Genomic DNA, 144179 nt, shown 5'->3' on the forward strand with positions numbered 1-144179 from the left:
ACCGTGCCACCCAACATCTTTCTCCTCTCACCCTGAACCTATGCCCTTTAGTTCTGGAGTCTCCCAACCCAGGGAAAAAAACTTTGTCTCTTTACCCTGTCCATGCCCCTCATAATTTTGTACATCTCAAGAAGGGCACCCCTCAGTCTCCGACGCTCAAGGGAAACCAGTCCCAGCTTGTACAGCCTCTCCCTTTAGCTCAAATCCTCCCACCCTGGCAACATTCTTGTAAAACTTTCCTGAACCCTTTCAAGTTTCACAACATCTTTCCGATAGGAAGGAGACCAGAATTACAGGCAATATTCCACCAGTGGCCTAACTCGTGTGCTATACAGCCGCAACATGACCTCCCAACTCCAATACTCTAACCAATAAAGGAAAGCATACAAAACGCCTTCTTCACTATCCTATCTACCTGCGACTCCACTTTCAAGTAGCTATGAACCTACACTCCAAGGTCTTTTTGTTCAGCAACACTCCCCAGGACCTTACCATTAAGTGCATAAGTCCTGCTAAAATTTGCTTTCTCAAAATGCAGCATCTCGCATTTGTCTGAATTAAACTCCATCTGCCACTTCTAGGCACATTGGCCCATCTGAAGATCCTGTTGTAATCTGAGGTAACCTTTTTCGCTGTCCACTACACCTCCAATTTTGGTGTCATCTGCAAACTTACTAACAATACCTCCTATGCTCGCAGCCAAATCATTTATGTAAATGACAAAAAAGAGAACCCAGCACTGATCCTTGTGGTACTCCACTGGTCACAGGCTTCCAGTCTGAAAATCAACCCTCCACCTTCACACTCAGTCTTCAAACTTTGAGCCAGTTTTGTATCCAATTGGCTAGTTGTCCCTGTATTCCATGAGATCTAATCTTACTAATCAGTCTCCCATGGAGAATCTTGTCGAACGCGTTACTGAAGTCCATATAGATCACATCTACTGCTCTTCCCTCATCAATCCTCTTCGTTACTTCTTCAAAAAACTCAATCAAGATTGCGAGATATGATTTCCCACGCACAAAGCCATGTTGACTATCCCTAATCAGTCTTTGTCTTTCCAAATACATGTACATCCTGTCCTTCAGGATTCCCTCCAACAACTTGCCCACCACTGACGTCAGGCTCACTGGTCTATAGTTCCCTGGCTTGTCCGTACCACCCTTCTTAAAAAGTGGCACCACGTTTGCCAAACTCCAGTCTTCTACCACCTCTCCTGTGACTATCAACGGTCCAAATGTCTCAGCAAGAAGCCCAGCAATCACTTCTCTGGTTTACGACAGAGTTCTATGGTACACCTGTTCAGGTCATGGGGAATTATCCACGTTTACCCATTTCAAGACATCCAGCACTTCCTCCTCATATGGACATTTTTCAACGTGTAACCATCTATTTTCTGATATTCTATATCGTCCATACCCGTTTCCACAGTAAATACTTATGCAAAATACTCGTTTAGTATCTCCCGCATTTTCTCGCCTTGCTGATCTTTGAGGGGCCCTATTCTCTCCCTAGTTATGATTTTGTCATTAATATATTTGTAAAAACCCTTTGCTACAGCTTCTACTTGCTACAGCTATCTCATGTCCTCCTTTTGCCCTCCTGATTTCCCTCTTAAGTATACTCCTACTGCCTTTATATTCTTCTAAGGATTCGCTCGATTTAACCTGTCTATACCTTACACATGCTTCCTTCTCTTTATTAACCAAACCCTTTAGTCATCCTGCATTCCTTATACCTACCAGCCTTTCCACTCATCCTAACAGGAACATATTTTCTCTGGATTCTTGTTATCTCATTTCTGAAGACTTCCCATTTTCCAGCCGTCCGTTTACCTGTGAATATCTGCCCCCAATCAAATTTTGAAAGTTCTTGCCTAAAACTGTCAAAATTGGCCCTTCTCCAATTTTCTACTTCAACTTTTAGATCTGGCCTACCCTTTTCCATAATTGCTTTAAATCTAACAGAATTATGGCAGCTGGCCCCAAAGTGCACGTCCACTGACACCTCAGTCACCTGCCCTGCCTTTTTTTCCCTCGGGTGGGTCAAGTTTTGCACCTTCTCTAGTACGTTCGTCCACATACTGAATCAGAAAATTTTCTTGTACACACTTAACAAATTGCTCTCCATCTCGACCCTTAAGGCTATGGCAGACCCAGTCTATATTTGGAAAGGTAAAATCTCCTACCATAATCACCCTACTTTCTTACAGATAGCTGAGATCACCTTACAAGTTTGTTTCTCAATTTCCCTCTCACTATTAGGGGGTCTACAATACAATCCCAATAAGGTGATCATCCCGTTCTCATTTCTCAGTTCTACCCAAATAACTTCCCTGGATATATTTCCAGGAATATCCTCCCTCAGTACAGCTGTAATGCTAACCCTAATCAAAAATGCCACTCCCCCTCCTCTCCTGCCTCTCTTTCTATCTTTCCTGTCGCATTTGTATCCTGGAACATTTAGCTGACAGTCCTGCAAATTCCTCAGCCATGTTTCTGTAATTGCTATGATATCCCAGTCCCATGTTCCTAACCATGCCCTGAGTTCATCTGCTTTCCCTGTTAGGACCTTGCATTTAAATATTTCCTGCAGTTTACTTTATTAGTACTACCTTGTATTTCCCTGCCCTGACTGTTGGACTTGTTTCTGTTCGCAGTTGTACCAATCTCAGATTGATCTATTTCCTCACTATCTCCCTGCCCCCCTCCACCCCCCCCCCTTACTCGATTAAACCCTCCCGAGCAGCTCAAGCAAATATCCCTGCTAGTATATTCGTCCCCTTCCAATTTAGGTGCAATCTGTCCTTCTGGTATAGGTCCCTTCTACCCCAAAAGAGTTTCCAACGATCTAAAAATGCAAATCCTTCTCCCATACACCAGCTCCATAGCCATGCATTCATCTGCTCTATCCTCCTATTCCTGCTCTCACTAGCTCGCAGCGCCGGGAGTAATTCAGATATTACAACTCTCGAGAACCTCCTTTTTAAATTTTTGCCTAACACACTGCAATCTCCGTCAAGATTCTCAAAATTTCCCTTCCTATATCGTTGGTTCCAATGTGGACAATGACCTCTTGCTGGCCCCTCTCCCCCGTGAGAATATTCTGCACCCTTTCTGAGACATCCTTGATCTTGGCACCAGGGAAGCAACACATCATTCTGTTTTTTTCTCTGCTGTCCACAGAAACGTCTGTCTGTTCCTCAGACTAGGGAGTCCCCTAACACAATTGACCTCATGGAATCCGACATACTCCTTGTTGCATTAGAGCCTGTCTCAATACCAGAAACTTGCCTATTCGTGCTATGTTCCCCTGTGAATCCATCACACCCCACATTTTCCAAAACAGCATATTTGTTTGAAATGGGGACAGCCCCAGAAGACTCCTGCACTAATTGCTTACCTCTCTTACGTTTCTTGGAGTTAACCCATCTATGTGACTGCATCTGAGACTTTCCCCCCTTCCTATAACTGTCATCCATCACATACTGTTGCTGTTACAAATTTTTCGTTGTCTCTAACTGTCTCTCCAACCGATCCATTCGATCTGATAGGATTCGCAACTAGAAGCATTTATTGCAGATATAGTCCGCAGTAACCCTCAAATCCTTTTTAAACTCCTACATCTGACAAGAAGTGCATATGATTCTACCAAGGCCATTTGTGCTCCTTCACAATCTACAGACCCAGAAAAACAAAACTGTCTTGTTCCTCTACAAAACACTGCCCCAGGTTAAATTAATATTTATGGCTTATATTTTATGATTAATCAAGGGACATATCTCAAAAAACATATAATTAAGGAAGAATCCATTCTACTAAATTCTGAAGACTTTCTGTAGGACACAGTTAAAACAATTCACTTATCTGGCTGGGGACTTTGCCCAAACAGTTCCTCCAAACCAGTTTTAAATTTCACTGTTTGTTAATTTTTCTAGACGCACTCTGATATCCAGCAATACATGAATTCAAACAGCAAAGGCAGTAACTGTGCAGGTACGCTATCCTGTCAGTTGCTTCCCCTCACCGTGTGCTTCCTTTGTATGTTCTTTTCCCTTTTAAAACTGCTGTTGCTTTGACTTTTTTCCCCAAAGTTCCAAACCAATGCAACAGCATACAAAGCAGAAATTGCTGCTCCTGGAATTTGGGGAAATCAGCTTCGACACCTAAAATACCTCAAAAAAGGAGCAGCTGTTACAGCCAGAAATGTTTTCCCGCCCAGACTTCTGAAAATCCAAATACACTACTTCCACTAGTTGTCCGTGGTCTATGCTGCAAGAAATAAATTCAAATAAGTTTGTCAGGCATGATTTCTCTTTCAGAAATGCATTGTGATTCTCTGCAACATTGCTGTTCATTTCTTAGTACCCAGTAAGACTTCTTATATAATGGATTCTAATTGTTTCCCTACATATGTCAAATTAATTGTTCTGCACTTCTCCACATTATCTCTTCTTCCCTGTGTACACAGATGGATCACGTTCACTACCTTCCAGTGATCTACAAGGGCTTATGGTCTTTGCAGGATCTACAGGAAAATAAAACACAGTCACTGACAGTTCAATTAATATGTTGTTTTATTTCTGACATTTTGATATGAAGTATATCTGGCCCATCAGACTTAGCAATGATCAATCTAGCTCCATTTTCAAGTACTACCTTGTTGCTGATATGAATTGACTTTATGTCTTTAGTTCCACAAATCCCAGGTGATTACTTGCTTTACACAGAGATTGCTTGTCGCTTTCTCCATGAAGACAGATGCAAACTAGATGGTTAGTTTCTCTGCCATTTCCTAGTTCCCCACAATGAATTGTCCTAACCCTTATACATTTCCACATTTGGCCTTACTTTTGTTTTCTTTGGTACATGGATCCTAGATTTGAGCAGTCTTTGTGTTTCCTGTTTGTTTTTATTTGAGCAGTCTGTGTGTTTCCTGTTTGTTTGTATTCATGTTCTTTTTGATTTACTTAACACTTTCTTCGGCCTTATTTTCAGCAAAGTAAATCTCTCAGAATGTTCAGGTTTGCACAATATCTGGAATTCTTCTGAAGCTGCTTCCTTAGATTTAATGCAATCATTAATTTCTTACGTAAACCATCAATGAGTCACCTTTCCTTAAATTGGTGTTTGTAACTTAGTGTTATATACGTATTTTTCAGACTTTACAGTATTTCTATCACTAATAGGCAAAGTCTGTCTCACACTAAATGTAATATTGTATTTTTCCAATTCACTTGAGCCTCTAGCCTTCGGGTTTCCATGATATTTGAGTGTAATGTTCAAACATTCTATATTGCTTGCAGGCGCCTTGTAAAATGCAACATATAATGTCACGATTGCCCAATAGGTTCCTCAGAGCACGGTAAGTAATTAGTCCTTCTGACCACACAACACCACGCCCGAAATAATCTGCTCTCTACTTTGGTTCATAACATACTCTTCAGCCTACCTCATACACACTTATGAAATGTATTTTTCACAGCATTAGCAATCATTTCGTTAACGCAGTTAAGTTGCAATTTTAGATCATTCAATATTACTGCAGCACCCACGATATTTGCATCTCTAATTTCCAGAGAATCGGATGCACAACAGTTTTGGTTTAGATATGTAAGGCACCAATGTTTGTTCCTCCTTGTTGTTTGCAAGATCCACGCAAACATATTCTGAAGAAGCTGTGGGATGTGCTCTGTGCTGTTATTAGTGATAGACGTGGACAAGACATTGGGGAGGCTCACCCCGATGCTGAGATGATCTGAAGAAATGCCCATCAATACAGGACAAACATCAATAACCTTCCCCGCTCGGCCAGGACAAATGTCTCCCTATTCTCTCTACTCCCTCACACTCTCTGTACATCTGTTACAGCACCTACGCCCAAACAAGGCTCTTGCTCCACCAGTCACCCTGTTGCATGCAACACTCTCTTTCCTTCACTCTCTCTGTCACTGAAAGCAAATCGAGATTGAATTTATTGTTTTGCCAACATTGAACCAGTGAGACAATTTGATGCTGAGTATATAAAAATGCGAACATTTTGAAAATTGGGGAGGCAGCAGATGCAATCGAGACGGAGAAGCCTGGGATCAACCATCTTGCTCTGCAAGAAATTAGGAAATACTCACTATCATAGATATTTTTTCATATGAAACATATTCACAGGAAACAGAAATACGATGACCCAGGGAATTCAGCAGCCAGGAGAGTAACATCACAGAGGACGGCAGTGGCTGTGTGGTTTTTAAATCAAGTTGATGCAATCTTCATAAGTGTCTAATTGAAACAGCATATTGTTATAGAGGTGGGTGCAGTTGTGTGGTTGGGGTGGGGGTGGGAGCTGGATAAAGTTGTAAATAGTTGTGGTGTAATGTTCACTTTTACAGTTAAAAATAAATTGGCGTTATTTTCTTTAAATAATGGAATTTGGGAGTTCTCTGTCACTCATATTCTAATAGATTACGAGGTGAGTTGAGCTTTCCTGGATGTTTGGTTTAATTAATAGAGGCATTCGCCACCATGTCGTAACACTTGTAAAGACCAACAGAGAGCAAAAAAAAACAGAAGTAAGGAGTGAGAAGATTAAATAAAAAGAAAGACTGTAAGAGCTTCTTTCGACATGGAAAGGGCAAATTAGAGGCAAAAATGGGCATCTGATCGCAAGAAATTGACACAGGAGAGATCGTAATGTGGAACAAGGAAATGGCTGAGGAGCTGAAAAATTACTTGGTGTCAGTCTTCACGGTTGAAAACACGAGCAATATCCCAAACATTTAAAAGACTTCGTGGACAGACCTGAGTAAGGTGGCCATCACCTCAGAGAAGGTGCTGGGAAAACTGAATGGCCTGAAGGTAAGTAAATCACCTGGACCAGATGGACTCCATTCCAGATTTCTAAGGCAGATAGCTGATGAGACAGTGGAGGCGTTGGTGGTGATCATTCAGGAATCTCTCAAATCAGGGAGATTCCCAGTGGACTGGAAAATCGCTAACGTCATACCCCTATTGAAAAAAGGGAGTAAAGCAAAAAACGGAACATCACAGACTGTCTAATCAAAACTTGAGCTCTGGGTCAGATCCTGGAATCCATTGTGAAGGATGAGATTTCTGAATAGTTGGATGTGGATGGTAAAGTTACCATGGTTTCTTCGAGGGGAGGTCATGCCTGGAAAAGCTGCTAGAAAACCTTGAGGACGTAACGAGCAGCTTAGAACAAGGAGAGCCAATGGATGTCATTACCTGGACTTCCAGAAGGTCTTTGACAATGACTACTGAGTAAGCCAAGGGCCCATGGTACTAGAGCAAGGTGCTAGCATGGATAGAAATTTGGCTATCTGGCTGGAAGCAGAGAGCGTCGATAATAGTGTCCTTCTCAGGATGACAGCCAGTGACAAGTGGTGTTCCATAAGGCTCGGTGTCGGGACCACAACGTTTCATTTTATACATTAACCATCCAGATGAAGGAGCTGAAGGCATTCTGGTTAAGTTTGAAGGTGATACAAAGATAGGTATAGGGACAGGTAACGTCGAAGAGGCATGGAGGCTTAAGAAGGATGTGGGTAAGTTAGGATAATGGGTAAAGAAGTGGCAGATGGAGTACAAACTGGGAAATTGTGGGAACATACACTTTGGTAGGAAGAATAAAAACAAGGACTACCGAGAAAATTCAGATGTCTGAAGTGCAAAGGGACTTGGGAGTTCTACTCCAGGCTTCTCTCAATGTAAACGTGCAGATTGAGTCAGTAGTTAGGAAGGCAAATGCAGTGATGGAATTTATTTTGAAAGGATTTGAATGTAAAAAAAGGGATGTACTTCTAAGGCTCTATAAGGCTCTGGTCAGACCACATGTCGAGTATTATGCGCTGTATTGAGCCCCATGCCTCAGGACGGATGTGCTGACCTTGGAATGGGTTCACAGCAGGTACATGAGAATGGTCCCAGGAATGAAAAGCTTAACATTTGGGAACGTTTGAAGACTCTGGGTCTGTTCTTGATGGAGTTCAGAGGGATGTGGGTGAATCTAATTGAAACATACAGAATATTGAATGTCCTGGACAGTACGGATGGTGAGAAGACTTTCATTGATAGGAGACTCTAGGATCCAAGGACACAAACTTAGAGTAAAGGGAAATCCGTTTAGAATGGAGGTAAGGGGAAATGTCTTCAGCCAGAGCGTGGGGAACCTATGGAATTCATTTTCACAAAAGGCAGTGGAGGTCAGATCATTGAGTATATTTAAGATAGAGATAGTTTGCTTCTGGAGTATCAAAGGGATCAAGGGTTACAGGGAGAAAGCAGGACAATGGGGTTGAGAAACTTGTCAGCATAATTGAATGGTGGATCAGACTTGATGGGCTCAATGGCCTCATTTCTGTTCCTATTTTCGATGATCTTATGGTCGTAAGCTGCAGTCTGATGCTCCCGTTCTCTTACCTTGACCCTCCTGTCAGCAAAGTGTGAGATTAAAAAGTCCCTGAATCATCTTTAACAAACGTGGAGGATTCCTATTGAGGATTCATGGGAATCGCTCCACTGCTTGAAGGAAAGGAAATTCTGCCAAATCCAACTGTTCCAGGAAGAAGTCTCATACCAGCAGCTTGTTTGAGTAGAATAACGTCGGAGACAGAATAGCAGTTGGGACACATTATCTCTTTTCCATTTGATATGATTAAAAATACTATGAAACTTTGGAAACCATTTCTTATTCTTTATCGTCTTCAGACATGTGCGTTGGTGTATGTGTCTGTATGTGTGTGACTCTGTGTCTCACATTTTTCGGGAAAATGGCCTAGGTTACACTTCAAATTTGTTGTAATCAGTGGAGAAGTGTTGGGCTGGAAAATGAAACAGTCACCCTCCAACATTGGTCAGAGCAGGAATGAGAAATTCTCACGGGGCTGTTCAAATGGGAATTCTCTTCCCTAGAAGTTTATTCCCAAGATGCAGCTCAACATCACTACTTCCAGCGTAATTAGACATGGTCCATAAATGTTGGCCTATCAATAACACCCACATTCCATGAATAAATAAAAAATGATGAACTGCAGCAGAATTAATTGTATGGGAACAAGACTGTTAGACAAATGCCTGGCGCCTTCCAGAATTGTGCTGCCTGTGTAGTTTGACTTTGTGCAGTTCCCTAATATTGTGCCTGGGTGCTTGCATTTATTCAAAGTTGAGTTTATTCAACATTTAACAGACATGTGAATGGCGTAAAATTGTGGACAGACAGAAAAGTGCTGCGCAGACCACACTCAGATCAGCCATGATCTTATTGTCTGGTCGAGCAATGACAATTTGTCTAATGACCCACTCCTGCTCCTCAGTCCTATGTTCCTATGTTCCATTCCGTCCTTAACACCACCTGAACAGGAGCAGATGGAGACAGGATATTATTGAGTCCCTCAACACTGGGTGATTTGGTGTGGGTTGGAAAATGTGATGGGAAATCCAGGCTTGATACAAAAGAGGCCTCTCACCTCTTTACAGAGTGTCTCCTCGCTGCAAATGGTGCTTCATTTGTTGGTCATGTTGTAGACCCAGATTCACTGTGAATATCAGGTCCATATCTCGCCCAGAGATGGCTCACCAGATACCTTTCTCTCACTGTCCTCAACATTCAATAACAGCACTTCTAGGTAAATTACAACCATTCACTTTCCAATGACAGAATATGAGAGCATAAGAAACAGGAGTAGATAATTCCGATGCTCATGCCATTGTATGCGATCATGTCTGACCTACTGTTGGCATTAACTCATCTTTAATGCCCAATTCTTCCCTCCACTCAGCTCTCTGACGGATTAAAACTCCATCTACCTCCTCTTTAAATACTTGCAGTGATATCGCTCCCCTAACTTTCTAGACCTGAGAATTCCTGACATTCACTACCCTCTGTGAGAAGAAAACACTCTCCACACAGACACCATCACGTATTAACATTAACAAAAGTGTTTAACTGACCTGCTTAGGTAAGAGGGATTGACCACGATATCAAGGCAGGATTTGACTGAAGGTTTTAACCTCAGAGGCACTTAAATATCCAGAATCATGCATCCTGTGTAAAATAAAAACTACAAGCCATGGAATTTATCACCTTCTCAGTGTGTGTAGAACATAACGAGTGATTGTCCGTCACCATCAAGTTTCAATGCAATGACCTCTTATCTCTGACAGTGCTACAGATTAACCTTCACTCACTCCTCTTTTACCATCGGCGCAGGGATTAGTCGGGTGAAATTAGTCTCTATAGCAATGAGATCATTCGTTCTAAGGATAAGAAAATCTGTCCATAATACCCCAAGTACTGTCTCAACCACACTCTCAGTGATGATCACAATAATTTCTTTCCCACACTTACGGTCTCCATATCGTTATTATGACATAAAAACCCATTCCTTCTCTATGTACTGCCATCGATGTGGAATTTAAAAGTTCCTTAGATCTGTATGTCAGCATCAGTAAATCCAGAACCAAAGGTGCCTGTGGAGATGAACATCACTCTTGGGTAGAGACTCAGTCAGAAAGATTGCACTTGAAATAGGGAATGGTCACCTACCCGAATGGAAATGTGGTGTAGAAATAAGGAAAACAGGCAGAGGAAGGGAGCTAACTTTACTTTTGTTCTTCCCTCACGGGATGTGTGCAGCCATGGTCAAGCTAGCATGTTATACGGATCTTGAACTGAGTGTCTGGTTCCACAGCACAGTAAAGAGTAAAACACTTTGATGTGGGTTTGCACAGCTATGACTGGGGAAGAATAACCATTGACTTCTCTGAAGGACAGGAAGCATGCAGATGAGCCTTTTTAAAATTACAAATGGTGATGGTTCCACTTCAATAACATCAATTTCCTTCTTGAGTTATCAACAGATTATTATTCTGTGGCTCTAGATTATGCGTCAATGATTTAAGCAGCACGCAGTGTCTGCCTGTCTGACAGGTTCTGTGCAGTGAACAATTCAACATACTCAAGAGCAATTATTCTGCAACTTACATGTGGTTACAAGGGACTTGTTAAGGTATATCCAGATTGAACAAAGGCACAATTGATGGTTTATTCAGAAGATGTACTGAGGCTGAGGAGGAGATGGGTATATCATAATGGTGATATTGGACAGAATTAGTGAGTGGGGAAGATATAGAAATGTTGATCTGTGCAGGTATAGAAGTATTACGGAGTTTGAGAACAGTCTGGTTCCTCATCGCGTATTGGTGAGTAATTTGTCAATAATAATCTGCTCGTTATAATTTGTGAGGAATGGAATATTTCATTGGAATTGAAAATATTGACGTCCACCTTTCTAAATTTTAAATAATATGAGCAGTAATTCAGTCTTACCTGGCTTTATGAACAGATAGAATGAATTACCAGGAACACCAACGATAATGAGGATGGGATAGTAACCATTTTGAATAACCATCAGTACACCATAGAACCGTAATGCTAATGAGATCCAAGGTTGAGAAAGCAAGGAACTACCCTCGGATAAACTCCTGCCCATTGCTGTAACATTCCAGTCTAATGTTCTCAGATTCTGATCCATTGTTGGAACATTCCAGTATAATGTTCTCAGATTCAGATTTCTCCTTCCCCCCTCTCTAGATCTGCTGATCCCTGTTAGTGCTGTTGGTGATACTCCCGCTGATACTATGGGATAACACATTGAACCGATTCCCTCATTAATAGAAGAGGAAAGCTCTCCAGTGACATATTTAGGTTCCACGGAGATTGAGATCAATCTCAATCGCTGAACAAATATCTCCAGTTAACCCATTTCAATTCAATACTTTTTATTATTTTTTTTAAAAAACCGTATGATTAAAATTTACGCATTCTGGGTGGGATATGTGGGGATGATAGAGGGAACAAATGTTCGGGTTGGTCGATCAATCATGTGTAAGCATTCAATCTACCTTGGATATGGGAGCAATGCCAGAGGTTTATTAGAACATGAGCATGCTTCTCTGTTTATAAATTGAAACGTACGTTCTTTAACTACTGATCAGGAATTACAATATCAGTAAAACGTTAAAAGAACTTTTATCGTCCATGATCTGAGAAGAAAATGTCCCTAAGACTACGTGCGGTTGTAACAGACAACGACATGGTTTTTTTGACAGGGAATTGTACCTGAGAGATAATGGAGACTGCAGATGTTTGATAATTTAGAGTATGTAAAGCATGGCGGTGGAAAAGGCACAGCAGGCCAGGCAACATCCGAGAAGCAAGAGAGTCGAAGTTTCAGGCAGAACTTTCAGCGGAAAGGTAAGTAATAGGTGAACAAAGGTAGGAGGTGATCATGATAGATCGATGGGGAGTGTGGGATAGAGCGGTGGGAATTAAGATGGGCATTAGTTCTCCTCAGGAGGGCAGATGTGAGTCTGGGAGTTGGATCTGGGATCTGGGTTACCCAGGGGAAATTTGTAAATCAGTGGATCCAATGTTCGTGCCGCATGTTTGTTGGCTCCTGAGGCAGAAGATGGTGTGTTACTGGTGACATCCTGGTACATCTCTTCTGAACCCTCTTCAGCTTAACAATCTCCTTCCCATAACAGAACTGCACACAGAACTACAGAACAGGCTTTATCAATGTCCTGAACAATCTCAGCATGCCTGCTCAACTTCTAAACTCAAAGGTCTGAGCACTGACGTAATCTGAAATAACCTGCGCCACAAACTTCAAAGAATTATACCTGCGCCCCCGGGTCCCTCTTTTCTATATAACTACCAAATCCCAGCATTCATTGTGTAAGCCCTCCCCTTGTTTGTTTTACCAAAAAGCAATACTTCACATGTATCCAGGTTAAACCCCATCTGCAACACCTCAGCCCAGTGAATGATATTACTACCCCCTCACACTCCCCCTTCGGATTAAAACCACAATCCACTCTCCATAATGCCTACAGACACCAGCCTTGAGTTTCCCAAAGACCCAGAGCTTGGTTTGCCTTGTGCAGGCAGAAGGAGGAGTCGGTAAGCAAAAGCTGGATAGGAAATAGCTGTCTTATCTCAATTAATGGTTTTCGTAAGAGGGAAGCCACATGCTCGAGATTTGAAATAGTGACCGGTGTTTTGGGCACAGAATTGTGTTCTTTCCTCGTCTCTGGTCTTCAGTATTGATATCTACTCGAGATCCCTCATAGTGCAGTGTGTTGCAGGATTTCTTTCCCTAATATAGGAGACTACTGGTAATAGACATTTAAACCGGAAATCATAGCCAAGCAATTACAGATGTTCATAGTTTATCTCAATAGTACAGCGAATGCACTCAACATCCTATAGTTAAGGCTAATAATTTGTACAAATTTTCAATGAGATTTGTCCCCTGTATAATTTGGTATTGTTAACCAGAATTTAATAAATCCATACACTTCAAATATGACCCAAAATCTGGGCATAGTTTCGGCCTTGTTTAATGGATGGTGCCCACGTTTCTGAGCCGGAGCTCTGGATTCGATTCCAGTCCAGGAATGTCTGATAGTGCCCCTATCTCTGGAGAAGGTGGAGTGGAGTCATGTCCGATGGAAGTGTGTCACAGCGTGTTACAACAAGCTGATGAACAACATATAGGAGCATCATGTTGCAGCTTTAGGGGCTAATGCTGAATGATGGTAGTGTATCTATCACTGCGCCGAAAATTCTCGTTTCAACTCCCACAAAGCAGTTTCATAATATGTCTGAACAAGTTGATTAAACTTTTTGGAATCATGCCTTGATGGAGAAGGAAGAGGTACGACTATTGAATTTGGGACTATAGACCCAGGATGACTGAAAGCACAGCCAACCGTCTTGATTGGAGTCATATTTACACTTTCTAGAGGTTTATAAAATTATGACGGGCATGGATAGGGTGAGTGGTCAAGGTTCCATCCCCGCAAGGCAGGAGAGTCTAAAACTAGAAGGCGTAGGTTTAAGGTGGGAAGAGAGATATTTGAAAGACAATGAAGAGCAACTTTTTTTCCCTGCAGAGGGTGGTGCTTCTATGGAATAAGCTGCCAGAGAAACTGGTGGAGGCTGGAACAATTACAGCATTTAAAAGGCAACTGGATGGCTTTATGATTAGTGGGATATGGGCCAAATGCTGGCAAATGGGAGTGGATTAATTTAGAACATTAGGATGGCATGAGCGAGTTGAAGAGTTTGTTTCCCTGTTGTACATCTCGACGAATGATTGATTCAATTAATGAAGGTCTCTTTGTAACCTTCAGCTGTTCACCATTATACAAACACTGTCCACAGTAAACCCAAACTTGACGTCATCCTCAAATTTGCGAAATATGCCTTCTATAATTCTCATCTCAATCATTTATATAAATGACAAACAAAAGTGAACCCAACAATTTTGCCTCTGGATCATTGCTGCCCACCGGATTCCAGTTCAAAAAACAACCATCCACCATCACCCTGTCTCCTGCCAGTAAACAGATATACACAGAAACACACATGCAATCACACACACATACAGAGACACCGACGCAACCATGTCTTTTAGACAAAGGTTAGATTAAAACCACGATCAAGGGTTACGGTGAGAAGGCGGGGAAATTATATTGAGATACACACCAGACAGGATCAAACTGCAAAGTAGACCTTATGAGCCAAATGGCCTGATTCCAATTTCCTATGCTCTGTGGCATTAAGGTGGCAGGATTATTTTCCAAGGGTGCAGTAGAAGCTGAGTTTGATAAATACTTGACTGAACAGTCAATGGGACTGTGGATACGTTTGAGGGGCTGAATGGTATATGTTTGTTCGTATTTGCTGTGCCCTTGTTTCTGAAAAGTGTAGGTGACTTGCTGTGAGGTTAACACACTTTAAAATGAAAGGGTGCTTCCTTTTCCATTTGAGATAAGATTGCTCCTTTCTTCTTTGGATTGTGTGATCTGTGGCGTTCTCATCCCCCGGGAACAGGGAAGACTGGGTCATTGAGGATATTCAAGGCTGACCTTGACTGACCTTTGATGGACAGAGGAGTCAATGTTTATTGGGAACAGACAGGAAAGGGGTATTCAGCTACAATCAGATCAGCCATAATGTTTCTAAACTGAGCATCAAGTTGGAGGGAACGAATGGCCAACTGCTGCTCCTACTTCACTCGTTGTTCTGTCAGTTCTCACCTGAGGCTGTTCCAGAGGGAGATAAAGATCCCATTGAGGCAGTCAGCATCGTGACAATACAGCAGGGGGAGGCCATAATGCACTTCCATGGGGTTAGACAGGAATAGAATGAAGTATTCAAATCATTTCAGTAAATTACACAGCACAGGAGGATGCCATTTAACCATCCCAGGCTGCCTCAGGAAATACAGACAAGAGATCATTACTCATTTTGTGTTTGGTAAGCTGTAACCAGTGGAATTCTTCAGGGATCTGTGTGAGGTCATCAACAAATGACAATCCACACCAATGAACTGGATGGAGAGGATGGAGCTCAGTTTGCTCATACATCAGGATAGTCAATCAATAAGATGTCAAAGGGAGACAGAGTGTCTCCAATGAGATACAGACAGGGGGAGGGCAGCACGTCGGCAATGGGATACAGATGGGGAAGGCATAGCGTCTACAGTGGAATACAGACAGGGGAAGGGCATACCGTCTACAATATGATACAACAGGGGGAGGGCAGAGCTTCTGCAATGGGATACAGATGGGGGGAGGGCAGAGCGTCTACAATGGGATACAGACAGGGGAGGGCATAGTTAGTAGGTTTACAGGTAACATCAAAAAATAGTGGAGCGGTGGACAGTGATGGTTATTTCAGAGTACAACGGCACCCTTGACAAACAAAGGGTCAAGGACTGGCAGATAGAATTTAATGCAGACATTTGTGAGGTTTTGCATTTTGGTAAGTTAAAGCAGGGTGGTACCCTAGGGAATGTTGCTGAACAAAGAGACCTACGGATGCAGGTTCATAGTTCCTTGAAAGTGGAGTAGCAGGTAGACAGAGTATTAATGTTCAGTCAGAACATTGATTATAGGAGATGGGGTAGCATATTACGTTTCTACACGACATTGCTGAGGCCACTTTAAGAATACTGCGTACAATTCAGTAGGCACTGCTAAAGGATGGATGTTGCTCAGCTTGAGAGGGTGCAGAAAAGGATTTTCTGAAACCTGAGAAATTGAACTGCAGGAGAGGATGAGCAGGTTGGGGTTTTTGTCCCTGAACTGTTGGAAGCTGAATAGTGACACGACAGAGGTTTATAAAATCCTGTGGGCTATTTATAGTCTCAATGGTCAACATTTTTTCCCAGTGTTCGAACTTCCAGAACTATATGGCAGAGGTTGATGATGACAGGGGAAAGATTTAGACGGGACCTGAGGGGAAACCTTCACATGCAGAGGCCCTGGGGGTACGGAAAGTGCTGTCAGAGGAAGTGGTGAAAGCGGGTACAATTACATGTTTAAAATATATCTGGATAGATACATAAATAGGAATGGTTCAGAGGGATATGGGCCAAATGCTGGCCAGTGAGACTAGGTCACGTTAGGATGCCTGATCGGCATTCAGAATTTGGAAAAAAAGGATGTGTTTCCATGCTGTATGACTCTGCTATTCTATCACAGTGACGAGGAAAAATGCAAAAAGGGCTTTTGAATGGGAATTCTCTTCCCCAGAAGTTTGTGGTGTTTCTCTGATTGCAAGTATTCACAGCTGAGTTAGTTAAAGATTTGACAGAGACTGCGTCATGGATAATGGGATACAGACAGGAAAGTGGGGCTGAGACCACAACCTGATCAGCCACAATCTTAGTGCCTGGTGGAGAAGGCTCAAAGTATCTCAGGACCTACTCCTACTCCTCAGTCCCCTGTTTCTGTGTTCCATTTAGACCCTCAAACCTGCTGGATCTGAGCAGTTGGAGGCCACTTACTGCTATCACCTGGTGCATAGAAACAGAGGAGAACATTCACTCCCTCATGACTGTCACACACGGTTTGGGAGATTTGGAAAATGTAATTGGAAAACCCAGGCTGGATATGAAAGCAGTCCCTCATTTCTCTTTACAGAGGTTCCCCTCTCTACAACTTGTACTCCGTTTGTTGGTAGATGCAGATTTACTGTGAATACAGCCCCCATACCTCACCCAGAGATGGCTCACAACGTCCCCTGGGCTCCGTGACTGCAACATTCCATAACAGACCTTCCAGGTACCTTCCTGTAAGTAATCTAATCTAATCTAATCTAATCAAATTTTCCAATAACAGAATGTGAGAATATCAGAAACAAAGGCAGGTCGTTCGCCTCCCAAGCCTGTCTTGCCTTTCACTAAGATCATGGCTTCATAGCCCTCACCTCTCTGATACATCAAAATCCCTCTCCAACCTCTATGAGCACTTCCATAGAACACAAAACAAAGAACATTAGAGCACAGTACAGGACCTTTGGCCCTCGATGTTGTGCCACCCGTTTATCCTACTCTATGATCAGACTATCGTCCGTGCTTCCGTTCACTTTCTTCCATATGCCTATCCAAGAATCTCTTGAGTTTCCCTCACGTATTTGATTCTACTTCCACTGCTGGCAGTGCATTCCAAACCCCCACCACTCTCTGTCTAAAGAACCTACCTCTGATATCTCCCCAAACCTTCCTCCTGTTACCTTAAAATTATGACCCCTTGTGATAGATATTTCTGCCCTAGGAAACAGTCGCTTGCTATTCACTCTGTCTATGCCTCTCATCATCTTGCACACCTCTATCATATCACCTGTCATCTTTCTTTCCTCCAATGAGAAAAGCCCTTGCTCCCTCAAGCTTATTTCATAGAACCTTCCGTCCAGTCTGGTGAGCATCTTTGTAAATTTCCTCTGCACTCTGTCTAAAGCTTCCACATCCTTCCTATAATGGACTGAGTAGAACTGAGCACAATAGTCCAAGTGTGGTCTAACCAGGACTCTATAGAGCTTCAGCATAACCTCACGGCTCTTAATCTCAATCCCCCTGCATATGAAAGCCAACACACCATGTGCCTTCTTAACCACACCATCAACATTGGGAGCAAATTTGAGTAATCTGTGGACACAGACCTCAAGGTCGCTCTGTTCCTCCATACTGCCAAGAATCCTGTCTTTAACCATGTATTGTGCATTCATATTCGAGCTTGCAAAGGGAACCTGATATTGGTGTGAGTTCAGATGATGGACAGTTTTGAATGAGCATTTGTTCTGCAGCTCTGTAACTGAAAGTGGGCACAGCAGAGTCTATGACTCATTGGGCTGAATATAACCATAATTTATCTTTGTGTGATTTTCACTGAGTGTGACAGATGGGTTGTCTGCACGAGGCTGAGCTATTTTCCTGGTACTATCATATCGAACTCACCTCATTAACTACCCAGCCACCCCATGGTGTCCCTGTCATTCAATGCCAGTCCGATCCCACCCATCATGGCTGGAGTTATTCACGATCGGCCGGATGCCCTGATATTCCGTGATCCCTGGCATTGGTGCACAGTTTACCCCGAGCATGGCAGATAAGGGGCAATTATACCACGGTTTGTCGACAGGGACACGGAGCTCCTGGTGGATGGGCTAGTACAGAGGGGACCATACTCTTTCCAGCGGAACCACACCACCAGACCCAACGAGCAGGGCCTGAGCTCACCAACCAGCTCAGTGCAGTATCTGCGGTCTGAAGAAATGTTCAGCAATACAGGACAAGCTTCAATAACCTTCCCCACACTGTCAGGATAAGGGTCACTGTGTTCTCCCTGCTCCCTCACACTCACTGTATATCTGTTATATCACCGACACCCGAACACGATTCATGGTCCACTACTCTCACTATTGCATGCAAAGCCTTCTCTCTTTGTCACACACACACGCACACACACACACACACACACACACACACGCTCGCCTTCGCAATACTCTCACATGTTGATAGATTATTCTGAAGAATGTTGATTGTGGAATGTTCAAGTTCGTGTTCCAAATAATTCCCATTTTCAAGAAAATTTCAATGCCCCAATATGTAACACAAAAGGGGAAGGAACAAAATTGTACAGTTTTCAAATCACATGCAATCCACTATGGGGCCATTCAGCCCTTCAAACGCATTCTAGCATTTAAGAAGATTGTGGCTGATCTGATGCTTTTCTCAGTTCCATGTTACATGAATTTCCAGTCATTCCACCCCCTGGGTTCCTGTCACTGAGCAGACAACACTCAGGCACTTTTACCCGGGTTTTCTTCAAGCGCCTGCTCGAGGACATTTCCCAAGGGGATGCACTGTCCCAATAATATATTCCATCAGCTTTCTCCATCTATATAATGGTAAGCACATTTTACACAGACCAATCAAAAATCTACACTCATTTTATGGTTATCGATATCCAATCACAATTAGTAATTCTGGTTATTTCATATGTCTCACCTTACCGTATTCAGCCAAAGATGGCTTTGAAATACTTGTCTCATTATAAAATACAATTTCTAGCAGAGAACGTTTTTACCCTCAGTCGTTATTTTGACCGTTATCTGAATTGTACCTTTTTCCTTGTTATGAAAGTTTCCCTTACCCTTTGCCTGTGACTGTTTCTGTCTGTAACAGTTATACAGTCTCCCACTCAGTTGGCTGGACAGCTGGATTGCGATGAAGATGGAGGCCAACAGTGCTGGTTCGATTCACCACACTGACAGAGGTTACCATGATAGGGACGCTGTCTCACCCTCAACCCATCACCCGAGGTGTGGTGACCCTCAGGTTAAATGACCACAAGTGGTCTCTCTTTAATGACAGAGCAGCTCTATGGTCATTGGAACTCTGTTCTATCACTGTTGGCATTTTAAAATGTTTTCTAGATTACCATTTCGTTTTCACGGATGTTCTGAAGCAGTGTCATTTTGTACCACTGTCAACATTTCCCCATGCTGCACATTCCAGTCCATTCCCTGATAATCCTTGACTCTGTTGTTACTTATGAATCTTCCGTCTGTGCCTCAAAAATATTCAATAACTCTGCCTCGAATGGTCTGCGGGGAAGAGAGTTCCAAAAACTCAGAGCACTGAGAAAACAAAGAAAAAGCCTCACCTGGGGTGTGAGGTTATTTTTTGTCTACCTCCCTGAGATTGGATATAATTACATTGGAAGCAGTTCAGCAATGTTTCACTTCATGTATTCCAGGAATAAAGGCCTTATATTATGGTTACTCATAGAAAGAGAGGTGATCTTACTGAAACATACAAAACCTTCAACAGAGTGTATCAGGTAGATATCCACTGGGTATTCGTATAGTCCAAACTTCTTGCCATTGTTCTAGAACTTCAACCGTGTGGCGGCAAGGCATTCTGCCCATCAAATCCACACTGACCCAGTGAACAGCATCCCAGCCAGACCTGCCCCCACCCTATCCATGTAACCCTGCATTTCACATGACTAACGCAACTAACATACACATCCTTGGGCACTATGGGCAAATTAGCATGGCCAATCCACTCTAGGCTGCACATGTTTGGACTGTGGAAGGAAACTGGAACACTGGGAGGAAACACAGACACAAGGAGAATGTTCAAACTCCACATACAGGACGCCCGAGGTTGGAATTGAACCCAGCTCCTTGGTGATGTGAGGCAGCAGTGTGAAACACAGATCCTCCATGCTCCTCAATTAGTTTTATAAGTTACTTGCGTCTGACTAAAGAAATCTGCGTGACTTGTTTACTGAACCAGACCTAGTCTAAGACTTTTATCATCAGCTATATCACCAATCTGGTCACATTTAAAATGTGATGTGAGTAGTGAAGGAGTGGGACTAGAAAAGGAATCAGTGACACCCTCCAACCTCAGTCAGAACTGGGGTGAGGAGAAATTCACAAAGTGGGAATTTATTGACGTAGGAATTCTCCTTCCCAGAAGTATGGGATGGCTGAAGCTTTATATTATATCGAGGCTGGCTTCATCTGATTTTCCATCGACAGGTGAATCAGGGATAATGGTGCTTGGAGAGAAGAGTGCAGCTGGGACCACAATGAGATGAGCCACGACCTTATTAACTGTCGGAGTAGTGTCAAAGGGCCGAATGTTCCACTCGTGTTCCTCAGCCTTATGTTCTGATGTTCCATTCAGCCCTTCGGACCTGCTACACAGGGGCAGATTGAGGCCACCCCGATGGTTAGGTGTAGTTCGTGAAATGTAATTGAAAATCCAGGCTGAGTCAGGAATTGTTCCGCACCCCAGTCCCTCTTTTCAGGCTTCCCGTCTCTGTAACTTCTGCTCCAGATTTGGGTCATGTTACAGACCCAGAATCGCTGTGAATACAGCCCTCTACCAGTGTTAGCTCAAAGAAATCCTCTGCTCTCCCTGAATGCAACATTGTACAAAACCATTTTCAGGAAAATAACATAAGAACGTAAGAAATAGAAACAGGAGCAGGCTATTCGGCCACTCAAACCTGTACTGTCATTTAATAAGAACATGGATGATCTACTTCAGGGCTCAACTCCACTTTCCTGCTAACCTTTTGTATCCCTCAAATCACTAATCTATCAAAACCCAATCCAGCCAGTCTGTAAATGTATTAAAAAAAAACCAGTTTCCATAACCTCTAGGTTAGGGAATTCCAGACATTCACTACCTTCTGAAAGAAGATGTTTCTATGTATCTCAGTTTGAAATCGATATCCCTTATTCTGTATCTACAACCCTGAGTTCGACTCTCTGCCCTGGAACGGATCCACATTCTCGAAATCTCCCTTGTCAAGCCCCCTCTGCATCATGTCCATTTCAGTAATATCATCCACATTCATTTCAACAACAATGAATAAACGCCTCACCATTTTAGATGTACTAAATAATTCAACCCTTTCATTCCAGGAATCCGCCTAATGAACCAACTTAGTTACTTGCTGCATCAGCATGCTGACGTTATGATTAAGACACAAAGACAATTCCATCCCTTTGCACTGTTCCTTTTGTGGGTGTCCTCTCCATTAAGTAACAGCCCGCCTTTTAGTTCTCAGTGTCATCCTCAATGAAGTGGGGAGGGACCATAATGTGAGAGAATGTGCTCTGTAATTGGAGATGGAGAACTTGAATCAGGAAGGGGAGAGGAGCAGGGAAGAGGATGGAACAGCAATGGCAGGGGTTTCTGGGGGGAATTCAGGAAGCACAGCTGAAAGTCATGCCCAGCATATGCTTATGATCCCAAAAAATAAACATCCTAAATCTGGCCCTACACTAATGCTCATCATAGTATCCTTGTCGACCATGGGTGGTACATCTTCTAATCGAGTCCTTCTTTTTGAACAGAATCAATAATTTTTGAGCGTTATTGGATATCTGCTTGAATGTCTGCCCAGGTATACCCACTGACCTTCCTCTGGGTCTACTTCCACATCCTGCTTCAGATCAGATGTGAGACAGAAAGCCTCAATTTAGATGTCTGGTTATTTTCAATCATTCAGGGGTGTCTTCTAGATGTAGCTGAACACATGATCAGCGGAGGCTGACTCCATTCTCTCAGTTTCTCCGTCTCTGTTGTTTCTCTTTGATGACGCCACATTCCAGTGAACTGCTTGTGACGTGACCTCCTTTGCCTTCAAATCAGAAATCCGCTAATTCCGGTGGACAGGGCCTTCAGCTGTGACTATCCCATCTCACGTGCTTCTGCCCTCACTCCGTCCTCTCCTTCCCAGAACAATGATAGATCTCCCCTCGTCCTCACTTCTACTGTACTAGAATCCACATTCACAGAATCATCTTCCGCCACTTCCACCATTTCCAGTGGGACAGCACCATCAAACACATCTTTCCCTCGCGACCACTGACAGCATTTCATAGGGACCATTTCTTTTGTGACACCCTCCATCATCCCGAACACTTCACAACTCCCCCATGACACCTTCCCATGAAATAACAGAAGCTGCAACACTTGCCCATTCACCTTTCCCTTCTCACTGTCCAAGACCCCAAACATACCTACCTGGTGAAGTAGCATTTCACTTTTACACTTTCAATCCGGTCTCCTGTCATTGCTGCTCACAATGCTGTCTCCTTTACACTGGGGAGACCAAACAGAGACTGGTTTGAGGACCACTTTCACTCTGTCTGTAGGAATAACCCTGAGCCTCTCATTGCTTCTCATTTCAATAACCGACCTTGCGCTCATCCTAACATTTCGGTCCTGAGCTGCTGCAACGTTCCAGTGAAACACTACCCAAGCTAGAGTAACACCTAACTTTACACTTTGATGTGTCACAGCCTGCAGCAGTTAATACACACTTCCAAATTCACAGCCTGATTCCATTATGGCTGTTCTCCATTTTTCATATATTCTACTTCCTGACCTCCCAATGATCTCGTCTGTGTCTTATTTTATCCTGCACTCAATAGAGACAACCCATTTCTGCCATCCACACTTTAATTTACACCAATTTTATATCTGTTTCTCTTTCATCATAATTAAAAGCCCATCCCTCTGTGCCATTGCGTCTCCACATGCTCTGTTTCCTATCATCCGTCGTCCACTTTTGCTTAGGCATTAAGCAGCCCTTTTCAGTTCTGAACAAGCGCCACGCTGGACTTGAAACACTATCTCTGTTTCTCTGTCTCCACAGATGCTGACAGACCTGCTGAGTTTCTCCAGAAATTTCTGGTTTTGAATATGTTCAAAGGTATATGTCAAAGCTGCTCAAATGTCCTGACCCACTTGGATTGCCGTACACTGGGAAGTGAAAATTAATTAAAAATGCACAAATATCTTGGTTCTGAAACTACATAAGACTGGAATCATTGACACTACAGAGTTCTTATTAGAAGCCATTGAGAGAACAGAGTGAAGCACATTCAATTTAAACACTGAAAATGGCATAACTGCAAGGGAAAACGTTCAGATGAATGTTGGAATTAGAATCGCTACAGTATGGAAACAGGCCCTTCAGCCCAACAAGTCCACACCGATCCTCTGAAGAGTAAACCATGCACACCCATTTTCTTATCCTATATTTACCCCTGACTAATGCACCTAACCTGGAAATTTTTGGTTTGTGGGAGGGAAGAATCCAACAAGGAGAATGCGCATGTTCCACAAAGATGGTCGCTGGAGGATGGAATCAAACCTGGGTCCATAGCACTGTGAGGAAGCGGCACTAAACACTGAGCCGTGTTGCTACCTCACGGAATGCGTTTTGGAGTTTTGAAAAACAAGACAATAAGAGATGTGACACAATAAACAAACGCTCTGAGGAATGAGAATATGAAATTGGAAGTGCTACCACATCTGAAACCAGAGTAGCTCACGGGGTACGGGTCATTGGGTCTCGGTATGAATTGGGCGACAGACAGCAGAATTGCATTGCAGAAATTGCAGCTCAAACCCGGGAATTCATGTCATAGTGTAGATCATAGTTGGACAGAACGAATATTGTACTGAGTCACAATCTGTAACTTTTTGCCCAGGATAATTCCTCCGTCCATTATTCCCATTAAGCTGATAGATGTTTCAATCACGAGTGTAGATGAACATACCAGGGTCAGAACCGTGTGGACCTAAAACTGATGACAACCCATTTAAAGCTACCACACTTGACTACTCACTTACATTGCAAACAGTAGGACTAACATCTGATAGAGAGGACGAGATGATGACAAAGCAAACAGATCAGATCGAAGCTCTGCAGTCCTGCCACAGCCAGTTAGAAATGGAGTTGAACTATGAAACAACTGATGAAAGAAGAGGACTCCACAAATATTTTTTTTAAAAAACTGTTTTTGGGATTAGTGTGTCACCATTTATTGACAGGAGGGTAGTTAAGAGTCAAACACATTACTGTGGGTCTGGAGGTACAAGTAGGCCAGAGCAAGAATGAATGGCAGTTTCCTTCCCGAAAGAGCATCTGCGAACAAGATGGGTTTCCCACACAATCAGCAACTGTTCCATGATCATCATTAGACTCTTAATTCCAAACATTTATTGGATTTGAATTCCACCATTTGCTGTGGCAGTACTCGAACTCAGGTCACATGAGCATTGCCTGGGTCGCTAGACTAACAGCTCAATACCACTTGGTTATTGCTTTGCCATTCCCCGAAAGAATGGAACTTTGCTGCACATCAGTGTAAAAGACAGTATGCAATGTCTACACCATCCTCAGCCAGAAGTGTTCCTTAGATGATGCCCACAGAATCACAGATGTCAGTCTCCAACCAATTCGATTCGCTGCACCTGACATGAAGAAACAGCCGAATACAGTAGGTACGAAAAAGGCAATGGGCCTTGACACTATTCCTGCAATAGGACTGAAGACTTGTGCTGCATAACAAACCGTGTCCCTTGGGAAACTGTTTCATTCCAGCTCCAACTCTGACATCTCCCTGGCAACGTGGAAAATTCCTCAACTATTTCCTGTCCCTTAAGAGAAGAATAATTACAAGCTGACCATTTACCACCCCCTCAGTCCCATCACAATAGACAAAATTGTGTGAGTTATTTTTGACAGAGCTATCAAGCAGCAAAAAATTATCTGCTCAGTGTGGTTTCCGATTGGTCCCCATGTGGAGATGGTGCTGTTGTGGAAATGTCACTGGATTACCAATCTCGACCAGGCTAATGCTCTGGCAGCTGGTGGAAGTTAAAAACAACTAATAAAATATCAAAATCTAAAATCTGCTGTCAGTAACAGTGACCTTGAAGCCAATGTCACTTGTGAACACCAATTGCCTTCCCAATTTACTTTCAGGCAGTGAATCTCCCCTGCTTTCCTGTTCTGGCCTAAAAGTGCCTCCAGACGACAGACATGTGGCAAACACTTCAACGGTCTCTAAAATGCCAAGCAAGGCATCATTCTATTGTATCAAACTGTTCCGAGCCCTTAATGGATAAAATTGGACAGAACACCCAGCACCAGTCTCGGTATGAGAAAAGGTAATGGGAAACACAGCCCTGTTGATCCAGCAGATGCCTCCTTCCTAACAGCTGAGAGCCTGTGACACATTTACAGAGTTTTCCCACAGACTGCACAGAAACATTTGGGAAGGAGTAGGTCATTCAACACATTGACCCTCCCCCATTCTAGTTTTTGGTCTAACATCTCTTCAATTTTTTTTCCCAAACACTTCATACAGGATATCCTTTGAAGTGATTAATTATTGGAACAATATGAATTAGGAACATCGGTCCATCAATTTTGCTTTCCCATTCAATATAATGATGGTTGATCCTTTCTCCCCACACCAAACCTCTGCTGCAACCTCGTCCCTTTAGTGTCAAGAAATACTTAATGAAATTCAGTGCCTTGCCTTCCACAGGCTTGTGTAGCATAGAATTCCCAGATTCACCAGTCTGTGAGTGCAGACATTTACTCTCATCTCAATGCAGAGTGTCCTGACTGTACCTAATACTGTGGCTGCTTGTTTTAGACGTCCCAGCCAGGTGAATTATCATCCCTATTTCCAATATATCTCGCCCTGTCAGAGTATTATATATCTCACTGAGATCTCCACTCATTTTCCTAAACCACATGGAATACAGACTCAGTCGCACCAAACTCTGTTCCCACAACAAGTTTGTCATGCTAGAGATCAGTCTGGTCATTCTTTGCTGCTCTCCCTCAATGTCAGGTTTGTCCTTTATTAGGTAAGGAGACCAAAACTGCACACAGTACTGCACAATGTTCGAGATGGGGTCTCACCAAGGTCATGTACAGCTGTAATAAGATACCCTTATTTCTGGACTCAAATTCCCTGAAATGAAGGTCAACACATCATTTACCTTCCTAACTGCTTTCAGTTGCTCCAATAATGCTTTCAGTAACTGGTGTACAGGGAGATCCAGATCCTTTTCAATGTTACATATACCCACTGGCATATGTGCCAGTGCCAATCCCAGTATTGACGCCTGGTTTCAGAATTCACTGCCGTGAATGGACTTCAGAGTTCGGTGAAGAAGTCAACAAAAGTATGCATGTTAGTATCTTCACAGATCAACATTTTCGCATCAATTCCTTTTGAAATGCTAGCCTGATATTCTATTTTTCCAACCAAAATGTTCAATGTTACGTCCATCCACATTGCTGTTCATCTGCCACGTATTTGCCCATTTCCTCCACGTGTCTCAATTACCTTGAACTTCTTTACATCCGCCTCACCCAATCAATTCTCAGTTTGGTGCCATCAGCAGATTTTGAAACATTACATTTAGTACCATCGAGCAGATGTATAATCTACTTCATGAATAGATTGGTGCCAAACATCAATTCCAGGATCATCCTGCTCATAATTGCTTTCCATTCCAAAAAAAAAGGAACTGCTTATTCTGACTCACTTTTTCTTTCAACTCTCTCCCATTCTCAACCCATGCCAGTATATTAGATCTCACTGTTGCACACTGTTATGGGCCAGGACAGAACACCTCGAGTCATTTCAAGGAAGTAGTACACACTCAAACTTTGCTTGTTGCCTAAGCAGTTGTAAGGCAGATATTCCAGGAGTGACGCAGCTGGTCAAGCCACTTAGTTTTAAATAAAACAGAATTTATTTTCAAGGTTACGGAATGAAACACAAACAGAAGAGAATAGCATGCAGAATGACAACCTATCCGAAAACCCAACAGATTATCCTAACTTAATGATGTTAGCAAATGAAATTCATAAGGAGTGGGTACATGGGAAGACCAAGAACTGACTTTCAATTCAGCCTACATAGATGTGGGGCATTACTGTGTGACATGATTGGGGATGATAATACCAAGAGGCAGCCAATTAAAAGCCATATCCATGCTACTAGTTCCACAGTAAGTAGAAGTAAAGTGACTTTACCCAGCTTTTGTCATTTTAAAGTTCTATAAATAAATATTAAAAAATATTAAAAGTTGGCTACTCAACTAATCTTCCAGGTGAAGCTTTCTGGTCTTCAGTAGCACTCCACTTCTCAACTGAGAATCTGAAAATGGTTGAAAGCCATGGGGTAGTACCGTGGCACGGTGGTTAGCACTGCTGCCTCACAGCGCAAGGGACCCGGGTTCAATTCCTGCCTCAGGCAACTGTTTGTGTGGAGTTTGCAAATTCTCCACGGGTTTCCTCGCACAGTCCAAAAATGTGCCGGTTAGCTGAAATGGCCATGCTCAATTGCGCAGAGCGAAGGGGTAAATGTAGACAAACGGATCTGGATGGGTTGCTCTTTGGGGGGTGGTGTGGACTTGTTGTGCCAAAGGGCCTGTTTCCACACTGTAAATAATCTGTATCTAAATAATCTAAGGTGTTGTTCGAAGTACTTGAAACAATCTCCATAAACACCCCATGGAAAATTCGAAAGGAAACATCAAACCCAGGTTCTTCCAGGAGAGATATCAGAGAGGGGGGGGGGGGGGGCGGATATAGCTTCACAATTGGCTGCCTGCTTTCAGTAAACAGCCAGTCTGTGAAAAACCAGTCCAAACAAAGCAAAGCAGAGGGACTGCGCTGGGAGAACTGGCCACGCCCCTTTCATAAGAACAGAAGGACGAGGAGCAGGAGTAGGCCATCTGGTCCTTCTAACCTCCTCAGCCAATCTGTAACATCAAGGCTAATCTACTCATGGACTCATATCCACTTACCCGCGCTCTCACCATATCCGTTATATACTTCATTGTTCAAAACATATCTATCTCAGCTTGAAAAACATTTACTAAAGTAGCGTTAACTACTTCACTCGGCAGGGAGTTCCATAGAATTACAAGCCTTTGGGTGAAAAGGCTCTTTCTCAATTCAATCCTATATCTGCTCCCTCTAATATTGAGGTTATTCCATCTTGTCCTAGCTTCACCTGCCAGTGGAACCATCCTCTCTACTTTTTTCTGACCTCTTCCCTACATAATATTTTTTATGTTTCTATAAGATCCTCCCCTCATTCTTCTAAATTCCAATCAATATAATGCTGATCTACTCTGTCTCTGCTCATAAGACAACCCCCTCAACTTCAGATTCACCAGAGTGAATCTCCTCTGCATAACCTCCACTGCCAGTACATTGCTTTTCAAGTAAGGAGGCCAAAACTGCTCACAATACTCCAGGTATGACCTCACCAGCACCCTGTACAGCTGTAACGTAACCTTCCTGCTTTTAAATTCAACCCCTTTTGCAATGAAGAACAAAATACCATTTACCTTCCTAATTACTTGATGCACCTGCAGATCACCCTTCTGTGATTCATGCACAAGGACACCCAGCTCCCTCTGCACAGCAGCATGCTGCATCTTTTTACAATTCAAGTAATAATCCCTTTTACTGGTACTCCTAACAAAATAGATTACTTCATATTTATTAATATTGTATTCCATCTGCCAAACCTATACCCATTCATGCAATGTAACTATTTTCCTTTGCAAAGTTTCACAGGACTCTGCAAACTTTGCTCTGCCACTCATCTTCGTGCCATCTGCAAACATTGGCCAACTACGCATGCTCCCACCTCCACATCATCGATATAAATTGTGATTAATTGCAACCCCAACACTGATCCCTGAGGCACACCACTCAGCACTGATTTCCAGCCAGGATAGCACTCATTTATACCCACTCTTTGCTTCCCGTTAGTCAACCAATCTTTTATCCATGTTAATACTTCAGCCGTAACACCATCCATCTTTATCTTATGCAGCTGCCTACTATGTGGCACACTGTCAAAGCCTTTTTGAAACCTAGATACACCACATCCACTGCGGCCTCGTTGTCTATCTTGCTCGTAATGTTTTCGTAGATTTCCAAAAGACTTGGTAAGCATGATCTGCCCTTCATGCATCCTCGCTGCATCTGTGCAATGGGCCGTTTTCTATCAAAATGCCTTGCTCTTTCTTCCTTGAGAATATAGTCAAGGCATCTTCCCCACTACTCAGATGAAGCTAACTGGTTTATAATTCCCCAACTTTTATCTACCTGCCTTTTTAAACAATGGCGTCCCATTTGCTGTTTTTCAATCTGCTGGGACTGCCCCAGAGTTCAGCAAATTGTAGAAAATTACCACAAGTGCACTTGTTATTTCTCCTGCTATCTTTTTAGTACCCTGGGATACATTACATCATGGCCAGGGGATTCGTCTAACCTTAGCTCCATTACTCCATTAGCTTGCCTAATGCTACCTCCTCTGTAATAATGATTGTTCACAAGTCCTCACCTACCTTCATCTCTTTGGTAGAATCAAGGACTGCAGATGCTGGGAACCAGATTCTAGAGTGGTGCTGGTAAAGCACAACAGTTCAGAGCATTCCTGATGAAACGTTGATTTTTCTGCTCCTCAGATGCTACCTGAATTGCTGTGCTTTACCAACACCACTCTAATCTAGAATCTTCATCTCTTCGTCGATCACTGGCATGTTATTAGTGTCATTCATTATGAAGACTGACACAAAACACCTGTTCAATGCCTCAGCCATTTCATCATATCCTGTAACTAAATGCTCCTTCTTATCCTCTCAAGTACCAACATTTAAGTTAGCCACTCATTTTCATATTGAGGGAATCATCTGCTATCTGTCTTCATATTCCGTCCTAGTTTTTTTTCTCTCGTGTTCTATCTTACTTTTCTTTATAGCTTTTTTCGTGGCTTTCTGTTGACCTTTAATCTTTTCCCAATCTTCTAGGTTCCTGCTGTTCTTGGCCACTTTGCATTCCATCTCTATCAATTTCATAGCCTTGCGTATTTGCTTAGACACCCACGGCAGACTGCCTCTTTTCTGAGAGTCTTTCCTTTTCACTGAATATACTTTTGCTTAGGACTTTGAAAAACTACTTTGAAAATCCTCCACTGCTCGTCAACTCTCACCATAAAGTATTTGTTTCCAGTCGAATTTTGCCAAGTCCTCCCTCCATTTTGTTGTAGTCTACTTCGTTTAAGCACAGGACCCTGGTATTAAATTTTATCTTCACTCTCCATCTGTGTTTTAAATTCAACCATACTGTCATCATTCCTTCCAAATTGATTCCTAACTAAGAGGTCATTAATTATTCCTGTCTCATTACACAGGACCGGATCTAGCATAACTCGCTCCTCATTGTACGTGTTTTAATTTTCAACTTGAAAGCATTCCCAAGTTGTCAAACCCAGACTCTTTGGATTCGCTGCTTTTCAGACTGCTATGAAAGAAAAACAAAGACAGCATAACCTTGTTAAAGGAGTAGCATTGTCACAACACTACACTTGGGACATCATCAAAAATGTTTCTGAAAATTCAAATTCACTGCATCTATTGCTTCGCCATAATTTATTTCGCAGTCGGAATCTTCAATATGATTCTCCATTAATAATTTGGTATTGACTTGATCCATATTCATTACTTTCAAATTAACATAATTCTCAAAGTTCACTGGCAAAGCATTCTTTCTAATAGATTCTTGTATTGTCCTGACTGCTTCTCTGGTGCTAGCAGACGGTAATTTCCTGCGGTCTCCCTGCCTCCTTTAGAAATATTGGGATTACATTTGCTGCTCTCAAATCTGTCAATTCAATCACCTGGAATTTGGAACACGGCAAGCAGAGTATCCATTATTCCCATGGCCACCTCCTTTAGGAATCAGAGATATAGATTATCATTCCATGGGGATTTATCAGATTTCAGTACAAATAATTTCTCCAAAACTGCTTACTTAGTGATTGATTGCATTTCCTTTCTTTCTCAGTAGACCTCGAATTGTTTGGAAGCATTTTTTAAAAATCCTATCATGACGGCAGAACTGAAGTAAATGCTTCATAGTCTGCCATTTTCCTCTTCTCCATTCGTTGGTTTTGGACTGTAAGGAAGCTACAATTATCTTCTCCAACATTTCACCTTGGTATATTGTACGTTGAGAAGATTTTACATTTCACGCTTGTTAATGTACTCTTCCAAATCCCATTAGTTCCTGTCGTAAGCTGTTCAATGATTGACCTTCCACAGCCATACAATCACAGAAGCATAGACTCTGTACCATCAAAAATACAGCACGATCTATATTATTCCAAATTTCCTACATCTGTCCCGTAGCCATGAAAGGTATGACACTTCAAGTGCTCGTCCAAATACTTTTTAATGGTTGTGAGATGACCCATGATAACTGCCCCCCCTCCCCCCACCTTAGGAACTGCATTCCAGATCCCATAACCCTCTTGGTGAAAAACAATCCCTGAATAATCTCTAAACCTCAAATCCTTCCATTTAAAAGTGTGCTCCCCTGTTCTTGACCATTTGACTAAAAGGAACAGCTGCTGTCTATCTACCCTCTCCATGTCCGTCGTAATCTTATACTCCTGAATCACGTCCCCCTCAGCCTTCTCTCATGCAAACTAAACAACCCGAGCTTATCCAGCCTCTCTTCATAACTGATATGCTCCATCAATGAAACATCCAGGTGAATCTCTGCACCCCCTCCAGAATAATCACATACTTCCTGTAATGTTGCTCCCAGAACTCAACACAGTATTCCATATTGGCCTCGCCGAAGTGCTACATAGATCTTGTAATCTATGCCTCGATGAGTAAAGGCTATGCCCACTGCTTCCATTGACTTCTTATGTAACCTTTTATTCTCCCGCGTCACATTCAAGAATGTGTGGAAAAGCTCCCTATGAGCTTTCTTGTGTGCAACAATTCATTGCGTATTCCCCATTTAGTTCCTTCTTCCAAAGTGCATCACCTCATAGTAATCAGAGTTACATTCCATCTGCCATTGATCCACCCATCTGACCATTCCATCTGTATCTTACTGTAACATAAGAACTTCCTCCTCACTGCCAACCACCCTGTCAATCTTTGTATCAAACGCAGACTTACGTATCACACTCCCACTCCCCCTCTACATTCACACCTGCACCATTTATGAATACCACAAGTAATAAGGGACACAGCACTGATCACTGTGGTATATCAGGGGACACCGGTCTCCAGTCACACAAAAAGTCTTCTAACACCACCTATTTTGTGCAAAACTTTCTTTAACACTGATCTGAAGCACACTGGTGTATAGTTCCCTGCTCTATCACTACAACCCTTCCTATAAAGCATGTTCTCTAGTCCTTGGACACCTCACCTGTGACCAGGTTCTATTGTAACATTTGTATCAGCGCCTTTCATCCCTTGTCTCCAACAGCAGCCTGAGATGTAACTGATCTGGACATGTGCATTGGTCCAATTTTATACCAGCCAATACATCTTACATCAATCTATTCAAGAGCTTGCCAGTCCATCTTCTTGAATTCTGTACCTGCCTCCTCCTTTTCCCAAGTAAAACAGACGTGAAGGTCTCATATAACAATCAATCAGCGTCTCCAGTTTCACGCACAAATTTCCGCCTTGATCCTAGACCAAGTCTCCTCAGCAGACCATCGTGCCATCTGAGGGATTAATCTGGAGAAAGCCCATTCAGTATATGTGATCAGTATATTTTACTTAGATCACGACGTCAAAATTGGACAGGCACAGTCTCCCCAACTCTCTGTGTTACTCTGCAGAATGTCTTTACTTCTCGTAGGAGCAAATCACTGCAGAAGCAGAATCTCTACTGAAACCAACACATGCTAAAGATCACAGTTAGTCAGACAGCATCCGTAAAGAGAGACCAAGCTAACACTTTGAGTCTAGTTGATTCTTCATCGTCTGTATTCGGATTCCGTTTAAATGAAGGCGTTTAAAGGGGCACAGCACTGAATCCTGTGGCACACCAGCGTACATCGGTTTGCAGTCACACAAACAGCCTTCTACCACCATCTATGTTCTCCAATAGTTTCTCCAGTGCTTACCTTCCCCTGTGTCCATATGTTCCTCCCAATACACTTTGCTGTAATGTTTTCTGCTAACTTACTGTGTGTGCTGATTAAAACTCCTCCTGAATATCTGACTGTACAATATTCACTGATTCGCCATTGTTTACAAATACAAGAGATATATTCAAGAAAAATTTTGTAAATTATAACTTCCCTTTCATAAATGCAGAACAATTCACTTGAAATTTGCTATTAGTTTCTCAGTGTCCAATAAGATCTTTGTTACAATAGGTTGCAACAGATTCCCTACTGTGGATGACAACTAACTGGCCTGTAATCCTCCACTCTCCCACTTCTTCCCTTCCTAAATCATTTGAATGTATTTATAACCTTCCGAAGTGAATACAGAAAAGTACAGTGGTCCTTTTTCCAATTAACATGTGTACTGCTGTATTCTCAGAAATTTCAGTTTGAATTATATCCGGTCTGTCAGACTTATCAATACTCATCCCACTTCTGTTTCCAAATACTACCTCGTAACTGTGTATGAATTATTTTAGTCTTTAGTTACAAAGGTCCCGTGATGAATTGGTATTTCTGGGAGATTTTCTGGATCTTCCTCTTTGAAGACAGATGCAATGTAACTGTTTCGTCTCCTTGTCATTTTTCTGTTCTCTACAATAAATTCTCGTATCCACATATTCCCTGTGCCACATTTGATCTTGATTTCATTTTCCTTTCAAGTATCAACAGACGCTTTTGGCCAGTATCTACAATTAACAAAGAAAATCACAGAACAGGAACAGGCCCTTCAGTCCTCCAAGCCTGTGTCGATCCAGATCCTCTATCGAAATCTGTCGCCTATTTTCTAAGGATCTGGATACCTCTGCTTTCTCATATTAAATGATGCTATCATCCCCGCCTCTACTACCTCAGCTGGCAACGCATTCCAGCCACCCACCACCCTCTGTACAAAGAACTTTTCGAGCATATCTCCAATAAAGTTTTCCCCTTTCATCTTGAATTCTTGACCCCAAGTAACTGAATCCCCTACTCTGGGAATAAGCTTCTTGCTATCCACCCTGTTTACATCTCTCAAGATTTTGTAGACCTCAATCAAGTCCTCCCTCAACCTCCGTCTTTCTAATGAAAATAATCCAAATCTACCAAACCTCTCGTTATATGTCGTTCTCTCCATACTAGGCAAAATTCTGGTGAAAATCCTCTGCCCTCATTCCAAAGCATCCAGATCCTTTCAGTAATGTGGCAACCAGAACTGTCCACAGTATTCCGAATGTGACCGAACCAAAGTCCTATACAACTGTAATACGGCCTGCCTAATCTTGTACGCAATAGATTCCAACAGATTCCCTCCTGTTGGTGACGAGTTAACCACTGTGGTTTTCCACTTCTTAAATTGTTAGAATGCAGGAAGGAACTATGCTGTATGCCTTCTTGATCATTCTATCGACCTGCCACTTTCAGCGAACAATGGATCTGAACACCCAGATCTCTCTGTACATCAATTTTCCCCAGGACTTTTTCCAGATACTGAATAATTCGTTCTCGAATTGCACTTCCAAAATGCATCACCTCACATCTGCCATTTCTCCACCCAACTCTCCAATCTATCTACATTCAGCTGTGTTCTCTGACAGTTCCCTCAACTTTCTGCTACTCTATCAATCTTAGTGTCATCTGCAAACTTGCTAATCAGACCACCTATACCTTTCTTCAGATCATGTAAATATATCACAACAAACAGTGGTCCCAGCACGGATCCCTGTCAAACACCACACAGAAGAGTTTTCCATTTTGAGAAACTTCCTTCCATTACTACTCTCTGTCTCGTGTTACCCAGCCAGATCTCTAATCCATCTAGCTAGTACACTATGGACCCCTGCGACTTCACCTTCTCCATCAGTCTATCTCATCAAACGCCTTACTGAAGACGTTGTATTTGATATCTACAGTCATTTCTCCACTATCAACTTTGTCATTCCTCAAAGAATTCTATAACGTTTGCTAAGATGTGACCTTCCCTGCACAAACCATGGAAGGTCTTGTGTGGAGTCCGACTTGTTTTACCCTGGAGTCATACTGGTTTTATTTCCAAAGCAGGACTTGATAAAATGCCACAATGATTGGCTGCGTACAAATTGAATGTTGTTTTGAACAAAATACAATCTATCCCCAAATATAAATCTGCAAACGCAAATTAGCCCCCCCCGATTTATAGGTGTGTGTGTGTGTATGTTTAAGGATGAGAGTGAGAGTCTGTGCTCACATTAAGACACAGACAGATTTGGCAGATCCCTTTCCCCACACACACCTAGTCCGTGGTTTCATAGCGTCCATGCTCTGCAGCCTCTGCTCCATTTGTTGTTCATGTTACAGACACTGATGATGTAACTACAGTCCCCATGCTCCATCCAGAGTTGGGTCACCAAATCCTCTGGTCTCCCTCAATGTCTGAGGTAGCTCACAGCACAACCTCTAGCAAACCATCCTCATCCCCAGCCCATCCACTAACTTTTCAATAACAGGAGACAATCAGACTTCCCTCCACTAAAAGTGAGATATCTACTCCTTTATAGTTATACTTCAGGGTCCTCCTCGTGTTTCTGACCACGTGATCAGCTGAGAGGGACAAACACTGGCGTTCAGTAGACAAGCATAGACCAAATTTTAAATACATGAGTCAAAGATGCTGAAACTCCCTGTCCAACATGGAGCACAACTTGGGACACATCGGGAAATGAGCAATAACCCAAAACACAACCCCCTGTCCATGGAGCACCACATGGGACACACCAGCAAGTGAACAACAGCCCAGCACACACACTGCTGTCCAACATGGAGGACGACGTGGGACACACCGGGAAGTCAATGGCTGCCCTGCACACACACACTTCTTCATGTAGCACCTCAAGGGATACACCAGGAAGTGAACAACAGCCCAGCAAACACTCCCCTGTCCATGGAGTAACATATAGGACACAGTGGGAAGTGAACAATAGCCTGACACACACCATTACATTATTTCAGAACTTCATGCTGCCAGCATTCGATACAATACACAGCCAAAAAACCAAGGCCAGAGAAAGATACAGATGGACAGAGACATTCACATTAAAGATAGAAACGGACAATTAAGACAAAACCAGAGCATGTTGTTGAAATATGAAATTAAAAAAAAACAAGGGAGTGGGTCTATCTGGAGGAGTGAGACCTTGGTGGGTCAGGTCACAAAACTGAGAACATTGAATAAAGGCATTGCCAGAGCAGCTGACCAAATTTGTTCACTAAATTCTTAATTTGCTTCTCAGAACAAACGCAGAAACTATACACTGGGACAAGTAGACAATTCAGCGTGGAGTGCTATGCAGACTTTGCCAGTGTATTGCTCAGTAAACTGGTCTATCTGCCCAGCATGGGGAGCTGTGTAAACTGTGCTGGTGTATTGCTCGGTAAGGTGGAATATCCGCCCAGCATGGGGAACTATACAGACTATGCTAGTGTATTGCTCAGTAAGGTGGACTATCTGCCCAGGATGGGGAACTGTGCAGACTATGCTAGTGTATTGCTCAGTAAGGTGGACTATCTGCCCAGCAGTGGGTGCTGTGAAGACTATGCTGGTGTATTGCTCGGTAAGATGGACTATCTGGCCAGCATGGGGAGCTGTGATGACTATGCCAGTGTATTGCTCAGTAAGCTCGACCAGCTACCCAGCATAGCAGTATTGTAAAGCATTGCCGGTATATTGCTGCTACATTTGCACTGCGTAACTGCCTAACACGGGACAATTTGCTGCCCATACTGCGAGTGACAGTAAATGGGCGCCCACAAATTAATGTCTCTGTATCTTCATGCATCGGTTCAAGACAAGGGGTTTTATGTGTGCATGGTTATGGGGCAGTGTTAGATGAGAAAATCATTGTCTAAAAGAGAGCACACCTGGAGGAAAACAGTTTAAATGTGAACAACTGTTAGGGCTTGGTATAATGGACAGAGAGAGATAGTTCATGGGCAGCTGTAAATCACGTGCTTGAGAATATTAAATAAAGGCATTGCCGGACCCAATAGCATTATAGATCAGTACGCACAGGAATGATGGATGGATGGGGAGTTCAGTGTGATATCAGATATGAGCTATGGAGTATTGACTCAGAGTTGTTTCTGCAGGTTTGCAGCTGTGGGTGTCAGCAACAGACGATGGCCATCTTTAAGACTGTATTTCACAGATCATGGTTCAAACAACAGATGGGATGTGCCAGTGGAGTGTATACCGGATTTACCAGTAGTTATAATTAGGAATGGTCAGGGTATAGTGTCAGGAATTGGTTCATGTCCAAAGGGATCACCACCATTGTTATTTGTCTAATTCAGCTTCAGATATTGGCCAGGATGAGCTGGAGTCAGAGGAAGGAAATGCAGTTTGTAACCAGAACAGAAGATATTTAGATAGCAAGTGCAGTGATACAGCGAATCATGGTTCACAGCTGAAACTGAGCAAGTCACCATACTAACCCATGAGTAACACTGCCAGAAGCAAGGAGGGAGAGAGTGATTTAACAATTTAGTAGTGGTTTGTCAAGTTAATATGTGGATTTAGAGTCTCAGCAGGAACAATAACAGTGGCAAAGAGGGGTGAGTGAATGAAGGAACAGTATTATTGTCAAATATGATTTACAGGATTAATGACTGAACAGTGCGACTTACCAGGTACACCAACAAAAGCCAGGATTGGATAATAAAAATATTGCATAATGTAAAGTACGTATTTGATCCGCCATGATAATGACCTTCGATCATAATACGTAGAAAGAAACCAAACATCCAAATATAAACTCCTGCCCATTCTTGGGACATTCCAGTTTAATGTTCTCAGATTCTGATTAATTGTTGAAACATTCCAGACTCTTGTGCTCAGACTCTGATCTCTCCCCCCGTCTCTGTGGGACTGCTGATTCCTGTTAATACTGTTGGTGATGCTCCCACCAAACTGTGGGCTAACACATTGAATGGAGCCCAACTATCATTAAAAGATGGAAACCGTCCACTGGGCTAATTGCAACCCATGGAGACTAACATTAATCACAGTCACTGAACAAACAGGTCCAGTTAACCCCTTCCTGACATCACTTTTCATATACCAATAAAAGGGAACATTTACTCGGTGTGGGTGGAATGGATGGGCATTGCTTAGGGATGGACCATAAATCTGTCAATATTCTTATTGCTTCCTTTGTATGTGGGAGTAGAGCCAGAACACTGTAGGACTGTGTATATTACATACTGTTTACAAACGGCGACAGTGAAAAAGTAACAGACCAACTGTATAGGGTGACTGGTGGGGTAATTTGCAGAGCCAATAAACCAGTGTATATATTCAATGTCCATTTACTTTGTGTAATGTCGCTTCTGGTTTTATGTGCACTGTTGTCAAATTCTTCCATAACCTTGGGACATCATTCAGAGCATCAAGACTGCTGCACAGGGACAGGAGGACGTAATTCTGTCCCCTGTCCCTGTTACAAAGGGACAGGGGAGGCCATTCAGCCTCTCAAGTCTCTTACAGAGGGACAGGAGGAGATCATTCTGTTTCTTGAGTCTGTTATGCAGTAACTATCAGGTATAATATACTTATGGAGAAGAATACTCCTAATATAAATTTTAAAGTTGTAAGTTGTCTCAGGCCAACTTTGATTGTTTTATGTTGACACTTCGAAAAGCTGCTTTGGATAATCTATTGGCAGGAAGGTGGAAGACCTTCACAAATGATTGACAGAGACTAGTGCCAGCATGTTCCTGTGTATGAGCAGGGTAAGGCTGGTGGGTGTAGGGAATGCTGAATGGTGTGCAGAATTGAGGCTTTGTTCAAGAAAAGGCGGAAGCATACGATAGGTACAGACAGTAGGGATCGAGTGAATCCATTGTGGAGTACCAGGGATGTAGGCTAATACTCAAGAGGGAAATCAGGAGGGCAAAATGGGGACATAAGATATCTTTCGAAAGTAGGGTAAGGGACATTCCAAAGTGATTCTACAAATACATTAAGGTCAAAAGAGTAACTCGAGAGAGAACAGGACCCCTTAAAGATCAGCAAAGTGACCTATGTGTGGAACTATAGTAGATCGGTGAGATACTAAATATTTTGCATCAGTATTTACTGTGGAGTAGGATATGGAAGGTAGAGAACTTTGGGAAATGAATAGTGATATCTTGAAATTTGTCCATATTACAGAAGATGAGGAGCTGGATATGTTAAAATACATTAAGGTGGATAACCCCCCCCACCCCGACCTTTTAAGTGACTCTTGGTTAGGCACATGGATTTTAGTACAATGAAGGGCATGAAGCATAGTCTGACCCTTGAGTAGGATAAACTGCCAGCACAACATCAGCAGCTCAAGGGCCCGTTCTGTGTTCATGATCCATGAACTAATCAGATGTACCCCAGATCTGTTGGGAAGCTAGAGAAGTAATTGTTCGGTCTCTGGATGAGATATTTGTATCATGGACAGACACAGGTAAGGTTGTGTCATTGTTTAAGAACAGTTGGTAAGGAAAAGCCAGGAAACTGTAGACAAATGGGACTGCTGGATTAGTGGTGCTGGAAGAGCACAGCAGTTCAGGCAGCATCCAAGTAGCTTCAAAATCGACGTTTCGTGCAAAAGCCCTTACCTCGTAGATGTCATTGGTGGGTAAGTTGTTGGAGGGGATTCTGCCAGACGGCATTTATTTGTGTTTAGAAATGTAAATTCCGATTAGCGATATTCAACATGACTTTGTCTGTGGGAAATCGTGTCCCAATAATTTGATTTAGCGTTTTGAAGAAGTCACAAATAAGATTGACGAAGGCACAGAAATAGAACTGTAGAATAGAATATAGACTTTAGTATAGCATTCAAAAAGGTTCCGCATGGTAAACTGGTTAGCATGGTGAGATCACATGGAATACAGGGAGAGTTGGATGTAATTGGCTCGAAGGTAATAGACGAAGGAAATGTTTGTGAACTGGTATATTTTTTTTGGACTGGAGGCCTGTGACCCGCAGTGTACCACAAGGATCGAATGGATTTTGTCATTTTATATAAATGATTTGGATGAGAATACAATAGGAATGGTTAGTGTGTTTGCAGATAAAACCAAAATTATTGAGGTAGTGGAGAGTGAAGATAGTTTAATCAGAGTAAAACGGGACCCTGATCAGACAGGCTAAAGGGCTGAGGAGTGGCTGATGGAGTTCATGTTAGACAAACGGAAGGTGTAACATTTTGTTGAGGCAAATTGTGTTAGCACTTATAGGTAGGATCCTGGGAAGTGTTTTCAAACACAGACAGCTACATAGAAATTATAGAAGCCCTGAAGTGTGGAACCAGGCCATTTGGCCCACCAAGTCCACACTGACTCTCCAGATAACATCCCGAACAACAAACCCAAACGTTACCCCGCTAATTCTACATTTTCCATAGTCAATGCAATGAGCCTGCACGTCCCTGGATATTGCGGAAAAATTTAGTAAGGTCACTGAACCTAAACTGGACATTTTTGGCTGTGAGAGGAAAACCAAACACCTAGAGGAAACTCACACACACACGGAGAGCGTGAAAACACCGCACAGAATGTCACCAAAGGGTGGAATCGAACCCAGGTAATTGATGCTGTAAGGCAGTATTGCTCTCCACTGTGACACTCAATGACCAGCTGCGCGAGAAACTGCATCCTCCTACTTCCTCTGGATCTGTCACATCTGTTCAAATGAGGCCGAATTCCAGTGTGGTGCTTCCAACAAGCCTTCCTTTACCTCCACAGGAACTGAAGCTGTGACTGACACATTGTCTGCTCTTTGCCCTCACCCCTTCCCCTTATTCTCAGATCAAGTTGTCCATTAATACTGCAGCATGCAAGATAATTGCTGATCTAAAATAAAACAAAGAGCTACATATACTGGAGATCAAAAACAAAAGCTGTTCTGATGAAGAATTCCCAAATTAAAAATGTTGACTCACTCTCTTCCTACAGAGGATTAGGAAAAAGTGAATTCTGAAGTGAATTCCTGATGAAGGGCTTATGACCGAAAAATAGACTTTCCTACTCCTTGGATGTGCCCTAACCTGCTGTGCTATTTGACGGCTACACTTTCGACTTTTCCCTTCAAATGGTCCCAGACCCATCGGGTTTTGCCTGCAAACGCTTGTATATCTAATGTCCTGTTTAGAACGTACACTTTTTTTCCCTGCTGTGTTGACTTCCATACACATCTCCCACCAGTGTTTACTTGTACTTCTTGTTTATAACCTCCAGCCAAATTGTTTCTTTGTAATCTGATTGCTAGGGTAAGATGAATGGTAGATTCAATGAGATCTTTCCTGAGGCCTTCCTTGATGTCACAAAACCTCGCTGCACTTTGTTCGAACAATATATGAATTGGAAAGGCAGAGAAGGATATGGGCCAAGTGCAGGGAATTGGGGTTAATGTGGATGGACATTTTGGTTGGTATGGACCAGTTTTGGCTGAAGGCCCTGTCTCCGTGCATGACTGTAAATGAAAGTGGTTTTGGGTATAGACAGAGAGGGTGAGATTGAGCAACAATATCATGGAAGGATGTGCTCACAGGTTTCAGAATGCTGAGATATAGACATTTCGATAGCATCAGGCAAAATAAGCCAGTATTACCAGGAATGATGGTGAACAGAATATAGGTGTGAGTTCAGATGATGGAGAGTTTTGGATGAGGATTTGTTCTGCAGCTCTGTAACAGTGAATGGGATCAGCAGAGTCTTCAACTCATCCGTCTGAATCTAATAATAATTTATCTTTGAGTGATTTTCACTGAGTGTGACAGGGGGATTCTCTGCTCGATGCCGAGCTAGTTTCCTGGTGCTATCTTATCGAACTCACCTCATCAACAACCCACACTAACTCATGGTGTCCCTCTCATTCAATGTTAACCCGATTCTCCCACCCACTTTGGCTGGAGGTACCCACCATCGCCCAGATGCCACTGGATATTCCATTATCCCTGGCGTTGGTGCCATCTTTAAAAGGACAATGGGCACTCGATTGAGCTTTCCTCAGTTTGGAGCTTCCATTTACGTTTTACACAGAGCACAGCAGATAAGGGTCAATTACACCACGGTTTGTCAACACGGTCACAGATATCTTGGCGGATGGGTTAGTACATCTCTTCCCAGAGTGGGCCACACCACCAGACCCACCGAGCATGATCTGAGCTCACCACCCAGCTCAGTGCAGTATCTGTAATCTGTAGCAATGTCCAGCAATAGAGGCCAAACATCGATAACATTCCCAGCTCTGTGAGGATAAGGGTCACCGTATGCTGTTGGTCCCTCACACTCAATGTATGTCTGTTCCAGCACCGACACCCGAACAAGGCTCATGCTCCACCACTCTCATTCTTGCATACAGCATGCTCCCCCCCTCTCTGTGTCTCTTTCCTTTGTAATATCTCCACAGATTGTAGAATGCTCCTGAGAATGTTGATTATGGAATGTTCCAGATAATATTCCAAATACTTCCCAGTGCTCCAGTGTGTAAAACATTGGGTGAAGGAACAGAGTGTTTTTTTTAAATTATATGCAATTAAAATCCATCATGAGTCCATTTCGACCTTCAAATGTGCTGTAGCATTTAATAAGATCGGGGGTGATCTGACTGTCTCCTGAGCTTCACGTTGCAGGAACTTTCAATCATTCAGCCCCCTGGTTTCCTGTCACAAACCAGACGATACTCACGCACTTTCTACCCTGGGTTTCTTCAAGCTTGTGTTTGGGAGGCATTTCCCATGGGGACCAACCCTCCAAAAAATATGTTCCATCAGCTTTTTACTTTCATACAATGGTTATCATGCTTCACACAGACCAACCAAAAATGTACTCATATTGTATAGTTATCGACATCTAATTACAATTAGTAATTCTGGTTATTTCGCTTGGTTCAACTTATTCGACCAAAGATAGCATCCAATCAACTCTCTCGTTATAAAGTACAATTTCCAGCGGATATATTTTTTTTCTCAGCCGTTATCTGAATTGTACCTTTTTTTTCCTACTCATCAAAGTTTATATTTTACTTTGACTTTGGCTATTTCTATCTATAGCAGTTACACAGTCTCGCAATCTGTTGGCTGGATGGCTGGCTTGTGATGCAGAGGAAGGCCAACAGCGCAGGTTCAATTCCCCACACAGACAGAGGTTGCCATGAAGGGCAAACCTTCTCAACATCTTCCTGTCACCCGAGGTGTGATGACTCTTAAGGTAAACCATAATTTGTGGTATCACTAATGAGAAAGTGGTCCTTTGGGACTCTATTCTATCCATGTTAACATTTTAATTTTTTCAAAAATATTTTTATTCAGAGAAAATCTTTTTAATGCTTCAATGAACCAATATGTACCCAACTGAACCAACAACGCAAATTGAACACAATTACACCCATGTGCATGTACATAAGAAAAGGTAAATCAACGGACCGAAGAAAAATGAATAAAAATAAAAAACGAATACTAGAACTCAGTGTAACAAAACTAAAGCTGTCAAACTTCAAGAGCATGAACTAATACACGTTCATTTGTTTGTAATTCTTCCTCTCTGGACATTAGATTTATTAGTCAAGTTCGTCATAGCTATATAAAAGTCCTTTTTAGAGTGACAGACAGCCTGTCCCTTGGTAATTCAAAAAGGGCTGCCATGTCTAATAAAAATCCTCTATTTTATGGTGCAAAATACCTTTTAAAAACTCCAAAGGGCTATGCGCCATGACGAGGTTACGACAACCCAATAGACCCCGGGTGTTTTCCGACACCCAACACAACAGAACTCTTTTTCCTGAACTCAGAGAGTGAGGGTATTGAAGTATTTTTTCCTATGCACATCTGAGTAAGATAGACTGGGCAGGCCCAGGAAATGGGAATCCTGACCCATCTCCAATTCTGTCCGCAAGATCCTCTCCATCCCAGCGAACACACCGCTCCTATAGCGCCGGTGGAAGTTCAACAAACAATGAGTAAGAGTGTCCATAGTCATTTTGTATTTAAGACATACTCTCACCTTGAATTTTGAGAGAGTATTTGGGGCCAGACAGAATCTATGAAGAATCTTCAACTTCAGGGCAAGAGTCTTCTTACAGATCGAAATACTTCTTGTATTTTCACAAATATCCTCCCCTGTGTCCGAAGAGATCTGAACCCCCAAAACTCTGTGCAGACCTCAGAAAGGCATAAAGTCTCGTCTAAGGGTCCACTCTCCAACAAATGATAAAGGGTACTGACAGAGAGTGTGTTCTTAGCAATAAGCACCCTCTTCTCTGTATCGGATCTGTACGGGTCTGTTAAAAGTGTGGCTCTTTTCTGAATAACATCTCTTATCTGATAAAAAGAAAACAGAAGAGATCTCTACTCGGTAGTCTATAGTTACGACTTATTTGATCAAAGAACATCCTTGTTTCTCCCTCAGATAAACCATCAAAGCAAGATACACCCACGAGTTGTCCCCAGTTTAAACATGGAATCCAGTATTCCCCGTCGGAAACATGGTACACCACGTTTTGGGGTAAGAAATGAGGTTTGGCTATGTTGTCCCCGATCGGACACATTGCCCTCCCTACTTTAAAATTATTGATATTTATTGGGAAATGGTAATAATTCATAACTGTCCTCATTTTGTCTATGAGTAGCAGACTAATAAGGGAGCACTTTGCCTGAGAAGCTTCAATATCTAATTGTATTGACGCCGAGGCCTCACTACCATCGGGTAAAGAAGAGCTTAATTGTTAGCTTTTAATATCCGGGAGATCTACTCCCCACAAACTGTGGGGTCGTTGTAATTTGGTTAAATTAATAAGGGGTCGCTTATGGTGACAAATCAGAGCTACATCATGCATTTAGTCTCCTAAATGTCTGTCTGGGAAACATCAAATAAAGCATTCACACGGGGTATAGGAAATAAGGAAGGGAATTCATGTTAATAAGAGCTATCTGACCCAGCCAGGATATTGGAAGTGTCTCCCATCTTCGAAGGTCTTGTTTAATTTTGTCAAACAAATGGACAAATCCCACGTTAAATATAAGTTCAAAGATAGGATTAATTAATATACTTAAATAGGGAACAGCTCCATTTCCCCCTGGGACCATTGAAAAGGAAATCAGGATTCTCCCACGGCATCAGTTATTTCCCTGAGTTCGCCCATAAACATGGCCTCCGACTTTATAAAATCAATGGTATAGCCGGAAAAGGCACCAAACGAACTGATGCATTGCATGAGGTGAGGTACCAAAACTGTGGGATTTAACAAAAATTTAAGACCATCATCTGCAGACAATGTAATCTTACGTGACTTCTATCCCAGTTCTGGGGCAGATATGTTGGGGTCCCTGCCAGTGGCTCAATCACCATCGTAAATAACACTGGCATTAACAACTGCCTCTAGAAATATTAATTTTACAGGATCGTACACAGAGGGTCATTTTCAAGGACCCTCACCCACTTGATAAAAACATTGCTGAGACCAAACAATTCTAACGTATACAAGAGATACAGCTACTCAACCCAAGCAAATGCCTTCTCTGCATCTAAAGAATCATTAATACCTGATTAATTTGCTGTTGACACGCTTGGATCATATTGAGTAATCTCCTAACATTGTTGAAATATCTGCAGCCTTTTATAAGCCGGTATGGTATACTTTGACAATGGAAGGATAAATCGTTTCCATCCTCAATGTAAGGGACCCAAACAGAATTTTGAAATCAACATTTAGAAGTGAGATGGTCCTATAGGAAGCACAATCTTTCGGTGTCTTCCTTTTCTTAAGAATAAGAGAGATATGAGCCTCTCTTAAGGATAGTGGGACGCAGTCGTGACTGTGAGAGTGACGAACATAGTAAACATCGGCTCTGACAACAGGTTTATAAATTCCTTATAAAACTCACGTGGACATCCATCAGGACCGGGTGCCCTTCTGCCTGGAAGCTGTTTTACACCCTCCAGCACTGACAACGGTGCATTAATGCAAGACACTTATTTGGGGGTTGCCCCTGGAAGGTCCAAGTTCTTGAAGAAAGATTCGATCTTAATCCATCTATCCTCATAATGCTCAGTCTGATATAATTCAGAATAAAATCTCCGAAATGCTTCTTTAATCTTTATGAGATCGCATGAAAGGGTCCCAGTACCTTCCCTAATTGAAGTAATGGCTTTGGGGCTCTCTTTTTCATTGCAAGATAGGCTAACTACTTGCCCGGTTTATCACCATGCTCAAACAGCCTTTGTTTTGCAAAAGTAAGTTCCTCCTTGGCTGTCTGTGTGAGCTTGGAATTCACAGCAGACCGAAGTGTTGTGATCCTCTGCAGCCCATCCACCCAGAGTCTATCACAGTGTGCCTTCTCGGCTGCCTTCAACCATGCCTGGAGCAAGCGTTCCTGCTCCTGTTTCTGCCGCATCCTAAAGAATTATTCCTTTGGCATAAGCCTTAGCAATTTTCCATAGAATGGATGTGTTACTGGTTGAATCTGAATTAATGGCTAAGAAAGATCTGAATTCATTCCAGAAATACTCAATGTACTTACTATCCTTTAGAATAAAGGGATTCGCCAGTGTCTTGATCCTGCTTTATTGCCCTTAATCTTAACCAGTAAGGATGCTGCTGCATGGTCACAAATGGTAATATTCCTAATTGTACAGTAAACCACTGAATCGAAGATTGCTGCACAGTGAGGAAGAGATCAACACTGGTGTTGCATTTCTGCCGGATAAAGAAGAAAGTAAAATCCCAGTTTATGAGGTGTCTCTGCCTCCATACATCCACCAGCCCCAGTTCCACACAAAAATCCACTAATTGCTTACAATTGGAAAGATGGTGCTGGGAGCCTTTCGGCATACTGTCCACCGTGGGTGCAAAAGACAGTTGAAATCTCCTCCTACGATAGTGTGCTACGAAGAAAGATTATTTAATTTGGAAAATGCATCTATCAGGAATTTAAGGCAGTGAGCCGGGGGCAATAAACATTAAAACTACTGCTTTCTTCCCCATATATCTTTGAGGATTATGATCCTCCCGTGGGTGTCTAATACAGTCTACTAATTTAAATGAAAGATTCTTCGTCACCAGTATGGTTTATCTCCTATTCCTAGTGTTAAAAGACGAGACATAAACCCGATCAAACCCACCTTGCTGTAATGTCAAATGTTCCTTGTCATCAAAGTGCATTTCTGCAATACGACAATATCCACTGTCTCATTTTTCTTAACTGGCGAATGGCTCCCCTAAATGTTCCAGATACACCATTTAAGCACGACATTAGCCATTACACACTGAAACAATATTTGAAATCCAGAGAGGAAGAACTCGAATTACAAATCGCTGAACACCAATGATAAAAGAATCATAGAGCTTAAAAAATACAAACTAAAGCTACTACAACTAACAAGCTCTCAAAATGTTCCAAAACTAAATACATACAAATACAAAAAAAGATGCAAAGTGCCAATGGCTCTCAGGAGGGGTATTTACCCCCCGCCGACTGGGGGCATTTGCACGTCACAAATCTCTATCTTCTGCCCCATTATCAATACTGCATCCAGGGCAATTAATCACAAACATCGGGACAGAACTGCACTTAGGTAGGCAATCAGTCATCACGATCACCTTCATAACTCCCTCCAGCTTGAGCTGAACCCGACACACAAACTTAGCAAGAGAAAAACGAGTAGTATTACTAATGAAGAAGTTAAAAGTGTGCACTCTACCCATCCCCGACTATAATTTAACACTGCTTAATACCAGAAACGGTCAACAAACTTTCTTTTAAAAAAGAGAACCAAGGTTATCGCTTTCCATTAACGCACCCACCCTACTTTAAAGTGTCCACAAAGTTTTCTCATCCTCTGGAGAGCTCGTGGATCTATTGAAAGATCCACTAGTGCATACGGAGCACCGCTGAGTCCATTAAGGAATACTGAATCTCAAGTTCCCTTAATCTTCTCTTGATATCATCAAAAGATTTTCTTTTCTGAATCAATACCGCTGAAAAGACCTGGAAGAACATAATCCTGGAGGCCTCTTCGGGTCTCTTCCCTGTGTTCTGGAAGCTTCCCTAAGTCTTTGTTTGTCCTTGCAACAATGTAATCGCCCAAGGACAGGGTGAGGGCGTTGGTCTGAGCCTGACCTGAGCACCGTAACCCGATGAACTGTCTCACTCTTCACCCGTCCCTCTTCAGCTTCGAAGTGAAGGAATCTCTGCAGCCAGTTCTCGCAGAAAAGCTCACTGGCTGATCACCTTATGTCCGGTCCAGCAGACCGATTATATGAACATTCTTCATCCTGCCCCTGTTCTCTAGGTCGTCACTTTGTTCAGTTAAGGTACGAATCTATTTTTCAAGGGTGAAGATCCGCTCCTGACAGGAATTGATCAGAGTCTCTGCCCCTGCAGTTTGGCTCTCGACCTCATCCGTTCTGTTTCCAAGGCTTTCAAGTTGCTGTTCATGCTTTTGGAGCACTGCTGAGAGTGGTTCTATCCTCCCGCTGAATCTTTCTTCAATCATGGTTTCAGTCATTTCCCGTAACTTGGTGAACTCGGTGACCAAGTCCTGATGAGTAACTCGGTCCATTGAACGAGCAGAGGGTGTTCCAGGTGCGGCCACAGACATGCTGAAAGCTTCTGACGGGTGCGCTGTGTGTTGGGACTTACTCGATCCTTTCCCATGTTTTGTCATTTCCACTTGACAAAACGGGATTAGTGAGGATTCTGTAACTCTTGTAGTGTTCAATTGTAAGTAAATGACTGTGGTGGGGTGGGGTAGAGCATTATTGTGGTACAGAGATCAGCAAAGCTGACCTTTCAGATCGCTGCCATCTTGTTTCCCCTTTAAAACTTTATCGATGTTATCATTTCATTTAATTCCTGGATATTCTGGAGCCGTGTCATTCAGTACCACTGACTACATTTTCCCCAACACTGCACATTGCTGCCCACTCCTCGATAATTCTTGACTCATCTGTGATTCGTGAACCTTGCCTCAAAAATATTCAATATCTCTACCTCGAATGGTCTGCAGGGAAGAGTGTTCCAAAGACTCACTACACCCTGAGAAAACAAAACTAAACAGACTCATCGGTGTGTGAGATTAGTTTTATTTTTGCATTCTTATCTGGGAAAGGATATAGTAACATTGGAAACAATTCAGAGGTGTTTCACTTAATTCATTCCATGCATGAAGGGCTGATATTATGGGGACTTTAACAGGTTACCCTTGGAGTGAGAGCTGATCTTATTGAAATATACAAAGCCTTGAGGCGAGTGAACCAGGTATCTACTGACTGAGAGTTTGTAGAGCCCAAACTTGATGCTGTTGTCATTGAACCCCTACAGTGTGGAAGCAGGAAATTCGACCCATCGAGTCCATACCAACCCGCTGAACAGTATCCCACCAAACCTGTCCCCCTACCTGTCTATGTAACCCTGCATTTCCCATGACTAACCCACTTAACATTCACATCCCTGGTCACTCTGGATAATTTAGCATGGCCAATCAAACTAAGCTGTACATCTTTGAACTGTGGGAGGAAACTGGAGAACTGGGAAGAAACCCACACAGACACGGGAAGAATGTTCAAACTCCACACAGAGTGTCGGATGAGGTTGGAATTGAGGTCAGCTCCTTGCTGATATGAGGCAGCAGTGCTAACCACAAATCTATCACGCTGCTCCGTTAGCCCTATTAGTTACCTGCGGCTGATGAAAGAAATTTGCCTGACTTGTTCCTATCACTGAACCTGACCCCGTCTGAGACCTTTATCATCGGCCATATCACTGACCTGGTTACATTTAAAATTTGTTGTGAGCAGTGGAGGAGTGGGACTAGAAAAGGAAACAGTGACACCCTTCATCCTCAGTCAGAACCGGAGTGAGTAAAAATTCACAATGTCGGATTTCACTCAAGTGAAATTCCCTTCCCAAGAAGTTTGAGATGGCTGAATCTTTATATTATATCGAGGCTGGCTTTGTCTGATTTTCCATAGACAGGTGAATCAGGGATAATGGTACATGGAGAGAAAAGTGCGGCGGGGACCACAATGAGATGAGCCACGACCATATTTACTGGTAGAGTTGTGTCAAAGGGCCGTTTGGTCCACTCGAGTCCATCAGCTCTGTTCTGATGTTCCATTCAGCCCTTCGGACCTGCTACAAACAGGCAGATCGAAACCACGCCGATGGTTAGGTGTAGTTTCGGAAATGCACTTGGAAATTCCAGGCTTGGTCAGGAAGTGTCCCCCAGCAGCAATCCTTTTTTCCATGCTTCCCCACTCTGTAACTTCTGCTCTGGAATTGCTTTGAATGCAGTTCCCATATCCCATCCAGGGTTAACTCAGGAAAAGTTTCTCCTCTCCCGAATGCAACATTGTACAACACGACTTCCAGGAAAATAAACAATTACTTTCCATAAGCATAACATAAAAAACTAAGAAGTAGGAACATGAGACGGCTATTCGGCCCCTCAAGTCTGAACTCTCATTCAATAAGAACATGGCTGATCTACTTCCGGGCTCAACTCCACTTTCCTATCCAATTTCTTGCTTCCCTCCACAACTCCCTGTGTTAGGGAATTCCAGACATTCACTACCTTCTGAGAGAATGCATCATTTTTCACCTCAGATTAAAATCGATGTTCCTTATTCAGTATCTACCACCTCGAGTTCGAGACTCAGGGGAAACACCTTCTCAGCATCTACCTTGTCAAGCCCCCTCTGTATCCTGTACATTTCAGTAATATCACCCTCATTCATTTCAACCACAATGAATAATCTCCTCACCATTTTAAATGTATTCAATAATTCAACCCTACCATCTCAGGAAGCTGCCACATGAACCAACCCAGTTACTTGCTGCATCAGCATGCTGACGTTACGTTTCATACTCAGGAACACTCCAATCCCTTTGTACTACTCCTTTATGGGAGTCCTCTTCATTAAGAAGCAGCCTGCATTTTGGTTCTCAAAGTCATCCACAAACTCCAATGGATATTGCACTCAGCTCCCGCGGTCAGGTTATCAGTATAGATTGTACATAACTGATGCCAGTGGCCTGATATTTGTGGTAATCCAGTAGATACATCTTTATCATAAAGATCCATTAATCATGACTCTCTGATTTCTATGTGTTAAGCAACCATTATCCCATGCTAATATATTATTCATCATACGACAAGCCTCTGTCTTGTGTCAGAACGATTATTTTGTGATACCTTGCGAAAACTTTCTGGAAAGCCTCATGTTGACCAGTTCCCTTTATCAAATCTGCTTGTCACTATCTCAGGGATTCCGGATGAATGGCTCCTGCCTGAAACATTGATTTTCCTGCTCCTTGGATGCTGCCTGATATGCTGTGCTTTTCCAGCATGACTCTAATCTTGACATTCTCAGGCATCACCAAAAAAGAATTTGTATGATTTTACAGAGCAAAAATAGTTTCCCCTTCATAAAACCATGCCAACTCTGCATTAAGCTTTTCTAAGTGCCCTGCAATGCCTTCCTTAATAACAGGCTCCAGCAGATTCCCACCAATAATGGTTAGGCTAAATTGTTCCTGCGTTCTGTCTCATTCCTTTTGTGAAGACAGGCACCACATTGGAGGTTCTCCAGTTTCACTGGAACACTCCTGTAATCCAAAGTGCTATGGAATATTGCACACAATGCTGCAAGTCACTCTGTGACCACTTCTTTTAAAATTAACTACGAATTACTGCTGACCTGCCTACCTTTATTCTTATCTGGTAGGTAAATACCTTGTTCCTTTTGTTAGAGATAGTTCAATAACTTCCCTCCTGTTACCACTTTGTTTATACCATCAGCATGCTTACACTACTTTCGTCATGAGGAGTGATTTAAAATACTAGTGTAAATTATGTGTTTATTCCCTGTGGCCAGTTCTCCAGTAACACCCTCCTAATGGCCTCAATGTACTTTCCTCACTTCACTTCCCCCTCAGCTCACACACACTTCTTCAAGCTTTTTTTTAATGTTGACAGAAAAGCTCATGATGCTTGTTTTACTATTTCTTACCAATTTATTACATCATATCTTTTCGTATATTTTCCTCAGTTTCTACATCCACACAGTCATATCGTGCACAAACAGACCCTTTGGTCCAACTTGTCCATGCTGACCAGGTTTTCTAAATTATACTAATCCCATCTGCTTGCACTTGGCCCATATGCCTCTAAACGTTTCCCATTCATATGTTGGTCCAAATGTCTTTGAAATATTGTCGCTGTACTTGCATCTCTCACTGTTTCTCTGGCAGCTCATTCCATAATACATCACACTCTGTGTAAAAAACTTTGTCCCTTTGTCCCTTTCAAGTTTCTCCCCTTCCACCTTAAAGCTATGCATCTGTGTTTGAACTCCCCGATCCTACAGAAAAGACCTTCGCTATTCACTCTATCCATGCCTCCCATGATATTATAAACTTCTAGAATGCCACCCTTCATACTCATACACTCCATCTGATACAAACTTCAAGATCAAACGTTTAACGATAAACACTGCAAAGTTGACAGAATATTAAAAATGACAGATGTAGAAAACAGCCCAAACTTCATACTGTTAGCTTTGCTCTATGTTACAAAACTAAGGCAGCATGAAACTTTTACTCGTGGTAATAAGAGGTCAAGCACCTGAATTCCATAGTATGAAGGCAGTAATGATGTATACTGTGAAAACATATAGATCTAGATCTATATAATACCACATTGTCGACATTCTCTCTCTTGTTCTCCCTATGACCTTGTGTGGTTGTGTCTCTTTATCTTACACTCAACGAGAGAGAACCCCTTTCCCCCATTCACACCTTAATATAAACCCATTTTGCATCATATTCTCGTTCACCACTGAAAATAGCCCGTTTATCTTTTGCCACGCCCTCTTTTCCAAGTCACCCATCCCCCATCTCCGGCAAGGTATTAAAAAGCCAACCCTTTTCAGTTCAGAACAAGTCACATTGGACTTGTTACGCTAACTCTGTCTCTCTGTCTCTGCAGATGCTGCCAGACTTGCTGAGGTTCTTCAGAAACGAATAGGCACAGCACAAAGTTTCAATGAAACAAATAACTATGGATACTGGAAATAAATACAAAGTGAATACAGAAATTGCTGAAGAAACTGTGGGCTTTGTAGAGGGCCACTGGACTCGAAAGATTAACTCTACATTCACTACAAAAGATGCTGCCAGAGCTGCGTTGTTTCTTCAACAATTTCTGTTTTTGAACAAGTTCCAATGACGTGTTTGAAAGCTGCTCAAACGCCCTGTCCAACACGGAGCGCCCTACACTGGGAACTGAAGTCCACACATTCATTCGCTCAGAAACTGCATAAGGCTGGCATCACTGACACCACAGAGCTCTTACTCATGGTCAGGGAGAAAACCAGAGGGAAACACATTTAATTCAAACGCAGATGGCACGACGAGCAAGGAAAAGATTCAGATGAATATGTTAAAGGGTTTGAGTAATGTAACAAATTGGAAGCATGGCACCAAGGAGAACCATCAGCAGAATGAGAATATGAAAATGGAAATATTACTGCATTAAAAACCAGGTGATGTCACTGAGTACACGGCTGATCGGTGGATTGGTCTCGATGTTAACTGGGGGACAGACAATAGAATTGAATTGCAGATATTGCAGCTCAAACTGGGCTTTCGTGTGATGCTGTAGACAACAGCAGCAACAGAAGCAGGATTGTATTCAAACATAATCTGTAACATTTTCCCCAGGATATTCCATCAGTCTACCATTACCATCAAACCGAGTGATGGTTCAGTGACAAGTGTGGGTGAACCTGCCAAGGTCAGAACCATGTGTACCTAAAGCTGATGACAAACCATTACAGTTACGGCGCTTGAGTGCTTTCATTCCAAACAGCAGAACTAACATCTGATAGAGAGGACGAAATGATCCCAAGACCAACAGATCAGATCTAAGCTCTACAGTCCTGCCACATCCAGACATAAATGTCGTTGTACTATTAAACAACTTACTGGAGGAGAGGACTCCAGAAATATCCCCATCCTAAATAATAGAACAGCCGTGCACATTAGTGAAAAAGATAAGGATGTAGTATCTGCACCATCCTCAGCCAGAGGTGTTGAATCGATGATCCACCTCATCCTCGCCATGATATCCACAGAATCACGGATGGCAGTGTTCAATCAATTCGATTCGCTGCATGTGATATGAAGAAACCGCTGAACACAGTAGATACGACTAAGACAATGGGCCCTGAGACCATTCCTGTAATAGGACTGAAGACTTGTGCTGCACAACAAGCCGTGTCCCTGGGGAAGCTGTTTCATTCCAGCTCCAACACTGACAACTCCATGGCATTGTGGAAAATTACTCAACTATGTGAGGTCCCCTAAAGCTGAATAATTACATTCTGACCATTTAACACCCCGCACCCCCCCCCCCCCCCCCCCAGTCCCTTCACGATAATCAAATTGGTGGGGGTTCTTTTTGACAGAGCTGACAAGCAATCCAGAAATATCCCGCTCTTTGTGGTTTCCGATAGGTTCCTATGTGGAGATGGTGCAGTTGTGGAAATGTCACTGGATTACTAATCCAATACAGGATAATGCTCTGGCAGCTGGTGGAAGTTAAAAACAATTAATAAAATATCAAGATCTAGAATCCGGTGATTGTAACAGTGACCTTGCATCCAATGTTTATTGTAAACTTTGATCTCCTTCCCCAACGTACTGTCAGGAAGTGAATCTCCTGTGCTTTTCTTGTATGGCCTAAAAGTGACTCCAGACACACAGACATGTGATACACTCTTCAATGGTCCCTGAAACAGCCAAGCAAGACACTCTATTGCATCACACTGCTCCGTGGTCTTAAAGGAAAAAAAAAACAGACAGAATACCCGGCACCAGTCTTGATATCAGAAAAGAGAGCGGGAATCACAGTCCTGTTGATCTTGCAGATACCCCCTTCCTAACACCTGAGAGCTTGTGACAACATTTACAGAGCTTTCCCACAGACTGCACAGAATCATCAGGAAAGGTCATACAACACATTGAGCTTTCCCCATTCTAGTTCATGGAGAAAATCTCCTCAATGCAGTTTTCCCGACACAGTGTTCATATCTACTAATATGTTTAAACATTGTGAAATATAAAATAAGAACTGTTGTAGACCTTCAGTCGATCAATCTTGCTCCTCGATTCAATATACAGGCAGTTCTCGGATAATGCGTGTTTATTAAAAGTGATTTGACTGCAATGCAATTCGTGAATTGCGCACCTTTTTTCTATAAAGTGAACACCCGTTCACTGTGACGCGAATCCTTACCAGGCACCAGGTGAACAACAAAACCCAGCTTCAGGATCCTCTGTCTGCCAAATGCACCCTCTGAGTGTTCAGCTAAAACAGGAATGCAATCCGCTCTGAAAGCTTTGAACCTGAGCTTGAAACGGGGAATTGCTCTCTCCAATTAGAAGGAACTTTATTTCAAACCAGGGTAGAATCTTCAGGAGAACTGGAATTCCATGTTGGCATCACGTGGTCAGTCAGTCCTGCGTACTTTCTGGTGAAGAGTTTGGTGAAAGGTACAGGGATGTAGCCAGTGACTGCATTGTCATTATTAGCACTATTTCATTACAATATAAGATTTAAAGGTTTAATTAGACTGTGCTAGTGTGTGTCAGACTAACTTCAGTTTTTGTTTTTTACTGATATTTTGCAGTTCGCCCATTATCCTCCTTTCCCCATAGACCACATCATGAACATGGCATGATTTTCTGCAACACAGTGATGCACAGGAACGCAACTACCACGTTACTGGAGAACAACCTTTAATGGTATCTGATCCTCTATCTTCATACCATACCCTGCTCTCTCCCTATCCCTTTAGTTTCCAGAAATCCATTTTTATATTCAGTGCCTTGGTTTCCACAGTCTGATCTGGGAGATAATTCCTCAGGTTCAGCATTCTCTGAGTGCAGACATTTATTCTCATCTCAATGCAGAGTGGCCTGTCTTTACCTAATACTGTGGCCCCTTGTTTTGATGACCCAGCCAGGGGAATTGTCACCCCTGTTTCCAATCTGTCTGGTCCTAACAGAGTTTTATATATTTCACTGAGATCTCCACTCATTTTCCTAAAGCCCATGGAATACAGACATAGCCGCCCCAAACTCTGCTCCCACACAAGCCTGTCATCCCAGAGATCAGTCTGGTTATCCTTTACTGCTCTCCCTCAATGTCAGGTTTCTCCTTTATTAGGTAAGGAGACCAAAACTGCACACAATACTGCACAATGTTCGAGATGAGGTCTCACCAAGGCCCTGCTCACCTGCAGTAAAGCACCCTTACTCCTGGATTCAAATCCCCCTGAAATGAAGGTGAATACACGATTTATCTGCCTATCTGTTTTCTGCTCCTGCAAAATTGCTTTCAGTGACCGGTGCACAGAGAGATCCAGATCCTTTTCAATGCTACACCTCCCCCCTTGTTGGGTCTGAGTACACTGGTCAGCGTCCTAATGCCATTCCCAGTGCTGACTTCTGGATTCAGATCTCACTGCCCTACACTGACCTCGGAGGGCTGCACAGAAGGAAACAAAAATGCAGCTTAAGTTGCTTTATAGATCAACATTTTTCAAACAATCCCTTTTCAAATGATCGGCTCCCGTTCTGGTTTTACCATCAAAGGTCACAATATCAGATATCCCCCATAGACCATACCCCCCACCCCTCATTGCTCTCCATCTGCCATGTATTTACCCAGACACTCCACTTGTCGCATTCACCTTGCAGTTTTTTGACACCCTGCTCACCCACTCACAATCCGATATTGTTTAGTGCCATCAGCAAACTTGGAAATATTGTATTTGATCCACTCAATAAAATATATGATGTGCATTGGGAATAGCTGGAGCCCAAACCCCGATCCTCGCTATATCCTCCAAGCCTTCCTTTCAAAAAACCATATTGTTTTATTCCTACTCACTGCTTCCTGCCCGCTCTCCCATTCTAAAACCATATTTGTCCCAGTCCCAGAGGATTTGAATTTGCATAATAGGCTTGGGGCTGTATCAAAAATCTTTCTGAAAATACAATCATATTGCCTTGATTGCTTCTCCATAATTATGCTAAACGTCACTTTCACAAATATGATTCCCATTTGATCGATCTCTGTTGACTTTGTCTGTGCTCATTACTTTCAGTTCCAATACTCGTGGGCGGCACGCTGGCACAGTGGTTAGCACTGCTGAACTCACAGTGCCAGAAACCCGGGTTCAATTCCCGCCTTAGGTGACAGACTGTGTGCAGTTTGCACATTCTCCCCGTGTCTGCGTGGGTTTCCTCCGGGTGCTCCGGTTTCCTCCCACAGTCCAAAGATGTGCAGGTCAGGTGAATTGGCCATGCTAAATTGCCCGTAGTGTTAGGTGAAGGGGTAAATGCAGGGAAATGGGTCTGGGTGGTTTGCTTCGGTGGGTCGGTGTGGACTTGTTGGGCTGAGGGCTTGTTTCCACACTGTAAGTAATCTAATCTAATCTACTTCCTCTAAAACTGTTTGGTTGCTAATTTCATTCTATTCCCTTTTTCTCAACAGACTACTTCACTAGTAATGTTGGGAAGTTTTGTTTTTTGTTTTGTTTTTTTTTGAAGACATTAATTAAAGTATTTGCTCCATAGTTCTGCCTTTTCCCGGTCCTCAATTCTCTGGTACCAGACTGTAAGAAAGCTGCACCTTTTTCCACTTAATTTTGCCATTGACATATTTTCAGAAGATATTACCAGTTCAATCTTAAAACCTTCGTTAATATACTCTTCAGAAACCCATCAATTCCTATCTTAAGTTACTCATTGATTGACCTTCCACAGCCGTACAAACACAGAAGCACAGACTTTGTCCAATCAACAATTCAACCCGGTCTACATTAGCCCCACTTTCCGACACAAGAACCGTAGCCCTGAATCTTATGGCGTTTCAAGTATATTTTCTAATGATTTCGAAGTTACCATGACAACTCCTCTCTCAGGAAGGGCGTTCTTGACCCCAACACCCCCGAGTAAAAAACAAACCTCAATTCCCTCCAAATATCAAACCCGTCACTTTAAAATGTGCTGCATTGTTCTTGGCCCTTTGACTAAAAGGAACAGCTGCTGTCTATCCATCCTGTCCATGTCCCTCGGAATTCTATCCTTCTGAATCACGGCCCACTCAGCCTTCTCTGCTCGAAACTAAACAACCCAAGCTTATCCACCTCTCTCCATAGTTGATATACTCCATCCCAGGGAGCATCCTGGTGAATCTCCTCTGAGCCCCCTGCACTACAATCACATCATTCCCGTAATGTGGTTCCCAGAACTACACACAGTATTCCATCTTGGCCAAACCAAAGTTCCGCATAGCTCTTATAATCTATGCCTTGATGAATAAAGGTTATGTTTACGGTCCCTTATGCTTTCTCAAAATTGTTCATTAACGTATTTAGTCACATTCAGGGAAGTGTGGAGAAACACCCTCTGAGCTTCCTCATCTGCTGCCATTCATTGAGTACTCCCTGTCCAGTTCCTTCACCCAAAGTGTATCACATCATATTTATTAAGGTTACATTCCATCTGCCATTGTTCTGCCCATCTGACCATTCCATCTCTATCTTCCTGTAACATAAGACCTTCCTCCTCACTGCCAACCACCCGGCCAATCTTTGTATCAAACACAAACTTAGTTGTCACACTCCCACCACCCCCGTCTATAGTCATAGCTGCATCATTTATGAATACCAAAAATAATAAGGTTAACGATCACACAACAACAGGTTACAGTCCAACCAGTTTATTAGGAGGCACTAACATCGAAGCTCTGCTTCTTCATGAGGTGGTTGTGTGCTTTGAAAGCTCGTGCCTCTGAATAAACCTGCTGGACTATTGTTTGGTGTTATGTGATTTTTAGGTTTGTTCACCCCAGTTAAACACCAGCACCTCTGAATCACTGCACTGATCCCTGTGATACACCATTGGACATCGGTTTCTAGTCACAATAACAGCCTTCAACCACTACCCTCTGTCTCCTAACACTAAGTTGATTTGGATGCAACTTGGCAAGTCATTAATGACTCGTACCTGTTCCCTTGTTATACATTTCTGCTAAAACACACTTGTAGAATATCTGGAGATTTTCCTTAATCTTACCCTTCCAGCAGGTTTCTATGACCCTGTTTTAGGCAGTTCTGACCGTGTGATGAATTTCCTCAAAATTACGGTCTTAAGTGGCCAATCCCTTATCTTGCCATTATTTGCCGTGAATTTGGATTGGGCAGCCAGGGAAGCGACCTGTTAATTTTCAATTTGTCATATGTTTTGTGAATTTTGTAAATTTCTCTGTGACCCACGTCTCATTCTTTGAAACACTAGAGAACATAGGCCGGGTTTCCTCATCAGACATTCTCACTATCTGTGGGATTAATCTGGAGAACGTCCATTGCAGTTTTATTGTGGTCAGTATATTCTTTCTCAGATTGGGTCACCAACACTGTTCACAATGGATGCAGGTTTGCTCGCTGAGCTGGCAGGTTTATTTCCCGACGTTTCCTTACCTTACAAGGTAACATCTTCAGTGGACGTCTAGCGAAGCGATGCTGCACATTCCTGCTTGCTTTTAAAGGGTTTCTTTGGGTTGTTGATGTCATTTCCTGTGGCGAAGTCACTTTCTGTTCCTTTTCTCAGGGGGTGGTAGATGGGGTCTAACAACTAATAGCACATCGAGGTAGACATCTGCCAGAAATACATGTGGATTCTCTCCATTGATCCTATTAATTTCTAAATATCCAATGTCACATGCTACATAATAGATTCCAACAGTTTCCCGGCAGATGTCAAGTTAATTGGTCGCCAGTTCTCCAAACTATGCCTTTTTCCCTTTATAGATGTTTGGATCCCTTCCATTAATCTATAGTGCTTGGACCACGTTTTCTAACTTCCATTTATCCGAAATGGCTTCCGGCCTCTGCAGAGTACACAGGAAAATAAAACACAGTCATCGACAGTGCAATTAATACTTCTGTTGCTGATTTATGTCTGACATTTTAATATGAAGTACGTCAGGTTTGTCAGGCTGAGCAATGGTCAATCCAGTTACACTTTCAAATACTACCTTGTTACTGATATAAATTGATTTTTCGTCTTCAGTTGCACAAGTGCTACATGATCACTTGGTATTACTGGCTGATTTTATGGTTCTTCCTCCTTGAAGACAGATACAAAGCAATTGATTATTTTCTTGGCCATTTCCTTGTTCTTCACAATAAACTCTCCTCTCCCAATTACCAATTTCCATATTTGACCTTGCTTTCACTTTGTTTCCTTTGAAATACAGATTGTAGATTTATGCAGTGTTTTTGTTCCTGTTTGTTAGCATTCATGTTCTATTTTTTGATTTCCTTATCAGTTTCATGGCCCTAGTTTCTGGATCGTGAATTTCTGAGAATTCTCAGGTTTCCACAATGACTGAAATTCTTCCGAAGCCATTTCCTATCATTAATACATTTTCGAATTTGTTATGTTCAACATCATTGTGTCACTTTCCCTTTCTTTGATGCTTGTATCTAAAATAAAAAGACTTTGCAATATTTCTATAAATGTCCTGGTCCTGATCAGATATATTCAGGAACACTGCAGGAGGACATAGAAGGAATTGCCGGAGCCCTGGCTGATATTTTTGCATCATCGCTGGCCAACGGGTGAAGTCACGAAGGACTGGAGGACAGCGAATGCTGTGTCTTTACTCAAGAAGTGCTACAAAGAAAAACATGGGAACTATAGACCAGTAAACGTAAAATCTGTTGTAGGTAACTTACTTGAACAGGTTCTGAGAGATAAGATATACATGCATTTGGAAAGACAGGGTGTGATTAGGAGCAAGATTAGGGTGGTGCTAGAAAAGCACAGCAGGCCAATCAGCATCCAAGGAACAGGAAAATCAACGTTTTGGGAAAAGTCCATCATCAAACTCAGCACGGCTTTGTGCATGGGAGATCATGGCTCACAAATTTGTTTGAATTCTTTGATTAAGTGACTAGCAACGTTGAGGAGGGCAGGATGGTGTATGTAGTCTTTATGGATTCAAGTAAAGACTTCAATAAGGTTCCACATGGTACATTGCTCTGGAAGGTGCCCGCGGAAGAGGTTGAGGCGGGAATATTCGCAACATTTAAAAGGCATTTGTACAAATACATAGACAGGAAAGGATAAGAAAGATACAGGGCAATGTCAGGGAAATGGGGTTAGCGTGGATGGACATTTTGGTTGGAATGGACGTGTTTGGGCCGAAGGGCCTGTCTCCGTGTTGTTTGACTCTATGACTCCAAAAAACATTGCTTGCATCCCACTGTATGTTATATTGTACTTTCCCAATTCACTGGAGCGAACTTGACCCTTTAGCCTCCAGGCTACCATGATGTTTAACCAGAACGTTCAAGCAATCTATATTCATGCAGACACCGTGTAAACTGCACCTTATTAACGTCTCTATTCCTTCAAAGCTGATTCAAAGCAAGATTATTAATTCTTCCTTCTGATCACACAACACCAAACCCAAAATAAACTGCTCTATAGTTTGTTTCACAACATACTCTTCAACCCACCTCACATACACGTACAGAATTTATTTTGCACAGCATAAGCAGTCACTTAGTAAATACAGTTGAGATGCAGCTTGAGAACATCCAATAAAACTGCAGTATCCATGATAATTGCATATCTAAGTTCCAGAGCATATGATGCTCAGATTTTCTACAACCGATATATAACACACCAATATTTGCTGCGCCTTATTATTTGTAAGTTCTACATAAACTGATTCTGTGGAATCTGAGGGACAGGTCTGTGTCATTATTAGTAATAAACTTGGACAGGACATTCGGGGAGGCTCACCTCGACGCTGAGATGATCTGAAGATATCTCCATCAATATAGGACAAGCATCAATATCCTCCCTGCTCTGTCAGGATAATGGTCACCGAATTCTCTCTGCTCCATCACCCTCTCTGTATGTCTGTTATAGCACTTACCCCCAGAAAATCTTCATGCTCTATCTCCAAATAAGGCTCAGGCACTACCTCACTCACTATTGAATTCAGCAACTTCCTTCCCACACTTTCTCTATCACCTACGCAATACCCCCCACATTAATAATACTATATGGATTCAAAACTGTCGACTGCCTCATTCCAGGCGCCTCACAATTCCTCCCAGATCCACCTCCACCAACACTAACAGTCCTGCCCTCACTCCTTCAATCACTTCCTTCTATTCCAAGAGAAACAGCCTGGAATAGGACAGAAATGGCCAAGCCGGGTGGTGGAGTGCCCAATATCCATTCCCTCACCCCTCCCCCACACCCGCCATGTGGGGAGGAAGCTAGTACAAGATGAAGTGGACTGGGATGCCTCGCGTGAAATTTCTGAAACATCCATGTCCCACTGACTGATTAAGGAACATTGCTCAGTGAAAGACAATTCTCACTGTAAAAACACTGGCATTTCAAACGACAGTCCTTTAACTCCCACCCACCCGCACCCCCACCCCCGACCACCCCCAAATGCAGTCACCTCACTGCACAGAGATGCAGACACAGAAATACAAAGAATTATTGGTAATACCCCAATCTCCGAACAAACACAATGCATACAAGGGAATAGGCATACATGCACGTAGAAACACACACAGACATATTGAGTCACACACAAATAGACATAAACATAGATAGAAACACACAGGCTGATACACAGAAAGACAAACGTACATGCACAGATACACAGATGACAAGCAGATGGACAAACATACGCACACGTAGACACAGATACAAATTGGTAATTTTTTTTGTTTTATAACAGGATCAAGGATTCTTGGGGGAAGGCAGGAGAATGAGGTTGAGGAACATATAAAAAATTATTGAATGGCATATCAGACTCGATGGGCCGAATGGCCTCATTCTGCTCCTTTTTTCATGTGGTGCTATGCTAACAGGTATTCTCTTCCTGAGACAGCAGCAGAGGCAGGGTTTGATACATATTCGATTGGAAAGGTTCAGTGGGAATGTGGGACAGGTTTGGAGTCTGGAATGGTTTATGTTCATTCCTAATTATTCTGCCCTTATATCTACAAAGAGATGGCGATTTGATGTTCAGTTAACAAAGTTTTAAAATAACAGGTCCCACAAAGAAATAAGGACGTACCTTTCACTTTAGTCATGTGCTACCTGTGGTATCCTCATCCTCAGGGAGCAGTGAAGACTCGTTTCTAGAGTCATAGAGATGTACTGCATGGAAACAGACCTTTCAGTCCAACCCATCCATGCCGACCAGATATCTCAACCCAATCTAGTCCCCCTGCCGGCAACTGGCCCATATACCTCCAAACCCTTCCAATTAGAACATAGAACAATACAGCACAGAACAGGCCCTTCGGCCCACGATGTTGTGCCGAACTTCTAACCTCGATTAAGCACCCATCCATGTACCTATCCAAATGCCGCTTAAAGGTCGCCAATGATTCTGCCTCTACCACTCCCACGGGCAGCGCATTCCATGCCCCCACCACTCTCTGGGTAAAGAACCCACCCCTGACATCTCCCCTATACCTTCCACCCTTCACCTTCAATTTATGTCCACTTGTAACACTCTGTTGTACCCGGGGAAAAAGTTTCTGACTGTCTACTCTATCTATTCCTCTGATCATCTTATAAACCTCTATCAAGTCACCCCTCATCCTTCGCCGTTCCAACGAGAAAAGGCTGAGAACTCTCAACCTATCCTCGTACGACCTACTCTCCATTCCAGGCAACATCCTGGTAAATCTTCTCTGCACCCTCTCCAAAGCTTCCACATCTTTCCTAAAGTGAGGCGACCAGAACTGCACACAGTACTCCAACTGTGGCCTAACCAAAGTCCTGTACAGCTGCAACATCACTTCACAACTCTTGAATTCAATCCCTCTGCTAATGAACGATAATACGCCATAGGCCTTCTTACAAACTCTATCCACCTGAGTGGCAACCTTCAAAGATCTATGTACATAGACCCCAAGATCCCTCTGTTCCTCCGCCTGACTAAGAACCCTACCATTAACCCTGTATTCCACATTCTTATTTGTTCTTCCAAAATGGACAACCTCACACTTGGCAGGGTTGAACTCCATCTGCCACTCCTCAGCCCAGCTCTGCATCATATCTAAGTCCCTCTGCAGCTGACAACCGCCCTCCTGACTGTCCACAACTCCACCTATCTTCGTATCATCTGCAAATTTACTGACCCACCCTTCGACTCCCTCATCTAAGTCATTAATAAAAATTACAAACAGCAGAGGACCCACATTCATATACACATCCCAAATGCCTCTCAAATGTTGCAATTGTACCAGCCTCCACCACTTCCTTTGGCAGCTCATTCCATACAAGTACACCCTCTGGGTGAAAAACGTTGCCCCTTAGGCCTCTTTTGTATCTTTCCCCTCTCATCCTAAACCTATGCCCTATAGTTCTGGACTCCCCGACACCAGGGAAAAGACTTTGCCTATTTACACTATCCATGCCCCTCATAATTTTGGAAACCTCTATAAAGTCACCCCTCAGCCTCCGATGCTCCAGTTCAAACAGCCCCAGCCTGTTCAGCCTCTTCATGTATCTCAAATCCTCTAACCCTGGTAAAATCTTTGTAAATCTTTTCTGAACTCGTTCAAGCTTCACAACATCTTTCTGATAGGAGCGAGATCAGAATTGCACGCAATATTCCAACAGTGGCCTAACCAATGTCCTGTGCAGCAGCAACATGACCTCCCAACTCATGTACTCAATACTCTGACCAATAAAGGAAAGCATACCAAGCCCCTTCTTCACTATCCTATCTACCTGCTACTTCACTTTCAAGAGCTATGAACCTACACCTACAAGGTTTCTTTGTTCAGCTACACTCCCTCGGACCTTTCCATTAAGTGTATAAGTCTGAGCTTGACTGATCTTTGTTGGAAAGGAGAGTCAATGTTTATTGGGAACAGACAGGAGATGGATGGACACACTCGGATCAGCCATGAGCATTCTGAATGGTGCCGCCAAATGATCAACTGTTGCCCCTACCCCGTGTGTTGTTCCCTCAATCCACCCTCGAGGCTATTACATGGTAGGGGACCACCCCATTCAATCAGACAGGTTCGATACAATGAGACAGGAGGAGACCATTCTGTCTCTCTAAGGAATTGCACAGCAATATAGAATGAAGTAATTCAGCTCGTTGAGTACATCACACAGCCCAGCAGGAGGCCATTCAACACGCCGGAACGGCTACCCAGGAGCAGGAAACATTGACTCTCCTGTCCAGCAAAGATCAGTCGCTAACAAGAAATAGAGAATAGAGTCAAATGTTTATTTTTAGGCTGCAAAGCTGTAATTGATGGAGTGCCTCAGAGATCACTGTGGGGTCATCAATGATCAACAATTTGGATCAAAGATCTGAAAGAAGGGGAGGGAATTGCTTGGAGCTCAATTAGCTCGTACACCAAGATGGTCATTTAATGTGTCATCAAATGAAGGTAGTGAGTCTGCAATGTGATAGACAGGGAAGGTTAGTGAGCAAACCTTCAGCAGAAATAACAGAGGGTAGGTTGTCTATTTTATCATGAAGAATAAAACAATGGTAAACAATGTAAATGCAGAGAGATTGCAGAACTCAGTGATTCAGGCGGTTTCCATGCTCTTGGGACATGAATCATATGAAGTCAGTCTTCAGATGCAGCAAGTGATTTGGAAGGTAAGCGGAATGATGCTGTTTTTGGCAAAAGGTATCAGGGTTAATCGCAGGAATGTTTAACTGCATCGGTACAGGGCGTTGCTGAGACCACATTTGATGCACTGTGTGCTGTTTTGATCCCCGAAACTAAAATGAAAGGATGTAATTCTTTTCGAAGATTTTCAAAGAGGTTTACCTTTACTCGTTCCTAGAATGCCGGCCTTATGTTATGGGGGATTATCAGTTTTGATCTTAGCTGAGAAATAGTATTGAACCATCCATGACTTTCTGAAAAGTGTATCAACTGGATGCATATTATCTCTTGTCAGGAAGACTAAAGCTAGAGAATAAATTTTAAGAAAAAGATGCATTTATATTAACAGACATACTATGAAGACACCTACCAATATTTACAACTTACACAGACACCTGTAAGCATGTTATCAAATTATAAAGTGGGGACATTTTTGCGATTGAAATGAATGCAAATGCATATAATCTATAATCGGGTTTTCCAGAGAATCTTCCAGAAGAGCACACATGGTCCAGTTTGGTGTTCATTATTGTATGTTTCAACACAGAGAAGGAGAAAAATGTCCCCTGCCTGAGAAGCAGCAGCCTATTGATCTCTCTCTCTTACGTTGTTCCATCCGATAGCAAAGTGTGAGACCATAAAATCCCTGTGTTATCTTTACCATTTGTGAAGGATTTCTGGTGAGAATTCACTGGAATCTCTCCACTGCCTGAAACAAAATGAATTCAGACAAATTCAACTGTTCCAGAGTGAAATCCCACTACCAGGAGCTTGTATGAGCAGAATGACTTCAAAGGCAGTATAACGTTTGGGGCACTCTATCATTTTACCATTTGTTATTAGTCCAACTTTCTGTATCTCACACTTTTCTAGAAAATGACCTACTCTGAGACCTACATCATTGGTCAGATCCCAAAACTGGTTGCATTTAAGATTGGTGTAACCAGTGGAGGAGTGGGACTGGAAAAGGACGGAGTGAACTTCCAACGTTGGTTGAAACACAAATGAGAAATGTTCAAAGGGCTGTTCAAGTGGAAATTCCTTTCCCCAGCAGTTTGTGGTGCCTGGATGCTTGCATTTATTCAAAGTTATATTTGGTGACATTTGACAGACAAGTGAATGTAGGAAAATGGTATATATAGAGAAAAATGCTGCTGCGACCACATTCACATCACCCATGGAATTTGTGAGTGCTGGAGCGATGACAAAGTGTCTAATAGCCCACTCCTGCTGCTCAGTCCTATGTCCCTATGTTCTATTTAGCTCCTCACAGCTCCTGATATTAGCAGATGGAGGCCAAATACCTGGTCCACCGGAACACAGGATATCATTCAATCCCTCAAGACTGTCACACACGGTTTGGTGTGGGTTGGAAAATGTTATTTGGAAAACCAGGCTGGTTTCAATATACACCTCTGGTCTCTTTACAGAGTGTCTCCGCTCTGCAACTTGTGCTTCATTTGTTGGTCATGTTGGAGACCCAGATTCACTATGAATACAGCCCCCATACCTCACCCTGAGATGACTCACAAAATACTTTATTCTCTGTTACTGCAATATTCAATAACAGAACGTTCAGGAAAATTACAATTATTTATTTTGTAATTACAGAATATGAGAACATAAGAAGTAAGATTAGGTGACTCGGACGATCAACCCATTGTATACCATCATGGCTGACCTCCTGTTAGCAATAACTGGTCTTTAATGTCCAATTCTTCACACCCTTTAGCTCTTTGACAGGTCAAAAATTCATGTACCACCTCTTTGAATACTTTCAGTGATGTAACTTCCCTCACTATCTAGCCCAGATAATTCCTGGCATTGATTACCCTGTATGAGAGGAAAACACTCCCAACACAGACACCATCATCTATTGATATGAACAAGAGGTGAACACAGGGGCTCAGGAAAGAGTGAATGGCCTTGATATCAAGGTAGCATTTGACTGAGGATGGCATCAGGACCATCTTATTTGAGCTTAATGGGAATCAGGTGTACTCTCCCCACTGGTTGGGGTCTTTTACAGCACAAAGGAAGATGTTTGTGGTCGGTGACCGAAAATCTTCTCAGTCCTGTGACATCTCTGCAAGAGATCCTCAGGGTAGCTGCCTCAAAACAAACAATTTCAGCTGGTTCATCACGGTCTTTCCTCATCATAAGATCAGAAACGGGGATGGTCACTGAATATCACCCAATGGTCAGCACAATGTGTCGCACCTCAGCTCCTGGACTAGTCTGTGTCCATGTGCAGTAAGTCCCAGACAGCATTCAGGCTTGTGCTGTTAAAATGCCGGTAACATTCATGTAACAGCAAGGCCAGACACTCTACATTTCCACAGTTAAATGAACAGCTCATTCAGCATCTCAGGCACATTAGAAACGGATATGTCGAAGCCATTCAGCCCATCAAAACTACTGAACGAAGAGAGGAATAGTCGATTCAATCCTCCTGCCTGTTCCACAGGAAGAGAAGGGGTCTGATTATCACATCAAGTTGTTCAACAGGAACAGGCAGAGCCACGTCAGACCCATGAACCTGTTCCATGGGACCTGGAGGAGGCCATTCAGCCCCTCGAGACACTTATACAGGAACAGGAGGGTGTCACTGATGCTCCAACCTGACAAATCAATGGAGCAGAGAATGCACTCTGAGACGGATCCACGATGTTCCTCATGGCTCCATTACCTGTGGGACACGTGACACTTTGACGTGTTTTTCTGGTAGTGAGGAAGGTAGCCAGATGCTTTGTCTCAAGTCTCAGAGAGGCATCTTCCATCTCTGAGACACAGACCCATGTTCTCCATGGACATCAGAAGCTGGAGGGAATAGTTAACTGTTTTAGAATTTAGGTATTGTGGCTGTTGTCGGGATTGTGGATAACATGAAGTTTAATGCAGGACCACACACTAAATACACTAATGTGGGGAGAATTTAATCAAAGACTGACCCTCTGTCTCTCTCAATCAACATATGGAGTGGGGATGGGCTGAGGGGGACGTCCTCTGATGCTCTTAACCTATTGACAATCATTTAACCCGAGTTAATAAAAGCCATGGAATTTATCATCTTATCAGTGCCTGTTTAGAACATCATGAGTGACTGTCCATCCCCCTTCAGGTTCAATACAATCATCTCTTATTCTCTCACTGAGCTTCACTCTCTGCTCATGGTGCCATCATCCCAGGGATTAGTCTGGTGAAACTTGAGAGAAAGTCTATCTAGAGTACCCCAAATACTGCCTCTACAAAACTCTCGGGGATGATTGCAAAAATCATTTTCTCTCACTTAGACATCGCCATTTCTTTCCTATGCCACAAAAAGCCATTCCTTCTCTCTGGACTATGACTGACATGGAATGTATAAGTTCCTTACATCTGTACGTCAGCATCAATAAAGCCAACACCAGAGATGCGTAGAAGATGTGCATCACTCTTGGGGAGAATTTCAAAGAGATTGAATACACCTAAAATAGGGGATGATCACCTACCTGAATAGAAATGAGCTATAGGAATATGGGAAACAGGCAGAGGAAGGGAGCTATCTTTACTTCTGTTCTTCTCTCCCAGGATGTATGCAGCCCTGGTCAGGGCAGCATGTTATGCCGATCTTGAACTGAGTGTTTGGTTCAGCTGTTCCACAGTACAGTAAAGAGAAAAGCACATTCCTGTGGGATTGTAGTGTTACAACACAGGATACATTGTCCTGCTTAATATAAAACCAGCAACAGGGAAAAGATTTATCCACTGTAGTAATCCATGATAATTCTAGAGTCCAAACTATTTGAAGTAAAAATTAACAACTTTATTTCTTAAAGTATAATAGGGAATAATAGACGAACGAATATTTACAGCTTTTTCCTCTAAGCTATATTTTATCTCCCCCCCACCCCCCACCCCAACCCCCGACTATACTAGTCCGATTAGACTCCAAATTAAGATTTACAAAACAAAACTTCTTATCTCAAAACCAAGAAGCTTTCGGTTCTTCTCCATATTCCTGTCTTCTTTTCTTCTTTGAGATTCTGCTTTTACCAGTTACTAATCAATAAAGTTACCGAGAGGAGAGCTAATTTTCAGGCAGTCTTTGCCTGCTGGTAACTTGGCAATTCTCCTCTCAACTGTCAATTTCCCGCGGTCTTGTACCCCCAAACCATTGGACTGTGTCATTGGCTTTTATGATTATTAATGTTTTAAATTCACACTTGATTGGAGGTGGGCATTTTGGGTTATAATTTAAACTATTTGGCTGAATTTGTTTATGTCTTGAGAAAATAAGCTAATCGAGACGTTCAACCAAATGTTACATTAAATCTATTTTTCAGAAGACTTGGTGCCGTCAGGTAGTTATTGCTGGCTCTTAATTCTGTTAAAGGTGCAGAACACCCACATGTTCATCACAGAAGTCACACTGAAACCTGAGCAGGGAAGAATGTCACATTGTCTTCGCTTAAGGACTTGGGGCAAGCAGATGGGCTTTTATGGCAAATCAAAAGAGTTGCTTTTAATTTCCCTCATTAGATATCAACAGACTATTATTCTGTGGCTCTAGAGTATGAGTCTTGAACACAATAAACTGTCGTCCCATTTGTACAGAGAACAAGTTTAACATCCTCCAGAGCAATTTTTTAGTGACGGACATATAGTTAGAAGGAACTTGAAACTGTTGCATCCGGATTAAACAAAGGCACAAATTATGATTTATTCAGAAGTTGCAATGAGACTGAGGACGTGACTGGGATATCATGACGGTGGTATTGGACAGGATTGGTGAGTGGGGACGAGATAGAGATGTAAATCTGTGAAGGACAAAATGGATTATGGAGTTTGAGAACAGTCTGGTTCTTTCTTGCATATCAGTGAGTAATTGAGAAATAGTAGTTTGATACTGATTAATATAAGAAAAGGTGTTTTTATTTGTAACTGAAAACATTGTCTTGCACTTTCCAAATTTTATATATCATGAGCAGAAATTCAGTTCAACCCGGTTTAGTAGACAAATATAATGACTTACCAGGAACACCAACTAACGCGAGGATGGGATAGTAACCACCTTGAATAATCCAAAGGATATCCTGGATCCGTGATGCTAATGATATCCAAGGCCGAGAAAGAAATTAAAGACCCCAGAATAAACTCCTGTCTGCTATTGTAATATTCCAGTCTAATATTCCCAGATTCTGATCGATTGTTGAACCATTCCAGTCTAATGATCTCAGATTCTGATCCATTATTGTACCATTCCAGTTTACTGATCTTAGATTCTGATCCAGTATTGGAACATTCAAATCGGAGGTCCTCACATTCTGAACCATTATTGTAACGTTCCAGTCTAATGTTCTCAGATTATGATCTCTACTGCCCCTCTCTCTCGAGTTGATGATCCGTGTTAGTACTGTCAGTGATGCTTCTACTCATACTATGGGATAACACGCTGAAAAGAGCCCATTTATCATTCACTGATGGAAACGCTCCACTGGGATAATTAGGATCCACGGAGATTGACATTAATCACAGTCACTGAACAAATAGCTCCAATTAACCCTTTTCAATTTAATATTGATTTTAATAAAATTCAAAAGAACGTTTAAAACTTGGCATGGGATATGTGGAGTGACTGAGGGACGGAATATTGGAGATGGTAGATTGAATGCGTGCACTCATTCAATCTGCCTTGGATATGGGAGTAACGTCAAAGGATTGTCCGAACATAAACAAGTTTCTCCGTTTATAAATGGAAACATACAGTCTGTAACTACTGATCAGAGATTATAATGTCAGTAAAATATAGCGAGAACTTTTCTCGTCCAGAATCTGACAGGAAAATGTGCCTACGACAACATGAGTGATAACGGACAACTGACATGGATATGGTAACAGAGAATATGACGTGACAGACAATTCAGATGATTATTCGAGAATCAGAGAGAGCAGGTGAGGGTCATGCTGTTCATGTTATCGATGTCAATCAACTGTGATTAAGTACCATTGGATTTCAATTGCAGTGTGATTATGTTGTTGGGGACACGGTACTGAGACTGGAGGGAGGGTACATGATATTTCCCATTCATCAGTAGTGAAACATTACGCTTTGTAAATCACTTGAAGATCAAATTCAAGGATACAACTACAATGAGGAATGAGGAGAGCCAATATTAACCATACGACCAGAAAGCACTGGAGCAGAAATTTGGCCATTCAGCAAATTGAGCCTGCTTTGCCATTCAATGATGGCTGTTAAGCTTCTCAACCTCATTCTCCCGCTTTCTACCTGTAACCCTTGATCCCCTTTACAGTCAAGAACCTATCTGTCTCACTCTTAAATATACTCAAATATCTGGACTCGACAGACTTCTGTGGCAGTGAATTCCATAGATTCACCGCTCTCTGGCTGAGGAGGTCTCTCTTTATCTCTGTTTGTAAAGGTCTTCTCTTTACTCTGTCCCTTCCGGTACTAGTCTTTCCTATCATTGGATATATCTTCCCAAAGTCCACTCTGACCCAGGACATTTAGTATTCTGTACGTTTCAATTAGACCTCCTAACATCTTTCTGAACTCTATCAAATACAGACCCAGAGCCCTCAAATATTCTTCATATGTTAAGCTTTTCATTCCTGTCACCATTCTTGTGGATCTCGTCTGAAAACGCTCCAAGACCAGTACATCCTTCCTGAGATATGGGACAAAACTGCGCACAATAATCCGAATGTAGAATGACCAAAGCATTGTAGAGCCTTAGAAGTACATCCCTGCTTTTATATTGAAGCCTTCTTGAAATAAATGCCATCATTGTATTTGCCTGCCTAACTACTGACAACATGCAACTTTCCCTTTCAAGACTCCTGGACTAGAACGCCCGAGTCTTTTTGTACTTCAGATTTCTGAATGTGCTTGCGATTTATAAAATAGTCCATGCCTCTATTCATCCTGGTAAAATGCTTTTCCACACTTTTCAACGTTGTACTACATCTGCCACTTCTTTGCTCACTCTCTAAACCTGTAAAAATCCTTCAGCAGGTGAAAGTGAGGACCGTAGATGCCGGAGATCAGAGTCAAAAAGTGTGGTTATAGAAAAGTAAAGTCTGTCAGGCAGCATCGGAGGAGCTGGAGATTCGACGTTTCAGGCATAAAACCTTCATCAGGAATGTGGGGTGGGCGGAAGGGGCCAGAGAGAAAAATGGGAGGGGCTGGTGCTGGGAGGAAGGTAGCTTGGAAGGCGACAGCGAGATGAAGGTGGGTGGTGGAAGTGATAGGTCTGAGTGGAAGGTGGAGTGGATAGATGGGAAGGAAGAGGACAGGTAGGACAGTTCAAGAGGGCGGTTCTGAGTTGGAGGGTTTGATCTGGCATAAGGTGGAGGGAGGGGAAATGAGGAAACTGGTAAAATTGTCCTTGATACCGTGTGTTTGGAGGGTCCAAAGACAGAAGATGATGCGTTCTTCCTTCACACGTCAGGTAGCTAGAATTTGGCTGTGGATGAGATCACAATCCTGCAAAGCCTTGGCGGAGTCGGAGGGGGAGTTGAAGTATTCAGCCACAGGGCAGTGGGTTGTTGGGTATGTGTGTCCGAGAGTGTTCCCTAAACCGTTCTGCAAGTTGACGTCCTGTCTCGCCAATGTAGTGGAGACCAGGAGCAATGGACAGACTAGAAGAGGTGTTTGGATGCACAGGATGTTATCTGCCTGATGTGGAAGGGTCGTTTGGGGCCTTGGGTGGAGGTGAGGAGGGAGGTGTTGGCACAGGTTTCATACCTGTTGTAGTGGCAAAGGGAAAGTGTCGGGAGTGGAAGGTGGCTTGTTGGGGTTGCGTGGACATGACGAGGGAGCTGTGAGGGAATGGTCTCAGCAGTATGATGATAGGGGTAGGGAGGGACGTATATCTCTGGTGGTGGAGTCTGACTGTTGGTGGCAGAAATGGTGGAGGATGATGCATTGTATCCTGAGGTTGGTGGGATGGAAGACCAGCACCAGAGAGGTTCTAACTGGTTGTCGTTGGAAGAGTGGAGTCCAAGGGCGGAGTTTTGGGCAGGTGAGGAGATGCGCTAGAGCACCCTCCTGCAGCTGAACCTCCTCTTCAATGCTACCTGTCCCTCTATCTATCTTTGCACTGTTTGAAAGCTTAGCCCAAATGCCCTCAGTTCCGTCATATCAATAATGAATGCACAAAGTGAAAAGTTGTGGTCCCAAAACTCAGTCTTGTGGAACACCACTTGTCACTGGCTGCCATCCTGAGAAGGACACTTTAATCCACACTCTCCGCTTTCTTTCAGACAGCCAAACTTCAACTTCCACCGTGCCTCTAACACCATGGACCCATATCTTTCTCAATAGTCTCATGCATGGCACCTTGTCAAAGGATTCTTGAGGTGCAGATGGATGACATCTATCGGTTCTCCTTGATCAAATCTGCACATTACGCCCTCAATGCATTCTAGCTGGTTTGTCAGGCACGACCTCCCCTTGATGAAACCATGCTGTCTCTGTCCTATTTTACCAAAGGCCTTCAAACATTCAGAAATCCCATTCTTCACGATGAATTCCATGATGTTACCCACAACCAAGGTTAGGCTAATCAGTCTGCAGTTTTCCATCTTCTGCCTAACTCCCTTATTAAACCGGGTGTCATGTTAGCAATTATACAGCCACTTGGCCCTTTCCTGATTTTAGTCATTCCTGAAAGATTACCACTTACACTTGCATTTACTCTTCAGCGATCTCCCTTACAAGGCTGGGGTGTAATCCATCTGGTCCAGGTGAGTTATCCACATTCAGGCCATTCTGTTTTCTAACATGTTCTTCTTGGTAATGGCCACTGTATTTAGGACTGCCCTCTCACTCTCTTCAAACCTTGGGAAATTACTCGTGTATGCCACCGTGAAGACTGATGCAAAATTCCTCAGCCATTTCTTTGATTCCCACTACTGTCTCTCCACCATCATTTCCCAGTGGTCCATATTCACATTTATGTCTCTTTTGCACTTTATATATCTAAAGAATCTCTTACAGTTTCCTTTATATTACTGGTTAGCTTACCCCCATACTTAATCTTCTCCCTTCTTATTTATTTTTTCATGCCTTCTGTTGGCCCCAGTTCTCCAGTTCCGCACTGCCCTTCACTCTGCTTGCTTTTTGCTTCTATGCAATCCCTGACTTCCCTTGTCAGCCCTGGTTGCCTCATCCCCCCTGTACCATGCCTCGATTACTCAGCATGAATCTCTGCAGTGTAGTTTAAATTATCGTGGAATATCCAGCCATTGCTGTTCCCCTGTCTTTCCTGCTAAACGCATGTCCAGGTCAATTCACAATCACGAAGGACTCAAAGCCCTCCGCTTCTTCCTTTCCCGCTGAACCAACCAGTACCCTTCCACTGACAACCTCTTTCGACTGACTGAACTGGTCCTCACCCTGAACAACTTCTCTTTCCAAACCTCCCACTTCTTCCAAACCAAAGGAGCAGCCATGGGTACCCGCATGGGCCCCAGCTATGCCTGCCTCTTCGTAGGATATGTGGAACAGTCCATCTTCCGCAGCTACACTGGCACCATTCCCCACCTTTTCCTCTGCTACATCGATGACTGTATCCACGCTGCCTCGTGCTCCCACGAGGAGGTTGAACAATTCATCCACTTTAAAAACACCTTCCACACCGACCTCAAATTCACCTGGACTGTCTCAAACTCCTCCCTCCCCTTCCTAGACCTTTCCATTTCTATCTCAGGCGATTGAATCAACGCGGACATTTACTATAAACCAACCGACTCCCACAGCTACCTAGACTACACCTCCTCCCACCCTGCCCCCTGTAAAAACGCCATCCCATATTCCCAATTCCTTCCTCTCCGCTGCATCTGCTCCCAGGAGGACCAGTTCCAATACCGTACCACACAGATGGCCTCCTTCTTCAAAGACCAGAATTTCCCCCCAGTCGTGATCGACGATGCCCTCCACCACATCTCCTCCACTTCTCGCTCCTCCGCCCTTGAGCCCCGCCCCTCCAATCGCCACCAGGACAGAACCCCACTTGTCCTCACCTCCCACCCTACCAACCTCCATATACATCGTATCATCCGTCGTCATTTCAGCCACCTCCAAACGGACCCCACCATCAGGGATATATTTCCCTCCCCTCCCCTATCAGCGTTCCGAAAAGACCACTCCCTCCGCGACTCCCTCGTCAGATCCACATCCCCCACCAACCCAACCTCCACTCCCGACACCCTCCCCTGCAACCCCAAGAAATGCAAAACTTGCACCCACTACTCCCCCCTTACTTCCTTCCAAGGCCCCAAGGGATACTTCCATATCCGCCACAAATTCACCTGCACTTCCACACACATCATTTATTGCATCCGCTGCACCCAATGTGGCCTTCTCTATATTGTGGAGACTGGCCGGCTACTTGCAGAACATTTCAGAGAACACCTGTGGGAAACCCAGACCAACCAACCCAACCACACCGTGGCTAAACACTTCAACTCCTCCTCCCACTCCACCAAGGACATGCAGGTCATTGGACTTTTCCATCGCCAGACCATAGCAACACGACGGTTGGAGAAAGAGCGCCTCATCTTCTGCCTAGGAACCCTCTAACCACAAGGGATGAACTCCGATTTCTCCAGTTTCCTCATTTCCCCTCCCACCAACTTGTCTCAGTCAAATCCCTCAAACTCAGCACCACCTTCCTAATCTGCAATCTTCTTCCTCACCACTCCACCCCCACCCTCACTCCGGCCTATCACCCTCACCTTGACCTCCTTCCACCTATCGCATTTCCAACGCCCCTCCCCCAAGTCCCTCCTCCCTACCTTTTATCTGACACTGCTGGACACACTTTCCTCAATCATGAAGAAGGGCTCATGGCCGAAACGTCGATTCTCCTGCTCCTTGGATGCTGCCTGACCTGATGCGCTTTTCCAGCAACACATTTTCAGCTCTGATCTCCAGCATCTGCAGTCCTCACATTCTCCCCGGTCAATTCTACCCAGCTTCTCCCTTATGCCTCTCCAGTTGCCTTTATTCAGATGAAATACTGTTAACTCTGATTCTATCTTCTCTCTCAAATTGCAGAATAGATTCTACCATGTTCTGATTACTGCTTCTGAAGTTTTCCTTCACCTTAAGCTCCCTTGTCTAGCCTGCGTCATTAAACCTAGTGTCATCTATTCCCGACCGGGCTCCACCACATGATGCTCCAAAAAGCCATCCCATAGACATTCTTCAAATTCCTTTTCTTGCGATTCACTACCAACCTGGTTTCCCATTGCACTTGCATATTGAAATCCCCCATGATCACTGTAACTTTGCCTTTCCTACAGATCTTTTCTATCTCCTGGTGTATCTTGTGCCCCAGCTCCTGACTACTCTTTGGAGGCCCGTGCAAGTCTCCAGCTGTGGTTGTCTTACCTTTGTGGTTCCTCAATTCTACCATGCAGATTCCACACCATCTGACCTTACTTCCTTTCTTATTGTTGATTTAATTTCATTTCTTATTAATAATGTAAACCCACTCCATCTGTCTTTTCCATTGGGTATATGTCCTTGCATATCCTGATCCCCTTGCAGCCACTTCTCTGTGATGCCCATCACATCATACCTACCAATTTCAGTCTATGCCACAAGCTCATTTACCCTATTCCTTATACTGCACGCATTCAGATATAACCCTTCAATCTTGTATTAACGGTCCCTCTTCTCACTGCCATTTGTTTTTCCAGTGTGATTGAAGTTTGATTGCTTACTCTTTCCATACCCTCTGTCCTATTTGCGTCTATGCTGGTGATTTTAATAACCTCTCCTGAGCTCTGTACTCTTTCATGCTCTTTTCTAAGTAAACCCTATAAACGAACCCCCACCCCACGCACACACACACACTCGTAATCAGTTTAAAGCTCTGTCTACCTCCTTGGTTAGGATTCACGCGGACACAGACGAAGAAAGTCCAATCGGAACATGTCCTTTCTTCCTCAGTAATAAAATGTGTTTAATGTTTGTGAGAAGATTTGTAGCTCGGGTGCTCGTTGTTGTGGTTCTGTTCGCTGAGCTGGGAATTTGTGTTGCAGATGTTTCGTCCCCTGTCTAGGTGACATCCTCAGTGCTTGGGAGCCTCCTGTGAAGTGCTTCTGTGATCATTCCATCGGCATTGATGAAATTGTGCGGGTATCCGTTTTGGCGAATACATTGCATAGGTGTTCTTCTTCCTCTTTTTGCAGTTCTGGTGTACTGCAGTGTGTTGTGGCCCTTTTGAATAATGTCTTGATGCAACTTCTTTTGTGTCTGTTGGGGTGGTTGCTTTCGTAGTTCAGGACTTGGTCTGTGTGTGTGGCTTTCCTGTATACCTTTGTGGTGAATTCTCCGTTCGGTGTTCTCTATTCCATCACGTCTCGGAATGTGAGTTGTTTGTCCTTTTCTTCCTCTCTAGTGAATCGGATTCCTGTGAGTGTGGCGTTGATGATTCGGTGTGTGTACTCTATTTCTGTGTTTTTAATGATTACAAAGGTGTTATCCACATATCTGACCCAGAGTTTGGGTTCAATTTGCAGTAAAACTGTTTGTAAGAACAGCCTTTCCACACATTATCCATGAGACAACTCAGTCATTTCAGCTATCAGTCTAGTAAACCTCCTTTGAACCACCTCCAAAACACTTACACTTTTCATTAGAGAATGAGTCTCGGGTATTTCAAGGATGTGTAAGAGGTCATAGACTCTTTCTAAAATTATGTCCCACTGAAAGGTCAGTCACCTGCCCAGGCTCATTAGCCAATATGAGGTCCAGTATGGCTCTTCCTCTCGTTAGTCTATCAACATACTGTGCCAGTTAATAAATTCTGCCCCATATAAGCCTCTTGCTCCAAGTCATTACTGGAGATATTAAAGTCACTCACTATGACTACTCTGTTTTTAATACACCTTTCCTTAATCGACGTACATATCTGTTCCTCAATCTCTCCGTGGTTGTTGGAGGGATTATAGTAACTCAATGCTTGCAGCCATCTAATTTTTGAGCTTTACCCATATTGCTGCAGTGGATGATCCCTCCTGTATGTCCTCTTGAAGTACAGATGTAGCATTCTCCCTTATTAGTAAAACACCTCGTCCACCTCTTTTACCTTCCTCTCCATCTCGCATAAAACAATGAAACCCTGGAATGTTGAACGGCCAGTCCTTTCCCTCTCTCAACCAAGTCTCTGTAAAGCTGCAACATCATAGTCCCATGCACGGATTCAGGCTGTCACTTCATCGGTCTTAACCATAATAATTATTCCATTGAAATGAATACACTTCAGCCCAACTCCATCAGATCCTGACCTGATATTTGGTTTGAGTTTCCCTGATGTAAATTCTCCTCGTCTATTCTCTGGTAATAGGAGATTAGAAAAGACTGTCAGTAAAGCAGAACATATTGCAAACAGACAATTTCTGTTTCCTCCCTCGTCCCTTCTATCTGTACATTGCATCACACACTGCCCAATTCCAATAAGCTGCTGGATAATTATTATGCTTCAAACAACAGTCTCCAGCCTCTCAATGCACATTCTTCAACTCTGTCTGCACCTATTGCATTAACTGTTTTCTGATCCCTCTCTCAACCAAATCTCTGTAATATTTTTATCATAGTTATATACACTCATTCAAACTCCAAGCTCCAAGCTCATCTGTCTTGCCTGTCACACTGCTCACATTAAAATCAGCACACTTCAGACTGCCAGCCCCATTGTGTTCACTCCCCTCTGCCAGTTTGTTGTTGGTCTTAGCTGTACTGGGATTGGTCTCCAACTGCTCTTCAGTCACTGTGCTTGTGGATGTTCTGCTCTGGCTCCACCCTCCCTCCCCCACCACCACCACACTGGTTTAAACCCTCCTGAGTGACAATAACAAAACCTGCCTGCCAGGAGATTGCTGCCGGTTCACGTCCATCCCGTCCTTCTTGTGTATTTCATACTGACCCAGGAATCCCAATGACCACATATCGGAGATTGCTGCCAGTTCCGATGCATCCCGTCCTTCTTGTGTATATCCTACCAACCCGGGAATCCAAATGATCCACATATTGGAATTGCTGCCTATCCTACCAGCTCTTTGGCCACGTTTTTAACTGTACTGCCTTCCTATTCCTAACCTCACTGACACGTGGCATAATCTCGTCTCTCCAATATTCAAAAATCCTTTCAGCACAACTCTGGCAAGATCTTCACTTTGAAATGGATAGACTAGACAATAAAAACTTAATGTGATCTCATTAACCAGGAAAGTGGAGCCCAATCAATCTGTCGCAATGATCATAGAATCTGATATCTATCACCTTCACCAAAACTGTATTATAAGGTATACATATGGAGCATCTATTTGTAGATGGACGAGGATAAACAGAATTAGTCCAAAAGACCAGAAAATGTCAGAACAGATGGCTGCCATTCAGCCTGTTTGCATTGTTGTGCAATTGGATTTTAGCTATTCTGTTCCTTTTAATAGCAGAGTCTTTGCCCCGCATCCCTGGTGGGTCGGAAAGTGCCCAGAACTTACTATTTGTGCGCTCCTTGCGTAGGGAGCATCCAGTGCCAGGTGATGGGGTGTGGGGAATCCTGGTGTGGCTCGATGAAAGGCTGCATGCAGTGACGGATGGACTCAGGGATTGAGAGCGACAGAGCAGGTAATCAGAGACATGCACTCACATAAGTAGCTGGGCAAGATTCCCCTGTACTCGGGGAGCCTGAGCACCAGTGCCACTTTTACAACAAACCCATCATATTTGCAGCAATTCTCCATCAAATACAAGTAAATATACTGCAGATGGCAGAAGCCTGAAACAAACATAGAAACATACCATGGAGAGAGAAAAGAGTTAATTCTCCCAATGCAGACACGGGGAGATTGTAAAAAAACTCCACAAAGACAGGGTCCAGAGATTGGAATAATTCTTATTTGAATGAAAATAGTCTCACCAGTGATAGGCAATATGGTTTTGTGCAGAGAAGGTCATGTCTTACCAAATCAATGGAATTCTTTGAGGAAGTGACAAAGTTGATTGATGAGGGAGGGTCTGTAGATGTCATGTACGTGGACTTCAGGAAGGCGTTTGGTATGTTTCCCCATGGTCGGGGTATGTCGAAAGTGAAGTCACATGGTGCTTGAGCTGGTGAATAAAGAACTGGCTGGGCAACAGGAGGCAGAGAATAGTAAGGGGAGGGAATTTCTCAAAATTGAGAACTGTGACCAGTGGTTTATTTTAAGATGTTTCTGGAAACTTACATGAATGGGCAGGGAACAAAGAGATACAGATTCTTAGAAAATTGGCGACAGGCTTAGGTAAAGGATTTGGATTGGCGCAGGCTTGGACCATCGAATGGCCTGTTACTGTGCTGGAATGTTCTTTGTTATAACATTATCAATGACCCATCAGAACCCCAGTAATATTCTCCTATAACCGCTTCCATCAGGCTAAAAGGTACAGAAGCTTCAAAACACTGAGTAGCTGGTTCAAGAACAGTTTCTTCTTGACTGTTATTAGACTGATGAGTGTACTCTCTAATCTCAGATAATGCTGATCTTGTTCCTGTTGATCTCGCCTCGCCCACCCCCTGTGCAGCATAACCTGCATGGCTCTAAAACACATTTTATAGCCATTGTTCTGTACATCATTGTTTACTATGCTTTGCCTGTATATCTTGGTACAGGTCAAAGTAAATCCTCACCTCCTTTCCCCCAGTTCCTCCAGTGCTCACTCCCAGCTGTCTCTGATGCACACCCCCAGCACACTGTGACCCCATCCCCACTCCCTGTGTGCTTTGTATCTCACTATTTCTCTCACACTGTCTGTTTCCGTGTTTTCCTTTTCTCTGTCTTCTGCTTCTTTCCCAGATTACAAACTTCCCTTCTCCCTGTTCTTGTGACTGTTTGTTTCTTGTTTTGTTTCCTTTCTCTGTTTTACTGACTGTCCTTCTGTTTTCCTCGCTGTGTTTTCTCTCTCTCTCCTTATATGCGTCCGTCTCTTTCTCCCTCATTGTCATGGTGATGGCTTCTCTATTCTTTTGAAGCATGTGATGGCTCTTTGGTTGGATGTTGGCAATACAATAAACTCAATTTGGTATCTTAGACATAATTTAAATTTATTGGTTAAATTTCAATTGTTGTCAAAACAGCAATCAGAATCTAGATATCCATTTAACGGTCAATTGTTACATCTAAATATTTTGGAACTGCCTTCTCCCAGTGCTCTGCATACTGGCAACGGAAAGCATTCTATTCATGTGCATAATAGTGTGACGGTAACAGCTCTTCCCAGGACCATAAGAAACTACAGACGGATTTATGCACAGCCCAGACTATCATGGAGGACAACCTTCCATCCATTTATGCTTCTCGTTGTCAGTGAAAGGCTGGCAACATCAAGTATCTCTCCCAAAATGGTAATGATGTCCTACAACCTCTTCCAAAAGCGAGGGGATACAGAGACTTGAAAACATGGACCAGCATGCTCAGGAACACCTTCTTCCCTACCGTAATTAGACTAACGAATTGACATCTCTAATTTTTCAAATAATGTTAATCTTGCTAAAGTCGATCTTGAATTCCACTGCTCCTGTGTTGCTGCCACCTTGTCCGCCTCACTCTGTGTAAGTGCCCTGTGAGGCTCAAGGTCTTCTCAAGGGCAATCAAAACAGTGAACTAATGCTGGCCCAGCCAGCGATACCTATATCCCATTAATAAATATAAGAACATGACGACACTCAGGGAACACAGACAGGTGGGATCAAATCACTTTAAACATGATCTTAGATAGATCGAGATTCCCCTCAGTATCTGAAAGTAGAGTGTTCCTACAAAGCCTTTCATAAGCTGAAAAGGCATAAAGTGAAGTAGCATTAATTTACGGGTGAAAAATTTACTTTTCTTGTTAAAAGTGAAAATCCTCTTCGGATTTCTTTTGGTTAGTGAAAACAGAACGTAATGGAGGTTTTCCGGAAAGGGAAGTGGAAAAAAGCGAATTTTTGAAAAGCGGGGTATACATGTACCACCATGGGCATGATATTCAGGAAGGTGGGAAAAGTTAAAAATAAATGAGGTGATTCTCACATTTTATTTCCACCCCAGCTGATCATCATTCCCTTTGTTTGCTCTTTGTCTTCTATCTCTCTCTTTCTCTATCGATTCAACTCACTCCTCCTGCCCTTCAAAGCAGACTTCCCTGTCACCAGCATTGTTCACACTATTTTCCAGCTGCTTTCAGTTCAGAAAAGCTTCCCAGAACTTTCTGATCTGTTCTTTGCATTATTTATGCAATTTCAGATCTCCAGCATCTTTCTTTATTTGGTTTTACCTTCAAATGTGTTATTCCGAGGGATGTCGGCATCTCTGCCAAGGGCAGCAATTGTTAATCATCACTAATTGCCCTGACTCTGACGCCATTCCTCAAGCCAATATGAAGTCAAGCACATTGATATGGGTCTGAAGTCACACTTAACCCAGACTGGGTAGTAACGTTAGATTTCTTTACCGACGGTCGTCAGTGGAACAGGAAAATTTTCAGACAAAATGTGGGTTTTATAGTTGTTTTTCGTGAAATTCACTTTTATTCCAAATCTTATCATTTTTATTTAAATTCTGCCATCAGCTGTGGTAAGACTTGAAACAAATCGCTTGAAACAGTGTCTTTCGTTTAATAAGCTTTGCTCCTGAATCACATCCAGCGACATTCCTACTCTGATACATTGTCCTAATCATGAAGTAACGTCCGAGACAAGAACAATTTTGTGATTGAAATACTTGTTACTGGAAAAGTGGCCAGAAGAGAGCTTGAAATGTAAAGCCTGAATTTTATCAACGTGCAGACAATGGTTTGTTCAGCACTGACGCAGAGATGGAGACTGGGGATATTATGAGCTGGTAGTGGACAGGGTTCGTGACAGAGAGAACAAGAGGCATATATCAGTTCAGGGCAAAAAGGGATCTCGAGTTTGTGCACAGTTTTGTTCTCAGATGTTTGTAAGGGAGTGGTCTGCAATTCAGATGCATGGAAACTGCAATTGAAATTGAAGATAAAAGTTTCTTTCATGGGCAAATATAGATAACAGAAATTGCAATGAAGTTCAAACTTGTTTATGGGATTAATGAATGGACAGAAGTAGAGAACTCCAACAATAGCGAGAATAGGTTATGATTTGGAGATGCTGGTGTTGGACCGGGGTGTACAAAGTTAAAAAGTACACAACACCAGGTTATAGTCCAACAGATTTAATTGGAAGCACACTAGATTTCGGAGTGTCGCTCCTCCACCATAGGTTAGTCACACACTCTCCACCCCGCCCAATCAGCACCACTAATATCCGATAAGGTAGAAATTTACAGCAGAGGGAAATGTTGAAAAGACCCAAGGAAAGCCTCCTCTCCATTTGTGTAATTATCCAGTCCATTATTCGCAGATTCAGACCTATCCTCTCCACGTCTGTACAGCTGCTGATCTCTGTTACTGTTGGAGCTGATGCATCGGCTCCTAGGCTGGGATAGCGCACTGAGTGAAGCCCCTCACCAATAGGACACAGTTACAATGCATGGAGACTGACATCAATCACAGTCACTGAGCAAACAGCTCTAGCTTTCAATACAGCACATTCAGTTCACAATATAACTGGACTGGACTGGACTTCATGCTGTCATCGCTGGCTATTGGTCGCATCTCCCATCGCCAATTCCTCGAGTGAAGTCAGTTGTGAGAGAGAATGATGGACGTTTTCTTATCGCAGGCTAGATGACTCTGCCCTGTTGTACGCTTGCAATGCTGTCACCATCGTACCCCGAATCCCTGCCCCTCCACTAAATAAAAAGAAACACAATCAGGATGTTGTTACTATGCTGATCTCTCCTTCACGGGACCAAACCCCAGCCGACAGTCACTGGGCAAAATTACCCTGAACATAGACAGGAAGATTGGACTTCTCTGAATGGTCCTCTCACTGCTCTAATAATGAAACTTTGGACTTTCCATATAGAATATGCTTCAGTAATTAATTTATACAAATTGATAAACATTTTAATGCAGTTTCATTTGCTGTAAAGCAATAATTTTTCACTTTTTTATCCCTCAGTCCGAAATCAAAAGTGAACTTATTCATTAAGACTTATGAATTACTAAGTCAGGTTTAGCTAGTAGATAGGGCAGAATGGGGGTAGTGGCTGAGGAGACTGCATGGGGAGTACAATGATATTCCCCAGTTATTATCTCTCTTAACGTCAGATAGAATTAAATATAGTTCACAACAAGGAACGAGCCAACGCTTGGGATATGTAATGCTCAATGACAATGTGAACTGAACAGGATAATTTTAAATGTGATAAAGTGAACTATATTTTATATACACACCATTTAATCATTGGGAATACAGATTTACTAGTGTCACCGAATCTGAAGCATTGACTTTGATGTCTCTTCACAGATACAGCCAGACCTGCTGAGCTTTCCCTCCAACGTCTGTTTTTGATTGAGATTGATCATGTTGTTCATATCAGGCAGAATGCTTACAATTAAAAGCAGATGCTAATAACAAAATGTACAAGGCTATGGGGACAATTCAGGAGAATGATAGTCGAAATATCGCTAATTCCAAAACTGGAAGAGACAATGGGCTGAGTTTTCACCACCTTTGCTGTAATAATTCAATGTTATGCATTGAAAGCTTTTGGAGATTGGGGAGACAAGCTAGTTCAATGAAGGACACATAGTGTTCCATCATCAAAAACCTATCCCTATTAATTCATGAAGTTCAGCTGTCTCTAAAATGTATTTTCAAAAAAAATAGATTTCCTGAGATTTACAACATGTTCAGATTTTTTTTACTTTCTAATCTTAAAAAAGAAACAGATTTCGGCTGTAATTCAGGTGTCACAGACACACCAACTGCAATAGAAACATGAAAGGACCACATTGTTCCAAATATTACCAAGGTCAATATGTAGACATGTCAAGAAACATGGAAAAATAAAAATAATGGAAACATGAAATGCAAAAAGAAAATGCTGGAGAAACGAAAAAGGTGAGGAGTGTCTGCCGAGAGCAACAGAATTAACATATGTAATATGATGTGACACTGTTCTGAAAAGTCCTATTAGAATCAAAGGTTAACTTTTTGCACCTCTGCTCAGATGTTGCCAGATCGACTGAGTTTCGCTCCAGCTCTTTTGATTTCTTTCTTCTTTCTGAACTGTGACAAAGTGTCTGATCTGAATGATAGCAGCAAAGCTGTTATCTTAGTTGAATCTCGAGTAATTTGTTATTGATTTTAAATGAGAAATTACAAAGTTCCTATATTTGACAGGCTCTAAATATCGATGACGTATTGCATTGTGAGACCTTGCCATGACAATGTTGAAACAAAACAGAAGGTGCTGTAATCGCTCAGCAGGTCTGGCATCATCTGTGCAAAGAAATCAGAGTTAACGTTTCATTCCAGTGCCCCTTCCTCAGAACTGACGGTAACACGGAAAATGTTCAATAATATGCAGAAGAGACTGGATAGCTCTTAATGGAGACTGTTAGCAGCTAATAATAGGGTGTGAGAAATGGAAGGCTATGTGACAACTCGGCCTGGTGTATGGGTAGGTGGCTAGGACATTGGGGAGTTCAGGCCAGAAAATTATTGGACTTGATTTTGAATCTAAAGGGCTGCAGAGTCCGCACATGGAAAATGAGGTGTAGTTCTTTCAGCTTGCGCTGAATTTGCCTGGAACACTGCAGCAAGCCTGACACAGAGATATTGGTCAAGGAATAGGATGGGCTGTTAAACTGGCAGGCAACTGAAAACTCAGAGTCATTTGCAGTGGTCCAACTTGGATGTTCTGTGAAGCGGTCACCCAGTCTATCCTTCATTTCCCTATTTGGAGGAGACCACATTGTGAACAACGCATGTAGTAGACCGCATTATGGGAATTGTTGGTAAGGTGCTGCTTCACCTGGAAGGTATAGTTGTGCCCTTTGATACTGATGAAGAGGGAGGAAAATGGGAATGTGTGACACCTCCGGCAGGGGAAAGTGAAGTGGACCTGGAGTGGGAGTAAATAAAGAGTAGACCAGTGTGTCCTGGAGGGAATAATCCCTCTAGAAGGTGGACAGGGGAGGAGAGGTGAATATGTGCAGATGGGGACATCTCGCTGGAGGTGGGAGAAATGTGGGCTGATGATCCTCTGCATGTGAATGCGGCTGGGATAGTAGGTAAGGGCAAAGTAAAATCCGTTGCTAGAGGGAAGGGGAGGGGTAGGCTAGAAGTGCAGGAGATGGGTCAGACACGGTTGAGGACCCTATTGACAACAATGATGGGTAATCCCTTGATGGAGGAACAAGGTGGACATTTCAAAGACTTCCTTATTGAATTTAGGATCAGCAGAAGCAATGCAGTGTAGTCGGAGGAAGTGGGGGAATGGAATTGAGTCTATGCAGGAAACCAGGTGTGAGGATGTATACTCCAGGAAGCTGTGGGAGTCGGTGGGATAATACTGGATATCAGTGGCTTGTCTATCCCCAGAAATGGAAGCAAAAATGTTGAGGAAAGGAAGTAAGGAGCCAGAGATCGGCCAGGTGAAAGTGATGGAGAGTTTCAAATTCCAAGCGAAATTGGTGAACTTTTCCAATTCTGGACAAGAGACAGATGCAGCAGCGATGATATCATCTGTGTATCAGACAAAGATTTGTGGATGGGTGCTGGAGTAGAACTGGATCAGCGAATGGTCAACGTCCCCAAGAAGAAACAGGCATAACTGGGGCCCAAGTGTTTATCCATGCACTTCATCTGTGTGGCAGGACCAGGCTGAAGCAATGGGTCTGCCCGGGCAGTTCTGTTTGTGAATTTTTGAGAGGAGACAGAAGTGAGCTCTGCTATCAGAGGACCATCAGCTCGAGGGCATTTGGGGGGGGGGGGGGGTGGGGGCGAGTGGGGCATAAACCTCCAGATGAAATGTGGTCAGTTATTGTAGTTGATACAATGGCCTGATGTGCCATGGTAGGGTCATGGTCCAGGGGGAGATTAGAGGAGGTACCTGAGAGTGGGCGTTCAACCTTTGCAATGTCGAGGTCAGTCCACCAGACGATAGCAGCACGACCCTGTTCGGAACAGGCTGAATAACACAGTCAGGGTTGGACTTAAGTACATGGAGTGTAGGCTGTTCGGACATTGAAAGTATGGATTTGGTGAGGGGAGTGCAGAGAAATTAAGACAACCAATGTCATGTTGAGATTTCTCAATGAACCGATTTAGTTCAGGTGAAGGCCAGAGGGAGGGGTCAAGGTGGAGGGAGAGTGTATATGAGACAGGGAGAGGAATCTTGCCGAAAGAAATGGGCTCTGAGGCGAAGACAGTGGAAGAACTCAACTAAATATCATGCCTAAAATTCATTAAAGTGGGGGCACAAAGAGGTAAAGTTCAGACATTTGATTAGTACAGACCATTCAGCGTCAGAGAGTGGAGGTTAAGGAGGGATAGTGAATCAACGACAGGAGGTGGAGTTGGGGGAGGGCATGGAGTCAGTGGGCAGGTATGGGAGGGGAGGAAGGTTCCAGAGGGTCAAGGACATCTCTACCTTGTTGCAAATTGTGTGCCCAGTACATCTGTTTAGCACGACGAATGAGCCGGTGAATAAATTAGAATTGTGGAGTGGCGCAGCTTTGAGACAATATAATGCGATTCTGCTGGACAGAGAAAACGTTGATCTCAGTGGTACTGATATCACACGATCAGACCTCAGAGAGTAACTGATTGAAAATAATTGGGAATGTAACCTTATTGTAACGTCCTGATTTCACTGGAGTGACACTCAAGCAGCAAGGTTCTAATTTTCAGAGACGTTAGACCAAACTGTGAAAATACAATATGTCTTGATGTTATTAACAAGAAAAATTTATCCATGGTTTTGGAAGGCACTAGCAAGGGCAGAGTTTATTTGTCATTCCCAATAGCTCTGGGGAAAGTGTCATTGTTTAGTGAGGAAATTACCAGCACAGAATTTCCTGCGATTCTCATTGACCACAGTTTACCTAGGATCCCTGATGTCACATGAGTCAAATACTACTTTAATACAACGCAAGTTAGTCTGATCTCACCTCAACTGACATTGGAAGATCAGTTAAATGAATAAAGAACAAAAGGCCAGTACACAGCCTGTTTGAACAATGTGCTCACTCTACTCACAATGTTTAAAGTAAAACTGATGCATGGATTTCTGATTCTGAGGAGAGGTTTGTTCGATTTGTGATGAGGCTGTTTGGTTAAGCGCTGTGACAGAGAGACAGAAAGACACTCCACTCTGTACCATGAGGAATAAAACCACCCTGTTCACGATGGATCAGTCAGTGACAGAAACACACTATTGTCTGTTCCTATTGGACATTGATCATCTCAATCTCATCATTCACTGATGCTCAATAGCAGCCCAGAAGCCAGCGGCTCCCAGCATCCCAGTTGGAAAGCAAAAAGGGGAAGGGATGGCCAGAGAAAGTGGGAGGAACTGGGGAATTGGTGTAACTTACAGGGGAGTGGCAGAAGAAAAGTGTGAAGGGAGATCATCAGTGGAAGGGTATATAGCTGCAGGGGGGTAGTGCAAGGGAAGTAGGAATGTAAGAAAAGAGTAGGACGGAGGAGGAAGAAAGGCAGATTTTAGTGACAGGGAAAAGCTTGTTTTTGCGGTAGTGAGATTGGATGAGAAAACATCTCTGTACAAGAAAATCAGGATCTGAATTCCATTCTAAATTAAGAAAGGATTTCTTGTACTTTCTCTTCTCTCACTTGATTTTTGTTCAGGTTGTACATATATTTCTAAATCTCCATCAAGTGCAGACGACATGTTTCTTTCTCCCCTATGTGGTGTTTCAATGTTTTTAATTTTTTTACAGTATATATTTGCTTCCAATTCAAGGTGGATATGAGAATATGATTTAATCTTCTGCAGTTTGCCCATAATATAGAATTTATTTTAATATTTATTCTCATCACACTCGCTGATTAAAACAAACAATGAATGAGTGCATGTCCATCCTGCAGATGAAAAATTTCTTCAGCTCTGGCTGTTGCAGGGAATGTTACATAGAACAGTGCCACGTAAAATGCTAATGTTCCACCGCAAGATGCCAAACCCTAATTTATCCTAAATTATTTACAATGTTTATAAACAAAACATGCAGAGGGGCAGAGTGTAAAAGGTGAATTCAACTCTGTGTCGAAAATGCTGTTTGTGGATCCCTCATAAAATGTGTTAACTACATCACTCATAAATTCACCAAAATAGGAAAAGCAAGAGACTGGAATTGTCAAATCATCGTCTGAATAACATCTGGAGAACAGGAAGGAAATCACGGTTTATTTGCCATATTCAGAAATAACGGTTGTGAGAATGTGGAAGGTGGGGAGCAGTGGAATGATGACAATGTTGTGCATGACACAAAGATGGGCGGGGTGGATCACAGTCAGGAGGAAATTGTTAGGCTACAGGAGGATAGAAACAGATTATTCAGATAGCTAGATCAATGGTCTGTTTAATTTAACACCGATAATTTGGGAAGATGCAATTCAGAAGTAACAAGACAAGTGAGTACTCAAAAGTGAGTATGAAAGAGGAGGGATAAATTTGCTCGTTTTTTCTTTGCAGCAGGGAAGCTTGAGGAGGGAATATAGTACAGCTGTACAAGAACATAAGGGGTATGGAGAGGATGAACAGACAGCAGCTGTTTTCCTTAGTCAAAGGATCAAAAACAAAGGGACAGACTTTTAAAGTGAACATCAGGGGATTGAGAGAGGATTTGTGGAATGTGGAATTTGTGCATTTTCGAACTGAGAGGATGGTATGAATCTGGAATGCGTTGTCGAGGAGGGTGATTGAGGCAGGTAACCTCACAAACGTTTAAAATGTCTTTGGATATGCACTTGCGGGCACAGACGTGATTGGCCTGTTTTTTCATTGCATGATTCTTTGCAGTGGCAGCTATGAACACTCTGGTATATTCTGAAACAATTAACAATGGCAATTGCTGCTTTGTTCCTTTGACTGTACTTAGTAAGTGGCTATATTACAAGCCAGCATCATCTAGTGCATCTTCAGCACTCACTCAACCAAAGGTAGCCCAGCCATCTCTGTGACCATCTAGTGTAATTCAAATGCTCAGTGCACGCATTGTCCAATAACAACACTGACACCATTCTAGCTGAATGCAACCATTATTAAAGCTACATCCATAATATGACGACAGCTTTTCCTCCATTACAATACAGACCTCGAGCAATAAGGGTGTTGTTTATCTGAAGCATAATAAATTCTTTCCCAGGTATTCACTTTGACAAGCAGCAAGTTTTCCCGTGTTTTGCTGCCAGTTGTTTATCACAGAATTCCCCAGCTCAACCTCTTTCCCCTTAAACATTTTCTTGTGCACTGTCTCCCTGATCCCACACAACTCACTCCCTGACATCCCCCACACTCTCCATCCTTACTTGATAATCTCTGAAAAATCTGCACCTCCTCTCTATAATTTATTCCAACTCCCAACTCACTGTTTTGATTCCATCTCTCGGCATAGTCATTAGATTGGCCGTGCCTGATATCCTATTCACCTCTACCTTCTGCTCAGTTCCTGATCTTCTGCTTTGGTTCTCACTCTCCTGGTTTATACAAATCCATCTGACTTGCACTAGAAAACCTCCCCACAAGGATGTTGGTGCTTTTACAGTTAAGATTCAACCTGTCTTTTTTGTACAGGTCCCCACCTGTCCTGGAAGAGATCCCAATGATCCAATAATCTGGAACTCTCACACCTGAACTAGATTTTTAACAACATGTTAAGCTCTACTGTCTTCCTCATCCTTCCCTCTTTTCCACATGGCACGGGGAGTAATCCAGAGATTACAGAGGATTATTCTTTCTCTCTCTCTCGCTCTCTCTCACACATACACACACATTCAAACACACACAGAAAGACACTATATTACTTTGCAGAATACAAATAAACTTAAAATAATCGGAATGACAAGTGGAATGAAGTATTTAGTTATAGGGAGGATGAGAGAAATTGTGCTTCTTCTGGAAGTCAGTTTGCTCACTGAGGTGGAGAGTTCATTTTCAGACGGTTCATCACTATACTAGGGAACATTATCAGTGAGACTGGTGAAGTGCTGGTGTCATGTCATGGTTGCTATTTATGTGTTTAGGTTTCTTTGAGTCAGTGATGTAATTTCCAGTATTGGTGATTTTATGTCCGGTTCTTTTGTCAGAGAGTGTTCGATGGAATCAAAATTGATATGTATGTTGATAGAGTTCCGGTTGGAATGGTATTTTTCTCGGAATTCTCGTGTGTATCCCTGTTTGGCTTTTCCTAGATGGATATGCAGACCCAGTCAAAATCGTTCCCTTCCTCATCTGTATGTAAGGATACTACTGTTAGTGGGTCATGTCTTTTTTTTCTGGCCAGTTGTTGTTTATGTATCCAGGTGGCTAGTTTTCTGACTGTTTTTCCGATGTAGTGCTTGTAACATTTCTTGTAAGGCTTATTCTTCCTTCAGCAGAACAGAAAAATATGTGAACTAATTGCGGTGCTCAAACATATGAAAAAAAGTTGTAGAGTAAAACAGGAATACTCTGTTTCCGTTAGTTGGCATTACATCATCAAGGAGTTCTAATTCCAAGATTGTCAGCAAAAGAGCCAGGAATGAGATGAGGAAACACTTCTTTATTGAGAGAGTTGTTAAGATTTGGAATGGAACTGCCTGGGAGAGTTGTGGATGAACATTAAAAAATAGAACTGGATATGTATTTGGAAATATGAATTTAACAGGTTGCAGAGATAGGGCTGGCAAATGGGAGGCACTTAGGAGACATTCCTGGAGCTGATGCACACACCGTGGCCAATGGCCTCCTCCTGTACTTTAAAGTTTTGCACTCTATCATGTGTCTGATGCGAATAAAAGTCAGTATCCGATTATTTCCCAGTCTAAATGCTCACGAATATCTGATTATTTAGTGCAGCATAAGCATTTAAAATGCAACTATTGCAAGACCACCTTCATTATATAGTCTAATTATTGTTCAGATTATGAATATTTTAAATGTTGTGTTCCAACTACTCAAACAAATCTGTCATTGCTTTGGCACAAATCTCTTTGAAAAGGTTTGACTTTTCACTCACACGATAATATGTTCATCGTTTTTGTTCACTGTCTGCACTTCAAATTAAATAACATTGTTTCTAAAAGTTAAATGTTTTCAAATTATTGTTCACTAAAATTTGATAGCACAAATCATTTATTTCGTTTAATATTCACAGAGCATGTTGAACTATAGACATTTCTACTTCGCTGACAAATAGTTGAAGCTTGTACATTTCAGTGAGAAATTAAACTGATTGATTATATATAAATATATAAGAACTCCAATTCTATTTGATTGTTCAATCGTTTGCTCACCCTGACCATGTAATCATTCAGAAGCCAACCACTTTCAAAATGTTGGAGTGACAATGCATTGTTTTGAATCCTGATATTGTGTGTTTAATTCTGATCACCAAAAGAATTACATCCATGTTCTTTGTTCGATAGAAAATAAAATGAGCATTCTTTATTTATGTGTTAGAAAATCTTGACAGGAGTTTATATTTTTGTTCCATAAATATCGAATCAACCTAATTCTTTTCAGAGATTATAGTTCAGTCGAGTAATCATAGTTGACATCTTAGTTTTGCGCAATTCACGAAACATAGCAAGCATTTGATTAATACATGGGTCACCCAACAGTTTTAATCTGAAGAAAACAGCAGCAAATGACAAGTTAAGAATTGCGTTAATAACTGAACTTGGCGGAGCCTGCCTGATGTAGGACACCACACATATTGTACTGACATTCAGGTGAATGTAACAATGAACAACATAACTGGAAGTTTTGGGCTAACGCCCCTCCCCAGCTTCCTAATCTCACATACATCACTCCCTCACACATTCAATAATTGATAAGAATCTACAGGCTGGGTGAAACATAAAACACAGAACAGTGCAACTTCGTGCAGACCCTTCAAGCCTTGACGTCCTGTCGAACATTTATCCTACTCGAAGTTCAGACTAACTGACATACCCTTCATTGTACTATCATTCATGTGCCTATCCAATAGTCATGTAAATATCTGTAATGTAGCTGACTCTACTAACGCTGCTGGCAGTGCATTCCAAGCACCCACCACTCTCTATTTAAAGAACCTACCTCTGACATCTCCTCAAACCTTCTTCTAATCATACTAAACTTATGCCCGCTCGCGATAGCCATTTCCACCCTGCGAGAAAGTCTTTGGCTACCAATTCTGCCTGTCTCTCAACATCTTATACATCTGTATGAAGTCAATTCCCATTCTTTATTGCTCCAAGGAGAAAAGACCTAGCTCCCTCAACGCTTCTTTGTAAGACATGCTATCCAGTCTAGGCAGCATCCTGGTAAATCTCCCCGGCACCCTCTTCGAAGCCTCAACATCTTTGCAGTACTGAGGCGACTAGAACTGAACACAATATTCTAAGTGTAGTCCAACCAGAGATTTTTGGCGCTGCAGCATAACCTTGCGGCTCTTAAACTCAATCCCTGGCTAATGAAAACACCATAATCTTAATAACCTTATCAGCTTGGGTGACAACATTGAGCGTCCTGTGATATAGACCACACGATCCCTATGGTCCTCTAGTCTGCCAATAATCCTGCCTTTAAACCTGTATTCTTCATTCGAATTCGACCTTCAAAAATGAATCGCTTTACACTTATCCATGTTGAACTCCATCTTCCATTTACCAGTCAATTCTGCATCCTGTCAATGTCCAATTACAACCTAAGACAACCCTTCACACTATCCATAACTCCAACATCTTTATTACATTGTAAAACTTACTAAAGCACCCTTTCACTTTATCATCCAAGTCATTTGTAAAAATCACAAAGAACAGCAGTCCCAGAACCGATTCCTGAAGAATGCCACTGCTCACCAAGCTCCAGGCTGAAAACTTTCCATGTTCTACCACCATCAGTCTCCTACAGGTCAGACAATTTTGTATCCACACACACAGATTTCGCTGTTTCCCTGTACCCCATGCCTCCTTACTTTCTGACTGAGCTGATCTTTTGGTAACTTATCAACCACCTTGCTAAAATCCATGTGAATCACATCCACTGCTCTACCTTTATCAATTTGTTTGATCAAATCTTTAAAGAATTCAATAAGTTCTGTGAAGCATGATTGCCCCTAATAACGTCATGCTGACTATATCTAATCAATCTATCACTTTCCAAGTAATCATAAATTCTGTTTCTCAGAATCCTCTCCAATACTTTTCCCAATACAGAAGTAAGACTGACTGGCCAGTATTTCGCAGGATTATCCCTATTGCCTTTCCTGAACAAGGGAATAACTTGCCAACCTCCAATCATCAGGCAATACTTCAGTGGACAGTGGGGACGCAAGGATCATCTCCAAAGGCGCAGCAATCTCTTCCCTCACTTCCTCTGTTAACCTCTGGTGCTTCCTGTCTGGTCCAGGTGACTTATCTACCCTTATGTTTGTATTTCAATCAGTCTGTATTTCAGCTTACTTTGTCTACTCCCTGTCCAAACAACTGATTGACTGCTTTCCATTTCAGGGCTATATACAGCGCTGCCCTCCTGAGCAAGTACCGTTCCAAATGTCCCATGAATCATGGAATGGAAAAAATGTGAACACACCAATGTCTTCCTGATGAAGGGACTGTGCCCAAAGTTTTCACTCTCCTGCTCCTCGGATGCTGCCTGACTTGTTGTGCTTTACCAGCACCACACTTTTCGACTCTGATCTGGAGTCCTTACTTTTTCCATTACTGAGAGCTGACCCCTCTGCACACTGAGCACAGTAAAATATTTGGAGCTGACTGTTCAGTTCTGGAACGTTGCATTTGATTAACACATTAATTAAAAAAGAAATTACAACTCAACAATTATTCATTCATTCCCAGAGTAACAGTTTTAGTTCATGGAAAGGCAGCTTGATAACAAATAGTAAATGACTGAAGAACTCCAAGGTTCTTATATTCCAGGCTGGATGTCCTTTACCTTAATGCTGGGAATATTATCGAACCGATAGATGTGATAAGGGATTGAGATGACATTTTTGGAGTGTGACATTTTCGCCATCACAGAGATGTGTTTGAGGGAAATCAGGGCTGACAACGCAATATTCTGTGGTACAAGAACTATGGGCAGCACACGAGAGGGGTAAAAGAGAAGGTGGTGTTGCCTTATTAATTATGGAGTCAATGACTGCATTTAGCTAGGATCATATCTTGGAAGGGTATTCAAATGACGCTTTGTGGGTTGAGGTTAGGATCCAAACGATGACAGATGCACTGCTGGGGATATATTATCGACTCTCAGATAAAAGAAAATACAGCAGCAGATATATAAACAATTCACTGAGGTGTGTAAAAACAATAATAGGATTATTATATTGATACATTTCAATTCCAAATATTCATTAGGGCAGTGATTTTTTTTAAAGAGGGGAAGATGACTTGACATTTATTCCAGAGAGACTCTTATACCAACATGGAGAAGATACAACAAAGAGTTGGGCAGTGCTGGGTCTCACTGTGGGGAACGAAGCCAGTCAGGTGCTGCAGGCAGGATTGGGAGAGCATTGCAGGACCAGTGACCGTGACTCAAGCATTTTTAGCTTGTTAAGGAAAAGATCAAAAGAAAAAGGTTTGAAAAATAAAAATTCTTTGAATGAGGGAGGCAGAATGTATCATAACAAAGGCAGGATCTGGCCACAGTACAGTTATTTCTGGGTGAAACTGTAACAGAACAGCGTGTAGGTGGGTGTTGGTGGGGATCACATGCTCACAATGGAATTGATGAGAGTGTCACAACAACATGTTACTCCAAAGATGAAATGTAGCAAAACAAGCCCGGAGAGACTGGGATATCTACAAATATTCAGAATGGAATTAAAAATGAAAGAGAAGCTTAAAACAGGCATAAAGTGAACAGGTCAATGGATGTCCCAGAAGAGGAGAGAATGCATAGAGCTAAACTCTAAAAGTAAGTAAAAGAGCAAAAAGGGGGTGGGGGATGGTGATAAAAAAAACATTAGTGGGCAATATTTTTAAGTCTCCAAAGACATTTTATCGGTTTATTAAGGGTAAGATGGTAACAAGAGAAAGTATTATGGATCGAGGAGGCAACCTGTGCATAGAGCCAGAAGATATGTCAAAAACGTACTACATATTTGTCTTCACTTTGGAGAAGCGGTTACTGTATTCAATGTCTGTTCCTGACAGTTTGGCATTGAGCAAATTAACACAAAAGCTGAGGAAGAATTGGAAGTTGGTGCATGGCAAAAAATGGGCAAATCCCTTGATCCGGATGAACTGTATCTTTGACTGATGTGGAAGATGAGGGAGGAGATTACTGGCTCTTAAACTTTGTGTTGCTTTTTTTTGTTTTGCCTCTTGCCACAGAGGTGGTATGATCGAACATGACAACATCTAATGTAGGTTCAACTTCCACACAGAGTGCTAGACAAAAAGTCATAGGATGAAAGACCACCAAGTCTCACCTCAGTGAGAGGGAAACAATTGTAGAAAATTGAGATAGCTGTTGAGGAATGATCACTAAATATGTTCAAGGCTGAGATGGACAGAGTTTTAAACAAGCGTTACAGGGAAAATGCTTAAAAATAGAATTGAAGGTTATCAGAATAAATGTACCCTAATTGAAAGGAAAAAAAGAGTCAGCGAGCGGATGGGCATTATATCGCTCATATGTCTAATGGTAAACCTTTTCAAATAGCCTGTGTTCACTGGAACACCAGCATCTCTCCCTCCAGAATGAGACACAGTTTGGAAAGCAATCAATAGATTCAAGGAATTCATAAATGCAGTACTAATAGACAGAAAAGACAAGATGACTGCGACAACGTGGATTGGATGTGAGGGTGAATATTTGCATCAGCGCAGTCACCACTACTAGGAGGAAAACCTCAGCAAGACACTCTCCAAGTCCAAGTATGGGCCTGGTGTGAAGAGTGCTTAAGGCCCAAACAATACATCGCTGCAGTGTTTCCCTCCTGCCCTAACCAAAACTATATGTGGAGTGGTCTATTGACTTGCTGATAGTGGCAGAGTAGGTAGTCAAGCTTTGGTTCCAGAGGCTTCGGTGAGCAGCGGCTCAGCAAAAGGTACAGGTAAGCTCAAGTAAAGTCTTTTTAATACAACTTTGACAGTTGAGCTGGCAGTTAGGGCAGTTGCACGTTCCTCCTGCGGGATGTGGGAGCTGAGGGAGATTTTCACTGTCCCTGATGACGACACGTGTGGGCAGTGCAGCCAGCTGCAGCTCCTGGGAGACCGTGTTCGGGATCTGGAGTTGACTGCTCTTCGGATCATCCATATACAGAGCAATTCAGAGGTAAGAGCTTTAGTGAGGTGGTCACACCCAAGTCCATCCCTTGTTTCTTTAAAGACTGTCATAACCCAGTCCCATGTAAAGATCCACGTCCTGAGTTCGTCAGCCTTACCTGTCAGCCGTGTTGCATTAAAATAGACGCAATTTAATCCAACTGGCGTTCCTTGCTTCCTGTCGTGTTCCAGGCAGAGAGTAGCTGGGCGACAACCAGGAATGGGGAAGGGAGTAGCAGAGAGTGCAAGAATCCCCTGTGGCATTCCTCTCGAAAACAAGTATACCATTTTTGATACTGATTTTGTAGTGTTGGGAGATGGATGTCAGGAAATGACCATTTAGGGGAAACCAGCAATAGCCAGCTTAGTTGCATTACGACTGGTTCTGGGGAGCAATGGGAAAGGATAAAGGTAAACAGGGTCTTAGATATAAGAGATTCTGTGGCCTCAAACGGCAAACCAGGATGGTGTGTTGCCTCTCAGTTGTCAATGTCCGGGATGTCTCTGAGTGTCTGCTGAACGTACTCGGAGTTGGGGGGTGGGGGTGTTGGTGAGCTGTAAGGAGTCATTGTGCACGTTGGCACAAATGACACAGGTAAACATAGGAATGTGGTCCTACAGAGTGATTACTGAGAGCTCGCAGAAAAGTTAAAAAACAAGACCTTGACAGTCACCTGATATCTTCCAGTGTCATGAGCGAGTGTAGGTAAGAACAGGAGGATATGGCAGATGAGTATGTGACTAAAGAATTGGTGCAGGGGGAGGGATTCATATTTTTAGATCATTCGGAGCTTTTCTGTGACAGAGTTGACCTGTTCAAGAGGGACTGGTGGCACATGCACATGCACTGGACGGGGGACCAATATCTTCGCAGCCAGTTTTGCTCGTGCTACAAGGGAGTGTTTAAACGAGTTTGGCAGGAGGTGGTATCCTCAAGAGCAGGGAGGCAAGTGTGAGGCTGGAAGGAGATACAGTATTCAGAAATACTACGTTGAAGAGACAGATCAGGCTGGAACATGATAGGGAGCAAGGAATGCCTTTGATTAAATTGCATTTATTTCAATGTGAAAGGGCTGACAGACAAGGCCAATGAATTCAGGGTGTGGTTAGATAATCGGCGCTGGATAGTCTAGCTATTACAGAAACATGGCTGAGGGATGGGTAGGACTGACAGCTTAATGTACCAGGATAAATGCATTAGGAGGGACAGAGAGAGGGGAGTTGCATTTCTAATCAAGGGGAGTATAAAGCAGTGATCAGAGGTCAAATAACTGACGAATCATCCAGTGAGGCTTTGTGGGTTGGACTAAGAAATAAGAAGCGGATGGTGTCTTTATTGGGGTTGTAATGTAGACCCCCAAACTGTCAACAGGAATTTCAGAAACAAAAATATCTAGAGAGTTTGGGGAGACTTGCAGGGAACATTCGGGTTGTCATAATAGGGGTTTTAATCTTTATAACACAGACTGGAACTGCCGGAGCATGAAGGGATTTGATGGGATGTAATCAATTAAGTGCGTCAGGAAAGTGTCCTCCAGCAGTATATAGAGGGTGCTAATCAGGAAGGGGCAATATTTGACCTACTCACTAAATATATCAGGATAGGTGAGTGAGGTGACAGTAGATGACACTTTGGGACTAGTAACCATAGGTCTGTTAATTTCAAAATAGTTATGGTGAGGGAAGAAGTTGATCCACAGATTCAAGTTCAAAATTGGGGCAAGGTTAATTTTGATGGTCTCAGACAGGAGTTTGCAGGGGTTGATCGGAGTTGTCTGTTTGCAAGCAAAGGGACCTCCAGCAAGTGGGAGTTTAATATCTATATATTCCTGTGAGGATGAAAGGAACGTTGACAGAAATGAGGAAACCTGGATAACAAGAAATGTTTAAGCTTTGACCAAACAAAATGTGGAGGCGTGGCTCAGGTAGAGGCAGCTTGGATCACGGAAATCCCTGTAGGTGTACCGGGGATATAGGAGTATATTGAAGAAGGAAATCAGAAGGGCGAAAGGGGGGATGAGATAACCTTGACTGAGAAGATCAGAGTGAATCCAAAGAGGCACTTTAAGTATATTAAAGGAAAATCATTAACTAAAGAGAGAATAAGACCCCTCAAAGACCAAAGTGGACATGCATGTGCAGTACCATAAGAGATAGGCAATGTTCTAAACAAATATTTCTCCTCTATATTTACAGTGGAGAAAGACATGAATATATGGGAATTTGGGGAAATTAGTGGTGATATCTTCGGGACAGTCTGTATCACAGTAGAGGAGTAATTGATGTACTAGAATCTTTGAAGTTGAAGAAATCTCATGGTCCTTACCAGATATATCCAAGACCACTGCAAGGGGCTAGAGAAGAATTTGCGGGGGCCCTGGCTGATAATTTTGATCATCAGTTACCACAGGTGAGATCCCAGAAGACTGAAGGATAGCAAATGTTGTGCACTTAATCAAGAAGGACTGAAAAAATAAAGCCTGGGAAATACAGACCAGTCAGCGTAACATCCGTGATAGGTAAATTTCTTGAGAAGATTCTGAAGGATAAGATGTACATGCATTCGGAAAACAGGGTTTGATTAGGAATAGTGAGCATGGCTTTTTGAGTGGAAGTTCATGCCTGAAGAATTTGTTAAATTTCTTTGATGACGTGACCAGGAAGATTGACTAGGGCGGGCCAGTAGACGTCCAAATGTGTGGTGCTGGACAAGAACAGCAGGTCAGGCAGCATTGGAGGGGAAGGAAAATCGACGTTTTGGGCATAAGCCTATCATTAGGAATGTCCAAGATTTCGATACTCCTGCTTCTTGAATGCTGCCTGACCGGCTAGGCATTTCCAGTGCCACACTTTGCAACTCTGATCTCCAGCATCTGTCGTGCTCACTTTCTCCAAGGGTGATAGATCTGGTCCAAATGGTTTTCAGTTACACCAGAACAGGATAAGGCTTTTCAGCCCTTGGAGTATGATATACAGTTACAGGAGGAGGCCAATCAATCCTCATGGCCATAGAACTAGACCCATTCCAGATCATGCAGCAACACGATCAGGCTATTCAGCTACTTGAAGTCAATAACACAGGAAATGGAAAAGGCAACAAAGTGACTGGACTATGGGGTACACGGGAATAACACCAGGCTATGTAGCCTGTAAAGCCTGCCCCTCCCGTCAATAAGGACAGGGCTGATCTTTCCCGGCATTAATTTCTCTTCTCTGCCCAATTCTTTGTAGCCCTCAACTCCCTGATGTGTCAAGATCCTTTACCACCATTCTGCTCCCTCAAACATTTCAGAGATGTAGCTGTCTGGATTAGAGAGGCCCGAACAGTCACTACCCTCTGAGAGAAGGAAACAGTCCCCACGGATTTACCTTGACCTTTGACATGAACAAAATATATGAGCACAGTATCAGAGTGACTGACCCTGACATCACTGCAGGGCGTAACTGAGGAAGGTGTCAAGGAGACTAAATAACATTGAATCTAATGGGAAACAGTTGTAGACTCCTAAGTGGTTGGGCCATTCAGGACACCATGTGGCTGGTGCAGATCAATCCTCTCAGTCCCTAGATATCTATGTTAGCGATCCTCCGTGTAGCTTCCTCGACACAAACATCTTCAGCTGGTTCATCAGCGTCTTCCCCTCCGTCATTAGATCAGAAGTGAGAATGCTCAGAAAATATCGCATAAAGCATCAAAACCTGGTCAACATTCAAGCTCATGCTGTTAACGTCTAGGTAACATTAGTGTAACAGTACTACTGGACTCTGAACATTTCCAAAGAACTAAAAAAGAGCAGCTCATTCTGTATCCCAAGCTGGTATCACAGAAATGTGAGAACGCCATTCAGCCCATTGAAGCTATTGGATAAGAAGAGGCACAGCCCATTTACTATCTCTTACCTATTGCACAAGAAGAGTTTGTTTTAAAAAAAAACTACAAATGTTGGAATGCAGGAGGCTGGAAGAACACAACAGGCCAGGCAGCATCAAGAGAAGAAGTCCAGCCCTTGGGCATAAGCTTTCTTCATGACTGGGGTGGGGGTAACGGTATGTACAGATAAAGAGTCGAGGTGCAAGAGTCGGAGGAGGCGGTGTGGTGAAGTGGGGAACACAGGTCGAGGGTTGCCACCGGGTTGGTCAATGGGAGAAATGAATCCAGTTGAGAGCTGGAAGATGAGTTGATCAGAGGAATGGAAGGGCGAGAGGCTGGGCAGGGAGTCGGGGTATTGGAAGGGAGGTTACTAGAAATTGGAGAACTCAATGTTGAGTCCCCCGTGCTGTAGGCTACATCGGTAGAATATGAAGTGTTGTTGCTCCAGTTTGTGCTTTGGTTCGTTGAGGCAATGGAGGAGGTCAAGGATGACCATGTCGGAAATGGAGTGGGAGGGGGAATTGCAATTGGAGATGATTGGGAAGTCAGATCAGCCCTTACAGGCCCAGATGAGATGCTCACCAAAGCATTCCCCTTAGTTTACATTTGGTCTCCCTGATATAGAGAAGACTACATTAGGAGTGCCAGATACACTAAACTTGGTTGGATCCCATCAACCTGTCACATCTTCCATAAGGACCAATCACTTCACTAATTTTGGTTCGTGCCACACTCCCCACCAAATCCGCCAAGCCCCACTGGCAACTGACCCTGCAGATGAATAAAATGCATCATCTGCTGGCACACCACCTCCCTCAGCTCATCCAAGGCCCCAAACAGTCCTTCGACATGAAACATAGGTCACCTGCCTCTCCTTCAACCTAGTTTACTGCATCAGGTGCACCTGATGTGGGCTTCTCTACATCGGGGAGAGCAACGTAAACTAAGGACTCATTTCACCGAGCATCACAGCCGGGCTCACAGCGGCTGACCTGAACTGCCAGTCACCACCCATTTCAATTCCCCTTCCCAATTCCTTTCCAACATGACCTCCTTGGCCTCCTCTGTTGCCACAGTGAGTCAGACCGCAAATTGGACGAACAACATCTTACCTTCTGCCTGGTTAGCCTACAACCCCGAGGACTCAACATTGAGTTCTCCAATTTGAAATATCCTTCCCAAAGATAGCCCTACTCGCTTTCCAGCCCCGCCTTCTCCCTTCCATTCAACCAAATGACCCCGCCTTCTAGCTCCCAACCGGATTCATCCCTCTCATCGACCAACCAGGTTGCACCCACCACTTGTGTCCACCTAACTCCTACCTCACCAACCTGCTGCTCTCCCCACCCGAACCACTCCTTCCCCTCTTTATCTGCAGTTCCCCCTACCCCCACTCGCAGTCCTGAAGAACGGCTATACTTGAAATGTTGACTTCTTCACCTCCTGATGCTGCTTGACTTGCTGTTTCTTCCAGCCTCCTGTTTGTCTATTATTACACAGGAAGGTAAGGAATCTAGTCAGCACAACACGCAGGTAAGCAGCGACCACGGGTCACCCAATAATGGACCTCTTTCCTGGAACGAGGAAGAGGACATTCAGCCACCCAAAATATTGACACACGAACAGATGAGGCCATTCAGCCCCTCCAAACTGTTACACTGAAATAAGCGGATGTCATTGATGCTGCAACACTACAAACTAATGAAGCAGAGACTGGACAGACAGACTGCTCCATGTTGTGCCTCCTGGCTCCATTGCTAATGTTTCACGTGTGTTATAATAACGTGGTTTGCTGATGGTAAGAAGGCACAGCGGATGGTTTGTGACACATCTCAAGGAGGCATCATCCATCTCCGAGAAGACAGGGCTAGTCTTCTGCATGGTGGTCAGAAGCTTTTGAGAATGACCAACCCTGTCAGAATGTGGCTGCTGACAAGTTTGTGAACAACATGATGCTCAGTGCAGGGTCTCACTCCAACCGTGCATTGAGACGGAGAGAGTTTGTTCAGAGCCTGGAGCTGTCTCTCACCCAACATGGGGGCTCCACGGAGACATGTAAACTATCACAGAGTCATAGAGTTCAACGTGCCCTTTAGCCCAAACTGGACCATTCAGACTAAAATGTCCATCCATGCTAACTCCATTTTTCTGGTAATTGGCCCATGTCCTTCTTAACATTCCCTATCATATATTTGACCAAATGTGAAAACATATATTGCGGGAAACACATAGTATTTCACGGTATCAATGTTTAGTTTTGAAAATAATGAATATCGGTCCATAATGCTCAGGTTTTATTGCAATCACTTTATATTCTTTTGTCGCATTACAGATTGAGCACTCATTTCCTTCACACTCTCCTCGTGGTTCCGTCAACGCAGGGATTACTCTGGTGTATTGCCTTTATTCTGTCTCATTGTGGCAAGGAGATCATTCCTCATAAAGGAGAGAAAATCTGTTCACAGCGTCCCAAGTACTGTTTCAATAACACTTTACAAATTCAGTAAGGTGTCCTCATACTTATACTTCCATCATTTTGCAATGAAGGACACTGTACATTTACTGTGCTGATTACCTACTGCTCCGTATGAATTCTATCAGTGGCTCATGACCAAGGACGTCCACCTCCTTTTCACCAAGAACACTTGCCATCATCTCACCTTCGCATAAATACAAACTGAGAAGGATGGTATGTTTTGCCAAATCATTTTGTTGCATTGAAAAACGCTATGCTTTAAGCACAGCCACGCCAACAACAACATCACTATTGCCATTGGAGATGGTTGGAGATTCTGCGGAGGTGATGGCCTAGCTGTATTATCTCTGGAATATTAACCCAGGGACCCAGGTGATAACGGAGACCCCGGTTTCGAATCCCACCATGGCAAATGTTGGAATGTGCATTCAATAAAATATCAGGAATTGAGAATCTAATGAAACCATTGCGTTTATCCTACCTGGCACATTAATGCACTTCAGGGAAGGAAATCTACTGTCTTCACCCTGTCAGACTTACATGTGAGTCCAGACCCACCGCACTGTGGTTTACACAGAGTTGTCGTTTGAAATGTCCAAGCCAGCCGCTCGGTTATATCACTCACTACAAATTCTCAAATAAATTAAACCGGGCGGACCTCAGCACTGACTACTAACAGCTCACAGACTGCAGTGGGTCAGGAAGGTGGCTCACCAGCACCTTCTCAAGGACAATGCGGAAAGGGAATTATATACTGGCCTAGCATCCCATTACTGAATAAAAGAAGATGATCACACTCAAGGAAGAGAGACAAAGGGACATAGCTGACTTCAAACCGAGACTTTGATGTACGTTTTACATGGGCATGAACTTCTGTAATATGGGAACAGGAGAAAAATAAATAAGATTAGTCTGGACTTTTATTTCCACTCCAGCTGATCATCAACAATCCCTCTGTTTGTTTCTTTCTCTCTACCTCTCTCTTTCTCTATCTATTCAACTCACTCCTTCTCCCTTTCACAACTGCCATCCATGTCATCAACATCAAACGCACTATTTCCCAGCTACATTCAGTTCTGACGTATGGTGATTGGACGCAAAATGTCACTTCTATTTTTCTCTCGACCTGAGGCTGCCAAATCTGTTCAGTTTCTCTGGCACTTATTCGTTCCTTTTGTTTCTGATCTCTCGAGGCAATTTTTTTCCTCTACCTTTCATGGGATGTCTGCATCACTGACAGGGCAGCATTTGTGGACCTCACTAAATGCGTTTTACTGTGAGGCCATTCCTTAAGGTATTGGGTCTGACGTCAGTCTTAATGCAGATCAGGCAATAATGTGAGATTTAATCACCAAAGTACAACAGTGAAATAGATAAACTTATTGACAAAGTGCTGCTGGGATTATATTAGTAAAATTCACTTTTATTTCCAGTTCCTGTCAGTTGAATTTAAGTTCAGTCATCGTCTGTGATAGGATTTGAAACAGTGTCCATAGTGTAGTTACCTTGGCCACTGAATTACGTGGCCAGCGACATTATGACTCTGACACCGTGTCCCTGTCATACTTTACTGACAAGAACAAGATTTTGATGGAAACATTTGGAACGGAAAGAGTGATTGGAAGAGAACAGGAACCATAAACTCTCACTTTTACCAAGGTATAGATAATGGTTTATTTAGCACACGCACTGACGTCAAGATGGGGTCTGGCGATACAATGGAGCTGAGAGTAGATATCTTTGGTGATGGAGAGAGTACCAAGACATAAATCAATTCGGGGAAAATAGGTACTTTGTGATTGTGAACAGTCTTGTTTTCTGATGTTTGTGAGGGCAGGGGTGTGGGCAGTTCTGAAATTTGTGGGTAATGAATGGATTTGCATTTGAAACTGAAGACAATATTTTCAGTATTTACTAAATATAGATAACAGAAATAGCACTGAAGTTCACTGTGGGATTAATAAGTAGATAGAGATGGGGAGACTTACCAGAAACACCAACAATAGTGAGCATGGGATAGTAACCAGCCTGAATAATCAGCAGTACACCTAATATCCGATCTGGTAATATGTGCCAAGACCAGGAAAAATACAAATGACACCAAGATAAACTCCTGTCCATTGTTGCAGCATTCCAGTCTATTTTTCTTAGACTCTGAACCATTGGTGCGTCATTCCAGTCTAATGCTCTCACATTCTGATCCACTGTTGAAACATTCCATTTACTGTTCTCAGATTCTGGCCCATTGTTGGAACATTCCAGTCTATGGTTCTCAGATTCTGATGTCTCCTTTCCCTGTCGCTGCAACTGCTGATTCTTGTCAGTGTTGCTGCTGATACATCTGCAGCAATAATGGGATAAAGCATTGGAAGAAGCCCCGTACAAATAGAAGAGGAAAACCATCCAGTGACATAATTAGGATCCATGGAGAGTGACATCAATCACAGTCACTGAACAAACAGATCCAGATTACTCCTTTCAGAATGTGGCCTTCAGTTCAAAATAACAACTGGATTGAATTGAATGTTGACATCGCTGGCTAATGGTCACATCTCCCATCACCAATTGCTCTCGTGAAGTTAATTGTGAGGGAGAATTATGGACGTTTTCTTATCGCGGACTAGATGATTCTGCTGTGTAATTCATTTGTAATGCTGTAACCACCTGAACGCTCCAACATGACCATCCAAAAAACAAATCACAATCCAGATGTGGTTTCCATGCTGGTCTCTCCTTGACTAGAACAGGCGCCAAGCAACTGATTCTCAGTGGATATATTTACCCTGACCATACACAGGAAGTGTGGATCTGTCGGGACATTCCACTCGTGACAATGCAGAAGCTTCAACACACAATATGGTTGAACACTGTTTTATGTAAATTAACAAACACCTTAATACATTAGATTGGCTTCAAAGCGGTAAGACTTACATTTTTGGAATTCAGTCCAAAGCCAAATGTGGCATGTTCTCACAAAGCCAGTCCTTTTACAGGGTTATGTTGTCCTTGGTTTTTTTGAAAGAGGGTCTAAAGGACCCAAGATTCCAATATGTCAGAATTTTGAAAGGTTCGTTGGGGTCCTTTTGTTTATACCTAACAGATAATGCCTCATCCAGAAGCCTTTCAAGCCTATAAAAAGTACCCTGTATAATCAGGAGGACCTGTCCTGCTCCCACAACTGGACAGGTTGGATCAGTTCAGGGGCTAGTTGAGTCAGAGTCACTGGACGCTCTCTGCCTCCTTCTGCCCTTCTGACATTATAACCTTTAAGCAGTTGTGTCAGTTTTATTCTTGGTGCTAAGGGGTTTTGTTTCTTGGAATTGTTGCAAGTATATTGGAACAGCATCCTTAAATCGGGATAGCCTGTCAGGTTCGGATACAATACGTTATTCTGGTATTCTATTTTTTGTTCCTTATGTTTAATTTGGTAATTTGGCAAATAAATGTCATATGTTTAAAACTCGGCAGTCTGACCAGCTGATTCTCTCTGGGAATATCAGCTATACACTAATCTTCAACAACTAGCAACTTTACCATCCGGCTACCTGCTTAAAATGTTTTGAGGGGTCGGGTCTGGTCCATAACAGATTAGGGGGCCTTTGCAGAATTTAGGCAGCGATTGGCAGGGGATGTTGTCTCTTATTTCGTGTGTTGAAGGTGGAGAAAGTGACCTTGGGGAGTTTTACAAAATGCACATAAGTCCAAGCCGCAGGAATTCGAATACAAAGGGAGTTAAAGCTACCGTTTAATGTGAGGAAAGATGAGAGGATTGCAGCAGTAGCTCAGCATTCTAATTTGCTGGAAACACCATCAGGATCTGTGGGGATGACTAAACTTCAATCGCAAAAGAAGCAGCTTGAGTTAGATGCAGAGATGAAGCAATTTGAGCTACGACTAAAACCAGAAGAGGAAGAAAGATAACGATTAGGTTTAACAGAGGAAAGAGAAAAATATAATAGATAGCTTCAGCAGGAGAGAAAGCAAAAGAGGGAGCATTTGAGCTTCAGAGGTGGACACTTAGAATGGAAAGTCAGCTTTAAAGGATGAGGATGAAGTCTGATGGTCAGCTTACTGAGGAACAGACTGAAGATGGGCAAACCCGTGGTGAGTCCAAAGCCTGGTGAGAAATGTGTTTCAGTATATTCACAGCTTGCCTAGATTAATGAGGAGGGAAGTGGCTAAAGAATTTCAGTGGGCAGGGACCATGTAGGTTTTGTTGACCCAGACAAAACTTGTAGGTAGAGCTAGTGAGGTATGTACAACACTATCAGAGGAGGGATCTGGGGAGTATGAGAAGGGGAAAATGTACATATGAGTATGTGCCAAAAGTCTACAGACAACGTTTCAGGAATTTAAGGAGGGATCCTGGTCCAAACAAATATTGAGTTTGAAAGAATCAAACGATGTAATTTTGATAAATGGATAAGAGTTTTAAAAAGAGAGCAAATCTACAATGCTCTGAGAGAGACAATTACTTTGGAGGAGTTTAAGCATTCACAAAGTGCAACCTCATTTGGAAGATACTAGAGATATAAAGACAAGACTGGCAGCTGAAGAGGCTGATGATTATGACTAGTGATTATTGTTACAAAACTTGTTTTGGCTTCCAGAGTCAATTTCAGTCCATGATGGATAGAAATTGGGGCAAAGAGAAATCCCGACGTAGAAAGGGAGACGTAGATCTCCGTGAAGGCAATACCTGAACGAGGCAAAGAAGATTTAAAAAAAACTCCGGTGTTTTCATTGCAACAAATTAGGGCACATGAAATCACTGTTTTGGTGGGTTCAGAAAAAAAACACAGACGCAGGAAAAAGGAATAAATATGGGAGTTTTGATGGAGCGGTAACAGAATGCACAGTGGAAACTAGAAAGCTGCATCAGAGTGTATAATCTGATTGGAGGTTTGTTACGGAGGGAGTGCCAGATCTGCTTAGAAAATATACCTGTAAAGGGAAAGTTTATTCACATACGGCAGGTAAAGAGGATGCAATATTAAGAGACACAGGATCCTCTGTGAATAGACAAGGAGATATATACTCCTGAAGGAATATTCCCAGAAAAATTACTGCGAAAGGCAATTCACCATGAGACATAAGGTGCAAAATTATGTAAAGTGAGCATGTCCAGAAAAGTGTGGGGAAATTGTGGTAGAGGTATTGGACAAACTCTCTGCTCCAGGAATACAATTTGTCCTTGCGGAAAAAATAGCTGATTCAGTGGTAGGATTACTGCCACTCTCGTTGAAAAGTGGATATGCAGACAACTGAATCAATGTAGGAATCTCATCCTGGAAACTTTCCTGATTGTGGGTAATAAATTCCCAATGACACCAGTTGAAACAGAAAATATCAAAAATGTAAAGATAAGGAAGTTTAAGTGGCATGAGCAGATACTTTGTTCCATCAGACATTTGAGACAAAACAGGAGCAAGTAGGTGATCATGTGAATATTTTTTGCTCAGCTAAACTAATTGAGTCACAGCAGAAAGATAAATGTTTAAAGCAGTTGTATCAAAAAGCACAAACGTTAGGAATTTTGAATGTATCCCTGAGCTTTATTACCTCAAAATTGATGACTAAATGAGGAAATAGAGACTATCATATATTCAAGGAGATGAGAAATGGGAAGAGATTCATCAAATCACATTGCCAATGGGGTACAGAAATGAGGTGATGCGAATGGTGCTTGAGTTACCAGCTAGAAGTCAGTTAGGAGTGAGGGAAAAAAAAAAACCAGACTGACTACGGAGACATTTTACTGGCTTGGACTGCAACAGGATGTAGTTGAATTTTGCCAGATGAATCACACATGTCAGGTAATTGGAAAAGCACATGCGATAATACAACCTGCACCTTTCTTAAATTTTCTGGCATTTGAGGAACCTTTTATAGGAGTCTTAATTGATTGGCTAGGTCCCAGACCACAATCAAAAGATTGGGCATCAGTATTTTTTAAACAATAATGGATGCATCGACTAGATTTCCAGAGGCCATCCCAAGGTTCAGTATCACAGCCAGAAGAATTGCAAAGGAATTTTTAAATTTAAAAAAATAGATACGGACTACCAATGAAGACACAGTGAAATCAAAGTTCAAGCTACACATCGAATTAATCACTATAATGTCTTAGGAATGAAGCAATTCAAATCTACTGCAAACTATCCACAATTGCAGGGAGCGCTAGAAAGGTGACATTAAACATTAAAGACCATGTTGAGGGCTTATAATCAGGATTATCCAGATGATTAGGGTTAGGGAATTCCAGTTGTACTTTTTGTGATCAGGGATACCCCCAATTAACAGAGCAAATTCATTCCATTGGAATTATTTTTGGGGCATTAAGTGAGGGGACCATTAAAATCGATTAAGGAGAAAATAGTAAATTAGAGTTCAAAGGCCACACATTGGGATTAGGTCTCAAAATTTAACGAACGATTAATAGCGCTGGGGAGTTGGTTCGACATCATTTAAAAGAAATGCAACATATAATAAAACAGGAAGCGGACAGGGAATAAAAAAAATGCAATTTTGCGATCGGGGATAAGATATTACTGTTACTTCCAGTTATAGGTGAACCTAGAAAAGCAAGGTTTAGTAGGCCTTATGAAATACAACGGATATTGAGTGAAAGTAACTACTTGATAGGGACTCCAGACAGAAAGAAATCTCACAGCGTATGTCATGTGAATATGCTCAAAATGTACTTTGACAGGTAAGGACAGCCAGAGAACAAGGTGTTAATGATTACGGCACAGAAGGAAAAAACAACTTCAGAGGATTCTGATTCGGACATTCCTCAAATTAAAGTGGACAATGAGGTAGTTGTTTAAAAATGTGTTGCGAGAAAAGCGCAGCAGGTCAGGCAGCATCAAAGGAGAAGGAGGATCGACGTTCCGGGCATAAACCCTTGTTCAGGAATGAGGAGGGTGTGCCAAGCAGGCTAAGATAAAAGGTAGGTAGGAGGGACTTGGGAGTGGGGCATTGGGAATGCGATAGGTGGAAGGAAGTTAAGGTGAGGGTGATAGGCTGGAGGGGGGTGGGGGCGGAGAGTTCGAGAAGAAGATTGCAGGTCAAGAAGGCGGTGCTGAGTCTGAGGGTTGGGACTGAGAAAAGGTGGGGGAGGGGAAATGTGGAAGAAGGAGAAATGTGCATTCATCCCTTGTGGTTGGAGGTTTCCTAGGCGAAAGATGAGTCGCTCTTCCTCCAGGCGTCGTGTTGCCATGGTCTGGCAATGGAGGAGGCCAAGGACCTGCACATCCTTGGTGGAGTGGGAGAGGGAGATAAAATGTTGAGCCACAGGGTGGTTGTGTTGGTTGGTGCTGGTGTCCCAGAGGTGTTGACTGAAACGTTCTGCAAGTAGGCTGCCTGTCTCCCCAATGTATAGGAGACCACATCGGGTGCAGCGGATGCAGTAAATGATGTGTGTGGAGGTGCAGGTGAATTTCTGATGGATATTGAAGGATCCATTGGGGCCTTGGAGGGAAGGGAAGCGGGAGGTGTGGGTGTAAGTTTTGCATTTTTTGCAGTTGCAGGGGAAGGTGCCAGGAGTGGAGGTTGGGTTGGTGGGGGGTGTGGATCTGACAAGGGATTCGTGGAGGGAGTGTTTTTTTCTGGTACGCTGATTGGGGTGGGGAGGGAAATATATCCTTGGTGGTGCGGTCCGTTTGGAGGTGGTGGAAATGACGAAGGATGATCCGATGTTACTGGAGGTTGGTGGGGTGGTTGGGGAGGACTAGTGGGGTTCTGTCCTGGTGGCGATTGGAGTGGTGGGGTTCAAGGGCGGAGGAGCAGGAAGTGGAGGAGATGCAGTGGAGAGCATCGTCAATCACGTCTGAGGGGAAATTGCAGTGTTTGAAGAAGGAGGCCATCTGGGTTATTCGGTATTGGAATTGGTCCTCCTGGGAGCAGATGCGGTGAAGGTGAAGGAATTGGGAATATACCCCCACCTTTTCCTCCACTACATTGATGACTGTATCGGAGCTAACTCGTGCTCCCACGAGGAGGTTAAACAGTTCATCCACTTTACGAACATCTTCCACCCCAACCTCAAATTTACCTGGACAGTCTCAGACTCCTCCCTCCCCTTCCTAGACCCCTCCATCTCTCTCTCGGACGACCGACTCAGCACGGACGTATACTATAAACCGACTGACTCCCACATCTCTCTAGATTACACCACTTCCCACCCTGCCCACTGTAAAAAACGCCATCCCACGTTTCATTCCAGCTCCAACTCTGACATCTTCCTCGCAATGAGGAAAATTACTCAACTATATACAGTCCCTGAATAGGAGAATAATTACAATCTGACCAATTACCACACCCTCAGTCCCATCACGACTGTCACATTGGTGGGGATACGTTTCGATAGAGCGGTCAAGTAGCACCGAAATAATCAGGTCAGTATGGTTTCCAATAGATTCCCATGTGGAGATCGTGCAGTAGTGGACATATCATTGGATTATGAATCCAGACCAGGTCAATGCTCTGGCAGCTGGTGGAAGTTAAAAATAATTAATAAAACATCGATACCTAAAATCTGGTGTCAGTAATACTGTCCAATGTTGATTGTTCACATTGATATCCTTCCCCAATGTACTTTCAGGAAGTGAATCTCCCGTGCTTTCTTGGCCAAAAAGTGACTCCAGACACACAGGCATGGTCTCTGAATCGGCCAAGCGAGACACTCAATTGTAGCAAACTATTCTGAGGTCTTAAAGGATAAAACCTGACGGAACATCCGGCATCAACCTCGTTATCAGAAACGGGAGCGGGAAACACAGTTCTGTTGACACTACATAGACATCCTTCCTAACATATGAAAGTTTGTGACAACGTTTACAGAGTTTTTCCACAGACTGCACAGAATCATCGGGAGAGGAGGAGGTCATTCAACACATTGATCTTTCCCCATGCTAGTTCATTGCCGAACATTTCCTCAATGCAGTTTCCCCACACAATGTTCATATCCCAAAATATGTTTAAACATTATGAAATATAGTGCCTTTGGCCCATCAATAAACAGGGAGTTCTCTGAGAACGCTTGTTTATTAAGTATGATTTGACTGCATTGCGATTCGTGAACCATTTTCTATAAAGTGAAATATCATCCCTACTTACAATCTGTCACACCCTGTCAGAGTTTTATATATCTCACTGAGATCTCCACCCATCTTCCTAAAGCCCATGGAATACAGGCCGAGTCACCCCAAACTCTGCTCCCACAACTAACCTGTCATCCCAGAGATTAGTCTGGTCATCCTTCACTGCACTCCCTCAATGTCAGGTTTGCCCTTTATAAGGTAAGGACACCAAAACTGCACACAACTCAGCACAATGTTCGAGTTGGGGTCCTACCAAGGCCCTGTACAGTTGCCGTAAATGACCCTTACTCTTGAATTCTAAATCCCCCTGAAATGAAGTTGAATATATCATCTGCTCCTGCAATATTGCTTTCAGTGACTGGTATACAGGGAAATCCAGATTCTTTTCAATGTTACAGCTCCCTACTTGCTGAGTCTATGTACACTGTATACAGCGTGCCAATGCCATTCCCAGTCTTGACTTCCATGTTCAGAACACACAGCCCTACATGGACTTGGAAGGCTGCGCAGAAATAAACAAAAATGCAGCTTAAGTTCATTTATTTATCTAATTTTTTCAACCAATCACTTTTCAAATGATAGGCTGTCATTCAACTGATCCCATCAAAGTACACAACCTCTCATTTCTGCCATTTCTCTCCATCTGCCAGGTATTTGCCCAGTCACTCCACTTGTCTCAATCACTTTGGAACCATTTTTACATCCTCCTCATCCACTCACAAGCTGACTTCATTTAGTGCTGTCAGCAGACTTGGGAGTATTGCAATTGAGCCCCTCAACCAAAAATATGATGTGTATTAGGAATTGCTGGATGCCAAATCTCGATCCTTGTTATATCCTTCAAGCCTTCCATTCAAAAAAAATGGTTTTGTTCCTACTCACTGTTTCCTGCCAACTCTCCCATTCTAAAACCATGACCATATATTAGCCCCAGTCCCATAGGATTCGAATTTGCACAATAGGCTTGGGGCTTTATCAAAAATTCTTTCTGAGATTCCAATCGTATTGCGTTGATACCTTCTCCGTAATTTTGCTCAAATATGATTCCTATTTCATAAACCTCTGTTGACTTTGTTTATGCCTATTAATATTTTCAATATTTTCCAATATTTTCTCTAAAACTTTTTAGTTGCTAATTTCATTCTATTCCCCTTTTCTCACCGGACTAAAATTCCCTAGTATTGCGAGGAAACTTTATTTATTTAGTTTTTATTCTGTGAAGGCATAACTGAAGTATTTGCTCCATTGATCTTCTATTTTCCTCTACTCAATTATCTGGTATCAGGCTGTAAGAAAGCTGCACCTTTTTCTCTTAATTTTGCCATTAATGTATTTTCAGAAGATATTACAAGTTCACTCATATACACTGTGATAAGATATTCTTCAGACACCCATCAATTCCTATCTTAAGCTATTGAATGATTGATCCTCCACAGCCATACAATCACAGAAGCACAGACTCTGTACTATCAGAAATACAGCACGTCTACATTAGCCCCACTTTCCAACACAAAACCCGTATCTGTGAATCTTATGGCATAACCATGTATTTTCTAATGTTTTTGAGGTTACCATGACAATTCCCCTCCCACGAAGTGCATCCCAGACCCCACCACAATTTGGATGAAAAACAGTCCTCAAATCCTCACTGAGCCTCAAACCCTTCACTTTAAAAGTGTGTCCCTTTGATTAAAAGGACCAGCTGCTGTCTATCCGCTTCGTTCATGTCCCTCGTAATCTTATCCTCCTGATTCACGTCCCCCTCAGCCTTCTCAGCTCCAAACTATACAACCCGAGCTTACCCAGCCTCTCTCCATAGCTGATATGCTCCATCACAGGGAACATCCTGGTGAATCTCCTCTGCACACCCTCAAGTGCAATCACATCCTTCCTGGAATGTAGCTCCCAGAATTACACACAGTATTCCATCTTGGCTAATGAAATTTCCGCATAGCTCTTATAATCTATGCTTCGATGTGAGAAGGCTGTTTTTACGCTCCCATATGCTTTCTCAAATTGTGTGTTACCCTGTCCAGCCACATTCAGGTAAGTGTGGAAAAGCACCGTCTGAGCTTCCTAGTCTGCTGCCATTCATTGAGTCCTCACCTGCCTGGTTCCTTCTTCCAAAGTGCATCACCTCATATTTATCAGGTTTACATTTCATCTGCCATTGATGTGACCATCTGACCATTCCATCTGCATCTTTCTGTAACATAAGGCCTTCCTCCTCACTGCCAACTAACCGGCCAATCTTTGTATCAAACACAAACTTACTTATGACACCCCCACGCCTCATCCATATTCACAGCTGCATCCTTTATGTTAATGTTTAAAATCACAAAACATCAGCTTATTTATTTGGAGGCTAGCGTCCAATGGTGTACCACGGGAATCAATGCTGTGTCTCTTAATATTTGTGATTCAGAGGTGTTGGTGTTGGACTGGGGTGGACAAAGTAAAAAATTGCATAACACCAGGTTATTCTCCAACCCCAAATTCACTATCAAACCGGCAGACAAGGGAGGCGCGGTAGTAGTTTTGCGCACCGACCATTACACCGCTGAGGCTAAACGCCAGCTCACGGACACCTCCTCCTACCGGCCCCTTGACCATCACCCCACCTCCAACCACCAAACCATCATCTCCCAGAATATCCATAACCTCATCACCTCAGGGGACGTCCCATCCACCGCCTCCAACCTCATAGTCCCACAACCCCGCACCGCCCGTTTCTACCTCCTGCCCAAAATCCACAAACCTGACTGCCCCGGCCGACCCATTGTCTCAGCCTGCTCCTGCCCCACTGAACTCATCTCTGCATACCTCGACACGGTCCTGTCCCCCTTAGTCCAACAACTCCCCACCTACGTTCGGGACACCACCTACGCCCTCCACCTCCTCCATGATTTTCGCTTCCCCGGTCCCCTTATCTTCACTATGGACATCCAGTCCCTGTACACCTCCATCCCCCATCACGAAGGCCTCGAATCCCTCCGCTTCTTCCTTTCCCGCCGTACCAACCAGTACCCTTCCACTGATATCCTCCTTCGACTGACTGAACTGGTCCTCACCCTGAACAACTTCTCTTTCCAATCCTCCCACTTCCTCCAATCCAAAGGAGTAGCCATGGGGACGTGCATAGGCCCCAGCTATACCTGCCTCTTCGTAGAATATGTGGAACAGTCCATCTTCCGCAGCGACATTTGCAACATCCCCCAACTTTTCTTCCGCTACATCAATGACTATCGGCGCTGCGTGGTGCTCCCACGAAGAGGTGGAACAGTTCATCCACTTTGCCAACACCATCCACCCCGACCTCAAATTCACCTGGACCGTCTCAGACTCCTCCCTCCGCTTCCTGGACCTTTCCATTTCTATCTCGGGCGACCGAATCAACACGGACATTTACTATAAACCGACTGACTCCCACAGCTACCTAGACTACACCTCCTCCCACCCTGCCCCCTGTAGAAACGCCATCCCATATTCCCAATTCCTTTGTTTCCGCCGCATCTGCTACCAGGAGGACCAGTTCCAATACCGTACAACCCAGATGGCCTCCTTCTTCAAGGACAGCAATATACCCCCCAAACGTGGTCGACGATGCCCTCCACCGCATCTCCTCCACTTCCCGCTCCTCCGCCCTTGAGCCCCGCCCCTCCAACCGCCACCACGACAGAACCCCACTGGTCCTCACCTACCACCCCACCAACCTCCATACACAGCGTATCATCCGCCGTCATTTCCGCCACTTCCAAACGGATCCCACCACCAGGGATATATTTCCCTCCCCTCCCCTATCAGCGTTCCGAAAAGACCACTCCCTCCATGACTCCCTCGTCAGGTCCACATCCCCCATCAACCCAACCTCCACTCCCGGAACCTTCTCCTGCAACCGCAAGAAATGTAAAACATGCGCCCACATCTCCCCCCTTACATCCCTCCAAGGCCCCAAGGGATACTTTCAGATCGGCCACAAGTTCACCTGCACCTCCAAACACATCATTTACTGCATCCGCTGCACCCGATGTGGCCTCCTCTATATTGGGGAGGCAGGCTGCCTACTTGTGGAATGTTTCATGGAACACTTCTGGGACACCCGGACCAACCAACCCAACCACCCCGTAGCTCAACACTTCAACTCCCTCTCCCACTCCACCAAGGACATGCAGGTCCTTGGACTTCTCCATCGCCAGACCATGGCAACACGACGGTTGGAGTAGGAGAGCCTCATCTTCCACCTAGGAACCCTCCAAGCACAAGGGATGAACTCTGATTTCTCCGGTTTCGTCATTTTCCCTCCCCCCACTGTGACTCAGCCAAATCCCTCGAACTCAGCATCGCCTTCCTAACCTGCAATCTTCTTCCTGACCTCTCCGCCCCCACTCCCACTCTGGCCTATCACCCTCACCAGATCTCCTTCTACCTTTCGCATTCCCAACGCCCATCCCCCAAGTCCCTCCTCTCTACCTTTTGTCTTAGCTTGCTGAACACACTTTCCTCATTCCTGAAGAAGGGCTTTTGCCCGAAACGTCGATTCTCCTCTTCCTTCGATGCTGACTGACCTGCTGCGCTTTTCCAGCAACACATTTTCGTCTCTATTCTCCAAAAAGGTTTATTTGGAGGCATGAGCTTTCGAAGCGTTAATTATTCATCAGGTGGTTGTGCGCTTTGATGAAACGCTTCAAAAGCTAGTGCCACTGAATACACCTTTTGGAGAATAACCTGGTGTTATGCAATTTTTAACTTTGTCCACCCCAGTCCAACACTAACACATCCGAATCACAAATATTAAGAGACACAACACTGATCCTTGTCGTACACGACTGGACACTAGCCTCCAAACACAAACAGCCATCTACCGCCACCCTCTGTCTCCTACCCCTAAAGTTGATTTGATTGCAACTTGGCAACTTGTCCTATCTGTTCCCTGGTTTTTCTGTTCCGCTGGACACTCTTGTAGAATATCTGGAGATTCTCACTAATCTTGCCTGCTAGTAGGCTTCCCTGCTCCTGTGTTAATTAGTTCCCTCCAAGTGATGAATTTCTTCCTTTTTGCAGATTTAACTGGCCTGTCCCAGATCCTGCCATTATTTGCCTTTAATGCGGAATAGAAAGTGAGGAAGAGTTCTGTTCATTTCCAACTTGTGATATGTTTTGTGAATTATTGAAATTTCACTGCAACCCACCTCTCATTTTTGAAACTCTAGAGAACACTGACCCAAGTTTCGTCATCAGGCAATCTCACCATCTGAGGGATTAATCTGGAGAATGTCCATTGCACTTCCTCTGTGGTCAGTATATTCTTTCTGAGATTTGGTCACCAAAACTGTGCACAATACTCCACGTATAGTCCCACCAACACGCTGTGACACTGCTTCAACTTGTCTTTACATCAATGTTCTGACTCTCTTAAATGAAGGCGAACCAAACTGTAACTTTCCACTTACAAATGTTCCTCCGAACACCCTTCATATTCATTGCATTTACGGACTCACTGAGATCTTATAGAAACCCTTCCGAGAATCCAATATCTATAACTTCTACTCGTTCCCCATTATCTATGTTGTAAGAAACAACTGCAAACAATTCCGAAGTTTATCAAGTATGATCTCTCTACCAGAAACGCATACTGATTCTCTCCATTGTTGCTGTTAATTTCTATAAATCAAAAATGTCATCCTGTTTAATACATTCCAACAGTTTCCCTACAGATGTCGATTAATTGGTCTGCAGTTCTCTACACTAGGTCCTCTTCCCTTTGTAGCTGTTTGGATCCCTTCCATTCATCTATAGTGCTTGGTTCACGTTTATCCACAATAGTTTCTGCCCTCTGCAGAATGTACAGGAAAACAAAACACAGTCATCGACAGTGCAATTATTACTACTGCTGGTGATTTATTTCTGACGTTTTGATGGGAAGTACATCTGTTTCGTTAGACTTAACAATGCTCAATCCAGCTCCATGTTCAAGTACTACCTTGTTACTGATATGAATTGACTTTATGTCTTTAACTCCAGAAGGCCAATATGATACTTGGAATTACTGGGTGATTTCCTGGATATTACTCCATGAAGACAGATGCAAAGGAACTGGTTATTTTCTTGGCCATTTCCCTGTTCTCCACAATAACCTCTCCTCTCCCAATTACAAATTTCCACATTTGACCTTGCTTTTATCTTGTTTCCTTTGAAATATAGATTGTTGGTTTATGCAGTCTTTGTGCTCCTGTTTGTTAGCAGGCACGCTCTCTTTTTGATTTCCTTATCAGTTTCATGGCCTTCCTTTTCTGGATTGTAAACTTCTGAGAATTCACAGGTTTCCACAATATCTGGAATTCGTCTGAAGTCACTTCCTATGATTAATACATTTTCTAATTTGTGATGTTAACCATCATTGAGTCACTTTCTCACTTTTTGGTGTTTGTACCTGAAATAAATAGGCGTATTTTTCAGACTTTGCAGGATTTCTAAAACCTCCTGGTCCTGACCAGATATATTCAGGAACACTTGAGAAGGATAGATAAGAAATTGCGGGAGCCCTGGTTGGTTCTTTTCCATCATCGCTGGTCAGGTCCCAGACGACTGGAGGGTAGTGAATACTGTGCCCTTATTCAAGAAAGGCTACAAAGGTAAATCTGGGAACTAAGGAACAGCAAACCTAAAATTCTAGTGGGTAAGTTACTTGAGAAGATTCAGAGAGATTGGATATACATGCATTTGGAAAGACAGGATGTGATTCGGTGTATGATTAGAATTGTGCTGGAAAAGCAGAGGAGGTTAGGCAGCACCCAAGGAGCAAGAAAATCGATGTTTTGGGCAAAAGCCCTTCATGAAATTCAGCACGTCTTTGTGCATGGGAGATCATGACTCATAAATTGCTTGGAGTTCTTTGATGAAGTGACCAGCAACGTTGAGGAGGGCAGGATGGTATACATAGTCTATATGGATTCCAGTCAGGCCTCAATAAGGTTCTACATGTTCCGCTGCTCTGAAAGGCGAGATCACATGGAATTGAGGGGGAGGTGGCAAATTAGGTACAAAATTGGCTTGGTGGTAGGAAGCAGAGTGTGATACAGGAAGAATGCTGGTCAGACTAGAGGGCTGTGACTAGTGGAATGCCTCAGGGGTTGGTGCTGGGACCACTGCATATTACATATGTCTATGATTTAGATGAGAATGTACAGGATTGATTTGTAAGTTTGAAGACGACATGAAAGTAAGCAGTCTCATGGCGAGTGAGGAAGGTTATCATAAATTTTAGAAATTGCAGCAGTATCTTGATCACTTGGGGAAGTGGGCTGAGAAATGGCAAATGGATTTTAATAAAGTGTAAGTTCTTGCATTTTAGAAATTCAAATCAAGGTTGGAGTTTCATGGTGAATGGTTGGGTCCTTAGGAGTGTAGTGGAACAGAGGGACCTCGGAATTCAGGTGGATGGTTCTCTGGAAGTTGATTCAGAGGTAGACAGTGCAGTGAAGAAAGCTTTTGGTACATTGGTCTTATTCAGTGTATTTCACTGAGTATCAAAATTAGGGAGTTATGTTGCAGTTATACAGGACGCTACTGAGGCCATATTGGTAGCGTTATGTTCAGTTTTGTTCACTTTGCTATAGGCCGGATGTTATTAAACTGGAAAGAATGCAGAAAAAGATTATAAGGATGTTGCCAAGGACTCAATGGACTGAGTTATAGGGAGAGGTTGGACAAGCTAGGCCATCTTAATTTTGTGTGTGTGTGAAACTGAGGGAGGATCATATTGAAGTCTGTAAGATCATGACAGGCCTGGATAGAGTGAATGTACCCTGTCTTTGTTTTCCCCATTTTTGGGCAATCACAGATCAGTTTAAAGTCAGAGGAGAAAGAATAAAAGGGAATCTGAGGAACAACCTTTTTACACACAGGGGCTGGTACGCATATGAGATGAGCTGTCAGAGGAAGTGATTGGTTAACAACATTTAAAAGGCATTTGGACAAATACAAGGATAGGAAAGGATTAGAAGGATACGGGGCAATGGCAGGGAAATGGGGTGAGCGTGGATGGACATTTTGTTCAGACAGTTTGGGCTGAAGAACCTGTCTCCGTGCTTTCGCACTCTATGACTCTAACAACCATTGCTTGTCTCCCACTGAATGTTATATTGTACTTTACAAATTCACTGGAGCTATCTTGACCCTCTAGCCTCCAGTCTTCCACGATGTTTAACTAGTAAGTTCAAGCATTCTCTATTGTGCGTAGACGCCGTGTAAAATGCACTTTATTAATGTCATTATTCCTTAAAAGCTGCTTCATTACAAGGTTATTAATTCGTCATTTGGACCAGATAATACCAAATCCAAAGTAACCTGCTCTCTAGTTTTCTTCACAACATACTCTTGAACTTACGGAATTTATTTTTCAAACATGAGCAGTCGCTTAATTAACGCAGTCCAAATGCAATTTGAGACCATCCAATAAGATTGCAGTATCCACAACACTTGCATATCTATATGATGTTCAGATTTTCTGCTAGCGTTTTGGTTTGATATATAACACACCAATATTTGCTTCTCCTTTCTATCTGTAAGCTCTACCTAAACTGATTCTGTGGAAGCTGAGGGACAGGTCTGTGTTGTTTTTAGTGACGGACTTGGACAAGACATTCGGAGAGCCTGACCTGGAAGCTGAGATGATCTGAAGAAATGTCCTGCAATACAGGATAAGCATTGATATCCTCCCCTCTCTGTCAGGATAAGAGTTACCATAAACTCTCTGCTCGCTCACACTCACTGTATGTCTGTTATAGCACCTATCCCCGAGGAAGGTTCACACTCTATCTCCAAACAAGGGTCAGGCACGACCACTCTCAATATTGAATTCAGTAACTTTCTTCCTCACTTTCTCTGTCACCTACGCAGTACCCCCCACACTAATAATACTATTAGGATTCAAAACTGTCGACTGACTAATTCCAGACACCTCACAATTCCGCCCAACTACACCAGCACTAACAGCAGGGTCACCCATTCCCACTCACCCTCCAACCTTCCCATTTTCCCATTCCAGGAGGTAAAGCCTGGAATACGACAGAAAGGCAAAGCCGGTTGATGAAGTGCCCGATATCCATTCCCTCACCCCCTCCCCTTGCCAAGTGGGTAGGACACTGGTACGAGCCAGAGAGGACAGGGAAGCCTTGTGTGGAGATTTTGAAACATCCATGTGCCACCGACCGATGAAGGAGCAATGTTCAGTGAAAGACAATTCTCACTTTAAATCCACTGACAGTTCCAACGACAGTCCTTTCACTTCCAAAAAAAGGACACAGATACCTCAGTGCACAGAGACGCAGACACACAAATACACAGAACTATTGGTAAACACCCCAATATGCGAACACGCACAATACGTACAAGGAGATAGGCATACACACAGGTAGAAACACACAGAGACATATACAGTCACATACAAATAGACACAAAGACAGTTAAGAATCACACAGGCTGACAGATATAGACACACAAACACACAGATAACAAGCACATGGACATGCACGTATATATATACACACACACACATAGACATGCACACACATACGCACACGTATACACACACACACACACACACACACACACACACACGCAGAGGCAAACACACAAACACACGCAGTCCCATAGGAACAGAAACTAGTGTCATTAAGATGCAAATCGATATGCTTTGGATTTGTAAGAATATCAAGACATCTAGGGAGAAGGCAGAAGAATAAGATTGAGGTACATATGAAAATAATTTAACGGAATTTTAGACTCGATGGGTCGAATGGCCTCATTATGCTCCTTGCTTTAATGTTCTTGTGGTGTAATGCTATCAGGGATTCTCTACCTGAGACAGCAACAGAGGCTGGGTTTGATACATATTTGATTGGAAAGGGTCAGCGGGAATGTGGAACAGGTTTGAAGTCAAGAATGCTTTATGTTTATTCCCAATTATTGTGTCCTTATGTCTGAAAAGAAGTGGTGATTTGATGTTAGGTTAACACGGTTTAAAATAACAGGTCCCAGAATGAAGTAAGGACATTCCTTTCGCTTTAGTGTTGTGCCATCTGTGGTGTACTCATCCTTAGGGAACAGTGAATACTCGGTTATTGAAGGTGTTCAACGCTGAGCTTGACTGATCTTTGCTGGATAGGACAGTCAATGTTTCTTGGGAACAGACCATGTACAGATAGTCAGACACAATTGAATTTTTTATGAGCATTCTGAATGGTGCAGCCATAAGGCCAACTGCTGCCCCTACCCCATGCGCTGTGCCCTCAATCCACGCTTGAGTCTATTACAGAGATGTACTTCGGCCCCTACCCTATGTGTTTTTCCCTCTATACACCCCTCAAGGTTATCACAGAGATATCCTGCTGCCCCTACCCTTTGTGTTGTTCCCTCAATCCACCCCTCACGGCTGTTGCAGAAATATACTATTGCACCGATCCCATGTGTTTTTGTTCAATCCACCTCTCGATGGTGTTACAGGATAGGGGACCACCCTTACAGTCAGGCAGGATCGTTACAATGAGACGGGAGAAGACCATTCTGCCCCTCGAAGGAGTTACACAGGAATACAGAATGAAGTAATTCAGCTCGTTGAGTACATTACACAGGCCAGGAGGAGACGATTCAACCCACCTTAGGTGCTACACAGGAACAGGGAAGCTGTCGCTAACAGGAAATAGAGAGTAGAGGTAAATATTTATTTTCAGGTTGCAAAGCTGTAACTAGTGTAGTTCTCTAGAGATCACTGTGGGATCATCAATGACAAATAATCCGTATCAAAGATCTGGTGGAAGGGAACTGAATGGCGCAAAGCTCAATTAGCGCATCACCAAGATGATCGTTCAAGCTGTCGTCAAATGGAGGTACTGAGTCTGCAATGTGATACAGACGGGGAAGGTTAGTGAGCAAACCTTCAGCAGAAAGAACATACGGTGAGTTGTCTACTGTGGCAGGAAGGATAAAACAATGGCGAACAATTTAAATGGAGAGAGATTGCAGAACTCTGTGATACTGGCGGTTTCCATGTTCCTGGGAGGTGAATCATATGAAGTCAGTCTGCAGATGCAGCAAGTGATTTGGAAGGTAAGTGGAATGATACTGTTTCTGGCAAAAGTTATCACGTTTAATGAGGAATGTTTTACTACATCTGAACGGGGCATTGCTGAGACCACATCGGACACACTGTGTGCAGTTTTGATCGCCTCAACGTAAAAAAAATTATAATTCTTTCAGAAGATTTTCATGGATGTTTCCCTTCACACATTCCTGGAAGGAAGGCCTTTTGTTATGGGGGTTATCAGTTTTGATCTGAGATGAGAAATCTTCTTGAACCATACATGACTTTCTGAAAGGTGTTTTAGCTGGATGCGTGTTTCCTCTTGTTAAGGAGTTTAAAGCTGGAGAACAATTTTATGAATAAGATGTTTTGATATCAACACACCTATTATATAGACATTGACCGATATTTACAAATTACACAGACGCATATAAACATGTCATCAGATGATAAAACAGGGACTTTTCTTCCTAATGAAAGACACTGTGTACAACAACAGCGATGATGCACCTTCATATCGTCCATTATCATCTCTTCCAGAGAATGCTCCAGGAGAGCACACATGGCCCAGCTTGATGTTCAGTTGACATTATTGTATGGTTCAACACAGAGAGGGAGAAAAATGTGCCCTGCCTGAGAAGCAGCAGCTGATTGATCTCTCTCTCTTACTTTGTCCACCTGATAGCAAAATGTGAGACAATAAAATCCCTGAGTTATCTTCACCACTTGTGAAGGATTCCTAGTGAGGACTCATTGGAATCTCTCCACTGCTGGAAGCAAAGGGCGTTCAGCCAAATCCAACTATTCCACAAATAAATCCCATTACCAGCAGTTTGTGTGAGCAGAATAATTTCAAAGTCAGTAGAACATTTGGGAGACTTTATCTTTTACCGTTTGTTGTGAGTTCAACTTCCTGCATTTCACATTTTTCTCCAAAATGGCCCAGTCTGAGTCCTAAACAATTGGCCATAACACTAAACTGGCTACATTTAAAATTTGTTCTAATCGGTGGAGTGGGACTGGAAAAGGACACAGTGACCCTCTAACATTTGTCGCAATATGAATGAGAAATTCTTATTAGACTGTTTTTGTGGGAATTCCCTTTATCAAACGTTTGTGGTGCCTGGATGTTTGCATTTATTCAAAATTGTACTGTACTCAAACATTTGACAGACAACCGCATGTGAGAAAATTGTATGCAGATTGAAAAGTGCTGCTGAAACTACAATCAGAGTAGCTACGAACTTAGTGCCTTGTGAGGCAGTGACAACTTGTCTAATGACCCACTCCTGCTCCTCAGTCCTAGGTTCCTATGTTCAATTCAGCCCCTCAAACCTCCTACACTGGTGCTGACGGGGGCATCTTGTTCCACATACATGGTCCACAGTAACACAGGATCTCATTCTGTCTCTCCAAGCTGTCACACATCGTTTGGTGTGGGTTGGAAAATGTCACTTCAAAATCCAGGCTGGGTTCGCAAGACAACTCTGGTCTCTTTACAGAGTGTCTCCTCTCTGAAACTTGTGCTTCATTTGTTGGTCATGGTATAGACCCAGATTCACTGCGAATTCAGCCCCCAGACCTCACTAAGTGATGACTCATAAAGTACTTTGCTCTCTCTGATTGGAACGTTCAAGAACAGAACTTGCAGGAAAATTACAATCATTAACTTTGTAATGACAGAATATGAGAACATAAGGAACAGGATCAGGTCGTTCGGATAATCAAGACATTATATACGATCATGGCCGATCTGCTGTTCGTATTAACTCATCTTTCATGTCCAAATCCTTCACATCCTCTCAGATCTCTGGCAGATCAAAAATCCATCTATCACCTTCTTAAAATACTTTCAGTGATGTAGCTCCCCTAGCTCTCGAGACAAGATAATTCCTGACATACACTACTCTCTGTGAGAGGAAAACACTCCCCATACAGACACTATAACCTATTGATATGAACAAGAGGTGAACACAGGGGCTCAGCAAAGAGTGGATAGCCTTGATATCTAGGCAGTATTTGACTGAGAATGTCTGAGAATTTGACTGAGAATTTGACTGGAAGTGCCATCTTATTTGAGCTTAATGGGAATCAGGTGTCCCCTCCCTACTGGCTGGGGTCTTTCAGAGCACAAAGGAAGATACATGTGGGTGGGGGCCGAAAATCTTCTTAGTTCCGGGAAGTCTCTTCAGAAGATCCTCAAGGTAGCTTCCTCAGCACAAACATCTTCAGCTGCTTCATCAATGTCTTTCCCCATCATAAGACCGGAGGTCGGGATGGTCACTGAGGGTTACACAATGTTCAGAACATTTTGTCTCGCATCAGCTCCTGATGCAGCCTGTGTCCGTGTTCAGTAAGACCCGGGCAGCATTCAAGCTTTGTATTTAAAATGTCGGTAACATTCATGTAACAGTGCTGTCAGACACAGTTAAAAGAGGAGCTCATTCAACATCTCAAGCTGGAGTTTGAATCACGTGATGTTCAGTGTAGGATAACAAACCAAATGCACAATATTCAAAGTCTGACTCTCTCTCTCTCTCTCTCTCTCTCCCTGATCGATATAGGGAGTGGGGGTGGGGTGAGGGGAACGTCCTCAGAGGGTCTTGTAACTCGAGAAAAACAAGGCATGGATTTTATCACCGTATCAATATCTGTTTGAACATCATGAGAGGCTGTCCATTCCTCTTAAGTTTCAATGAAATCATCTTTTATTCTCTCACAGCGCTAAAGAATATTCTTCATTCACACCTCATTTTCCCACCATCCCAGGGATTGGTCGGGTGAAAAACGTGTGCACTCTCTCTTTGGCAGGGCGATTATTTCTTAAAAAGGAAAGACAATCTGTCCACAATGTCCCAAAGACTGCCTCAACAACACTCTTAGGTTTGATCACAATAATTTATTTTCCTCATTGAGACATCTCCGTTTCTTTCCTGTGGCGTAAAAAGCCTTTCCTTCTCGCTACACTGCGCCTGACGTGGCATTTAAAAGCTCCTTACATCTATATGTGTGCAACAACAAAGCCAACAGCAGAGGTGCTGCGGGAGATGAACATCACACTCAGGGAAAGACTAAGAAAGAATGCACTTGAAATAAGGAATGGTCACCACCTGAATGGAAATGAGCTGTAGGAATATGGGAAACAGGCAGAGGGAGGGAGTTATCTTTCCTTTTGTTCTTCCCTCACAGGTCAGGCCAGCCTGTTATCCCTATCTTGAAATGAGAGGCTGGTTCTGCTGTTCCACTGGACAGTAAAGAGTAAAACACATTGCTGTGGGTTTGCAGTCACACAGAGACCTGATCAGGGAAGGATGACCCATTGCACTCACTAAAGGACATGAGGCAAGCTGATTGGCTTTTTATACTTAATGAAGATGGTTTCACTTCAAAGCCACAAATTTCCTTCATATTAACAGATTATTATTCTGTGGCTCTTGATCATGAGTCAATGACTTGAGCACGATGCATTATCTTGACGTCAGACAGTTTCTGTGCAGAGAACAAGTTAAACATTTCAAAGGCAATTATTTTGTGATTGACATGTGGTTAGAAGGGGCTTGAAACAGGTGATTCCGGATTTAACAGAGGCCCAAATGATGGTTTACTCAGAAGGTGCACTGTGGCTGAGGAGGAGTAGGGGTATCATGATGGTGGTATTGGACAGATTTAGCGAGTGGGGGGGATATGGAGAAATAGATCTGTTCAGGGCTAGAAGGATTATGGAGTTTTAGAGTTTCTCCTCGCATACTGGTGAGTCATTTGAAAGTAGGGATTTGCTCATTATAATTTCTAAGGAAAGGAATTTTTCATTGGAGCTGAAAACAATGACTTCCACCTTTCCTAATTTTAATAACATGAACAACAATTCATTGTAACCTGCTTTAAAAGACAGAATACCTTACCAGGAACACCAACTATAGCGAGGATGGGATAGTAACCAGCTTGAATAACCATCAGCACATCATAGATCCGCCATACTAATGATATCCAAGGTTGGGAAAGCCAGTAAAGACTACTGGATAAACTCCTGTCCATGTTGGATCATTCCAGTCTAATGTTCTCAGATTCTGATCTCTCCTCCCTGTCTCTCTGGAGCTGCTGATCCCTGTTAGTACTGTCGGCGATGCTCCCACTCATTCTATGGGATAACACATTAAACGGAATCCTTAATTAATAAAAGAGGCAAGCCCTCAAGTGACACATTCAGGATCCACGGAGACCGACATTAATCACAGTCACTGAACAAATAGCTGCAACCAACGCCTTTCAATTCAATACTGTTTTATTAAAATTCAAATTAATGATTAACATTTACACAGTCTGGATTGGATATGCGAGAGTGACTGAGGGAATGAATTTTGAGTCTGGTAGATTAATTGTGTGCAACCATTCAGTCTGCATTGGATATGAAAGTAATGCCAGAGGTTTATCGGACCACCAACATGTTTCTCTGCTTATAAATGGAAACAGAGACCCTGTAACTACTGCTGAGGCATGACAATGTCAGTAAGAGATTGAAAGAACATTTATAAGTCATGGTCTGGAGAGAATATATATCGAAGACAGCATGGGGTTATAACAGACATGTGGGGTTAACAGAGAATTGTAACTAAGAGACAATGGGGACTCCAGATGTTCGAGAATTAAGTGTAGATAAAGCATGATAGTAGAGAAGACACAGTAGGTCAGGCAGCATCCGAGGAGCAAGAGAGTCAACGTTTCAGGCAGGGCCCTTCTTCAGAACTGCGAAGGAGTAAAGGGGCTGACAAATAAATCGGTGGTGAGGGTGAGGCTGGGGGAAAGTTTGGTGATAGGTGGGCGAAGCTAGAAGGTGATAGTGAGAGGTCGGTGGGGAGTTGGAGCGGATCAGTGGAAAGGAAGATGGACAGGTAGGTTGCCACGAGAGGGTGGATCTCAGTCGAAAGGTCGGATCTGGGATCTGGGTCGTCGAGGGGAGATTTGCAAATTAGTCAGTTCAATGTTCATGCCATGTGTTTGTCGGCTCCCGAGGCAGAAGATGAGGTGTTCCTGGCGACATCCTGGTATATCCCTTCTGAACTCTCTTCAGCTTAATAATCTCCTTCCAATAACAGAACTGAACACAGTACTGCAAAAGAGGCTTCATCAATGTCCTGCACTATCTCAGCATGACTTCTCAATTGCTAACCACAAAAGTCTGAGCAAAGAAGTAACCTTAAACACTTTGTCTATAAGTGTCACAAACTTCTGTGAATTCGATCTGCACCTGTGGGTCCCTCTTTTCTACAACGCTACCAACGCACTACTATTAATTGCATGAGCCCCCCCCCTTCTTTTAATTTTACCAAAATGCAATACCTCGCATTTATCCAAGTTAAACTGAATTGCCACACCTCAGCCCAATGAGTGATATTACTGCCCCTTCACCCTCCTGCTTCAGGTTTAAAAGACCCTCCCCTCTCCAGAAGGCCTACAAACACAGGCCTTGAGTTTCCCAAAGACCAAGAGCTTGATTTGCTTTGAGCAAGCAGAGGGAGGAGAGGGTAAGATGAGGCTGAAAAGTAAACCGATGCCTTGTATCACTTAATAATTTCAGCAAGAGGGAAGCCACATGTGAGAATTGGAAATAGTGGCTAGTGTTTTTTGGCCAGAAATTGTGCTCTTTCCTCATCTTTGGTGTTCAGTATTGATATCTATTCGAGTTCCGTCATAGTGCAGAGTGTTTCTGCACGATTGCTTGCCCTAATATTGAATATTACAGATAATAGCCATGTAAGCTGGAAATCATAGCCAAGCAATTAAAGAAGTTCATTGTTAATCTCGATGGCAGAGCACATGCACTCGTCATCCTATAGTTGAGGCTAATATCTTTTAGTTGTTTAACAATGAGAACTGTTGCCTGTGTTTTTCAGTAATGTTAATCAGAATGTAATATATCCATGTAGAGCTGAAAACTGACACTTAAAATATGACTCAAATTCTGGGCATGGTTTAAGTCTTGTGTCGTGGGTCACACACCTGCCCCTGGGTCATAGCTCTGAATTCGATTCCCTTCCATGAACTTGTGGCAGTGTCACCTTCTCTGGAACAGATGATCTCGATTCTGTTGTGGGGGGGGGGAGGTGTCAGAGTACGTTCAAAGAAAGCTGATGAACAAACACAGGAGAATCATGTTGCAGCTTTAGGGGCTATTGTTGAGTAGTGGTAGTGCCCCGACATCTGAGCCTAAAGGTTCACATCCAACAGAGATGTTTCATTATATGTCTGAGCACGTGGGTTAAAATGATTTTTGAAATGTGACTTGATGGAGTCCATGAAACGACTGCACAAAACACTTCATAGGACAAACAGGGAGACAGCTAACGATCCGCATCCATGAACACCAACTAACCATGAAACGACATGACCAGCTATCCTTAGTAGCCACACACGCAGATGACAAGCAATATGAGTTCGACTGGGACAACACTGCTATTATAGGACAAGCCAAACAGAGAACAGCCAGGGAATTCCTAGATGCATGGCACTCATCCACAGATTCTATCAACAAACAGATCGACTTGGACCCAATATACCGGCCACAGAAGCGGACAGCTTGACCCAATAACAGAAGCGGCAGAGACAAACCACTATAAATGGCGGAGAAAACATCACAGAAGCGCTTCACAAGAGGCCCCGAAGCACTGAGGATGTCACCTTGACAGGGACGAAACATCTGCAACAGAAATTCACAGCTCGGCGAACAGAACCACAACAAGTATACACAGAGCACAGACAAGCCACCCTCCACCACCACTTGTCTCCTGCCAGTAAACAGTTGTACACCGAAACACACACACACACACAACCCTACACCACTAAGTTGTTTCCTACTATTGATCAGATATACACAGAAATACACACACAATCCCCCTCTACTACTCTGTCTCCTGCCATTAAACAGAAATACATAGCAATGGACACACACAACCCTCTAACAACTCACTGTCTCCTGCCATTAAACAGATATATGCAAACACACACACACACACACAACCCTCCACCGCCGCCCTGTCTCCCGCTACTAAACAGGAATATGCTGAAACACATACACACCAACCTGCACCAATACCTGTCTCCTGTTATTAAATAGTTATAGACAGAAACACAAGCACACAACCTTCCACCACTATCCCGTCTCCAGCCATTAAACAAATATATGCAGAAACACACACTCACAACCCTCCATCAACACGCTGTCTCCTTCAATTAAATAGATATACATGGAAACACACACACACAACCCTCCACCAAAACCATGTTTCCTGCCATTAATCAGATATACCCTCAAACGCACAACACAACCCTGCACCACCACGTTGTCTCCCGCTATTAAGCAGCTATAGACAGAAACACACACAACCCTCCACTAAAACCCTGCCTACGGTCAATAAACAGATATACGCAGAAACACACACAAAACTCTAAACCACCTTTCTGTCTCCTGCCATGAAACAAATATAACAGAAACACACACACAAAACACTCCATGACCACCTTGTCTCCTATGATTAAACAGATCTATACAGAAACACACACACACAAACCTCCACGAACATCCTGTCTGCTGCAATTAAACAGATATACACATAAACACACACGCGCACACAATCCTTGACACCCAATTTGTTTCCTGTCATTAAACAGATATACATAGAAACGCACACACAACCCTCCACGACCACCCTGTCTCCTGCAAATAATCAGATATACACAGAAAAACACACACACAACCTTCCACCGTCGCCCTGCATCCCGCCATTAAACTGAGATATGCAGAAACACATACACACCAACCAGCACGAAAACCTGTTTCCAGTTATTAAACAGATATAGGCAGAAACACATGCACACAAACGTCCACCACCACCACCCTGTCTCCTGCCATTAAACAAATATATGCAGAAACACACACACAGAACCCTCTACCATCACGCTGTCACCTTCCATTAAACAGCTTTTTGCAGCAGAGAGGGCGGCAGGTAGGCGGAAGAGAAGTCGGAGCACAAAGCCGGTCAGGAAGGTAAGTACTTGTTATTTGAGTGGAGAAGGAACCCGAGACAATACACGTGTAGTGTCTCCCACCCTCCCTCCACCTCTAACCTAAAAAAAAAGGTAAGCTACTTGGTGTTCTTGTTTGGGGGACTAAGTGTAGAGTTATGGCAGTGCAGGCAGTAGAATGTTCCTCGTGTAGGATGGTTGAGGTAGGGGTGACCACCGATGCTCCTGCCGACTTCATCTGCAGGAAGTGCAGCCAGCTCCAGCTCCAGCTCCTCACAGAAGGCGTTAGGGAACTGGAGCTGGGGTTGGTTGAACTGAGCCTTCTTCGAGAGGCTGAGCGGGTGATAGATGGAACCTACAGGGACATAATTACGCCAGAGAACAGAGGTAGCTGGGTAACAGTTAGAAGTGGGAGGGGGATGAAGCAGGCAGTGCAGGGATCCCCTGTGGCCGTCCCCCCCAACAATCAGTATACCACTTTGGATAATGTTGGGGGGACGGCCTAGCAGGGGTAAGCTGCAGTGACCAGGTCTCTGGCACGAGGTCCGGCTCTGAGGCTCAGAAGGGAAAGGGGGAGAGGAGGAGAGCGCTAGTTATAGGAGACTCTATAGTTAGAGGGACAGACAGGCGGTTCTGTGGACATGGGCGAGACTCTCGGATGGTTTGTTGCCTCCCGGGTGCCAGGGTCCGAGACGTCTCGGACCGTGTCTTCAGAATCCTTAAGGGAGAGGGTGTGCAGCCAGAAGTTATGGTGCATTTTTGCACCAACGACATAGGTAGGAATAGAGGTTGGGTGGTCATTCAAGAGCTCAGGGAGTTAGACTGGAAGCTAAAAGCTAGGACGGACAGAGTCGTCATCTCTGGGTTGTTGCCAGTGCCACATGACAGTGAGGCAAGGAATAGGAAGAGAGTGCAATTGAACACGTGGCTGCAAAGATGCTGTAGGAGGGAGGGCTTCAGGTATTTGGACCGCATTCTGGGTAAGGTGGGACCTGTACAAGCAAAACGGATTGTACCTGAACCAGAAGGGCACCAATATCCTAGGAGGTAGTTATGCTAGAACTCTTCGGGGGGGGGGGGTTTAACCGAATTTGGCAGGGGGATGGGATCCATCCTTGTAGTCCAGCAAGTAGGTTAGCTGTTTTTCAGGATGTCCAAGAATGTAGGGAGGCTGTGGAGAAGGTAGCACTGACAGGGAATACTTGCGGACACAGAGTTGGGTTCAAGTGTGTATACTTCAACACAAGGTGTATCAGAAAAAAGGTGGGTGATCTTAAGGCGTGGATTGGTATTTGGGACTACGATGTTGTGGCCATGACGGAAACATGGATAGAAGAGGGACAAGAATGGTTGTTGGAGGTTCCTGGATACAGATGTTTCAGTAAGATTAGGGAGGGTGGTAAAAAAGAGGGGGTGTGGCGTTGCTAATTAGAAATGGTATAATGGCTGCAGAAAGGCAGTTCGAGGGGGATCTGCCTTTGGAGGTAGTATGGGCTGAAGTCAGAAATAGGAAAGGAGCATTCACCTTGTTGCGTGTTTACTATAGGCCCCCCAATAGCAGCAGAGATGGGGAGAAACAGATTAGGAAACAGATTTTGGGAAGTTTCAGAAGCCACAGGATAGTAGTCATGGGCGATTTCAACTTCCCAAATATTGATTGGAAGCTCTTTAGATCAAGTAGATTGGACGGGGCGGTGTTTGTGCAGTGCGTCCAGGAAGCTTTTCTAACTCAGTATGTAGATTGTCCAACCAGAGGGGAGGCCATATTGGATTTGGTACTCGGTAATGAACCAGGGCAAGTGATGGGCTTGTTAGTGGGTGAGCATTTTGGTGATGGTGACCACAATTCTGTGACTTTCGCATTGGTTATGGAGAGAGATAGGTGCATGCAACAGGGTAGGTTTTTCAATTGGGGGAAGGGTAAATACGATGCTGCAAGATAGGATCTGAGGAGCATAAGTTGGGTGCATAGATGTCAGGGAAGGATGTCATTGAAATGTGGAACTTTTTCAAGGAACAGATACGACGTGTCCTTGATTTGTATGTACTTGTCAGGCAGGAAAGAGATGGTCGTGTGAGGGAACTTTGGTTGATGAGGGAGGTTGAATGTCTTGTAAAGAGGAAGAAGGAGGCTTACATAAGGCTGAGGAAACAAGGTTCAGACAGAGCGTTGGAGGAATACAGGATAGCCAGGAGGGAGCTGAAGAAGGGGATTAATACGCAGGTATAAACAGACACACACATCTCGACTCCATCACCCTGAACTGTGCCATTGAGTAGATATACACAGAAATGCACCCACAATCCTCGAACCATCACCCTGTCTCCTATCATTAAATAGATATACACAGAAACATACAAACACAAACTCTTGACCACCACCCTGACTCCTGCCATTACACAGATATACACAGAAACACACACACAACCTTCCACGAAGACCCTGCCTACTGCCTTTAAACAGATATTCACAGAAACACTCATACATAACAACCCTCCGCCACCATCCTGTCTCCTGCCAGTAACCACATAGACACAGAAACACAGACACTCTACATTCTACCACCACACTGTCTCTTGCCATTAAATAGATATACACAGAAACACACACAGATACCACCCTCCTCCACCACTGTGTCCTGCAATTAAACAGATACATACAGAAACATACACACTAATTTCCAGCACCACCCTGTCTCTTGTCATTAAACAGTTGTAGCTGAAAATGTGTTGCTGGAAAAGCGCAGCAGGTCAGGCAGCATCCAAGGAGCAGGAGAATCGATGTTTCGGGCATGAGCCCTTCTTCAATAAATTGATTGCTGCTCATGCTCGAAACGTCGATTCTCCTGCTCCTTGGATGCTGCCTGACCTGCTGCGCTTCTCCAGCAACACATTTCAGCTCTGATCTCCAGCATCTGCAGTCCTCACTTTCTCTATTAAACAGTTATACACGGAAACACGCACACACACTACCCTCCACCACCACTCTGTGCACAGCCATTAAATAGATGTATACAGAAACACGCACACAACACTCCACGAACACCCTGCCTCCTGCCATTAAACAGGTACACACAGAAATACACCCACAACCCTCCATCACCACCCTGTCTCCTACTATTAAACAAATAGACACAGAAATACACCCACAACCCTCCATCACCACCCTGTCTCCTACTATTAAACAAATAGACACAGAAACACGCACATACAACCCTACATCACCACCCTGTCTCCTGGCAATAAACAGATATGCACAGAAACACACACACAGCCCTCCACCACCACGCTGTTCTCCTGCCAATGAGCCGATATACACAGAAATACGCACAGAAAACCATCGACCACCAGCCTGTCTCCTGCCCTGAAACAGATATACACAGAAACACACACACATACAGAACCCTCCACCACCAACCCGTTTGCTGCCATTAATCAGATACACACTCACACACTCACACATTCTCACTCACTCACACCTCCCCAATCACACTCACACCTCACACTTCCCCAATCACACTCACACCTCACACCTCCCCAATCACACACACACACACACCTCCCCTCTCACACACTCTCCGGTGATTAAACAGAAACTCACCCAGCTCGACACCAACACCCTGTCTCCTGCCATTACACACGCACACACCCCTTGAACAGCAATTTGTTTACTGTCATTTAGCAATTAAACATATATTTACAGAAACATACAGACAACTCTCCATCACCACCCGGTTTCCTGTCTAACAGATATACACAAAAACACGCACACCCATTCCTCCAACACCACCCTGTCTGCTGCAATTAAACAGAGATACACAGAAACACACACACAACACTTCACTACCACATTGTTTTCTGCCATAAAACAAATACACACAGAAACACACACAACCCTCCACGACCACCCTATCTACATTCATTAAACAGTAACATTCAGAAACACACACTCACTAACCTCCAAAACCACCCTGTCTGCTGCAATTAAACAGATATTTACAGAAATATCCAGACAAGCCTCCACCACCACACTGTCTCCTATCATTAAACAGATATCCACAAACACACACACACACCACCCTCCACCACAACCCTGTCTCCTGCCATTAAACAGATATACATAGAAATACACACACCACCGTACACCACCACTTTGTTTTCTGCCATTAAGCAGATATACACAGATACACACGCACAACCATCAACCGCCACCATGTCTCCTGCCATGAAACAGACGTACTCAGAAACAAACACATACCATCCTCCACCAACAGCCGGTCTCCTGCAATTAAAGAGGTATATACAGAAACATACACATAGTGAACCCTCCACCACTACCCTGCTTGCCTCCATAAATCAATTATACACAGAAACACACACGACCTTTCACTACCATCCTGTCTCCTGCCATTAAACAGCGATACACAGAAACACACACCCGACACTACACCAACAAGTTGTTTTCTACCATTGATCACATGTACACAGAAACACACACAAACCTCTACCACATCCCTGTATCCTGAAATTCAATAGATATCTACAGAAACACACACACTCAACCCTCCACTACCACCCTGTCACCCGACATTAAACTGATGTATGCAGAAGCACACACACAACCCTGCACCACCATCTTATTTCATGCCATTAAGTAGATATACGCACATACACGCACACTACACTCAACCACCGCCCTGTCTCCTGCCACTAAACAGATATACATATAAACACACACACATATACAGAACCCTCCACCACCACCCTGTTTGCTGCCATTAATCAGAGACACATACAAACACACACACACAACCCTCCACCATCACACACTCTCTGGCGATTAAGCAGATATAAACAGCCACAAACACATCTCAACACCATCACCCTGTCTACTGCCTTTAAACAGACATGCACAGAAAAACACACACACAAACTTCCACCACAACCCTGTCTCTTGCCATTAAACAGCTAAACGTAGAAATACACAAACACACAACTGTTAGCCACCACATTGTTTTCTGCCATTAAACAGATATACACAGAAACGCACACACAGACACCAAACCCCCGAAGAACATCTTGTTGCCTGCCATTAAGCAGATATACACAGAAACACACGCACAACCTTCAACCGCCACCATGCCTCCTGCCATGAAACAGATATAATCAGAAACAAACACATACCACCCTCCACCACCAGCCTGTCTCCTGCAATTAAACAGATATACACAGAAACACATATACCACCCTCGACCACCACACTCTCTCTCCTGCCAGTGAACAGATATACACAGAAACACACATACAGCCTTCAACAAACACCCTGCCTACTGACCTTAAACAGATATACACAGAAACACACATACATACACAACCCTCCACCACCACCCTGTCTCCTGCCAGTAAGCACACAGACACAGGCACTCTACCCTCCAACAACACCCTGTCTCCTGCCATTAAATAGATATATGCAGAAACATACACACAACAAAAAAACACACAGACAATGACACACACACACACCAAACTGTCTCGTGCCATTAAGCACATATGCACAGAAACGCACACGCACACTCACTAAAACCTCCTTCACCACCCTGTCTCCTGTCATCAAATAGTTATACACGGAAACACACACACACAACCTTCCACGAACACCCTGCCTACTGCCCTTAAACAGATATACACAAAAACGCACATACAGGCACAACCCTCCACCACCACCCTGTCTCCTGCCATTAAATAGATACATGCAGAAACACACACAATATTCCATGAACAACGTGCCTGCTGACATTAAGCAGATATATGCAGGAAGACACAGACAACCGTCCATTACCACCCTGTCTCCTGCCATTTAACAGATATACACAGAAACACACACCACCACCCTTCTCCTGGCGTTAGGCACATATACACAGAAACACACACACAACCCTCTACCACCACCCTGTTGTCCTGCCATTGAGCAGATATACACAGAAATATACACGCACAACCCTCTACCACCACCCTGTCTCCAGCCCTTAAATAGATAAACACAGAATCTCACACACCCCTCCACGATAACCCTATCTGCTTTCATTAAACAGAGATACACAGAAACACACACACACACAACCCTCCACCACCACCCTATTCTCTTTCCATTGAGCAGATATGCACAGAAATACACACACAACCTTCGACCACCACCAGTCAGTCTCCAGTCATTAAACAGATATGTACAGAAAACACACACTAACCCTGCACCACCACCCGATCACCAACCATTAATCAGACATACACAGACAACCCTCCATCAACACTCTGTTTCCAGGCATTAAACAGGTATATACAGAATTGGCTAGCTGACAGAAAGCAGAGAGTGGCTGTAGATGGAATGTATTCTTCCTGGACGACAGTGTTCAGTGGGGTCTCGCAGGGCTCTGTACTTGGGCCTCTGCTCCTTGTAGTATTTATAACTGACTTGGATGAGGAGGTTGAGGGGTGAGTTTGTAAATTTGCAGATGACACAAAGTTTGGAGGTGTCGTTGATAATATAGAGGACAATGCAGGCTGCAGCCTGACAGAATGCAGAGCTGGGCTGAGAAATGGCAGATTGAGTTCAACCTGGATAAATGCGAGGTGATGCATTTTGAATAATTGGAACTCGAATGTTGAATATAGGATTAAAGACAGGATTCTTGGCAGTATGGAGCAACAGAGGGATCTTGGTGTGCAAGTACATATATACCTCAAAGTTGCCACACAAGTGGATAGGGTTGTTAAGAAAGAATATGGTATTTTGGCGTTCATTAACAGCGAGATAGAGCTTAAGAGCCATGAGGTTTTGCTGCAGCTCTACAAGTCCCTGGTGAGGCAATACTTGGAATGTTGTGTCCAGTTCTGGTCGTCCTACTATAGGAAAGATACAGGTGCTTGGAAAAGGGTGCAAAGAAGTTTACCAGGATGGTAACTGGAGGGCTTGCTTTATAAAGAATGGTTGAATAGGCTCGAACGTTTCTCTCTGGAGAGAAGGAGGAAGAGAGGTGACCAGACAGAGGTGTACAAAATAATGAGAGGAACTGATAGTCAATAGCCAGAGAACTTTCCCCACGGTAGGAATGACTGGTATTAGCACTCATAGTTTGAAAATATTAGGAGGAAGGTATAAGGAGATGTCAGAGGGTTTTTTTTTACACAGTTGTGAATGCATGGAATGCGTTACCAGTGGTAGTGGTTGAAGCAGAGTCACTGGGGACATTTAAGCGACTGCTGGACATGCACATGCATAGCAGTGAGTTGAGGGGTGCATAGGTTGTTACTATATTCTACATTAGGATTAAATCTCGGCACAACATCGTGGGTCAAAGGGACTGTTCTGTGCTGTACGTTCTATGTTCTATGCTCTCTGACAAGTGTGAGTCGACCTCTGACAAACTAATGCCAACTGCAAAAGATGTTTAAAGACTTCATTGAGTTGCAAAGTTGTCAGCACTATAAGTATGTTTTGGTCATTGTTATTTTTTTTTCCTTGGTGGGTTGAAGCTTACCTCACTTCCAACGTTACTGCTAAAATTGTTGAAAATATTTTACTCAAGGAGATTATTACCTGCCTTGGTATTTGCTTTTGTCTACATTCTGACAATGCCCCCCATTTTATTGTAGATATTAATGAGGAATTATGCTCTCATTTTGGGATCCACCACCAACTTCATTGTGCTTATTGCCGACAGGCTGCAGGGCTCGTGGAGCCTGGTGACCAGATTCTGAAAACTAAACTTACCAAATGGACTTCTGATACAGGTCTTTCCTGGGTGAGGTTGGTGCCTCTGGTGTTGTTCCACCTACAGTAAACTCCTGTGGGGAAACCTCGCTTGTCCCCAGCCGAAATCATCCGAAGTCGAGCTGTCCTCTCACATTGGAATGATGCCTCCTCCCGTATTCATTTCAAACACATGACTGAGGATATGTCCTCCTGTGTTCTTTCTTTGACCAAAGTTTTGGGAGATCTTCAGTCTAAGGTCGGTGCTGCTCCCCTCCCTCAACAATATCCCAATTATTAAATTTCCAACTCTTTTATTCTCATCATGATTTGGACAAGCTGCAGCCACCAACCTCAATGGCAAGGGCCCTTCCAGGGTCTCCACACCAGCCTGTCTGCTGTAAAGGTCGCCGTGCATTCCGCCTGGGTTCACCTTCATCATTCCAAGGTCAATAGATGAGGCCATTCCGGGGTGGGGGGGGTGGGGGTGGTGGCTGTGGTGGTGGTGATGATGGAGATGGAGACGATGGGGAACTGGAAAACGAACCGGAATCAGTCGATAACAAACCAGACTACTATGATATAGCTGCATGTTTCGAATCGTAATTCTTCTAATGTTTGACATTAATGCAGAACGACCATTAAGATGAAGATCGAAATTACCCTGTTATGTGGACTCGTTGTCGCCTGCATTAGTGCTGAAGAGGGGGCTGTTTACCTGTGTGATCCTGAACAACCAGAAACTGTGTACCGTTTAAGCTGAAAATATGTCCTTACGTGCCCGAGAAACTGATTCCTTTGATGTAGGGAATGTTACCAAGAATGACTGCCGCAATGGTCAACTGCACCAAGAAGATCGAAAAGTTCATTGGGCTTTACCCTGTCAAGGTGTTTTGAGCCAGTTTGATTTCAGTTGTGCTTTCGGTGTTTCTGGTAGGCGTTGCCTCTACTCCAAGAGGTCTAAATCGGCACGTTGCAAAAGAGAAAGGGGGAGATGTTGTCCTTCACTAACAATTTGCTTTTGCAAAGTCATCATCAAATATTCAGCCAGCATGAAGTGGTGCGTTACGTCCTCACATCAGCAAAGGACTCTTTGACCCCTTTCCCCCTCCTGAATCCCAAATACAGAGTATGGAATACCTGTTAGGCATTTATCGGATATAATCTTCCCTTTGATTATTACTTATCCCCACCTGCTAACTTGTAGAATTCCTATAATAAATCCGGGGAAGCCTATCGAATTTGTTACAACTGTACAGGATGGGGAAGCACTTAAGTGAATGTGACTGTTTATTCCATGTGCCTTTGTCCAATGTACGAACTACTACTGCTTCCCTGTGGCGCCTCACACCTCATGCATATGCCTACTGGAGGAGTGTGTCCCTGTTATTGTGGATATTCAGGCTCTTTGTGGTATTTAATGGCACACACCTTACTATGAGACCCCTAACAGCACCTCCATCTTCTCAATTGTGGGGTGGAATGAACCAATCTGGGACAGTAATCACATCTCTTACTGAAAGACCCATCACTTTTTTATTGAATCGCTTTCACCCTAAGAGCCCAGTGCGACCATATTTTGCAGCTATGGACTAACTATACTTTCAGGGTTGTCACAATGACAGGCCTGCTTCATATTGGGAAGCCCCTCCATTATCTAAACTAAACCTGGATATTATTTTTGTCAGCCAAGGCAAAGTGACTAACTTCATTGTTCTTAATGAAATAGGTAATTTCTGTGCTGTAGCTGATAGGGCAGTTTTCATAACTTCTGTTCCCTGCCCAACTACGTGGGAATGGGGCTGGGGTTTCCCTACTAAACGTTCAGTTTGACCTGTATTCTGCACGCATTGGAGGGGTGGTATTTCTTTGGGTAACAGTAAAGTCCCGTTTCTGGCTTACACATTTCTCAGCACGTTTTCCTGAGGAGGATCTGCAGGAATTATTAGCCATCCAAATTGAAACTATCTTATTTATGGTCTAACCCGCTTGGGCAAGGAGACCGTTTGGACTTAGCAGGAAGTAAGGATATGCTCTTAGAATTACGTCTATCCCCTCAGCAAAACCGGTATATCCTCGACTACCTAAACGGCAAAGAGGTTCGGGCTTGCTACATAGTAAAGGGCAAGTGTATGATGGGGATTACTGACGTCCTCGAGAACATTACCAAGCAGGTGGATAAGATCTGCAACTTTGACAATCAAATGATAGAAGCCACTGCATGGCGAGATGATGTGGGCTGCTCTATCCACGAGAGTAATATTGTGTGGGATGGTATAGCCCAGAGTGTTCCCTTGACAGTGACATGGTGTGGGCTGGTGTAGCCCGGAGTGTCCCCCTGACAGTGACATGGTGTGGGCTGGTGTAGCCCGGAGTGTCCCCCTGACAGTGACATGGTGTGGGCTGGTGTAGCCCGGAGTGTCCCCCTGACAGTGACATGGTGTGGGCTGGTATAAGCCGGAGTGACACTGTGTCACTGACTTGATTGGCGTGTCATTGAATCATAGAGTGATCGAGCATGGGAACTGACCCTTCGGCCCAAACTGGTCTGTGCTGACCATGCTGCCCACTCAACTAATTCCAAGTACCCACATTTGAACCATATCACTCTCAACCCTTCCCATCTATGTATCAATTCATTTGTTTTACATGTTGCTATTGTACCTGCCTAAACCACTTTTTCTGGCAGCCCATTACATTTCAAAACCATTCTCTGCATAATGAAACTGGCCCTCCGGTCCTTCTTAAATCTTACCCCCTCACATAAAAGAATGCCCTGTAGTTTTCAGTCTGTAATCTCTGGGAAAATGACTCGATGCATTCACCCTATCTATGGTCCGCGTAATATTATGCATCTCCATAAAAACACCCCCTCATTCTCCTACATTCCAAGGAATGATATCCGAACCTGGCCCACCCCTCCTTATAACGCTGGCCTATTAGTCCTGACAACATTCTTGTCAAACTTCTTTGCACTCGTTTCA

The sequence above is a fragment of the Chiloscyllium punctatum genome, chromosome 31, assembly GCF_047496795.1.
Source record: "Chiloscyllium punctatum isolate Juve2018m chromosome 31, sChiPun1.3, whole genome shotgun sequence".
Classification (NCBI taxonomy): Eukaryota; Metazoa; Chordata; class Chondrichthyes; order Orectolobiformes; family Hemiscylliidae; genus Chiloscyllium; species Chiloscyllium punctatum.